The sequence below is a fragment of the Vanacampus margaritifer genome, chromosome 7, assembly GCF_051991255.1.
Source record: "Vanacampus margaritifer isolate UIUO_Vmar chromosome 7, RoL_Vmar_1.0, whole genome shotgun sequence".
NCBI classification, from domain to species: Eukaryota; Metazoa; Chordata; class Actinopteri; order Syngnathiformes; family Syngnathidae; genus Vanacampus; species Vanacampus margaritifer.
In genome coordinates this window covers 23,239,975-23,384,153 of record NC_135438.1, presented here as the reverse complement: position 1 = coordinate 23,384,153, position 144,179 = coordinate 23,239,975, and the positions used below count along the sequence as shown (strand labels likewise).

Sequence of the window (144,179 nt, the reverse complement as noted above, 5' to 3'; positions counted from 1 at the left end):
TTGTCATACATCGAGTTATGAACTGTGTGGTCCTATGTAGCTCCCAGTTGTAAGGATGAAAAATTGCATTGAAGTTGCCCATTCCTGACCTCGGTCATACAAAGAAATGTAACAATAGAACCTTGGAATGAGTGAACTGTTGCCTGTTGTCCTCAGATTGACATAAAATAAAATGCAAAATGTTCCATTTGCATTCATTTTAGATGTCATATACCTTGATTTAAAGTTTAGATTCAAAATTCAAAACATGATAATCAGTGTCATAACAATGGGAATAAAGACCACTGAGGAAAATGATTGACAAACTGCATATTCAAAAAATAAATATCCAAAAACTAGTTACATGATATGTTCATATTCATAATATCTAATCCCTGTAGTTTTTTTTTCATTATTATTGATTTTGTACTTAGGGATGTGTTGCCCTTCCCTCTCAAACTCCCAGAAGCCATTTCATCTGCCAAGACACAAAAAGATCTGGAAGAAGTGGCTCAACTTGGACAAGGTAGTCTAATCAATTGCTTCGTAAAGGTGGCAGTACTGAATTGAGTTAAAACATGTTCACAATATTTTGTATTCACTAAGAAGAGGATTGGTAGCCAGCCACTAGTGTGGCCCATAATAATATTTTTTTTTAAAGGACTGCAAATCACTGCCAGTGCACCCTAATGAAATTAAGTAGAGGGTTTGCAATTGATTAATCGCAATTAACCATATTTTAATTAAATATTATTGATACAACTATCAGTGTTTTAGAATTCAAATATATGATGGTCAACAAATAGAGAGATACACAGGAAATAAACTGAACAACACAATTCAGCGTACTACATAAGATTGCTGCTCTTTTTTCAAGTACTTTCAATGCTGTTATTGTACTTTGTGAACTTGCATTCCAGGAAATGGAGGTGGCTTGTTGCCTGATATCAATGCCTCCTCTATTGCTTAAAACTATGCCATATTTACATGCTTTTATTGTGTAAAGGCCTTTTTGATGTGAACTTGCACACCACTCATGTAATACATTAATGTGTTAAAACAAATGACCGAATCTTAGAGCCTTTGTTCAGTCTTCAAAACATCAACAGTGAGGTCATGTTGAAAGTACGGTGCATAACGTAAACAAAATGTGACAATTTTGGGATATAAATGTTATTTGTTTACTAGACAAATGACTATCCAATCCTACATAAAACCTGCAATACAAGTAGTTATAATTTTACTTGCTTGCATGAACCCATATGAATACCATAGGCCTCAATCTCAAGACACATTGAGGGACAGACATCTGACAGCAGCTGTCCAGTAATGTAACAGTTAACCTTTCCTTTTTTAGACTTGTGTTCGTGTCATCACAGGGGCTAATCTTATGATTGGCGCACGTGCACTATTGCTCGTCTTTTTCACCTTGTTCAAAGTGTTATTTTTCAAACATTGACCATAGAATCTCTCTCTTCAAAGAACAATAGAAGGAAGTTAGAATCAAACAATGTCATTACTATTCACATTGTAATAGAAAATGACAGTATTTTTGGACACGTTTTTGACTCGGTCATTTAGCAAAAGCGATCAATAATGCAGAAACGACACAAGTGGTGCTCTCGCTCAGTTTCAACATTTGAAAGAGTACAAAGCTGAAAGGGGGACAGAGGAAGTGGAAATGTGTCCACTACAGTATGTTGTTTGTTGAGTTGCCCGCCCACTCCCTGAATAACATTGGCGACTCCCTCTGTGTGGCTTTGTGACGCACCAGCTGGATCAGAGCAAAGAGACACACGAATCTGACTCACTGTGTCTCGGCCACCAGCAAGACGAACACACATTTGAACAGGGGCTAACTTCGAAAACTAGAAAGACAACCTTTGAACCGGTAGTGAGAAAGGCATGAGAATGAGCTTGTGTGCTAACATTCCTGCTGTGATGATGTGTGTGCAGTGTGTTTACTGAACGGTCAGTCAGGATTTAGCTGAGTTACTGTCTCTCTTGCAGGCTTTTGGGACTCTGCCCTGTGCAGCCAGCGTTCGACCTCCCTCCCTCCCTGTCGCCCTTCGAGCCGGACTCTCAGCCCCCAGCGGACGAGCAGGACCAAAGAGGACCAGGGGTCGCAGCAGAGTCATATTGGGCCCCAGTGTGACAGCGCACCACCAACTTTACGTCACCGGCCTCCTTCCTCTCGAAGTGACAGAAGGCATTCCAATGCTACTCTGTGCTTGGTCAACCCACTGTTTTTCCAGACTCGGCAGCACCACCACTGTGAGGAAGATCCATCTTCACGTGAGACTGCAAGCGTGTCTATGAAACCCACAAGTGGCGGCCAAAAGAAGGAGCGGCATCCAGACGAGGTTAAGGTAGTGATGGCAAAATCGAAAATGTGTTTTGGTACATAACGAAACCCAGGTGCAACTTGTTTTGAAACACGTTCCTAAATCTGTCTCAGAATCACAATGTCACGTGACTGTTGCTTTTTGCGTGTCATTATGCCTCTAAAAGTCACATTGTTTCAGTAAATGAACATGTTATCCCTTTTCTAAAATTAACTCATTTGCTCCCCAAAACGTATAAATACGTTTAAAAAAAATCATTAAAAAATTATGCTAGAGCATACATAAGGCTTTGATGCAGCCTGAACTGAAGAGAATGTTTGAAGCAATGGTAGTTATTACCAAAATGGGCAGCAGTATAAGTATAAGAGTATAAGAGACCAACCAGGGCCATGTTGCAAAAAGCTATTTTCTCCACTGTTTTAAACAAATTTGTGAATAATGAAACTTAGCTATATTCTTATGCTAATTGCTGCAAAACGGAAACAGATAGAAATATACTTTTTTTTCCTGATGAAAGAAGAGACTAATAATTATTTTGGTCATGTTTTTATAGCAAAAGAATACAATATTCTGTGGGCCTTGCAAAATCTGTCAAAATCCATCAAAACAGCCGGGAGCGAAGGGGGAAAATGGCTGGGAGTGAATGAGTTAAATAAAATCCACCATTGCACTATATGAAAATGTCTTGAATCTAAAATATATCCAACCTAAGTATACTAAAATTTGTCCTGGCTGCTGATTCATCACCCTACAAGATAAAATGTCAAAATGCAAATGAGTGCTATGGTTGTTTCAGTGGTAACGCACCCACACAACATACTGAAATTTGTCCATTACTTAGGGCAACCAGGTTTAATTCCTGGTCCAAGTAGCATATTTTTGCAGGCCATTGTTTTTCCTCTCTAATGCTTTCTGACAAAACTTAAGATACCTTGTTGCAAAAAAATAAAACAGCCTTTGATATGTATAAGTTTTTGATTCAATGGTATAGTAATGTGGGTCTCATCAAAGCATTTAAGTTAAGGTATGTTGAGAAATGATCTATTTCAAAGGCAAAATTAAAAGCAAGCCAAGAATCAGCAGCAAAAAGCTTATTTGTACTTTTGTACATATTTTGAGGGGGTGGGGGGGTTATTCGGTTATTATTATTATTTCTCTCTCTCTCATGGCGTCCATTACAATTACAGTATATGCCGATTGCCAGGTGTGTAAATTAGGTGATCACAGGCAGCCGAATAGCTACTTTCCTTACTGTGGAGTGGGCAACAATCTACTGTTTGAATGTGATATTTTACAATTGTCCATCAGATGTCGCTGTGGGGAGGTGTTTCGAACGTTCCAAAAGATCGATTATTGTTCTGAATCAATTGATCCAAATGATTCAATTGTCTCAATGTTCCATTTCTGCCATTCCTAGGTTAAGGTGAACCGCAAATCGAAACCCCCTCCTCGACCGCCCCCACCTCGCTTGATGTTGCGCAAGCGACCGGCCCCACCTCCACCTGGAGCCCCAGCACTTACCACCAGACCCAAAAGCATGCCAGTGGCTATTCCTGGGGCCACAAGGAAACAATCAGCCCCCATCAGGCGCCCGGCCCCGCCTCGACCAACAATGGGCACTAAACACAGCAGCCCACTCAAAAGTTCACCAATGCCCGTGCCTTCAAACCCACCACCTCCAAGACCCAGTAAGATGGTTGTGGCTCACCAGTGCCACATCGCCCTTGATGATGAGACCATTGCCAAAGCCTTGTCTCGAGTCAAGCTACCCCCTAACAATACGGATGATGTTCCGCTGCAGAAAAGCGCTGTGAGTCGGTCTACCCAAAACGAGACAGGACTTCAACGGCTCAGTGACATGAGCATGTCTACTTCTTCCTCTGATTCATTGGACTATTCACAGTCGCCTGGGTTCTCCCTGGGCCTCGACTCCAGCCAGTCATGCCATCTTAACCATCAAGACACTGTCATCGACACTAGTGAGGATGACGATGATGATGATGATGGCGAAGAGGAAGTGGAGGAGGACTATGGGGTGGGCCTTGAGGCCGACTTGGAAATGCGCCTCCGTCCGTCCTTCAAAGCGAGAAGGCGCAGGGTGGGTGTGAGTCTAAGCGGAGGATCGTTTATTCTTCCCCGCGCCTTGAAGGGACGCTTCCGCAAGGTCAGCGGTATGCTCACCTCCTTGATGACGCCAGAAAGACGGGCTGTGAAAAAGATAGCTGAGCTTTCCAGGGATAAAAGTTCATATTTTGGCTCACTGGTCCAGGACTATATAAGTTTTGTTCAGGAAAATCGTGGTTGCCACACATCAGGGGAGGATTTTCTGCAGACGCTCAGGCAGTTTATGACTCAGATGAAAGCTTACCTGTGCCAAAGCTCCGAACTGGACCCTCCAATAGAGTCGCTCATCCCTGAAGATGTGATTGGTAAGGCATTCATTTCATCTATTAGACATCTTTGAAAGCTTTGTAAGGTCAAAAGAATGATTTGTGGTTGTAACGTAGACGTGATTGTGCATCATGTTTTGTCGATGCAAGCGTGGGAGTGATGAGTCACTCAGTATCGGTTCTCTATGATGTGAGCTAATATCCTATAATTTAGGAAGTAAAAAGTAGTGGCAGCTCGTCAATAGTGGGCCAAAGTGCCTCCCACCAAGTTTAGTCACATATTGAAGACAAATATTGAATAATGAAAATGAAATATTCTATTAAATATAGGCTACTTACAAATATATGTTTAGATGAGCAGGATAAATAGTACATAGCTCTTGATGAGTAAAGCTGATTTGTTTATCTTAGTGTCTCTCGATGACATACTTCCAGGTTTGGGCACACAGAATATCGTTGATAGACTTGTTAAAAGCGTGACATGCGCAGTTGGTGCTTGTGCAATGCACACATATTGGGCTAAAAATTCCACCACCCACAGCCAAAACATTTAGAAAGAGGTACCATTATAGCAGACATAATTACCTATCCGGGAACGAGTGGCTGTTGGCTTGGATGGGAATTTGCCACAAGGACGTGGTGGCCATATTGGATGTGGCTTATACATTATAGGGAGCCCTCGAGTTACGTTGTACGCGACCTACGTCGTTTCGATTTTACGGCGCCTGTGTCTCATCCGTAGCACCTTCTTTTTTGTTAATTTCCTACAGTAATCAAGCCATTTTAAAGTTGTGTTGTTGTTTTACCCTTGACATTATTCGTTGATGAAAACGTGACTGTACTAGCCTGCCTTGGTCCTGGAAATCAAACTATTTGAAGTCTTTTAATGTGCTTCATTGCGAGTGTTAAGTTACTGTGAGGGCAGTGGGATGTGTCTAGTGACTTCTATTCTTAGCCTCCACATGTTGGTACAGTATATGCCCTCTGCCCATTGCTAACATCAGAGGGTCGCTTTAAATGCTGGCATTATTGGATTAAATCTACGTTCTTGGTGACATTTGTTGGGAAATGTGTTTTGAACATACTTGAGCACCAAGTGAGAGTATGTGAGTAAAGCATGATTATGTGAATGTCTTTTCACTCCACTTTTGTTCATTGTCAACAATAACAATAATCCATTCTGTTTTTGCAAACAGACAATCCATAAAGTGTCTGATGTCATAAAGCAACCCCACAGAATATGTGGAAAGAAAAGCAAAAGTGGAGCACATCTTATTAACATCATCCCACTCACAATACTGTAGTCACACAAAGACAGTCGTATCTTCTAGTAATAAGTAGGAGCCCTGCTTATGTCATCTTAAAGTAGCACTAAGGAACTTTTCAACCTTAATAAAATATGTCCATAATTCTTATGATGAAACATCAACTTAAAACTAGTTAAATGGTACCTTTGCCATGGCCTGAGGGGGTCTGTATCCTTTTTACTGGCACTAAGCAATTTTGAAGAGGATGGTAGGAACACTGCCACACAAAAAACTATAAATGTGCTGACTGCTTTATAGCATACGTCAAAAGCTACCCCGAATGAAAGGACAGTTAAGGATCAACATTGGCCCGGATTTCACTCGCTGGAGTGAGCTAAAAAACTACGCAATGCGCGTGTCACAATGGGAAATGTGATCGTCCTTCAGACATAACAATACCGCTTTTGTCCATATGGCTTCGCCATAATCAACGTAAACAGAAAGCTCCTTAGTGTTGCTTTAACATGAGATTTAAATTCACTTAAAATTTTGAAAACTGCACATTATTTGTCTGCACATTACAATTAAGTATGTTCTACTTTGTGTTGGCCCATCACGTACAATCTCAGCAAAGTAAATTCAAGTTTGTGATTATGATGTCACAAAATGTGGAAAAAGTTCACGGCATACAAATAGGCTTTCATGGACAACGTGGATTTTTTTGTTTTGTTACTAACAAGCCAGGTTTTGTACTAGCTTTTTGAACAAACATTGTTATTACAATTGCCTCAGCCACAATAAAATGTTGGTGTGGCCTAAACTATGGCTCCAGTTACATCAGACATTAATATTGGGCTCAATTTGCTGCTGATCAAATACTCAACACTACCTTGTCGTTTTATGCTCACACAGAGACAAACATTGGTATCTTAGTTCATACAGCACTGACAAACATCCTTCAGGCAACAATCGGACCACACCTACAAAAAGTACATAAAGAACATGCCCTTCCTCATAACATTGTTGTGGTAGCGTTTTAACGATATTATTGCTCTTTTTTTGTCAGAAAAGTACCAGAAAATGCTCTTTGTGGCGTTATATCTTGTCTTTTCAAACAATGAATATACTGATAAATTCATGTGCTTTTAAAAACTAAAACAGTGTTCACTGTGATACTTCGTATTCAACAGAACAGGTGCTGGAAAAAGCCATGCACAAGTGTGTACTGAAGCCTCTGAAGACTTTCATTGACGTGGCCCTACATGACTTCCAGGTGAGAGATCATCTTACGTTTACTCTCACAGAATGATGACAAGGACAAACGGGAACTGAACTGTAAGATAAGATGAGCTTTATTAGTCACTCAGTGGGGATATTTGCAGGTAATGTAAGTACAATAAAAAGGCTTACCTGTATTGTAAATTATTTGGGTGTCTTTTGATGTTCTTTTCATAAAAAGTAAACAAAACACACACATAGGACTCTATTTTTGTGACCAGCGCAAGTGCAGCATACCAAGCTGCGTAAATCTGCCCGGAAAAGGTTTAGAAATGTTGTTCGGAATATTGCAGAAGCGCAAGCAGGCGCTTTAAAAAAAAGAAAAGGAAAAAGTTTGGAGCGTTGTGGGCGTGAACACAGATGATTCTATTCGCTGCCAATCAATGCTGCTCCTCAGATACAGTTGCCTCTCTTTGCCTTTAAATGTGGTGTACTCACATCTCGCATGGAGACATCTGTGTGGAAAAGGAAGAATTGTCACTGCTCTTTGCCGGCGTGGCAACAGACAATATTGCCAACCTTGTGCCAAAGGTTATTCATGGTCTGAGGAGGCATCAGATTAGACTGACTTTCAGATGTGCCGGGCGCATGTCAAATTATTGTTATAATCAGAGCAGATAGTCACTCACTGAGTATTAATTGTAATGGTTCTTAATTGGGATGGGCGTGTGCCGATACCGGGCCTTGCGCCTGTCGGCCGCCCTCTTGTGGCCGTTTTACGACAGATGCCTAATAGGATGTAGAAGCACATATTTAGACACTTGATTATTAGTTTCATTTATTTATTAAAATTTATTTTATTGCGTGTTCTATAAAAATAAAAAATAAAGTATTTTATGAACAAATGGAAAAAATTAATTGCATTGAATTTTAAGAAAAAATGTTTTATTCTATTGGGAAATAGGTCTGTCTTTAAAATTATGTTTGTATGTCTTTTTTTAATTATATTTTATGAATGAAAAGTACTAGTGGCATCAGTAGGCTACTTGGTATTGGTGACTACTCAAAAGTTAAATACATAAAGTGGTATCGAACATCCCTAATTTTGAAGATACTCTGGAACAGGGTTATTAAAGCGTTGGAATTTTTCATTTTAGTTAGTTTTTATTTTTATTTAGTTAGTTTTAATTAGTTTTCAGGGCAGTTCCGTTTTATTAGTTTTAGTTATTTAAAAAAAATTTAGTTTTGGTTTAGTTTTAGTTAATTTCAATATTAGTTTTTGTTTTAAAAAAATGTGTATTACTTGTGTGCAATATTTAATAAACACCATGGTAAAATGAAAAAAGTAACACATTTTTTTCTGGCTAAGTTAAATGAAAAAGCAGGCGAGCCTAGGAGCAATATCATCTGAAGGTGCTTTTCTATTGGCTGCTGCTAGATGACGTCACTTGTGAGTGACACACTTTCAAACATCCTTATTCGAGTTAACATCAAAATGAATATACTTAAAAATCAACCCCAAAGGCTCATGTGTTAAATTAATTACCAAAGACTAAGGACATTTTCGCTATAATTACAGTTATGTAGTTTTAGTTAGTTTTGTAAATGTAAAATGTAGTTTCAGTTAGTTTTCGTTTTTTTAAAAAGCATTTTCGTGTTTATTTTATTTCGTTAACTAAAGTGTTTTTTGAATTTTTGTTTTGTTTTAGTTTTTTTTTGTTATTTTTCGTTAACTAAAATAAGCTTGCTCTGGAGTAAGAAAGAAACACAAACTTGTTTTGGTTCTTAATAGGTGAATAGTGGAGATTGGCAGCAGATGAAAGAGAATTTGGCCATGGCGAAGTCCAAGAGGCCTCAGGAGCTGGGAGTGGATGGTGCGGTACCACCTGACTCGGTGGCCATTGAGAAGATTCGACAGAAGTTCCTTAGCATGCGGAAGATGTACTCACCTGAAAAAAAGGTGTCACTCCTGTTACGTGTGTGCAAGCTCATCTACACCATCATGCAGGATAACTCAGGTATAGAGAAGCATTTTGATTTGAAAATGAATTTGAGACATCCATACTGTAACTCTTTGTATGACTTTTTGCAAGATTACGCACATTGTGGAAATTTGCTTTGCTCAGTTTCAGAGTAAATTCCCACCTCACATACCTACACGTGTGCTTCTTTCCAGGGAGGATGTACGGTGCTGATGACTTCCTGCCCATGTTGACGTATGTGGTGGCGCAGTGTGACATGCCTCAGCTGGACATGGACATCCAATACATGATGGAGCTGCTGGATCCATCTCTTCTTCAAGGAGAAGGTACTGCTTTATATTATTATAGCCTGGTGCTTTGAAGTTGTGTTTTAGGGATTGTCCCACTCTCAGGTTCTCCACCTTTGTCCTACTTTCCAAAAACATGCATGGTTGCTTAGTTGACGACTCTTAATAACTCAATTCTTGTTTTATCATGAACAACAAACACAACATTACATTATAATGTCCCTGTAATGGCTGCTGTGAAGGCAAGACTGGCGATTTTAAACTCCTGAAAACTATCTTAAGGTTGTCTAAATGTCTATAAAACCTGGTTTGCTTTATTAAGCAGCTGAACTTGAGAGCTCAGAAAGGAGGAAATTCCAATCTGTTGGCCTTGAATGGGCTGGAACAGGTTCAGAGGAAAAAGGTCTAACACTTCCAGAATGTCTGCCAACCTGTCTGCCTTTATTCAGTAAATTAGCTGGAAAATAGCTGTGGTATGAATACCCCTCGTTAACCACAGTGGATTGAGAGCATATTCCATCATTCAACCGAGATATGCTGTTTGGCTATAAATGCAACATTTTATTATAGTGTGGAACTGTGGAAACAATTTCAATTAATCATAGTGCTTTATAAAGAATTTAAACCACACCTTAATTGTGCCATTGTTCCCAATCTTTTATTCAATGTTCCTAATTTCTACCTCGTAGGAGGTTACTACCTGACAAGTGCCTATGGGGCTATGGCCCTCATCAAGAATTTTCAGGAGGAGCAGGCAGCAAGGGTGCTGAGCTCTGAGGCCAGAAACACTTTACATCAATGGCACCGCCGCCGCACTACTCAGCGTTCAGCACCTACTGTGGACGACTTTCAGGTATCACACCTGACCTGATCCCAGGCTGTGAGTTGTAGCTATTTCCAATGGATCCTAATTTATTCTGTCTTTGAATGATGTGATTGTTGATAAAAAAAAAAAAAGAAAGAAAAAGACAAGATGAATGAACAAAAGAATTGAAACATCTGCATGGTAAAAAAGAAAAGAAAAAAAGAAGCTTTATAGACAAAAGTATTTGAACACTTTCCCATTACATATGCAAGACTGGGAGTGGAAGTGACATAACTTAAATAGATTGCATTAATAATTTGTGTGCCTTCTCCGAACTGTTCCCAGATAGTTGAAAGCAAATTATTACCCAAATTTGAAAGTCGAGGGACTAAGTGTATCGCACAAATGCTTTATTAACTTATTCAAACCCCCAAAAAAGATATAAATACATTTTTTAATACATTGTTCTTCACTCCCAAAAACATGTTTCTACATTTTTTATTTTATGTTTTATGCTAGAGCATATAGAAGGCTTTGATGCAGCTTGACCTGAAGAGGTCGTTTAAAGCAATGGTAATTATTACAAAAACGGCTAGCAGGTAGCAGCAGAGTATAAGAGATCAGCCAGGGCCATGTTGCAACAAGCTCTTTTTGCCAGTGTTTTCAACAGATTTGTGAATAATGAGGAAACTTAGCAATATTCTAATGCTAATTGCTGCTGAACGGAAACAAATACAAATATACTTTTTGTCCTGATGAAAGAAGAGACTCTAATCTTTCTTTTGGTACGTTCCATGTTTTACAGGGATAGAACACAATATTTTGTGGACCTTCTAAAATCAGTTAAAATCCAGTAAACCGGCCGGGAGCGAAGGGGGTTGCTTCAGTGAAAACGGCTGGAAGTGAATTAGTTAATTGAGAGGTGTTACCCAAAACTAATGTCCATTTAATATATTTGTAATTCTCACTAATATGAGATTTCAGACCAGAATCGAATTTAATTTACCTTATATGTGAGTGATTAATATGTGAATGCCAGAATGTATGCTTTTCCACTTGCTTGTTTGAATTTCCTGTCACCCTCATAATACAAGATTTTTGTTCTCCTCCCTAAGAACTACCTACGTTTAGCCCTGCAAGACGTGGATACAGGCTGCACAGCTAAAACCTTACTCGTCCATTCATACACCACGACAGAAGAGGTCTGCTCACTTTGTGCTTATAAATTGAAGATTTCAGAGCCTGACAACTACGCGCTCTTTCTGGTCACCGAGGACACCTGTCAGCAACTGGCCCCTGACACGCACCCTCAACAAATCAAAGCTGAGCTTCACAGCCGACCCCGGGCAAAGACTTTCCATTTTGTCTACAAAAGGGTGCCTAATCTAAACCTTTGTATACCTACCTGCCCTGCATTATTGATGTCCAAAGTTGAACAATGAGGGAATATATCCCTGGCAGCACTTGAATTCAAACAGTGCTCTGGTGCTTTAACAAGTTTGACTGATATGATGTGATTTTGAGGAGCTGCCAAGTGGGATGTTGGGATATGGGAATGTGTTGAGAGTCATAGTGAGCCCTTAAAAATCTATTAAGACACTGTACGTTTAAAGTTAATGACTGACAGTTTTTGCAAAGTGTTGATTTGCAGAAAATTTGCAAGATTGAGATGCAGAAGAAAGTTGTTGGTTTTCGATTTTTGGATATGTATGCTGGCTGAAGAACAGCAGTGACCTATGGTATCACATTTTATGTAATTGACTTGTCCATTAACTGCTGTAATCTCTTTATGCCTTCAAAAGGAAATGTAAAATAGTGTATGCTACTGCAAGCATCCGGATCACCAAGTGATGAGCTTTCATGGACATGAACCACATAAAACAACACATAGAATGAACTATTGTAACTATTAATGTTTCACTCTTGTTACTTAGCAATTGCTGGTCAATTGTTACTTTTATTACTATGAATACATGTTTTATATTCAAATTATTCTTTTTATGTCTCAATATATCTAAGGTGGCAAAGATTTGTGTGTTTTCAATAGTTCTGCACTGGACTTGATGCAGCCCTCTCCTAGCATTAGTATAAAGTTCCACACAGAGGAACATGCCTACATACCGACTTTTCCGCCAGTTGGCACATAAAGCCTCCACTCTACACTTTGATGAGCCACGCTCCTATAGCCTCCATCCTGTATGTGCCCCTCTCATTCTCGACAGTCCTCCGCAGAGCTGGGCACTTCCGTTATCGTCAGTTCCCGTCTTTGACGACGCCCACCTTTTGGCGTGTGCTGCCGCATATTCGGTGAATGTTTTGTGAAGCGAAGGCTCGCAAGAATACTCGGAATGTGAGGGACCGTAAGTACTGACCGCAAACGGTGGACGCCAACGTGCTTCATTCGGTGCTCAGTACATGTATTTATTCAAGGCGTCATTGCCACAAGGTGGGCATCGTCAAAGACAGAATTGTTGATTAACGGAAGAGTCTTGCCAGGTCTCCTCCTTCCCTCAGGGGCCCAGGTCATTGTAATCACACAGTCGTTGATCTCCCGCCGCAAAAAGTGTCCAATGAACTTCCATCTCCTATCTAGACTAGCGCTTTATACAAAGTACAATCTTAGCAGGGTTGGGGGGGGGGGGGTTACTTTTAAAATGTAGGCCTAATCCGATAGTTACTAGTTATCTGTTAACAAAAAAATAGTCAAAAATATATGAATTAGTAGTAAATTAAGATTTGCTGGAATTTAGTCATCTAACATTCTTCAAATTCAAATAAAAGTTTTGTCTGACCGATTAACGTTACCTTATTAATTAAATATATTCTATTTGAGTGTGATGTGGCAGATGCATTAATAGCAAAAGAGCACTTGGAAAATAACTGTTGCAGTCTTATTGGGAGAAGGAGAGGGTAAAGGGAAAACATTAGGGGAGGTTGGACGTATGGACGTAAAGCTGGAGAAGGGGAAGGAAGGCAATATAATATTGAAAAATCAGTAACGTTGACAATGGAATGGAATAGAAGAGGAAGGGATTATGACTCAGGGTTGGTCATGTGCAACTGAATGATATGATGCATATACTTGGGAAAATTGATCTGATAAGCGTGAAAAATGTATTAAAGAAAATGAACAACATAATTATGCACTGTGAAAGGTTCACATTTGAGAGAGAGGGGCTGAAATGGAGTTGAGAGCAGTAAAACGTGAGTGGACAATTGGTGGTTTACTTAGATAGTAGGAGAAGGGGACAAGATCAGGGGCCTCAATGTAAAGCTTGCGTAAGATCAAAATGAGGCCAAAACTTTGCGTACGAACATTTCTGCGCCAAAGTTGGTATTTATAGAAAACAAACTGAATGTGAAACTTTACTCGCCGCCACGTCAAGCCTGGACCTACGCAATCCGCACATTCTGGAGACATGGTAATACAGTGACACAAACAGCTTTTTGGTGCATTTCGATTCCTCAAACGCCATGTATGCTGGATGTTGGGTCACATTAATATTTGTTTTGCTCCAGACTTGCTCCGATGACACAAGTACACCACGGAGCAAAAAGCACACGAATGAATTGAATTAAACATTTTAAACGCTCGTCTTCTCTCATTGATCACCTATCTTAAAACGCCTCATACAATCAAGCATATTAATGATAGCTAATGTAGACAAATACTGCATGCATTACATCATCGCGTCGCGCAACAATTTACGCGCCTACAGTAATTTCACCCGCCCGTCGCACAAATGTCATTGCAGTATAAAAGGCTACATAAAACTATTATATTGACACAAGACCATACGGATACATTTTTTTAGCTAGAATACAGTCGGACAGAGCTTGACGCTTTGTCCTGCAAATAAATAAATAAAGGATTGACACATTGGGAATAATAATAGATACGAAGAATAATAACAATAATGAGGCGGCCTATTGATCACCTAATTTTTGCCTCTGCAGTGACAACTCAATTTCCCTATAGTGCATTAAGTAAAAACAATAAGATTGGTGAAATTATTTCTTTATGCTCACCTTTGTATCATACCAAATTAATATTATTATTATTATTATTGTATTTTTCTTTTTTTCTCTTTTTTTGCCGCTGTGCGCCCTGCGGCCAATAATCACGGCCTTCAGTGACTGACCTCTGCATTGAGGGTTAAATAATGTACATCTTTGTATTTAATATATATATTTTTTTTATTATTATTCACACAAAAATCAAATGTAGCCTACATCATGGTGAAGTTAGCCTTCTTTCTCACCTTTCCCTGTCCGTCATCCATTGTTTTGATTTGATGATCTTCGTCAAGTGCTGCTTATAAATACGCAAATCCATTAATGAGCAGATTGGCATTTCCTAATATGGGGGGAAATAGGCAGACTTAGATTGGCATTTCCTAATATGGGGGGAAATAGGCAGACTTAGGGCGGGGAACAGCGTTGAATCAGTTGCTGACACCGGTTGGGACATTTACAAAGGGAAATTGCATGCACGTGTGTATTTTGTATGTGTGTCTATGCATGGTAATATAAATCTAAATTTTTTCTGCTTGCGTTAAGTTTGGGTTTCATTCGTAAGTACTTATGTATGTAGGAGCTCACGCACAGTTTTATAAATGAGGCCCCAGGTGTGTGAAGGAAACTGTTTTGAGGAAGAGACATGAGTACTACACACTCTTGTCCACTAGGTGGCGGTATGCACATGAACATCACTTAAAACCTGCCAATAATTGAAAGATGAAGAAAATAATGACCGCAGCTGTGGAGAAGGGTCTAGCTGCAGACCATGAGATTCACTACAATGGGGTAGATGCCTGGTGGTGAGGAAGACAAATACAGCAAATGCAGAAATGGTGGAAGCTGAAAAGGAAGAGTGTTGTATGACTTTCAGGAAGGAGTTGAGACGGGCTCTGGATGGTCAGGAGGTGCTTCCAGATGACTGGACATTTACAGCAAATGTGATCAGCGAGACAGGTAGGACAGTTGTCTATAGGAAAAGAGACAAGGAGACTTAGTGGTGGAATGAGGAGGTGCAGAAGTGGATCCAGAGAAAGAGGTTAGCTAAGAAGAAGTGGGACACTGAAAGGACTGAAGAAAGTTTACAGGAGTACAAGGAAATGCAGCGTAGGGTGAAAGTAGAAGTGGCAGAGACCAAACAAGGGGCTTACGATGACTTGTATGCTAGGTTGGATAGTAAGGAGGGAGAGACTGATCTATACAGGTTGGCAAGGCAAAGAGACAGAGATGGGAAGGATGTGGAACAGGTTAGGGTAATAAAGGATAGGGATGGAAGTGTGTTGACAGATGCCAGTAGTGTGATGGAAAGAGTACTTTGAAGAGTTGATGAATGAGGAAAATGAGAGAGAACAAAGAGTAGAAGAGGTGACTGTTGTGGACAAGGAAGTAGCAAAGATTAGTAAGGATGAAGTGAGAAGGGCATTAAAGAGGATGAAGTGTGGAAAGGCACTCGGTCCTGATGATATACCTGTGGAGGTATGGGAGTGTCTAGGAGAGGTAGCAGTAGAATTTCTGACTGGGTTGTTCAATAGCATCTTAGATATTGAGAAGATGCCTGAGGAATGGAGGAGAAGTGTGCTGGTGCCCGTTTTTAACTCTTTCACTGCCACTGACGTTTAAAGACGTCAAGTAAAAACCTACAGAGCACTGCCAATGACGTCAAAAGACGTCATCCAATTATTATTATTTTTCTTTGAAACGGGTGGGGGGAAGCCTTCCGCATCTCTGTTGAAAGTTTCAATTAGGTCTGTTGTGCCTAAGGACTATTTTTGGCCCCTAGAGGGCAGCGATGACTGTCTTTTGACAAGATCGGGTGGGCATCAGTAGAGGCGGAGCTAGAGCGTCGAGCAGGAGATCAGAATGGAAAACAAAGGAAAAATGGCGACCGTTTGCGAGGAGTTCACGCCCGAGCCGTTTTATTTCAAAGACAAAAGCATCGATCAAGCTAAAAGAGCACATTGATGACAACGATGATCATCATCGATGATGATGATGATGATGACTCGGCGGCTATGACGGCGTCATAAACGCGGAGCACAATCGAGCACACACAGGCGGACGTTCGATCGGACGACGAAGAGTGCCCCGAGTCCAATGCATATTCATCGGAGGAGTGTGTACAGTCTGCTACTTGCTATTTATTCCCCGGGAAAAAAGGAAAGTGTAACGTGTAACGTTTGCACGCGAAACGGACAAAGTGAAAGTAAACTTGTGCGAGTCCAGCGGCGTCTCCTTGCACGCAGGAGAGCGTTATAAAAAGAAAAACTGTATTTGAAACATCCACATAATTGTAAGTAGTACCACAGTTGCACACATTTGTAAATAGTTTGCGAAATTGTTTTGTCAAATTGTTACACTGTTGAACGGAAATAAACATATTTTGCAATCAACAAACACTTTTTCATTGTTGGTGAAAGCGTTTTACAGAAGTAAAGCACTATTTAGGTGTTTGTGGCATCATTCATGGACAAAAAGAAGTGTACAATTCACCGGAGTGCATGCAATAACATCGTTTCACAAAAAGCCCTTTTTCTCAGTTTTTTGTTTCAAAACAGAGAATTTCGGTGAAAGTAACCATTTTCTATTGTTGATTACTGAAAAACGGAATAAGGTAGAAACAAACAATTTTTTTCTGATGAAAGATGAGAGTCCAATCTTTCATTTGGTAGTATGTGTGTTTCCATAGTCCAAACACAACATTTTCTGTGGACCTTGAAAGATCAGTCAAAATGCTTAAATCGGCTGGCACTGGCGACAACCCATTTCTGAAAACGTCTGGCAGTGAAAGAGTTAAGAACAAGGGAGACGTGCAGAGTTGTGGCTACTACAGAGGAATAAAGCTAATGAGCCACACAATGAAGCTATGGGAAAGAGTAGTTGAAGCTAGACTGAGGGCAGAGGTGAACATTTGTGAGCAGCAGTATGGTTTCATGCCAAAAACGAGTACCACAGATGCGGTATTTGCTTTGAGGATGTTGATAGAGAAGTACAGAGAAGGTCAGAAGGAGCTGCATTAAGTCTTTGTAGATCTGGAGAAAACTTATGAGAGGGTGTCCAGAGAGGAACTGTGGTTTTGTATGAGAAAGTCTGGAGTGGCAGAGAAATATGTTCAAGTGGTGCAGGACATGTATGAGGACTGTAAGACAGTGGTGAGGTGTGCTGTAGGTGTGACGGAGGAGATGAAGATGCTGAGGTTCTCTTTGGGAGTGATCAGGATGGATAGAATCAGGAATGAGTACATCAGAGGGACAGCACATGTTAGAGGCTTTGGAGATAAAGTCAGAGAGGCCAGACTGAGATGGTTTGGACATGCCCAGAGGAGAGATAGTGAGTATATTGGCAGACGGATGCTGAGTTTCCAAATGCCAGGCAGAAGGTCTAGAAGAAGACCATAGAGGAGGTTTATGGCTGTAGTTAAAGAGGACATGAAGGTAGCTGGTGTGAGAGCACAGGATGCAGAGGACAGGGTTAGATGGAGGCAACTGATTCGCTGTGGTGACCCCTGAAGGGAAAAGAAGAAGGGGTGGATGCCATGGACTTTTGACTTCCGGGTTTTACACATCAGCGCCGTTTCCGGCCACTGTTTGCCACGTTCCAAAACTTGCACCCGCACCCCTGCGCCCCCCATCCGCGCGCTTCCGCGTAGCCGTTTTGCGCAGTCTCCTTAGCTTGCTTGTGCAGCAAGATATTTTGCTTCTTTATTACCCCGCTCAACAAGCGGTGTTGTACTTGAATCACCCGCCATTGTCACTTCTCCTTTGTTCATCTTTTTCTATGTTGTTTTGATACATGCAAAGCCATGTTTGTATTGTAGATTGCAATAAAGTTAGAAAAAAAGAGTGTTCGCTTCTTCGCTGATTCTTCTTCTACGCTTTCCGTTAACTCCGTGGCTGCGCTACAGCGCCACTTAAGACTTGGCATATACATTATAGCCGTTAAACGTCCTTAGCGTCTTTTGGACACACGCAAGTCTTGAAATGCGTAAATGTGTAATGAAATGTGTACAAGATTTGTTTGAGGAATGAAGCCGGCTTTGCTTCCGTCTGAGACGACTGTTGGCGCTTTCGTCACCACCAGAAGCACGTGACCCCCATTTGAACACCGAAGTTGTAGCGCAGCACCATCCAGCGGCAATTGTAGCGTAATTGCAATACATTGTGTCTTATACGCTTCATGTTGGTTTGTTTGAGACAAGGTGGGTGGAATCTGATTTATATCCATGATGGATATAAATTCACAAAACAGTTAGCCTCCGTGAATTTTGAAGTTAGAATATGCATAAATATTGCCGTGGTGCTGTACTAGACACGTCAGCAAATTAAGTGAACCTGTCTGTTTGTTCACTTAATTTGACAGTCATGTACATTGCTGTAAAATTATAACTGAACATTGAGTGATGAAGAAGAGAGGAACAATGTCAAATTTCCTTTTGTCAAGACGGGGAAGCTTGGGAACCCAAACGCGGGAAGACAAGGCGAGGAGGCAGAGGCCCAATCAAAAAAAGAATTTAATTTCTATGGAAAAAGGCGATCTTCCAAATTATAAGATAAAACAAAACATGAACCAAAACATGAGAGGGAACAACAAGGAAAAAACGAGCAGCATGACATGGGACAATGACAAGGAAAAACAATGAACCCACACAGACAGAGGGGAGACAGCAGACTAAATACACCAACACTAACGACACAACAAGACACACCTGGGCAAGACAAGTGGCTGAGGGCACTGATTGGATAACACGAGGAAGGGCAGGATCACACTTAACAAGACAAGGAAGACACACAAGGAAAACAGAAACTAAACATGACAGAACCCCTCCGTCGAGGGACGGCTTCCAGACGTCCCTATAATAAAAAGTTCCAAAACAGGGCGGGCGCACGATGGGGACCGGAGTGATGAACATGGCGGGGACCCAGGTGACGGGGGGTGACATGGCCCGGTGTTAAAATAATCCGCAAAAGAAAACCGTGACGAAAACATGTAAGGGTCTAAGCTGGTGAAAAAATCCAAATCAGTGTCAGAATCGGAACTGGAATCAGTAAGTGCATTAACCAAAAAGGAGCCTTCATCATCATCATCTGTGAAGTCCGTATCTATGAAACAATGGGGTGACAAAATGGTGTCATAGGGCAGGGACTTAAATGAACTAAGGAGATCGGGTGAATGGGGAACAGAGGACAAGGCGGAACCAGACCGAGAAAAATAATTTACATGGAGGGAATGGGATTGGGTGGCAGGCTGACGGTGCTTTCGGGAGCTTCCCGCTGGGTCCGATCCTGGTGGGTTCATTCTGTCAAGATGGGGAAGCTTGGGAACCCAAACGCGGGAAGACAAGGCGAGGAGGCAGAGGCCCAATCAAAAAAAGAATTTAATTTCTATGAAAAAAAGCGATCTTTTAAATTACAAGATAAAACAAATCATAAAACAAAACATGGGCGGGAACAACAAGGAAAAAACCGAGCAGCATGACATGGGCCAATGATAAGGAAAAACAATGAACCCACACAGACAAGGGGAGACAGTAGACTAAATACACCAACACTAACGACACAACAAGACACACCTGGGCAAGACACAAGTGGCTGAGGGCACTGATTGGATAACACGAGGAAGGGCAGGATCACGCTTAACAAGACAAGGAAGACACACAAGGAAAACAGAAACTAAACATGACACCTTTCAATTTAATTAAAGTTGGTTTACACATAATACATGTATGCTTCTAGAAAGCCTTCTCAATTGTGCAGACAAACAAACAGACAAACAAACAAAACTGTCTGTTTCCCTTCCCTTATATCCAGCCCAGTGTCTATAAATTTTACAGCACGCAGTTGAGGTGGGTGCTGAAAGTACTGTACATCATTTTGTACTCTGCAGGCAGCTCCAGTTCACAACACCTGTAATTTTTTATTGAACATCTTTGTAGATCGGTGCTATTAACAGGCACAGAACCTTCCATTTGAAATCCCGCTCTTGCAAATTCAAGCATTTTAAAACTTATGGCTCAAATGCAAGTACTTGAAAACTAAGGAATAACTCACAATTACGGACTCATAAGTTTTTATTTAGGTGTAAAAAAATAACGTGTCACATGCAATTGAAAACAAGTTTGAGGATAACACCCTGTGGCAATATAAACATTTTAGAGTAAATCAACCGACTCCAAATCTTTCTCCATAGAACATGAGAATTGCAAACTGAGCAAACAACATAACATAGAACAGTGCATTTGAACAAGACAAAAGGAAAAGAAAAGAAAACAAAAAACAGGGACAATAAATACTTCAAATTATCAAATGCCAACAAGGCTTGCTTTGTTTCAACCCTCCTAAATGTCCTTCCAAAACGTTCGATTTCCTTATTAAAAAAAAAGGCCGACATTTAAATCACGGTTGATTTGAGGACGTTACATGCACGGACTATGTTAAGTCCGTCTGTACGTCGGGCTTTGTTCAGTGGATGGAGTTGTGTTGTTGATGTTAATTAAATAGTTTATAAAGTTATTTATTTGTTTAAAAAAAATATTTGCTCAAAGAAGCGTTTTGTGCGTCGCTCAAACTCACGTGTTTCCGGTAGAGCTCCATTCGCCCAGCATCTGCAGCTACACCCTTATGCAGCTGTTTTTAAACTTCGTGGTTTCTTTTTCTTGGAAGCGAGTAGATGACGGGGCTGCACTACTAACTCAAGTACACGCTTTTTCTGTGTCATTCTACAAATTGAAGTAAACGTCCCTGTCATGAATCACAGTCTGTACAAATGCACGTGTGTTGTGGAGTAACTCGTGCAGACTTTTTTGTACTTGGTACATGTCAAAAGAAACATACTTACCGTTAGTGCAGTAATTCTCAATTAATTTCGGTTACGCCCCACCAATCCCAGGAAGAAGGAAACAGTCCCCATCCCCTATCTACTGTGACTACCGTATTAGATAGTTTGATTTTGTCTAAAAATATGTCAAAAGTACTTACCCTGTAAAAAATTATCCCCTGAGGCGGGATCTTCTCACTTTTACCACAGAAAAGTGGAGTGTTTCCTTTTCTTTTGCTTCTAAATATTTTTTTTTCTTGTTCCAAAACCTTGTTTTTCAAACTGAAAACCACATGTGGTTTCTTCATGGGTTACCTGAAAAACATGCGTTGTACTCGCGCCATGGGTAAGTACTTTGGCACAACACCGGCAACTCTCCTGTTAGGACTATTTTGCCGTGATCGGCTCTGATTGGTCAATCGCTGGTCGAGTCATGCACTGGGCGTGGATCCTGCCTCACTTCACCCTCCTCTGTGTCTTTTCACAAAGTTTTCATTTTGTTTTGCTAACGAATAGAGCCTGCTCTCAGTATTACCAGCCTAGTAACCCTAACAGTAAACCTCATATAGGCAGTTGTCAGGAAATTGAAGTAAAAGGGCACCATATGGTGTATACTCACTCAAGTAAAAGTAAAAAGCAGTCCATTTGCCATTAAAAATTATAAAATAAAATGTGTACAAAGTGGGATTCAAACCTGTGACCACGTACTTTTTGGGTGACCGCCTTAAACCATTATGCCAAGCGTTAGTGCACATTTACTGGCACAGAATTTGTACTTTTTTTTAGTTTTTGTGCAATTCATGGCAAAATAGTGCTTAGTGGCGAGTTGCCTGTCACAAAATTATCTCGTTCTAATTAACATTAAAAGGAACCCCGACTGTCATGACAAGTTTGCTCTATATTATTTATTTGGTTGTTACTAACAACTGTTACTAAACTTTATTTGGACATACGGCGCCCACCATTGTTATTTACGTCGCAACGCATTCAGTACGTAACGTAAACGTATTGCCGAGCAATGAGAAACGCCTACAAAGCAAGTTAAGCCTCGTAGCGTTCCTAAAGCCCCTCTCCCACTGAGTTGCGAGCGTTGCCGAAAGTTACGTTTTCGCCATAGTTCGACATGGTTTGGAATATGTCACACTTATGTTTGGAGTTATTAGTAGTTGTCGCCATTATTGTGAGGAAATTTGAACGTGCTAAAAATTTGAACGTGCTAAAAATTTCCTCACAAATCCATTGTTTCACCAACATGCGCATTTGCTCGGAATCCCGTCGTAATTCATCGTAATTTGTCATAAATGCAAAATTCTTTACGAGGTCCCATTCATAAATCCACTCTGACGCCCATATACTACGGTGAGAGAGCGTTTGTTTTCAGGCGGAGTGCGCTCTGCACACGTATTGAAATCATATTTCAGAAACAAAAAGCTAGTTTGGAGACATGTGCTGAACATATTTTCTAGTTTGTATTTCATGTTTTACAAGTGCTCAATGTGCCCCAGCCCACCGCGAGCAGCGCGGACAGTCAAGCAGGGTGATATTCCTCTAAAACGCATGCAGATGTTGGCGCACAGGCATAGCTATAGTCTCTATCAATGGCATCCGACTGCCTGTGGGAAAAAAAAAATGTTTAAGCCGATTAAGTGTCAAAATGATGACCATGCTGTCATATTGATTTTATTGTGCAGCGCGTCATTGCTAAAACGTGGTGCGCGCAACGGGACAAACGGCCCTGTTCATTTTGGATTTATTTCCTGCGCTATATTGTGCTATAAAAATGCTTATGGAGTCAAGTATTGACACAATTTAGATAGTCAGGGTTCCTTTTAAAGCATGCATGTTGCTATAGGCATGTCATAAATCTGTCTATGTATTGTAAATGTATTTATTTTTTAATTTAGAACATAAATATTTAAAAAGTTCACAAGTAGCCTTTCTGTTCCAATACAATGGCTGTTCCTGTGTTTGTGCTGCAGCACATAACCCGCGCCGCGTATGTTTGTGAGCGCAGGGAGGAGCGGAATAAAGCTTTCCGTTACTTGTGCGTTAGTTTCACTGATTTATGCTGCATTCGAGGAAAGTATGAAGTCGGAACACCAGGAAGTGTGCACAGGAACGTCCCTTTAAACTCACAGATCCGAGCTGCGAAGTCGAAAAAATAAAGGCCACCAGTTGGGCTGTACGATTATGGAAAAAAATATTATCACAATTATTTTGACTGAGATAGAAATCACGATTATTAAAACGATTATTCATTGATTTTAAAACTTAGTATTTTTCTTTTTCAACTACTAAAACTCAACTACTCATAACTATGATCATAGCCTTACTTCCATTCATCCTTTCACGTTGAACACACTATTCTTTTTGTCAAGTATAAAATGATCTTGTAAATATATGAAATTCAAGCTTCTTACATTTTAATTCTTCATTTTCAAATGTAATGGACCGCTTTCTATTACATTACCTTCTTTATTTATTTAATCTTATGTTATTTTCACAAGTCTGGCAGCTTAATGGGCTAACCTGGGACCTCAGGATTATATTTCATGCCATGCTATGTGGATATGTGTGTTGCACTGTTGGTATATTTGACTATTGGATAATATATGCAGCCGTGCTGTACATACTCATGTGTATATATATATATAGGAGTGTGTGTGTGTATATGGGTGTGTGCAGTCCTCATGTATTTACTTCTCTACACATGTATACTTCTGTGAAGACTTCTGGGAAGTCTTCTACTTATTGCTGCACTTCTTATTTAATTTTAATTTTTATCTCTTTCTATTCTGTTGTTTTCTCCTTACTGTAAACTGCAGCTGGACTGAGTCCAGGAAAAAGTTCCCCACGGGGAAAACAAAAGTACTGTATATCGTATCGTATCGTATTTGTATCCTTGATTTTTGAGGAAACAAAACATCATTGAATCCTTGAAAACTCAGCTTTCAATATTACTTAAAGGTCTCATATTATTCAACTTTTCAACATACTAAAATAGTTCTCAAATGTGTAAAAGACATGTCTGTGTCATGCATTCATCAAAATTGACTTTGGATCTAATATTTTTGCTATCCCTAAATCAGCCAAAAAACACTCTGTTCAAAACAGCCTGTTTTTGGGGTGAGTCACTTTTATGTAAATAGCTGCACCAGGCCACGCCTAGGCCATACCCTTCTCTCTCGAAGGGGCAGTGATTTCGGCCATGGTTGCCATGTGCTAATGTTGTGAATGGAAACGACTGGCAGAAGAAAAGAAAAATACAGACATGTCTTTTGCACATTTGAGAACAATTTTAATATGTGGAAAAGTGGCATAACGTTTTACCATAAGAAAAAGTAGCAGAACGTTACTACAGACACTATGTTGTTGCGTTAGTTTGTGATTGTTTAGGCAATGGTTATTTTGCTGCAACCGGCAAATCTCCCGCGAACGTTATTTTGCCGGTGAATGTCTCCGATTTGCCGTGAATGCTTGTAGACTTTTACAAGCGGTTATGAATAACACAAATGTGCACATTTAGGTCACTGCGCGGTCGCAACGTGCAAGCCGTCTCGTCGAGACCACATAGCGGCCAGTTAGCATCACAAAGTTATGTGAACTAGATGGAGAGTTGCCAGTCACGTCAAATTAACCCCTGCGGATTGTAGCTTGACAAAACAATATGCAATCGCTTCATATTAGCCAACCAAAAGTAAAGCTTTACCAAACAAGACATTGACGCTAATGCAATAACCTTGGTGGGCTTTTACTTTGAAGTCGGCCGGCGCGGCAAGTGACCGCTATCTTGACTTCCCTTTTTGACGTGTTGGCTTACATATCGAAGTTTTTATTTAAATTACATACTTTCTACCAACATTTTCACAATGCCATTTCAAAAGCTAATTTAGGACGCTAAGAAACTTCTTGTTAATTACGCCGTCATTGTATGATACGGTGCAAGTCTCCAACATTAGTGGCTAGCAGATAGTGTTAGCATTAGTGCTTATCATATCGAAATCATCTTTATTGTATCGAATTGTATCATCTCCCAAAAATTATATATCAGTTTATATCGTATTGTGAGGCCTTATATCGGTACTATTCGTATCGGCCAAAAAAGGTATTGTATTTATCTATTTAATATACATGTTTGGGAAGAAGAAAAAAAGGCCCATAACAACACGCTAAATCAGGGGTGGGAAAACTCGGTCCTCGAGGGCTGTCCTACAGGTTTTGGATGTTTCCCATCTCCAACACAGCTGATATATGATCACCTCATCAGCAAGCTCTGCATAAGCCTGATAACTATCCTGTTGATTGGAATCAGCTTGTGTTGGAAAAGGGAGACCTTCAAAACCTGCAGGACTCTGGCCCTCGATGACCGAGTTTGCCCTCCTCTGCTCTAAATGTACTGCAAAGATTAACAGCAGAGGTAGTGGAATCTGTCCATAGAACAACCATCAGCCGAGCACTGCACAAATCTGGCCTGTATGGAATGGTGGCAAGAAGAAAGACATTTCTAAAAGCGAGCCACAAGAAGTCACGTCTGCAGTTTGCCAGGAGCCATTTAGGAGACATCTTTGACAAGTGGAAGAAGGTGCTCTGGTCAGATGAGACCAAAATTGGAACTTTTTGGCAACATTTCAAACGCTATGTTTAGTGTAAGAACAACACTGCTCATCAGTCTCAATACACCATCCCCACTGTCAAACATGGTGGTGGGAGCATCATGCTCTGGGGGTGCTTCTCTTCTGCAGGGACAGGGAAGATGGTGAGAGTAGAAGAGAAGATGGTTGGTGCCAAATACAGGGCAATCTTGTAAGAGAACCTGTTAGGGTCTGCAATAGATTTGAGACGAAGGCTCACCTTGCAGCAAGACAATGACCCGAAGCATACAGCTAAAGCGACAATGAAATGGTAAAAAAAAAAAAAAAAAAAGCCATCAATGTGCTAGTGGCCCAGTCAAAGTCCTGATCTAAATCCAATAAAAAATCTGTGGACAGATCTCAAGATTGAGGTTCACAAACACTCTTCATCTAACCTAGCTGAGCTGGAGATGTTTTGCAAAGAGGAATGGGCAAATATTTCAGCCTCCTGATGTGCAAAACTGATAGAGACATACCCCAAAAGACTTGAAGCTATAATTGCAGCCAAAGGGGGTTCGACAAACTATGAATTTAGGGGGGACAAATACTTATGCACATCCTAGTTTTCAGTTTTTTGTTGTTGTAAAACAAGTTTGAAATAAGATATGCAGTTAGTTTTACTTTACGATTGTGTGCTGCTTTGTGTTTAACTTTCACAATAAATTCCAATTAAATATATTTGTTTGTGGTTGTATCGTGTCAAAATGTTGAAAAACTCAAGGAGTGTGAATACTTCTGCTCATGAGCACTACCCAGAGTTCCCATCTCTTCTTGACCATGGATATCACAGGAGACTGGCAAGTTAGAACCACTATGGTTTGAGGGTGACGTCATCCCCAAAACCCTCGTCGATGTCTTTGCAGAAGAGGAAACGGATGAGGATGACTTAGCAGCTGATGAAATCCATACAAATATGGATGATGATCAGGCAGAGGAAGAAGAGGATGATTAAAATGCAGTTATATTTTATCATAGTTCAATTTTATGGTTAAGCTGCACTTTACTATTTCTCCATTTGGCTGCACAGAATGCTAGACTATTGTTAAGAAATGTTCACAAGTAATTTTTATTTCTTTTAGGATCTTGTTCTTTTTTTTAAATCTCCTATTTGGTTCCCTGATTTTGTGTGATTATATTTAATATTGCGCCTTGATACCCTGGTCCACCTGGGGGCATAACATTATTCACTTTTTATGTAATTCACTTCAGATAGTAAAGTACTGCATAACCCACATTTCAAATATTGTTTACGATTTTATTTAGATGCAGAAAAATAGCTTAATCGCATTTGAAATGGTAATTCTATAATTTTCCGTTTTTTTCCAATTTAGGGTACAGTGGAGTATTTTGGTCATAGCTCCTCTAATACTTCAAATAGAAAGCTCATCTTAGACTTAAATTGAAGGTTATAAATGTGGGAAGTTCGTAATATACATTTGAGGCAGTGAGATGTACCTTAAAATGCTTGAAATGGATCACTTTTGATCGTAATTTGTCAGGCAGAGAGACATTTTTTGGTCTTTTAGGGTATGTTGAGGGTGATATTTGAGAATTGAAATACAGGAAGCCCATGGTTATTTCCCTGGTAGTTCCACAATATGTCAAGATACACCATGCAAAATTTTAGAGTTTTCTGACTATTTATGCAGTTGCTGAACTTTGAAATTTGCAATTACTGTACACAATTTTGCCAAAAGCCTATCCCAAAAAGGGTGATTTTTGGCCCCTGTGACCATGGTGGTCCCTATCAGCTTGTGATGGCACAAGGTATGCGATAACAGGAAATCATAGTAAAAAAATGGTCTAAGAAAACATCCAGAGGAGTGGACCAGGCTCCCGGCCTAACCCACATTATTTATATTTTGCAAACCTTAACATAATCGTGGCAGCTTCAATTGTGGAGAAAAGTGAAACAGTAGTGAATCTAAGGATGTTATAGAAATTCCAAATGTATTATGCTTATGTTACTACCTACACTTATTTTCAATAACGTATTTTCTTTCTTTTTTTGTGTAGATTTTTTCCCCTTTAAGTTCACAGACGAGCTGCCTTTCCCCCACTTGAGGCTGCAATGCGTAGCCGACTCTCGAGTTGAGTTGACAACTTTTTGCCTCCTGTTAGACGCCACTAGCTGCCAGCCACCAAGTCTCAAGTCCAGGTCAGTTTGTGCTAAGTGCACATGAGTTCCTACTGAGGGGTTGTGGCAAGCACGTCATGTGAGTGCTGTTGTTTCCAAGTTCTTGAGTGCATCATTCCGTTCGCGAATGTGGAAATGAGAGTGAGCGAGACAGGAGCGCGAGCTAGCTTAAAGTTTGTTTGGTTGCTCTTCCATTTTAACAATCGGCGTCTGGTGAGCATGCATTTTGAATATCTGACAGGTGTACTATTTTTGATTAGTCTTGTCTCATCAACGAATTCTTGCACTAGTCTCGTCATGATTTCCTCATTAATGAGCCATATTTAGTACGTCGCCATGTCATTGACGCCATGGGGAAAAAAACTGTCAATAAAATAATTTCGTCATCGTTGACTTGAACAACACTTACCACACACACAAATTTACAGAAAATTGAAACGTTGAGTGCCAATTCCCGACTTCCAGATACCGGGAATGGCTACTTGTACTGGTTAAAATGTGGTTTGTACCCATTCCTACACTAGAGATGTAAATATATCCAAACCTCTCTCTCTCTCTCTTTCTCTGTCTCTCTCTTTCTACACACACACACACACACACATATATATATATATATATATATATATATATATATATATATATATATATATATATATATATATATATATATTAGGGGTGTGAATTGCCTTGTACCTGGCGATTCGATTCGTATCACGATTCATAGGTCACGATTCAATTCGATACTCTAATTTATATTATTAACCTTACTTTCATGTTATAAGTTAAACATATGTTGTATAAATTTAGTCTGGTCATCATTTTGGAAATTGGAAATTTTTGTGTTCATTGACATATTGTTTAAAGTTTTATTTTTTGAAGGGGGTGTACTCATTTATGCTGAGCACTGTATATATATATATGTATATGTATATGTGTATAGATTATTTCCAGCATTCACTTACTCTGAAGAAAATGTGGGGGCATGTGTTAGCATACTTAGAGTCCAGCCAACGCCTTTTAGTTGCAGAGATTACAAATCTTTCTTTTTTTTTGACAAAAAGTAAATGATTATAAAATGACAAATACATGATACCCTTTGTGATTAATACAAGGTACACACCGGCATTTGGTTTCCCCATACCTATTTGAAGCATGATTAACAGTCATATAGTTATTTAGCAAAAGGGGTGTCACTCAGACATTTTGCAAAAAGTAAGTAAATAGTTTAATATTCTGCAGGGCACATATCATATCATATATAGACCTATTCCAAAAAACTGAATATCTTGGAGAAGTTGAATAATTTTCACAACTCCATTCAAAAAGTTAAACTTTCATCGATTATAGATTCAGGGCCTACAATTTAAAGTATTCATGTTTTTATTTTTACATCATTTGGGCTCCTAGCTTGTAAAACCCAGGGTATCAAAAAAATTGAATACTGTAAAGAAATCATCATGTATACTTCTCAGGGGCGTAAATCTATAATCAATGAAAGTTTAAGTGGGTTACCAGGTTTGTGCGAATGACATAAAAACTTGCCAAAGTCACTTAGCTTAAGTTGAGTTGTCTTTTGGATACAAAATCAAGTATTTTTTACATTTTAGCCAAGCGAGTCGTAAAATGGAGATTTGCGTCTGATTACAATGAGGTCATGTGACTTGAGCCCCGCACTTTTGTTGATAGATATGTTACCTGAGCTCGTTGTAATTTTATGTTTCCATGTCATTTTTTTCATTACAGAATAAGTCAGTGCAATTTTGGTTATAAAGGCTCTTATGCTTTGGCGATGGCTTTGCAGAAAAATCCCCACTATATGAAATGTTGAATCTCTCCATCAATGAAATTGGAGATAAAGGGGCCATTGAGATCTTCAACAGATATGATAATCGGTTGTTACAGTTAAACAAACTTGAGTGAGTCCTCTACTATTATTTTTATTATGTACATTACATTTACTGTTATAAGGAAAAATAAAGTCGGAGGAGATTCTGTATTGTTCTCTGTAGGATGAATCGCTGCAGAATCACCGTGTTGAGCTGTAAAAATATAGGAGAAGCTCTGAAGTCGGAAAGCAGCAACCTGGTGGAGCTCAATTTGAGTAACAACCGATTAACAGATGCTGGCTTTGGGCTCCTCTGCGCAGGCATGTATGACTGGTCTCACCTAGAAAAACTCAAGTAAGGATTTGTTGCTGTGTTTTTACAGCTTTGCACTTGCCTGAGATGTGTAAAAAAAATACAGTGAGTCTTATTTGTAAACTATAATCTTGAAAACGCTAAATTCTCTCCTCCTCAGTGTGTCAAGATGTGGAATTACAACTCTGAGCTGCTTTTATATTGCAAAAGTCTTAACTTGTGACTCCAGGATCTACCGGTACTCTGAAGGGGAAGAGCTGAGGGAGCTCAACCTCATCATGAACTGTCTTGAAGATGCTGGAATCAAACAATTGTCATCTGGACTGAAGAATCCTTACAGCCACAACACATCTCAGTGAAGTACTTATGAATCGGAATCATCCCCTATTCTCTGCAACATTAGCAGTACGTTCTGAAAGTTCCTCTCTCTCTCTTTCTCTTTCTCTCTCTCTCTCTCCCTCTCACTTTCTCTACCTCTACGTCTACGTTTCAGCCTGACCTGCGGCGATCTAACGGATGACTGTTGCACACAGCTTGCGCCTGTCCTTGCATCAGACAACAGCATGATCAGTAAGATGGATCTGTCTGACAATGACATCCAAGATAAGGGAATAAAGAAACTCTGTGTGGGACTGAGGAGTAATCGATGCAGACTTGAGCACTTGGCGTAAGTTGTTGTTTATTCCCTCAAGTAAAAAAATTTAATAAAATAGTAACAAGTGGTATGCAGATTTGTGACCCGGCATAGCAAAATGAGTCGCAGTAATCCGTATTTCAAAAATAAGACCTTGGCATCATCAAAAAGAGAATGATGTCAGCTATTCTCCTCATATTATTATTATTATTATTATTATTATTATTATTATTATTATTATTATTATTATTATTATTACATAATTCCTCCTTTGAGATGCGTGTTTACGGCAACACTAAGCTTGGAGGTTCAAAATCATCAGAAAATTCCATGTGAGTGGACAGTAAGAAAACCAAGAGACCAAGAATGCCAGCACATTATGCTGTAGATGATTGCATACAGCAACTTTGAGTAGGTAGAATTTTTTGGGCTTCTTTTTTTAAGTGGTTTATATTGATAGAACATGCGTTGTACTTTATACAAAAAATATAAACCTCTTGAAAATCGGTTGAGAAATGAGCAACTTACGACTTATTTTCATTAGCCATGCGTTGCCTTTAACTCATTCACTCCCAGCCATTTTCACAGAAGCAATCCCGTTCACTCCCGGCTGTTTTACTGGATTTTGGCTGATTTTGCAAGGCCCACAGAATTTTGTGTTCTTTTGCTATAAAAACATGGTACCTACCGAAAGAAAGATTAGAGTCTCTTATTTCATCAGGGGGGGATTATGTTTCTATCTGTTTCCGTTTTGCAGCAATTAGCATTAGAATATATCTAAATTTCATCATTATTTACAAATCTATTTAGAATTGTGAGTAATTTAGTTTTTTTTTAACATGGCCCTGGTTGATATATTTTGCTCTGCTGCCACCTGCTGGCCGCTTGTGGAATAACTACTATTTCTTCAACTGTTCTTTGCAGTTGAGAGGCTGCATCAAAGCCTTCTGTATCTTCTTTTTTTCCTTTTGGCTGCTCTAGCATAAAAAAAAAACATTTAAAAAACGCATGAATACGTCTTTGGGACACTTAAAACATTTAAAATAGAACATATTTATATGTTTTTGGAAGCAAATGAGTTAAATGCAAAGTTGTTTCTGCCAACATGACCGCCATGTAGCTATAGTGGGTAGCTGGGCTGCTACAGAGTGCTGACATATCCATGATCATTACGAAGGACGCTACTTGAATGAATGTCATTAGACAGATATTTTGGGTCATGAACTCGAGCATAGCAACTGCAATTTCATATTGAAAATCCTGCCAATTCAATTTTAGCTCCTATGACATACACAGATTCAGACAAGTGCGGGGCACATGGGTGGAAGTGCGAGTATTGGGACAGGGCCAAAGTGTGTTCGATTTTCAGAGTTCAAGGATGTCATGTCATCTGAAATAATTTTAAAATATATTTTCAAGAGGGGAAGAAAAAATAAATAACAATGCTGTTGCGCAAGCATGTACACCCATTTATATTGGGACGTGACTGATTTCAGAATCTACCACTCACATTCAAACACACTGCTGCCGCTGATTAACCCAATTAAAGTTCAGATGTACTTAGCAGCCTATTCATAAAGATTTATTTTCTGTCGGAAGCCTGAAAGTTTTGCGCTAACACTGATTGCTACTTGGAACTGTTCATAATTTCTTCTACCTTGACTTTAGCGTCTACACTTAATTTCTTCTCCTATTTATGATGAATTTAAGTCAGATAGCCATCCCCAGTTATGAGACGGTGCACACATTTGTGCAACCATCTTATTTGTTTATACAGGGTGGCACAAAAACACAAACAAACAAAAAAAACTCGAACTTTTTAACAATCTAATAAAGCCAAGAAAGAAGGGAGAAAAATATTTTATTCATAGTAATTGAAACCTTAAAACATGCCATTTAAAAAACATTGATGAAATCCCAGCTGGGATGAGGAATCTCAACAGATTTTAAGAATGCATTTGTACAGAAGGACGCCATGTACAGGACATCATTAAAAAAAAAAAATAAAAATCACATAATTGTTTTCAATTAAGTTGTTCAAAGTATGGGTGACATTAATGATGGAAAAGGTTTTGAAATAATTCATCTTGGTCTGATTTTTATATATCAAAAAAACAAACAAACTGGCATTTGAACAGGGGTGTGGAGACTTTTTATATCCACTCTTTTTTAGCGCATAACTTAAGTTGTGCCTTTTATAAGATGCAATTTATGACAATGATGTGATGTGAAATATTTCATGACACTTTTCTTTTTGACTAGACTAACAAATTGTGGCCTTGGCTCAAAAAGTGTTGCCCTGAAGTCAAACCCCAACTACCTTACTGAACTCCTTCTGATGGGAACAAGCTGACCAATTGGGACATCAGAGTACTCATTGAAATAACAAAGAAGAAGGAATATGCATTGAACACAATCGAGTAAGTGGTGTGAAATACCGATTTTAACAATTATTTTATAAATGGCTAATCAACAGATTGCTCTGTAATTGTGTGTTTTAAATGACTATATGCATCATTTCAGTGACTAATATTCTTTTAGCTAAATGGTTTCCCCATTTTCTTCTCTTTCAGTGTCTCCGAATATTTGTCACACCGCGGTGAGGTTGTCTTGTCATTTCCTGTTTTGATTGGAAAATTCTGCCTCCTTTCGTTTCAGGACACTTGTCCTTCCTTATGTGGTGTCAGTGTCAACCCTGACTCCTGATTGTGTCCACCTGTTTCCCATTACCCTCATGTGTTAAATGGCCTGCGTCTCCCCTGTCTTGTGCCAAAGTGTTTTCGTCAGAGCCACTCAAGCCAGTCACAGTCCTCAGCCTTGTTGTCCTGTCTCTTGTGTGAACTTTGGTTTGTAACTTTGTATAGCCACAGTATAGTTTTAGTTAAGGAGTGATATTGTTTTGTTTGTAGTTTAGACATCCTCCCTTTTGGAGCGCCTTTAGTTTAACATTTAATAGCCTTTATTTTTCCCTCTAAACGAGGAGTTTTTTTTTTTTTAAATAAATATCTGCCTTGGCCTCAAACCCCTATCTCTGCGTCTGAGTCCTAAATCTGCCACGTCGTGTCAGTACACTTTGGCCAGTATGGACCCAGCAGAGAGGGAGCAAATGGCCGCAGCGCTGCGAGCTCACGAAGTCCGTCTCTCCCAGCAAGAGGGATTTCAGACAGCCATGGCAGCGCAAATGGTCCAGCTCACAGCACAGGTACAGGACTTTCTGGGTCACCTGGGTCGCACCACTAGCCCTTCTGCCGTGCCAGAGACTCAAGCAGCCATGCCGATTCCGCCCGTGCCGTATGCCGGGTTGGGGATCAAGCTAGCCTCCCCATAGCGATTCTCTGGGGAGCTAGGACAATGCAAGGCATTTTTGATTGACTGTGACATTCATTTTTAGTACTCCCCGCAGGCCTTTCCCACAGATCGATCCCGGGTGGCTTTTCCCACCTGACTGGGAGAGCCAGAGCCTGGGCCACGGCAGAGTGGCTCCGTCACGGACTTCCCAGCCGCCCTTCAGAGGGTCTTTGATCCAGCCTTTTCAGACCGGGAAAAGGCCCGGCAGCTAAGCAGCCTGAAACAAGGAAAAGACTCCGTGAGCGACTACGCCATCCGCTTCCGCACTCTCGTGGCAGAGAGTGGCTGGAACTCCACGGCGCTCTCTGACGTCTTCCTCAAGGGCCTGGCGAAGTCCATCTAAGAGCTGCTCATCTCAGTTGATCTGCCACCGGACTTGGACTCCCTCATCGCCCTTGCCATCCGGACGGATCATCGGCTGCAGGAGGTTACGCAGAGCTACGGTCACAGGGCAAGGACGACGGAGGGATCCCTGCTCTCCCAAGCATCAGGTGTGTCAGCTCCTCTCGGTTCCTCGTCAGTTCAGTGCCAACACGTTCCCTTGGGACCAGAGGAGGAGCCCATGCAACTGGGCAGAGCGCGGCTTTCGCAGGAGGAGAGACGGCGCAGACAGCTGGAAGGTCGGTGCTTTTACTGCGGGAACCAAGATCACCTCGTGGCCGCCTGTCCAGCCAAAAGGACCAAAGCGGTGAGTTAAGTTACGACTCCAGTGTCGGCCCCACGAAAACTCACACCAGTAAAAATCATTCATCACACCACTTCCACAGACCTCCATGCCCTGATAGACTCTGGGGCAGATGAGAGCCTAATAGACTGGGGGCTTGTGAGACATTTTAGTGCCAAGACTGAGCCGCTAATTAAGCCCATTAAAGCTAGGGCTCTAAATGGTAGTGAGTTATTCACCATTACATACATCACAGAACCCATCCAGCTCCAAGTTGGCAAACATAAGGAGCACCTAGTTTTTCATGTGTTTCAGTCTCCTTCAGACTCTAGTCCTGGGACACCCATGGTTGTGTGAACACAACGCTCTTGTAAACTGGTTGACTGGTGAAGTTCTGGGATGGGGAAAGAATTCACCAATTCAGGAAGCGGACATTACGACTGTTAATCATATTTCTGTTAATTCCCTCACAGACTCTGAATACCCAAATCTGAGCATCGTGCCTCCTTGCTACCATCACCTCCAGGACGTATTCAACAAGACCAAAGCCATGTCGCTCCGAACGCATCATACCTATGACTGTGCCATAGAGCTGATTCCAGGTTCCACCATTCCCAAGGGACGCCTATATTCTGTTTCAGGACCAGAGAAGGCAGCCCTGAAGGAATACATCGAAACTTCCCTGAAGGCTGGACTGATTCGTCCTTTGGCATCACCAGCGGGAGCGGGTTTCTTTTTTTGTGGGGAAAAAGGATGGTTCCTTACGGCCTTGTATAGACTATAGCCTCCTTAATGACATTGCGATCAAAAACCGTTACCCCCTCCCTCTCATGTCATCCGTGTTTGAAAATCTTCAACAAGCTAAGATCTTTACCAAATTGGACTTGCGCAATGGATACCATCTCATTAGGATCCGCGAGGGGGATGAATGGAAAACAGGGTTTAATACACTTAGTGGCCATTACGAGTACCTAGTCATGCACTTCGGTCTCACTAATGCTCCTGCTGTTTTTCAGGCCATGATTAATGACGTTTTGAAAGACTTTCTGGACCATTTTTGTGTATGTTTATTTAGACGACATACTTGTATACTCGTCAGATCTAGCAACGCATCAAATCCATGTTTCCAAGGTTCTTCAAAGACTGCTTGAGAACAAACTTTGTCAAGGCAGAGAAAAGTGTTTTTCATACCAAAACCATCTCCTTTCTGGGCTTTGTCATAGCCCCTGGGAAGGTACAGATGGATCAGGCTAAAAGTAGCGCCGTGAGGGATTGGCCCACACCTGTTAGCCGCAAGAAGGTTCAGCATTTCCTTGGGTTTGCTAACTTTTACAGACGCTTCATCAGAGGGTTCAGCGCAATAGCTGCCCCTCTGCATGACCTCACCTCTCCTCTGGTAAGGTTCAGCTGGTCCCTGGAGGCGGAAGCCGAAATTTCAAGCACTCAAACAACGCTTTGTCACAGCACCAATCCTCACAATGCCAGATCCACAGCGGCAATTTGTTGTGGAAGTGGACGCGTTCAATGAGGGGATCAGAGTTGTCCTGTCTCAGCGTGCAGAGAAGGATGGAAAGATGCATCCCTGCGCCTTCTGGTTACGACGACTATCCAAGGCAGAGCGTAACTATGCTGCTGGGTACAGAGAGCTTCTGGCTGTCAAAATTGCTTTGGAAGAATGGAGGCACTGGCTTGAGGGGGCGACTAATCCGTTTGTGGTCTGGACCGATCACAAGAACCTGAAATACATACGCAAAGCCAAGAGACTTAACCCTCGCCAGGCCAGGTGTTTTTCCTTCTCTCACTTACAGGCCGGGGTCTCGTAACGTCAAGCCCGACGCCCTGTCTCGTCTCTATGACCCCGAGCCTGTAGCTAAGGAACCAGAGACCATCCTTTCGCCGAACTGTGTGGTTGGAGCCGTGACGTGGCAAATCAAGAAGGACGTTAAACAAGCCAACGTGAGGCAACTCCACCAAATGGATGCCCGCTTAATAAAGTATTTGTCCCAGTGCAGCTGCCACCACAGGTGATCCATTGGGCTCACACCTCACTTCTTTCCTGTCATCCGGGAGTCCGATGGACAATGTACGCCATCTCCCGGCGATTCTGGTGGCCTTCCATGGAGCCGAAGGTCCGAGAGTACATCGAGGCCTGCTCGGTATGTGCCCGAAATAAGTCATCCACCAGATCACACATGGGCCTGCTGCAGCCCCTTCCCATTCCTTCCAGAACATGGGCAGAAATATCCCTGGACTTTGTCACAGGACTCCCCATCTCCCGAGGTAAAACCACAGATCTCACTGTAGTCGACAGATTTTCTAAAAAGGTCAGATTCATAGCCTTACCTAAGCTCCCCTCAGCCAAGGAAACGGCTGAGGTCATGATTAACCACGTCTTTCGAGTTCATGGGTTCCCTAGAGACATTGTCGGACCGGGGACCCCAGTTTGTGTCTCGCTTCTGGAGGGAGTTTTGCCGCTTAATCTGAGCCAAAGCCAGCCTAACCTCAGGTTACCACCCTGAGGCTAACAGCCAGTCAGAGCGCCTCAACCAACAGTTAGAAACCGGTCTCCGGTGCCTAGTCTCCCATCCTGCAACGTGGAGCAAACACCTGGTCTGGGTTGAGCTTGCCCATAACTCACTGCCTACTTCTGCCACAGGACTCACCCCATTCAAATGTGTTTTTGGCTATGATCCCCCCCTTCTTTGCTAACCTGGAGTCTGAGGCCTCTGTTCCTTCTGCCCTGCCGCTCGGCAGGTACTGGAGCGCCAGAGGGACAGAGTCAAGCGAGCAGCTGATCAAAAGAGGAGACCTGCGCCAGCATACCAGCCGGGGCTGTCCTCCAAGAACCTTCACTTGAAGGTGCCATGCCAAAAGTTGGCACCACGGTTTGTTGGCCCGTACTCCATCTCCAAGGTGATCAACCCGGCCGCTGTCCGTCTTCGCCTGCCTCGGTCCCTTCGTGTTCATCCAACGTTCCACGTTAGCAAAGTCAAGCCAGTCAGGGAGAGTCCCCTGGTTCCAGCTCCCTCGCCCCCGCCGCCTCCTGTGATTGTGGATGGGGGCCACTAATTAACACTGATATTAAAATTATCACTAAGGCTTTCACATCTAGACTAGAAACAGTAATCTCGACAATTATTCATAGCGACCAAACAGGCTTTATTAAAGATCGGCACTCTACTAATAATATTAGGAGACTCTTTAACCTTATTAGCATGTCACAGCGGCATGATAAAAAGGCAGTTATTATATCATTGGATGCAGAAAAAGCTTTCGACAAAGTTAACTGGTCCTTCCTCTTTGCTGTTTTAAATAAATTTGGCTTTGGGAAATCATTTATCCACTGGGTATCAGTATTATATGATTCTCCAAAAGCTACAGTTACTACTAATGGGATTATATCTCAGAGCTTTACTTTACAGAGAGGCACAAGACAGGGATGCCCACTATCCCCTTTATTATTTGCAATATTTATTGAGCCACTTGCATTAGCCATACGCCAGGAAAGAAGGATTCAAGGAATTCACTATGGGGTAACAGAACATAAAATTAATCTATATGCCGATGACATCTTACTTTATTTAGAAAAGCCGGCTACTTCGCTAGGGGAAGTATTTAATTTAATAACAAAATTCTCACAGTTATCAGATTATTCTATTAACTGGACAAAATCAACACTTCTACCTATTACAGAAAATTCATGGAACCCTGCAAGCCAGGACCCACACTACTCATTTCCTATAGGTAATTTAAAATACTTAGGCATAAAAATCTCACCTAAATTAACTGATTTAATTCATTTAAACTTTTCTCCACTTCTGGATAACATTTATAGTGACTTGGAGCGCTGGAATAATCTTCCTATTTCTCTAATAGGACGAATAGCCACCATTAAAATGAAAGTTTTACCCAAAATAAACTATTTTTTCTCAATGAAAAACCTACGGCTAAATGGTTCCAGTTGTTGGACTCAGCCGTAACAAAATTTTACTGGAATAAAAAAAAAGCAAAGATTAGTCTATCTACTCTTCAGAAAAGTAAATCCAAAGGTGGTCTAGAGGCACCAAATTTTATGTACTACTATATAGCTAACCAACTACAATATATCGTTCTATGGGCACAACCCAACAGAGACACTAACTGTTGGTTGGAACTAGAACAGAAGGATTGCAATAACCTCAGACTTCGAGATTTACTCTTTATTACAACATCGATTAAGCGTCATAATTGTTTTAAAAACCCAATGATTTCCGCCACCGTGACTGCCTGGTGGAAGGCACTAGAATTGACAAAAGCCCAAGTGGAGCCCTGTGGACTCTCTCCCCTATGGCATAACCCCGACTTTCAACTTAACAACCAACCGTTTAATTTAGCTGTGTGGGAGCAGAAAGGAATTACACATCTCCACCATCTCTTCTCAGATAATATGTTTATATCATATACATCCTTGCTCCAAAAATACAATATAAAAAACGGAATTTTTTTACATTATCTACAAGTTAAAAATATGATAAAGAAAAAAATTCCAACACTTCGGGGTATGCTCCAACCGCCTGTTTTAGCTAAAGATATTAACAACCTTTCTCCGACAACAACAAAAAACTTTCAAAAATATATAAGTTACTTTCATATACTGATAAAATGTCTTTACCCATCTCGAAATGGGAGACAGACTTGTCTATAGCACCGGAACCTGACTTTTGGATTCAAGTTTGTGAAAACGCATTTAAAATGACAAAACACACAAATTTACAACTTATCCAATATAATTATTGTACTATAATTATTCACAGAACATCCATCCATCCATCCATTTTCTTGGCCGCTTTTCCTCACTAGGGTCGCGGGGGTGCTGGAGCCTATCCCAGCTGGCTTCGGGCAGTAGGCGGGGTACACCCTGAACTGGTTGCCAGCCAATCGCAGGGCACACAGAGACGAACAACCACACTCACATTCACACCTAGGGACAATTTGGAGTGTTCAATTAACCTGCCATGCATGTTTTTGGAATGTGGGAGGAAACCGGAGTACCCGGTGAAAACCCACGCAAGCACGGGGAGAACATGCAAACTCCACCCAGGAAGGCCGAAGCCCGGACTCGATCTCACGTCCTCTGCACTGGGAGGCGGACGTGCTAACCAGTCAGCCACCGTGCTGCCTTCACAGAACATACATTACTCAATATATGATGAAGAAAATGGGACTCTCAGACTCCGACATTTGTCTCCAATGCTTACAAAACACTACAGACACTTATGTTCATGCTTTATGGTTATGTACTCCGGTTATGTATTTCTGGACTAAAGTCTTAGAAAAACTTTTCGCTATTTTGGACTGTAGGATACCTTTATCTCCAAACTTGTGTTTGCTAGGTGACCTAACAACAACTGACTTACCACATAAACAATTTCAATCTACACTTGTAGCCCTTACTATCGCTAAAAAAACAATTCTTGTTAACTGGAAAAATAAACAAACTCTGAATATCGACCAATGGTCTAACCTCATCATAAATCACATTTTAATGGAAAAAATATCTGCCTCAAATAAAAACCAAATATCAAAATTTATAGAAACATGGTCTACGTATATAGAATTTTTTAACCTAATTCTGGTTACTTAATTCTGTCTGTTAGCGAGAGCCACTACATCGTGATAACTTACATTGATGTTTCTGCATTTGGCAATTTATTATTATATTATATTATTAGTATGGGATTTTTTTTAATGGGCTTTAGGTGAACTGATGAATACACACACACTCGCACGCATGCACGCACACACACGCACATACACATACAAAAAAATATATATATATATATATATATATATATATATGTGTGTATATGTATATATATGTATATATATTTAAAAAAAATAATAATAATAAAAAAAAACATTTATTAATTTTTTTAAATTTATTTGTTTTTTTAAAAAAAGGTGAGCAATGATGATGTCAAATCGAATGAACAATACTGAGCTCTCCTAGAGAAAAAAAAAAAAGCAAAGTCAAGCCAGTCAGGGAGAGTCCCCTGGTTCCAGCTCCCTCACCCCTGCCGCCTCCTGTGATTGTGGATGGGGGCCCCGCCTACAAAGTGAAGCGACTGCTGGCCGTCTGCAATCGGGGCCGGGGCAGGCAGTTCTTGATGGACTGGGAGGGGTATGGATGACTCTCTAATTGAGGACTTCTATAGGGATCATCCTGACCAGCCTGGGCCGTCGGGAGTCGGCCCTAGAGGGAGGGGTACTGTCACACCGCGGTGAGGTTGTCTTGTCATTTCCTGTTTTTATTTTGAATATTCTGACTCCTTTCGTTTCAGGTCATTTGCCGTTCCTCATGTGGTGTCAGTGTCAACCCTGATTGTGTCCACCTGTTTCCCATTACCCTCATGTGTTAAATGGTCTGCGTCTCCCCTGTCTTGTGCCAAAGTGTTTTCGTCAGAGCCAGTCACAGTCCTCAGCCTTGTTGTCCTGTCTCTTGTGTGAACTTTGGTTTGTAACTTTGTATAGCCACAGTATAGTTTTAGTTAAGGAGTGATATTGTTTTGTTTGTAGTTTAGACATCCTCCCTTTTGGAGCGCCTTTAGTTTAACATTTAATAGCCTTTATTTTTCCCTCTAAACGAGGATTTTGTTTGTTTGTTTAATTAATATCTGCCTTGGCCTCAAACCCCTATCTGCGCCTGAGTCCTAAATCTGCCACGTCGTGTCAATACTGAGGCGTCAAAGGTGGATTATGACAGGAATGTATTTCCTCACTCATTTAATCATACACCTTATTGACATTATTGGAAAAGGCATTTGGTTGCTCCTGGAATAAATATGTAAAAAAAAAAAAACACGAACGTATCCACATTTATACATTTGCCTTGAGTATGGTTCCATATTTCAGTAGTCTATTCAATTTTATCAAATTTGTTTTAGAAATATTAGTATTTGATACAGAAATAAATGTGCATATAATTAAACACACACAAAGCCATTGATTCTCTCATGATGTATTCATGTTGGTATGTTCGTTCCAGAACATGCTCAGTGAGGCAGTTTTGTGATGAGGCTGTGGGGAAATAGGAAAGGATATGTGCGTGTGTGTTTTCTTTGTAGATCATGTCCTGTAATTCATTGAGAAAATCATCTTATCAGTGCCTTGGCACCATCTTGTGGTATCTAGTAGGCATTAAAAGTAACTAAGCTCTAATCTTTGCAAATAGCCTTTTTCCCCAAATTTTTTTTGGGTGTGCACACCCTCTTTTATCTGGCTGTGTTCAGAACCATTCACATTCCACACACCCGCCACCATTTATTGTGCCTATGATTAATGCCAAATAAAGTTCAGATGTTGTTCTAAAGTCTGCTCTTGACTTTTCTTGTTGTTCACATCTTAAACCCCTGGGCGTTATTTTATTTTGAAATGGCTTGGTCAGAACCAACAAAAAGCCAAAAAATGGTCAAATAACGCCCAGGGGTTAAAAGTACAAGGTAAGCTATGGCCTGCAAAGAGCTTCCATGGGATCAGAGGGATCTCGTTGCTCAAAGGTATCAGGAAAAGGTTGCACTACAGATGTGGGAAATGTGTTATGTTCTAATGAAACTAAATCTTTTGGCCATAATTCCAAAACTTATGTTTTATGCAAAAATGACACTGCTTATCATCAAATACCTACCATACCATACCTACATTGAAGCATGGTTGTGGCATTATTATGAACAAGGACTCTTTTTCTTCAGCTGGAACTTGGGGCCTTAGTGAAGATGGAGGGAATTATGAACAGTTCTACATACCAGACAATAAATTAATGGGTTGAAGGCTTCAATTTCCAAACTACGGCATAGGGGCCATTTGCGGCCTCTGCATATACTTTAAGAACAACATTTGACATTGCTGGGGCGGCTCTATTCTGGTAGAAACAAGGCAACTCTCCTCCACCCCAAATGGCTGAAAAAAATCATAAACTCTTAACAGAAAAAGAAAGTAACAGTAGCTATAGTAGCCTATATAATTGCTTGATGGACTTAAAAAATATATTTATAGTCGAAGAGTGAAAGTGTCCCTTGTATTTCAGCTTAAATTTGTCTGTTTGTGACCTTTAGGAATGTTTGGACACTTGCGTTGTAAGTAAATCATACTAAAAAGTGATTCACTGTCGTTAAAACGGATTACAAGTTCTTTAGAGGAACAATTCCCAATGTACTGTATTCATGGTTAAAAGGATAACAATATTATTTAAAATATGATTCCAGTTTCTGACGCTATACTTCTGGCAGCAGCAATGCACTTCCGTCCGGTGTTTTTTTTAATTTATTTTTTGCTCGCAACAAATAACATGGAAACGTATTCAAACGTCATCCATACTGATTTATACAGAAATGCCTTGTCACTTGTGATGGCCAATTTGATGCTTTCTGAAGACTTCTTTCTATGCTGTAGGTTCTCAACAAAGATTTACGTGTTTCCATTGTGCACACAAATCCTCCTGCTGGCCAAAACTTTGGTTGGCAGTCGAACTACAGTCTGTGTGTTTGAGTGTATTTTCGTGACATTGCAGTCTGTATGAAATGAACATTATTTCTTGTGAGAATAAGAACACATAATTTAAATACATTAAGAGGAGACAACATGATTAAGGCCCATGGGACTGTTTTATATGCAGTAACAAAATCATCAATGGATGGAGAAAAAAACCCCGTTAACATTCTACAGTAGGAACTTTTTTGTTTTGGGGTGAAAATTTCCAAATTTTGAGATGATGTTCCACAAAAGCAAGGCACCTGTATATGTACAGCGTATTTTGTCTTCAGCGCAACAAATGGGATATGGCAGCCAAGGCCAAAGTTTAAAATTGCAGGCAAAAATCAACATAAACACACACGTATTCTGGTCTTCGATATGGGTCTTCAGTAAGGTAGCATTTAATGTAACAATCTCCTACATTTTGGAGAAAATAATCTGGCGTTCACAAAAGCACCTGGTTCCGTACCATGCAACAAAAAGAGGAGCTTTACATCCTCGCAATGTAGTTGTGAGGCAGCAACTTGCATTTTTAATGACATGAGCATTACAGCATCAATTGTACATTCCACAATGATGTCATTTCAAATAACCATAAACAAGCCTACATTAACTTAGCAAGCAAACACAGTTTATGTTCTAAACCAGGAAACTTTGATTGTAAACTTGTTGCAGTCCAAAATCCAATACTGTACAACAGAATATTCGATTTAGACTCCATTGTACACATTATGAGAACACCGATGTTGACAGTTGGTTGTCAAAACATAAACAACTAAAAGGCCGGTTTCATTTGCAAAATTGCGAATGGTAATTTAGTATTAAACATGTGTATAGCATACATTACCGCTGGATGTGGTGTCTTGAAAATACAGTTAAACAATAGCACAATGCAGGCGTTCTTGTTGTGACATCTAAATTGCACAATTACACTTACTGTAGTACAATGGGGGATATGAGAATCAAACTATATATATATTTTTTAATGATAGGATAGAAATGAAATAAAGAGAATTATTATCTTAAAATAATTTGCCCTTGGTCAGTGTCCAGACTTTTATTTTTGGAATGTACTGTAAAACTGTCTAGCTGATTAATCTCTCTGACATTCAATGGATATTTCACATATAAACCAAATGTCTTCCAAGTTTAGAGTAACTGGTTACTACATGCAATGATACAGTAAAATATCATCTGTCAGCATGATGACCGGTATGAAAATACTGTGATTGTTATCAACTCAGATCAGCAAAGTAAAAAAACAACAACATTTTATCCCACCTTCATACTCTCTTTCAAAAATGATGAAAAGCTGTGAGGTGAGATTTTCATGCCCTCCAATCTATTTTAATCGTACACGCTGCATTTTCAGTAACTCAGTGCTGCCCCCAGAGGGTAACGATGAATGACCAGCGGCCAGGCTAAGGTTGGACCCCTGTGACGCCCCTCTTGCCATAGCGTCTGTTCTCAAGAGTTCTGAGGAGTATGAGGGAGCCTCAACAGACCCATGCGTCAGGAAATCAAATCCCTGCATCTCCACTTCCTTGTCATTGATAAAAAGGTCTTCTTTCCCCCAACCACCTTTGTCAGTTGCCCCTCCGCCTACGTCTTGACAACTTTTCTGGAAACCAGTGCAAGCGTTTCTATTGCATCTTGGGGATGAAATGTTGCAGTGGCCACCTTGCATTTTGCCTTGGGCTGTCTGCATCAAGTCCTGCACTGACATCGACTTTCCCAGACTGTGAGTGACCTGACCTGGTCCTGAGCAGCAGCTTTGGGTTGCTGGCACCAGGGGTTCCAGCTCAAGACTCATATGCCTCCTCCAGGAGCCCTCCTCCTTGGCGTCGAGTCTGCCCTTGTTGTTGGCGCTACCCCGTTGGTGTTTTCCCAGTGTGCCGAGCCCCAAATCTAGAATGACTTCTTCCCCTAGACCACAGAAGTCTTCAATTTCAGGAGAATTTTCCTTGGAGGATGGACGCGTCAAGTTGTTAAGACCTACATTTCTGTTTGGAGGAGGTGGCGGCGGTAGTCTTGCCAGAAGACAAAACTCCCCATCTGCTGCTCCTCCTCCCACACCACTGCAGATACTGTTTGGGGTGAGGATTGGAGGAGAGCTCCCCACTGTTTCATCATTGCCACTTTCAGGTGTAGTGGACTGATCCTGGGTCTGATGTTGGGGATGAGGATGGCGATGAGGATGGTGATGATGTGGCAATGGGGATGGACTGAAAGATGAGGAAGCAGGGCCAGAAGGAGGCGTAGTGCTGGAGGTATTGAGGTCGAGATCGCTCGGGGTCGCCAGGATGAGATGGAGTCCTCCCTGGGACAGGTGCGAATTGGTGGAGGAGCGTGTGACGCAGCCGCCAGGGTGAGGCCCTGCGCTGCCGCTGACCTGGCTGGGGAAGGACAGATCCTTGCTGAAGACAGAGGACTGGTAGTCCGAAGTCTGTTCCAGCTCAAACAGCGGCAAAGATGAAAGCGTGAGAGCTGTGGAGGAGCCCTTCCGCAGAACCTGCCGATAGATGTCGAGCAATGAGTCGAGCTTTGACTCGATTGACTGGACCTATGATGTGAGAAAATAGTCAATAAAACAACAAGCATTTGAAATCCTCTAAGGTTTTTATGTGATTATATACAGTTTGAGTACCTCGCTTGCTCTCAAAAACGTATAAAAACTTTCTATTTTAAATATATACAGTATATAGTCCCAAAAGCGTATGTATACGTTTTTTCAAAAGTTTTTTTTTTAATGCTAGAGCATACAGAAAGCTTTGCTACAGCTTCTGATCTGAAGAGGTCGCTTAAAGCAATGGTAGTTATTACAAAAGTCGGCCAGCAGGTGGCAGCAGAGTATAAGAGATCAGCCATGGCCATGTTGCAACAAGCTCTTTTCCCCAGTGTTTTCAACAGGTATGTGAATAATGATGATTCTAATGCTAATTACTCAAAACGGAAACAGATATAAATTTACTATAATATATACTCTTGCTTTGAATTCTGAATGTAGAGATCCGCTCAGGGCAGGGGCTGTGGGCATAAAAATCCCTAATTGTTTGCGGTGTGTTAAAAAATAAGGTGTTAAAAATAAGGTTAAAATAGCTAAAATAACTATAATACATAATTGCTTGATTGATTTAATAAAGTTGGACAATGCCAAAATAGATTTTTCAGTTTGTGGCCCTCGATAGAAAAAGTTTGGACACCCCTGCGATGACTGTACGAAATTACTGAACCAAAGTTTCCAGCCAATTGGTTTGTACCTGGTTCAAAGCTTCATGTGCTTCATTTGCTCTTTGGCACCATCGAGTGGTCAAGAAGACCAAGCAGTAAAATATACAGGATAAAACAAAAATGTAGGCTAAAACAGTGACATGATGGCCATCTCGTAAGTATCAATATTGAAATTTTAGTAGTAGGTGTGTAGTGCAAATATGACGTAAGTAAGTAAGTAAGAAATGTAACATTGCAATGTTAATGACAATAAATATGAATTCAATATTGTCTATTGTGGGGATCGAACCCATGACAAGGTGATTGAAAGAGCAACACTCTAGAAGAGTGCCAGCCAAAATATATGTATGTTGACTTATAACAAGCAAATGCAAATATGATACAATGACTACACTGGCTGAAGAAAATAAGTAAGGTAAAAGGTAAATTCCAAGTGTTATCCTCCATGCGTACTTGTACATAAGTATTCTTTTCTCTTGCACAGCGTAACCTCTCTATCTTGCCAAATAACTTCAAGTTCACACCAAACTAGGGGTGTGCTCAAAATAATGATACATAGATAGGTACCGATATTAATAAAAACAATACTGTTTCAATATTCTCATTCTGATTAGCGATACTCTTCCCTGACACCAGGGGGCTACTGATCTTTTGTCAACAATGGTCAGTTAGACTGCACAATTTATTTATTGTTCAAATGATGCTTCAATCCCTAAGTCTTCAACATAAACTAAGGAGCAGTAAGGCCATACTGTATATTATTGTACTGTATATCGCATTGTGTCAAATTGTATCGGCACATTTCATAACATCACTACTAAAATGCCTCTGACTTGCACTTATTTATCATTATGATCTTAAATCTCAATAAAAAAAAGTCATACAAAGAGAAAAGACAAGTACCTGGCGCTCTACTTTACAAACACGGCCCAACATGCTCATGTCCTCCAGCAGATCTCCATCAGACAACAACTTGTCACGAATCTTCTTGTCCAGCGGGATTTGTCCTTTCCCCAGGATTTGGTCCACCCTAAATATCACAAAGACACACCACAACAGTAACACATGATTTGCTTGAGTCAGTGTGAAATCTCTAGTTGAACACAAAGCAATTATTCTGCTGACTTTACAGTGTAACTTTTATTCCCGAGATGTATGGACATTTCTGACAATTGATGTTTCAGCTTGGCACTGTGATAGCCTTTCTTGTGGTTTGGCCTCGTAAGCATGTGAAGACATTTAGCTGAATTCAAGTTAGTGAAAGTTGTAAAGAATTCAATGCAATTTTACCTCATTTTGGAGACAAAAAAGATCAGTTTTTTTCTTTTTGGAAAAGCACCTTCCCTCGTTGTATTACTTAAAAATAGGGGTGTCAAAAGCAATGCGTTAATTTTGCGTTCATTTGAAGTTCCTTTAATGCCACTATTTTTTTTAATGTACGATTAATGACCGCCCCTTAATTGGAAAAACCCGTACTGGGGGAATTCCAGTTGCAACGCAGCAGACATGTCCACATAAAAATGTAGCAATAATAAATTTAATAAGAATACATATATTTGTAGATACTGGGGTCAAGTTGTATTTTACAATTTTAAAAATGTGCAGAATTTCACAAATTGCTTCATGTTAAAGATTAGAAAGCTCTTAATATGAAAAGAAAAATGCACTGAGCTGTCACCAACGTCTTACAAATGCAATTATGCCATCTATGGCAGAAAAAAACACAAATCAATATCACACTCGTTTTTTACAGTACTGTATATCTTTCTAATTTTAACTCAATTTTATTAATTATTATGCAATTACTGTATCAATGACTAAAAGATGCAGCCACATTTCTATTAGTTTAACATTTTTTCCACTTTTATGTTAACAAGAGAATGAAAACTTTTTTGAAAACTTGAAATTTTTTTCTAATGTACATGTTATTGTTCATTTAAAAGAGATTTACAATTTGTGATTAATCGTGAGTTAACTATTGAAGTAATGCGATTAATTACGATTTAAAATTTGAATCACCTGACGCCTCTACTTAAAAATCAAAATAGTTTTTTGTTAGCTTTTTTTCAGAATTTGTTGAATTAAGTTTAACTTGCTCAATTCAAATCACTGGAAAATCGGTAATTTTTTTTATGTCACAGGTTGTTCAATTGTACAAGTATGGTAGATTAGATAGCAAGTGACAAATCTGTCTTTATTTGACGTACACACTCATTTGCGTAATTGTGTGACTGTTAAAAAAGGTAAGTACTAAAGAAAAACAACTTTAAAAAAAATTATGAAGCAATTACAGTAATTGTCATGTATTCCAATAGACATTAGCAAAAGTATAATTAATTTAATCTATGATTAGGATACTCTCATTTTGTTTGAAATCTGCAAGCCTATTTGTACAAATTTGGGGTATCTGACAATTTGAACAGTTGGCGGTATATTTATTTTTATGTACAAATAACAAAATATACAAAAAGGAAACATACAAAACAAAAGCGTATGACTTTCTTCAGCTGAAGCACAAAAAGCAAAGTGCATAGAGATGGTGTAGCATTACAAAATGTGAATTCCATCCTCTAAACAGTAGATGGTAGCAGAGCACAATGCGATACAGGATGTGAGTTTCAAGGCTGGGTTCAAATCACTTTCACCTTAACCAATTCAGTGACTTCAGATTATGTAGTCAATGATTATTGTGTGTCAAAATGTGTGAGCATGCGCTGTATTGTGAATGAAGAGAATGAAAATGAAGTGAAGCCATTTGATGTGTATGGGCACTCTGACCCTTGGGTGGAGTTCTTTCTGCCCTGGCTGTAATAGAGAGGCAGGGAGGGGGAGGAAAATGTCTTGACACGGCTGCTCAGGGGCTGTGGGCCTACAATCATGTCCAGCCTGTGAGGAAGCAAAGTGAACACACATACACAAACACACGTGCATGAAGTATGGATGCAGATGCAAGCATGCACACACACACCCGCACCCGCACTCGCACACACACACACACACACACACACACACGCACACACACGCACACACACACACACACGCACGCACGCACGCACGCACGCACGCACGCACACACGCACACACACACACACACACACACGCACGCACGCACGCACGCACACACACACACACACACAACATGTGGACGACATGTATTTGCAGAATGTATGCAAGAATGTATGCAATGCTGAGAAAATGATACTCATGACTGAACGGGGACCATCTCATTATTTTCTTTATGGCTGTTTTACTTGATCACTTGCGTGTGTGTGAGTGTGCGTGTGTTTTTAATGTTACACACACAAAAAAAAGCTGATTCTGCTAGGGTATGTAAACTAATTAGCACAACTGCCATCTTTGACCTGTTGCACAAATAATCATATCCAATACAGTAGCTCAAATATTTTTTACCACTATAACAATGTAAAAAAAAAGTAGGTAGCGATGTATTCATTTAACAATATTGCATGCTTGTTATTACTATCAATGTATGTAATTTGCAGTGGTGTATAACTGCTCTGCTGCATATTGTGTTCTCCACACAGCAAGTGTTAGATTGACACTGACAGTGTTAATTAAGTCTAACACTAGACTGTGTCATATGTGTCTACATCAATGAGTGCAAATGTTACACTTTCCAAAGTGTTACTTTTTTCCACACTTAACTATTGTTACTCCAACACGGTATTATGTTAAAAATCTACACTGGTAAACACTGAGCAGGGTTGAACTTACTCTACACTAGTGTCAGTGTTAAACATATAACTCTGCCAAACTACACTAAACTATGTTGTTTAAACACTTATGAGTGTATTGCACTAGTGTCAGTGTTAAAAACTTAACTCAAACTACACTTTATTCTGGTAAATGGTACTTCATTTATATTGCGTTTGCCCTGCTTACATTTTGACTACACAGTATGTTCTGTAGAGTAAATTTGACTCTATTTAGAGTGGGCCCAAATAGACTCTGTTTTGGGGTAATATTTACACTAAAGATAAAAAGTCACTCAAGGGTTGTGGAACGAACTCACGACTTTCATCTTGGGAGACAGCCGATCGACTCTCTGAGCCACGCAGCTCCTGCTGCGTGTTTGTATATCTCTCGTATCAGTGAGAATTTACGCTTATGTAACTAAATTAGGCAACCAAACCATCAGGAGCAGCTCTCATGATACACACACAATCTACACCACTGCAAACTTGAACTTGAATAATGAACATTTTAAATGACTCCCTCGGACAGTTTCAATTAAAACATTAATAGTTTTATTCTAAGCATAGCCACAAATTCAGTTTATGCATTGGATATTTTTATATCATGCAAGTTATCATAATGCCGTGGCTGGTAAGTGTATAACATATATTTATAAATGGAATAGAGCAAAACATTTGGCCAATCATGCAGAAAGTATTGAACATGGAATGTATTGAGCGTCCTACCTGGTTTGAAGGCTTTTAATGCGACACAACATGTCCAAATGACCTGCAGAGTACTGCTCAATCACATCCTTCACATCATAAGGACGCAGAGTCTCCTTGAACTTCTTCTTTGCCACATGGAACTTCATTATTCTGTGGAAAGAGCGGGTGTTTCACTGTCAGCCACAAGGGACGCTCTGATTTTGCCAAAATAAAGGTGGCTCTGCACCCTCAGCTTGTGACCGTAGGTTAGGGTAGCACTAATAACGTAGATTGACCGGTAAATATAGAGCTTCGTTTTGTCGGCTCAGCTCATTGTTCACCACGGCAGACCAATAGAGTCTGCATCACTGAAGCTGCACCTGCCCTTCTCCCGCTCCATCCCGCCCTCATTCTTGAACAAGACCCTTGAGCCCAAGCTAGAGGCGAGCCCGACTGTGTCTAGTCAGAACTTCTCAATCTCAAACACCGTCACATTGCACCTGACCCTAATGGCCCCCCTCACAGGTGGGGAGCCCATGGGAAGGGGGACCCATGTTACCCTTTCGAGCTGTTTCTGGCCAGGCCCACATAAATTTTTTTTTTAAAAAAAATCAGTATTTTTGCACCTGCAAAGCCTCAAGGCCAAATTTACTGGTATTTGGCAAAAGGCAAGCCTCTGAGTCCCTGAGTGGGGGAAAAAAAGAACGTATTTGGCAAGAACAGACCACAGTAAAACTTAAACGATTACAATGAAACCAGTGTAGAATAGTAATGTGTGAAGCAACAGCAGATGTTTCAATGCATGATCAAGCTGTGGAATTTTTTTTAACACTTAAGGACAAAATTAGCCTCTGGCTTGAAATGCAATAAACTGCACCCAAACACATTTAGTACCTTTCTAAATTCTTTAAGAACACATTAATTGTTTATTTATTTCAAAAGACAACTGGAGCCTCTGCTTCTTAGCAATTGTAACTGTTAGCAAGACTGGTTGTTTGTCCCTACTTTAAACAAAGGACACAAGAGCTGTATAAAGAAAGCAATTAACACCATCAGATTTATTATCAGTAACAATTGCTTTTGTAATATTGAAATTCAGGTGGTGGAGAGTGTAATTTAATTTATTATTTTGAATAACCACTTGAATTGTTTGAATTAGGTTGACACAAAGATTTGATTGCAAGCAGAGAACTAGAAAGAAACTTGGATCAATTAATTAAAAAAAATAAAAGAAGAAATCACTAGTTTCTCTGTAACTTTTGCTCACCTAATTGCTCTAATAGCAGACTTGACAGAAGGCAGCAAGTCGTCCACTGAGATCTCACAGTGACAACCCTTCTCATCAAAACCATCCTCTCCTGCCATGTTAGAGTCTGCTGTTTAGGAAAGGGGGCAACAACAACAAAAAGACCAACATTTACATGTTAATTTGATTCATCGACACAATATACAAATAAAAAACTACTATTTGGGATTTAATTTCAAAGCAATGCTTCTCATATGACAACCTTATAGCTACAAAAGAGGACTAGGGCCAGTGAAGAGAAAAAAAGGGTTGGCATGATTTTCACTTTATTCTCAGAATTCTGACTTTAATCTCAGAATTCTTACTTTAAAGTGAGAATTCTGACTTTGTGACGTTGAGCTATGACTTGTGGGGGGAAGTCAAAAAGTCAGAATTCTCAATTTAAAGTCAGAATTCTGTGGTCAAAGTCAGAATTCTCACTTTAATGTCAGAATTCTGAGAATAAAGTGCGGATTTTCAATTTAAAGTCAAAATGCTGTTATCAAAGTCAGAATTCTCACTTTAAAGTCAGAATTCTGAGAATAAAGTGCAAATTTTCAATTTAAAGTCCAAATTCCGACTTTAAAGTAAGAATGCTGAGAATAAAGTCAGAATCCTGCCAACCTTTTTTCTTCTTCTCTTCACTGGCCCTAATCCTCTTCCGTATGGATCTGCCTGAAAATATGTCAAGAATGTGATTTGCAGTGAGTGATCATAACTTAATAGCATGCACTCACCATCAGTGGTGGATCGCGACTGACTTTTAAGGCGCAGTGAAGGTCTGAAACGTGTGCGGTCATTGAAACTCCAGCTCTTCTGCACCTTGGCAGGGCTGGTGCCCTCCGTACCCGCCTCCACCACTGGAGAACGCCGGTCATTCACTGAGGATGTCTGCCTGTTCTTGATGCTCTGACCCCTCGGGCTAGCCATCCTCACCCGCTCCTTAAAGCTGAGTTTCTGGCTGTGAATGAAAAGACAATGAATGGTGAAACAAGAGAGTAAGTGTGAGAAGAAGAATACCAACACTGTTATTAAGTTATAATCACATTTTTACCATGTTCAAAAATTCTCTGCATCATGAAAAACACTTTAAGAGGGTTTGAGAGTCTGTGGTGAGGTTCTTTGCAACGTTTTGCAACATTGAACAAAGCCTGTCGAAAAAGCAACACTTGCTACGTGTGTGCACCCTCGCAAGCCTCAGCCGCTCAGTGAGATATGGGCTTTATAATAATTTTTAATATCTTAAAATATTTACTACATTTTCCGACTATAAATTGCTTCGGAGTAAAAATCACACTTAGCCAAAAATGCATAATTAGGTAGAAAAAAACAGACATAAGTCGCACTGGAGTATAAGTAGTTTATTTTACAAACTACTTGACCAAAAACAGACTTTACGTTGTTCTTGGAAGGCAAGTTATAACGTTAATTTAAAAAAAAGAAATCGAGAACAAGCTGAATAGGTGTAAGATATGCTAACAATGAAAGTTCACAACTTGCAGCTTGTAGTCTGTAGAATATGATTTTCTTTTGGGGGGCATTTGTGTTCAGTCGTTCTCAGTTGTCCTTTTAAGCATGTACATGTACTGTTTAAATATTTAATTGTTAAGGAGTCGGAGATATTGGTGCTTAAGTCTTGATTTTCCTTTAAAACTATTCAAATTGTATTTTAGGTTGGTTTGAGCCAGATTTTGTGAGGTGTTGTGGGGGCAGATTATTCATCTCCCATTTGCTTTGATTTTTCACAACGTTCCTTCCCTTGTTGAAGTTTGCATGTTTCAGCTGGTAGCGTCTCTTGATGTTGAATTGCTTAGAAACAGCCACAATTGTTTCGTATTTCAGTGAAAAAAATGTGACAATTGCCACTTGTCCTGAAAGCGTCAGCCCTCTGGGTCAATTTTCCTTTTCTTTGCTACAGTCTCCATGTTTGAAAAGGGCTGGAAAGAGGTATGCAGTGAGGGGTGCATTTGGATATTCACTCTAAGCTCTGGTTGAGGTGCCTTCAGCGTTGGAAATTTGAACATGGGCCACAATTGGACCCCAGGCTGGACTTTGGTCTAAGGTCTGATCTACTATGTGTCACCAAATTGTCAGTGCACTGGTGGCATGTAATAGAAAACATACTTGGAATACCCAACATAGTGTAGTGCAGTCTGCTAAATTATTAAACACAGTAAACTAGACTTGTCCCAGTATGACAATCAACATTTGGCCATTTTTACACCGAGCAGACGTGCGCCTGTCTACAAATATAGGGGCCCTAGTGTGACTTAACCGAGGATGGATGAGGATGACGATTCGTACATTCCTTTTTTAATATCTCTTGAGATGTGTAAGTCACATGTGCGGCTTCCTAAGTTAACAAGTGCATGCAACACAAGTTCACAAGCAACAAGGCATGGCTCATTCTGGTAAACAACAAAAGGGTGTTTTTGTAATGTCCTTAAGTAAGGCTTGAAATTGTATTTTTTTTCATGTTCCATATTTACAGTAGGCCTATAAACTAATTCAGTATGTCAGTGATGAACTGTTTTATTACTTTCAACCTGTTCAAGCTCTCCTTCAAAAACAATTACCTTTAAAATACAGCACACATTTCAATAAATGACATCTGGCCCCTGTGATTCTCAGCAAACAGAACTTGAGCTAGTCTTATGTAAGACAGTACAGGACGCTACAATAGCTGACTGAAGAAACAATGAACTGGATTATGATCAGAAAGAATGATTGTTGTTAAATTCATGATATGGGAAGTAGACTCTCCCATGTGAGGCATTAATTTGGAGGGGAAAACATAATTATTATTTTCTTCTATATAAAACACTATTCCATTGTTCAATATATTTTTTGGGTTTGCTTTTAAGAATTAAATCAGGCAAATATAAACATACAAAGTAGACAAAGTCAAGCAAAATGAGCACATTTCTCAAGCAATCAGATCAGACAAGGTGCATATTAGTGTCTAAACTAAAGACATGATAATGCCCAGGGGATGACACTGCAGGCCCCTACATATAAACCCATGCACCAATGTTTACACTGTGTTCCAAATTATGTACAGTATGTAGGATTTAAGTTAAACATTTGAGTTTTGGGTTTAACTTCCAAAGTTTAATGCACGTTTCTCCTTGCTATTCAGATCACATATCAACAATAAAAATGAGTTTCCCAGATGAGCCTAATTGAAAGAAAATTATTTAAAGACATTATTACACATGATCTTTATTATTATTATTATTTATTTTTATTGTAATTTTTTTTTCAGTTTTTATCAGACAGCTACCTCGAGAATGACCACCATCAATGAGCAAACAGCAGTTATTTGAAGCCCGTGGCTCTTTTATTGTTTATTTAATTGATTGAATGCTGTGATACTAAGAATGTATGAGGATCTGAATGACTTGTGGGCAGCCACCGTGTCCCAAAAAGTCTTCAGTGTCAGCAAGGCGAAACATTAGTCTCATGTATCAAAATGACTTCTGCAGCGTAACTAGAGTTTCAATGGACTATTTCCTGCCATAGAACAAAAGCAAAAGTGTTCCTTTCACATAAAAATATTTCTTATGCAATTCTCATCCAACACTTTATAGAAACTATTGAATAATACTCTGGTATGGCTATGAAGAAAGTGATGTGAATCTTGTGGCTGTTAACCATCATTCCCAGACCTCAACTCTATTAAAAACCTGTGGCGCAAAGAAGACCTTTGAGGGTATTTTGCATCCACAAACGAGATAAAAGCACACAATATCCCTGGAATTATAATTTTAACAGAAGAAAAAATTAATGTTAATATTTGAAAGCTGTAGATAAAAAACTTAAAAAACTCACATTGCTCGAATTAGCATTTGTTTAGGTTATATGAGCTCTACGTAATAACAGTTTTTTTCTTCTACCTATGTTTTTCAACTATTAAGTACAACATAATGACAATAATAATAGAATTATGATTATTATTATTATTATTACTACTACGTGTATATAGAGAATGGATGGACGGATAATTGAAGACTCTAAATTGTTGCTCTAGATTACGATACCGTTTTTTGGCCCCCGATACCGATTCCGATATCCAACTTTGCAGTATTGGCCGATGCCGATACCATACCGATACCTACGTTTTTTTTCCCTCAACATGAAAAAATTGTCCTGTCATTGGTTCAAAGCATTCAAGGGCCGATAGGATATCTTAGCTCGGCATGCAATGAACATGTCACACATCAGTGAATGTCGTGCATGAGCAAGACACAGGATGCTGGATCCAAAGTCCTATATTAGCGTCAAAATTAGGTTATCGACATGTTACTAGTTAGTACTCACCGATACCACTGTTTTAATGCAGTATCGGGGGCCTCTGCCGATACCAGTATCGGTATTGGAACAACACTAATATATATATATATATATATATATATATATATATATATATATATATATATATAGTAAATTGCCATGACTACTTCGGAAAAAGTCACAAAAACAGCAAATGTTTACTTATTTGGAACACAGTGTAGTCAGCATTCCGATAACGATGTCATGGACAGAGCAGCGGTATACCTATGTTTCCAAGTGGTACACCTCCTCAGAATCTTCTGTTTATTACTATGCATTTAAGAGTAGGGGGAGGGGGGGAATCAAGGGTAGACAGACATACAGTAAGTGTGTGTTATTTGATGCACAGAGAGAGAAGTGTGAAGTTGCTTTAAGACGTTTTAACTGTCAAAGCTCAAGTACTTCTTTTAAGGATGTTATGACAAGCGTTGATGAAGTTTAAAGCAACACAGTTGGTGGACATCTGACATTTTGAAGTAGCAAAAAAAAAAAAAAAAGAGGCAATTGATCTTAGACGAGGTAAAAAGACAGCCACATTTGGAAAATGCTACAGTTTGGTGACTCACACACTTCATGATGATGCCCCTCATTCGGAATGGAACATAGCAACAAGTGATTGACTCATCAATTTGCATCCAGCAAATATAAGAGTCGCTTATGGACAGTACTCAGCGATGGCACCATATGCACGCTGACATCTTAACTTTGGGCTACCATCTCGTCACTGATCTACAGCAGCTCAAAAAAGAAACATTTGTTGCACCATAAAAGCTCAATAAAACACAAGTGGAGGCGCAATTTATCTTTTAGTCTGACTTTATTTGCTTTATCGGAGAATGAGTATGTAATCTGCATCAAACGAAAATGTAAATGTTTTTGATTCAGCCATTTTATTGCCATTTGAAATGTTTTGACTTATTTGCTGTGACCATTTGCTGAGAGTAATAATGTGTGATTTTTCAGGTTGAAGTAGCTGGTAAGAGAAAAAAACTACTACTGCAAATAACTACAAATACAGTAGAGCACACAGAATTACTTTACATAGGTCTCACTACTTCAGCATCAAATTTTATTTCTTTGTTTATCTAACCTTTATTTATCCAGGTAAGTCACTGGAGAACAGATTCTTATTTGTAATGCCGAGCTGGCTGAAGTCAGCTCATAAAAACAAATGCTTGATCGTTTTAATGATTTATTTTTGAATTTGTGTCATTGATGTATGTTTAAAAAAAAAATACATTTCTTTATTTATTACAGTGGAATGTGATGGACAAAACAGTAACTCTCAAAAAGCACAACAGCACTGCAGTGAGTTTTACAAGTTATGCGGTTTTAGTTTTACTGATGCAGTTTTATGATTTTGTTTCAAAGGTATCGACACAACCCACTACATTATTAAAATCTGATGCTTAATATCTGAGAGCATAAGCACATACGGCTTTGGTCAAAATATTACACAGTGATACTTGCACAGGATAGATAAAAGTAGTGTTTCTGTTACACTGACAACAGAAATATTATTGTGATGATGATCACAATTATCAGTTTTTTGTAATGATTTGCTTTTCGTAGGTTAGTTACAGTTGACCACAACTGTACAGACAAAACATGCAGAGCAAATAATCCGTTGTTGCCCTTTCTACCAAAATGAGAATAGAAATAAAAATAAATTACTCTCAAGTTCAAAACAATACAAACGTAGCGGTACATAAGTTTCATGGAAACACCAGATTAAGAAAAGAACGGACCCAAATGAATATAGAATTATAGAATATTATATTATAGAATATCTAGAATTTGACAAATGGAGTACAATGACCCAATTCTTAGTGTGTATAACTGGCATTGTTTTCAAATAGCAGCTCAATTTTATAAAATGTCTACTGCCTTGAGTTTTAGGTTCATCTCAGTCAAAGATACACAATCAAAGTAGACATGATTGGGAGGCTTTCCAAAATGGCTAATCAGGAAAAAGATTTGTAGGCTTTTGGCTTGCCAATGTAACATTTATAGATACAGTAACACATTTCTGCCATGACAAAAATGATGACTTTGCATCTTGAATCACAGTTCATTTGAAAGGCATTTATTTGGCTTAGAACCAGAAGGCTACAGTAATAGGTACATTTAAGTATGTTTTCTTTTTTCTGCCAGATGCTATTTCTTCCCTGTAAGATGGCAAAATAATGATGGTTTTCATCACAAACCTTGTAGTTGGTTCTCCTTGTTCTTTTCTAGAGTTGACAGTTGAGAAAAAGACAGAAATTGTATTAGATATAATTGTGAGCATTGTGATGAATATTAATAATGAGTTCAAAAGTTATTTGTTCACATCAATTTCATCAGTTGCACTCACATGACGGAATATTGCAATTCATGCATTTCGTGTTTGATCCTATTTAGTGGCAAATCTGTTGTATTCATCATTTATTTGTAATTACTTGAACATCATTAAAACATTATAAATCGAGGTTTGTACAGTTTGCAATGCATCATACATAGATAACTTAAAAAGCTACGGATATTTGACTTTTGGAAATTGCAGGATTAACCTAAAATGCCTGTTCATCTTTACAGGTGACCTTCTCTAAACTTTTTTAAGCATGTCCAACTGTGTAGTATTTCAGTTTGTGGTGGGAAAACAAAGCTTCACTTGTTTTTTTTGTTTGTTTTTTTACTCTCTTAGATGGTGCACTTGGTTTAAAGATCAAGGCTAGTGTCATGGACATTGATAAATACATGCCTGGACTCGACTCGATAGTTATACTGTTAAATCAACCATTACAGAAACAGAAACTTAATGGTTGGTTGTTTATTAAACTTGTTAAGCACTGTACATACAGTACATACACTATAACCGTGTGAACCTTTGAAACCTAATCACCCCTCCTTGAACTTACAGACTTAATTATAATCTAAATGAATACAAAAATCAAATGTCAAGCATGCTACAAGTCATTCTTGCAAAAAAGAGAGCTAGCGTCACTGGGTAACAAAACCATTCATCGAATCACTTGTGTTTATTTCAAATGCTTATATAGTAAATCGTACTATTTGCAAGTGTCTTGGAGGTGGCTTCTTGCAATCAGGCTGCATCATTATGGCATTGTTGTACCGTAATGGAAATCAGATGAATATCTGCATAAATTACTACTTCAACAATAGCAAATTGAAAAATTATGTATGGTATAAAGTATGTTTTAAGTCAGTGCATAATGTATAATGTAAGACGCATGGTGAGAGCTATAAATCTAGATACTATATATAGATACACAAGATAAGATAAGTTGTGAAGTAAAATAGCGGACTGCACTAAATTTAGTACACGCATGCAGGTCCAGCCAATATAGCGATTGATCTCTGCATCCCTCACAGCTCATGGCCACCCATTAAAGGTCAGAAATTTGGATTGGCTTCATAATTGCATACACTGTGGAGGCTAAAATTGCTTTATTGATTCCATAAACTGATGGCCGCTATTGATCTCTCAAGTCACTAGGTTTAAATGGAAGCTGTAAATTATGCAGAATGAACAGGTCAACTTTAAGGGCATTCTTTTTTCTTTTTTTTAAACATGTACAGAAAAAGACAATTGACCAAATAGAGGCAGCAGTTGCCATAGTTGTACCTACTTTGTAGGGCTGCAGGTATGCAACGCCTTCAAGTGAGGCTTCCAGGTAGCAATGGAAACCGAGTGTTCGTCAGCTGCATAACTACGCCAAACACACTGCATGCAGAATACACAAAACCAAGAAGAAGAAGAGAAAAGTACAGAGAGAAAACCCATAAATACAAAGAGAAGAAATTTAAAAACAAGGAGTGAGAGACAAAGAAGAGGAAGGAAATGAGGGAGATGGAAAAGATAAAAAAAAAAAGAATAGAAAGTTGATTAGTGAAAACACTAACACAGGGGTGTCACACGTCTTGGCTTGGAGCGGAGTTCAGGCATGAATACATGCCTGAGGGAGGGCAGGAGGCTCTCATAGTGCCGCCATGTGGCATCCAGGTATGGCCTGGTGCTGTCTGTGGAGTAATAACGCCACGCAGCCTGGTACAACATGTGAATGGACAGGATGACACAATGACGCTAGGAAAAGGAGGAGTATAACATGGCAGGAGTACGGAATGAGAGAAAAGCTACAGCGGAAGAAGATGAAGAAGAAGTAGATGCGAAAAGTCTGTCATGTGTCAGATGAGAATGAGGGGGGAAATACTACTACACCGTAAATGCAGAAGACAATGTCAAACAATACGGGAATGAAAATTGGGGAGGCTAGAAAAGGAGGACATATGTGAGGCAGACAAGACAACAATATTTTCCCAGATGCGAACAATGCAGAAAAAAATACAACAAGCTCCTGGATTAAAAGAGGGTGAAATGACATGCTAGGAGATTTCTATCAAATTAGTCCACAGAAGTTAGTGAGGATGGAAAATGGTAATATTGTTTGGAATAATATCAACATTCATGTTGGCCACATAGAGATGTGATTTATGCATATTGAATTTACCTGGATGAGGTAGGCCGCAGGGTTTCTCCTCTTTTCAAAGTGCTTCTGTCTGTGCTGCTCTTGGACCTTCAGAGCAAAACCTGAGCCCAGAATACCCTAACGTGAAAGGAAGGCATTTTGTGAGCCGGTGCTTTCATTTCAGGATCACTATCATTTTTCACGACTTCATCTAAACATAGACTATGTTAAAGGTGCCCTGTCGAGTTTTTACAATCTGTTTAAGTGAGTTTGTCTCTTTTGTCCTGAACCCATTCAGTCACCTTGCAGGTGATACATAACAAGACTAACAAGATCACTTCAAAGCCTGAACCATGAAATATATTGGAGAAAATTAAGATTGTTTGTAAATAGAGTATTTACTTGTCCTTTTGAATGAACATATTATAATTATTATTTTTTAAAGCAACTTCCACATATGACTTTTGATATGTGTAATACTTGATAGATCCGGTTACAATGCTTTAAATGCATACATTTATAACTGTCAAAAATATAATAATAAACAGACATATCAAACACATTAGTATTTCCAAAAAGCAGAAAGAACATTTCCCACTATTAATAAGTATGAGTGTCTCCCCTTTCTCAATTGAGGCGATCTTGCAAGGTCGCTGGAAAAGCCATCAGTTGGGTGATACTGCCCTCTACTGGATTATCCATTCAATGCAGGTGTCAGATCATATACGTCAAGGTTTTAATGGGGAAAAAAATGCATGAAATAGAAGGCTCAAAATGTATTGAATGTCTTGTATTTAATGTGATACGTTTGGCGTTAGGGCGGCATGGTGGCTGACTGGTTAGCACGTCCGCCTCCCAGTGCACAGGACGCGAGATCGAGTCCGGGCTTCGGCCTTCCTGGGTGGAGTTTGCATCGTCTCCCCGTGCTTGTGTGGGTTTTCTCCGGGTGCTCCGGTTTCCTCCCACATTCCAAAGACATGCATGGCAGGTTAATTGAGCACTCCAAATTCTCCATAGATGTGATTGTGAGTGAATGGTTGTATGTCTCTGTGTTCCCTGCGATTGGCTGGCAACCAGTTCAGGGTGTAACCCGCCTACTGCCCGAAGCCAGCTGGGATAGGCTCCAGCAACCCCCGCGACCCTTGTGAGGACAAGCGGTTGAGAAGAAGGATGGATGGATGGGTGGACGTTTGGCATTATAGGGTTAAAAGGTGACATTCATCTGCGGTGTATGGATACTTCTCCTGAATAGTTTTGGGCCTCATCAGCTTGTTACAATTAAATCAATGTCATGCCTGCACCCTGCTATGTGCCCAACTAGCCTGCACTGTAAATCTTGACTTATCTATCAAGGGATGTCCACATTGTAGCACGCCATCTAAGGTGTCTATTTTTCCCATCAGGTCAATTAATTGGCTGTAGTGGCATCCGGTCAAGACCCCGTAAGGCGGATAACAAGTGGTTTATCACCGTAAATATGCATCCATACAAACCAAACTGCTCATCAAATGCCATTGTACCTTTCATCAGTGCAATAAAAGTTAGAGCCAAATAAATAGGATATCTAAGAGCAGTCATTAAAAAAAACGTCGAGAAAAGTCTGCACTTACTGCAGGTAAGGCAAAGAAAGAGATCCCCAACAGTGCGAATCCTGCAGACAACATCCTTCCTGTCCATGTCTTTGGTGTCTTGTCCCCATAGCCAATGGTCGTCAGAGTGATCTGTGAAAATATGTTCCCAATTTATAACAGAAATACATACCAACCTGAAATTTGGTTGTTACGTCATATAGTCCTTTTTCCAATTGAATTAGCAAAATGAGAGCCATTAATATATATAAAATATCGAGTAGGATAAAAAGCAAAGGCAAATACTATTTACAGTATGAAACCATTCATAGCCTGTTAGGAGTAAAAACAAACAAAAAACTATTAATAATTCAATTAGATTCTTATACAACTCTGGTAATTGATACGCAAACTCACCGTGCCCCACCACAGGGCATCAGCATAAGTGGCAAAATCCTTGTTGAACTTATTCTCCACAAGGTAGACAAGGAATGAAGAGAAGATGAGAACCAAGAAACCAATGTACCAAGCAGTAACCAGTTCCTATGGGAAAAGATCAGCAGGCATTTAGAGCACAATGTTACAATTGAAAAGTTGAAGCATTTCAGAAGTTGCTGCTCCTCTTCATAGTGGTCAAAGAACAAAACAACCAAACTCTTGTTGGTGTAGAAACACAATGATAGTAAAGCACAATAGTCAGATAAAATACATGTCCAATGGTGACACGTGTTAAAAATGATTTTTTAATCGTTTCAATGGCTGTAAAAGTCTGGGGGAACAAAGGGAAGGTGGAGGGGTCCGCCTAAACTACGCCACAGTTAACACCATTAATATGATCCAGGCTGCATCTTTTCATATATTTCGTATTTTGTTTTTGCAAGCGTAACACCCCTCAAAGGGTTATTGCTGGCCATTTAAATTGTTTAACTTAGCATTAATTCGTCTGTATTCATGGTACTTCTGAGGACTTTGTTCAATGTCCTGTTTTACCAGTATTACAGTGCCTTGAAAAAAGGGTTCGGACAACTTCATCGTTTTCATATTTTGTGACCTTACATGCACATATACTGTAGTTTTTGTAACCGTAGATGCTATTATTCATCCTACCATAGTAAAGTTCAAATCAATCATTGCAAGTCCAATATTGCCTTGACAGCTGACTGTGGTGAGTGCATATAATTTACTGACCACATCTATCATATTCAATTATTTAAAAGATGATTCGCCTGGGCACTACAGTTTGATACCAGTGAATAAATATTCCATATTTAAGAAGCTGTGGCCAGCATTGGCTTCTGCATGAGGAATGCAACGGGACGTGTATTCGCATTCCCATGTGCACTCGCATGTGCATTCGCATGTGCGAATCTGATCTGTATATACTACAGAATAGCCGATAGCCCAAGGCTACAAGCCGTTGAAGCCACTGGGCGGCTATTTTGCGCCTCCCATCTCGCAAGCACATACAGATTAGGCATACACAGCTCGTAGGCTCGTAGTATGTGCTACTTTGAAGACACCCTTTTTCTTTTTATTGCTCAGTTCCTTAAACCCCAATATTAGATTTGGCAGAGGCGTCTTGAATGTTGAATTAAACTTATAATTCTTTCATAAAAAATTTCCTCCTGTAAACATCATTAAGCATGTAATTTATAGTTACATGTATTTAAGGCAAGTTGTAATATGTGTGAAGTACTTCAAAACATCATAAATCATGCTGTTTCTACTAAGTACAGTCTCAAATGTTCTTCAATTTCGATACTGTAAATGTATAGGATCGTATGCCGAGAAAAGTTTCTTGGGAGGAGTAATATGGCGGCCTCGCGTCTTCAAAAGTCTTGGCCTATCAGCTATCCAGTAATATATTCAGATCAGTGGTGTGAACCCATGTGTGTGTTTTTCAGAGTGGAGTGCAGGGACTCAGAAGAATTGGAAAGAAATGCAACACAAACACAAGAAACACAAACAGTAAAATTATAACAGCTTTGACGGACATTGCAAGCTACATTCAAATGTACATTTTTCATCCCACAGTTGTGTGTGAATGTGTTTTGTGGCATTTAGTGGAAAGCTGTCATAATTATAATAAAACCAACAAAAATGCATTTATCATGTTCAATATTATGTCATGCACTTAAATATCAAAATTATTATTCGTATTCATGCCATGTACAATGCGTATGGCATTGCGTACAAGATATACTTTAGCTACTGCACTGCAGTAGAACTGTGACGTGATCAGGCTTGAATACCCCTCTGTTGATCTTGCATTTTAGAGTAGAGAAAAAATGTGTGGATGTGCCATAATTTGCGCTTGTCTTGCTGCCTACCTTGCTGTGTGCGTAGACCACAGAACCTAGCAGCTTCCATGTACCCCCTCTGCGGTCCATCCGCACCATGCGGAGGATTTGTAGGAAGCGAAGGCTCCGCAGGACTGAAGTTGCAAAGATGTTGCCCTGGCTACCTGCCGACACTACAGCAACTGATGCAATCAGCACTATGATATCTGTAAAGTGCACAAAAAGGACATGTTCTTATGAAACAATCATGCAATGTGTAGTGTGAAAAAAAATATGCAAGAGAAGAGAAAGCAGCTGTGATTATTGTTCAAGTTGCAGTCGTTAGTGTAATTAGGTAGCATACATTTTGCCATGCTCTACTTCTACCTTAGCCAACAATTTAACAGAAATAAAACCACACTAAGAAGTGTTTCTAATATGTAGTCCACATAAAAAAAATGAATTGTCAAATGATAGAGTACAAATGTATTATTATCTTCATTTTGATTTGTCTAAGCTGTGAAATTATTAGTTGCGGGCAACAGCAGCATATGTCATCAAGAATTTTACTAGCCGAAAGATTTTGTCAAACTCCTTCGAAGCCCAGACTTACATTTTAGGCTTCCAGAAAGTACTCACAGTACGTCACTTTTTCCACATCTTTGTTACAGCCTCATTCCAAAATGACAAAATGACTTTTACCATTGTGCAGTGCAGTATTTACAGCACCATCTGGCCGAATTCAAAATTTATTAAATTTTGTGTACCTTGAAATTCATATACATACCTTGTTTTTAGAGTTTTACTGAAAGTAAAGTTTTGAGTATTCTTATTTTTGACTACTAACTAACTTTGTTAGACACGTCAGAAATAAAGAAACGGTAATCAATCAATGTAGCAGTAAAAGAAAGCAGACCTGTTAAGTACAAGACCACCAAAAATGTGGGAAAGAACTGTGAATCTTTGCAAAAACTGAAGTAAAACGTTTCTGGCCCAGGTGTATGTAAACTTTTGACCACTGAAGGATTCTTATACCACAAGAGACAAAATGACCTGGCCTACTTAACTTTGGCATCAATGCCAATCGCATACAGCCAGAATATCAGTGGATCAGCCACAGGTGAGTCTTAAATCCCACTGAAAGTCTCTGGAGAGATCTGAAAATGGCTGTGTACATCCAACGCACCTCTTCTAACCTGGTGGTGCTTGAGAGGTGCTGTAAAGAGGAATGGGCCCGAAAATAGGTGTGCCAACTTTGTATTTAAGGTGCATTAACACAGTATTGAACAAAAGATGTGATGTCTGTCTGTCTGTCTCTTTCTCTTTCTTTCTCTTTCTCCTTATCTCTCTCTCGCTCTCTATTTCTCTCCTTCTCATCATTTAACAAAAAAAAAAAAGTATGTTGTTACAATGGGGTGTTATGTTAAGAAATTTGAGGAACGCATTATTCCATTTTGGATTGAGGTTTTAACATAATTATGTGGAAAACATGAAGCACTATTATATTTTTATATTGGTGAGTGCCATTTTGTTTTGGAAAGTTACACTTGGGAATCTTTTTTTTTTTTTTTTACCATGATTTATAAATAAGACCCACAGTTTCTTTCAGGACTCTAACGGCTGCAAATTTTAACGATTTATCCTTCCATGAACTTGAGAAGAAGCAAATACAAAGTTAATATTGAGTTGGGTGTTTTATTTGTTTTTCGGTGTTACCAAGCAAAATGTTCCATTATGCTGCTTTATGCTATAATCATTGTTTTGTTGCCATTACAAATTTGATCATAATTATATAGTATATACTTTTAGGTCAGTCTGAAGTCAGCCGGACTAATCTCCAACACATCCGCCAGCCTCGTGAGGATTAGCGTTACAGACGAAGTAGAGTTAAAAGTAAGGAAGTCCAAACAGAGAGGATTTGTTTTTTTTCTCTTTTTTTTTTCTGGAGAGATGATTTGTTTTTAACAGCAGTGAAGTTAAAACTTGACCACTGTGTCTTGTATTGTTGCACAGTGAAAATTGCGGCTTGTCCGTTTCCACAATCCTCCTGAGATCAGCAACATCATAAACAAGCACATTGATGTTCACGTGAACAAAGTGGGGTCATATGTGACCCATGAGCCTTATTCCCCTTCCATCAGTCTTTCCAACTGTGCTTTCCAAGAAGCAGCAGAGGGATTCGTGTCTAAATATTGGAAAAATAAAAGGCCATTGATGCAAACTCATTACGTAAATGCATTCTTCTCTTATGAGCTTTGACCACAGCTCTCAATGACACGCGCAAACACTGGTCAGTCGCATGCAATGGAATATTGCCTATGACCTAACATTATATTGTGAGCGTGCACCAGAGCTCGAGAATAAGGCGACTGAACGATGCAACAGGCATTGAAAAAAGGGAGAGGAAATAGTAAGACTGACTGAGAAATGACTTGTACATTATGGGGTGCTGTGATAACTCACCAATGACGCAGAAAGGCTTTCTGGCAAAGCGGAGTCGTCCCTGCCATCCTCTATAACGACAGCAGCATCCTGCTGACCAGATGCGGATGATGTACTCCAACCCAAACACCACAATCATGACAAACTCCTACAGGATGTTCAACAAATGATATAGAAATAAGTTTAGCAGAAGGCACTGATGTGGTTTTCATATATTCAGAACGAGTCATAGCCTGAATGACAACTAAGACTTTAGATTGGACAGTTTAGTATCAAAATAAATGATGAGCATCTCTCACATTAAAGGCCTTGCTAGACTGAAAACTTTTGCAGTGTTTTAATAGTAAATACTATACGAGTCAAGGATTTTAAACACAAACTATTATCTGTGCAGGAGATTGGCACGTGCAAAGCATGTTGATAAGGAACTGCAGACAAATCTTCACGTAATAATTCCAAGATTTTACTCAAGTAAATAGTATTAAAAAAACATGATGAATCACGATTAATTGCAGAATTATTATGTGATTAATTTGTTAAAATATTGTAATTGTTTGACAGCACTAGCAAGAATACATTCAATTAGTTGTTACCTACAATGTTTCAGGCGGTTCAATGCATGCCCGTGCCATAATTATCAATGAAATATGATGACATCCACCACACATATCAGTCCAAAATTTGTCTGCGTGTACTGGATAAAATCCACCAAAATTGCGTTATTGCACCTGCGCCACAACTTAGTTTCACCTGGTCTAAAGTCTAGCCTACTTCCTGTTACCCGATTATCAGGTGTGGTAGGGGCATGTAATAGACGATGCCCACTCGGCCGAAACGCTGAGTGAGGCGTAGCGCCAAACAGAAACTAGACTTGCCCTGGCATGAAAATGAAGATGTGCCAGTTTTTACACAGAGCGTATGTGCGCCTGGCTACGAAAATACAGTTGGGCCCAAAGGCATCAGTTTTTGGGTTCAAATTGTATAACAATAATAATTTAAAACAAAAAAACGTTTAACTGAGAACTCCATGCCACCATGAATAAACAATTTCAACATTTTCAGAGTGAGAGAGAAACATGGAGAAAAGTGTATCAAAATTTGCAAACGCTCATTTCGGTCACCTACCAAAATAAGCAGACAGTAAGAGGAGAAGTCCTGATGAGCTGGAATGGTAGAGAACACTGAGAGAACCAGGCAGCTGAAGACCAAGATGAACCTGTACAGAAAGAACAGAAAACGGTGATCATAAATACAGTACTGTAAACAACCAACATTCAAAACAATTTGAAATAGTGACGTTAAGTCAACTGGATCTATGCCATTTATTTTATGTTTTAAAAACAACCGCATCATCGTTTTTGTGCCAGGGCAAATCTAGTTTACCATATTTGGGACCTTGTTGCATCGCACCACTGGCACACCTGACAATTAGCATCTTCATTCTTGTGCTGGGACAAGTTGAGTTTTGCATTTTTGTGGATTTGGTAGACAGCGCTTCTGGCAAATGTGGTGACAAAAATGAGACTAGATCTTAGAAAAGCAGGTCCAAATTTACACTTTGTTCCATGAGACAATGTGAGGGGGATGGGATTGGCAAACATGACGGGCTGCGACTGTCATGCCAGACGAAACTAATTTTAAAGTGTCAAAACATTTGCCACTGGTGTCATCATGCAAAAGTGAAAACTAACCTAAATTAAAACTGGTGCACGCAACAAAATCTGATATCTTATCAAAACTTGGGAGTTGGTCCAAAAGCATAATTCTTGGTATATTGTATGTGCGCCTATACCTGACATGGCTTAACTGTCAGGCTTTATCATGCTTTAATTGTCATTTTTAGGATTACTGTACTATATTATGAATGCAAGCACAAGGGTACTCAATTGAAAATGACATATCAGTAGAGTAGGAATGCTCGATTATGGAAAAAATAATAATCATGATTATTTTGTCAATAATTGAAATCACGATTATTCAAAGGATTATTTATTTTTGGGGTACAGAATAAGAAAATGTTTAAGCATTCCAAAATATTAACATCAATTAAAAAAAATAATAGAAACACTATAATTAGTTCCTTTTGGACCAAGCAGAATTTACAATCATATTTATTTATTTGTGTGTTTATGTTGGCAAAAATTTGATGTGGAGTGCAGCTGTGCAGTAGGACGATCATTTATTTTTTGGTACAAAACAAGAACATCTTTACACATTTAAAAATATTAAGACCAATAAAATATATATATAAAAAAACGTGTAATTGAATTTCGATTAATTGCAAAGTGTTGTTGTTTTGTTGCTTGTTATTTTCACATCATTGAGCTGTCCTCTGCTAAGCAGTGATCACTTTTTGGGCCAACACACTGTTGTCTTGCAATAGTTTTGTGCTGAAAAAAGTCAGGAAGATTGTATATACCAGTAGCGTGTCATTTAAGTTGCTGTGTGTTTTGTCCAAAGGGATGTCATACAGTATACAGTAGTGCTAAAATATTTTCAGTTTTGCAGCCAAGCAATTACTTCCTGCAGTCAAGTCATTACTGGTTATGTAATTTGTCTCCAAGTCTCCACAGATGTTTTGAAGTAGTGTCTGGGGACACATTACTGTCAGCCCCTCAGTGCAAAACATGTTATCACAGAGTTGAGAGGAAGTCTTTCAATCTTGAAAATCAGGATTATATAGAGCCACAGAGTTGGAGCTGTGTGAAAATGGTGGGCGTACAGAGTGGGTCACACTGTCCCCTAGCCTACCACATGGATACAGAACAGGACAGTGCTGTTCTGACCCCAATCAGACCTTGGCCGTCATCCAGAAAAAGGTCACTGTTTTTCCACAGCCATTTCTAACCCATGTGTTATCCCTTGTCACTGTAACGTGGCTAGAGAAGCCACTGGTGGTTCCAAGTGAATTCCAAGTCAAAATGAAGTATCAAAAGTTTTAGGGTATCTCTGCTGACATTTTCAGACATTTGAATAATGCGAATTTGACTGGAGGACATTATTTAGTGACAAGCATTGTGGAGCTGTCAGCTGAACAGCAAGCTCCTTGTCACGAGCACACCTACGCCTCTTGCACTTGCACAAGGTTGTCAGCGCGAAAAATAATAGTGACAATCAACTCCCTTCAACCATAACCTCACTCATGTTTTCATGCAGAATATATTTACTTTCAAAGAGGGGTGCTGAAAAACACAGTGACAGGGTCATTAAGCACTCAATGAAGTTCATTAATTAGTCCCATAAAGTAGTGCTCGCAGTCATCCTTGGTCCCCGCGTGTTGTGTTGAAGCCTCACTCACTACTGATTGATCTCAACTTTCAAATGAGCAATTTTAACTTACAGGCAACAATATGCAGACACACACAAGAAATACACAATCACCACACAATGTCCTTACACCTATCGGTACATACAAAGACCTTTTTTCTCTCCGCAAATCACACAAGAAATACACAATCACCACACAGTGTCCTTACACCTAACGGTACATACAAAGACCTTTTTTCTCTCCGCAAATGCAACTCCTCCACACATGCATCACATCAAATGTCATCTCAAATGTGGCATGAAAGCATAATAAAAACTACCCTTGTGTGATCCACTTTGAGGTCAGAGTAATGTATGACCTACAGAGTCTGGGTTCAGTACAGCTCAAGAAGTTGGAAGTCAGCGTATTCTAGAGTGTAAAATTGAGGGTAACGAAGAAGGTAAGGAAAGAACTTTGATGCCTCGGAGCTCACTGACATACTGCGGCGGCAACGTGATAACAACATATCACTTTGTTCCTGCTGTTTAAGCTAAATGGGGGAATGAGAGATGCTGTCCATGGTGCTGAATTAAATCTGCTCCATTCTGGATTTTAGTTCCAATGTAAAACGAGCATTGATTGAAACTACACATATTGACCTCAGTCAAGTGTGAATTCACCATGACGAGAAGTACTGTTCTGATCACTACTTTTCTCTTGAGCCACAATGGACCCACGTTGCTTCTCCCGGGGTGAAAAAGGGTGCCTTCTATCTAATTTTACATCACTCTCCTGAAAACATAAAAAAGAAAGAAAATATATACTCTGGAATTTAAAAAATTGTATTATCTCCAAATCATTCCTCAACCTCTTGTAAAGCTTTTTGTTCATGTATTGTATGTAGTGTTTTATGTGTTTCACATTGCAAAATAATTACTGTCAGGACACAGATCTCCGTCTTTTATGTTTAATCATTTATTCACAATGACCATTAAATTCCTCTAGTGGCTCATTCTTGTCAGGGCACACAAATCTGATGATTACATAAACCGCAGCTCACTTGTGTTGGCTGAAGTTTGCTTTGTAGTACAATCCCAAGTTGTTGGTGTGTTGTAAAGGCATGCTAGTACATTTGTCAACTTTTATATTTCTACAATTTGGGTTATTTCAATGTTTTTCCATTTTGTAGATATAATTAGGTATTGTGTTAAATCTGTTATATGAGTTTTTACTGCATTGATCAATAAATTGCTTTTTCAATATTGTTAAAAATATCACAAGCAGCTCGAAACCGCATAAGAAGATTGAATTATTTTCTATCCAGTTTCTCTGTTGATCACTTTAGAAGTTTACATCTTTGATGATATGGATCTTTGACAGTTTCTCCATGGAATGCTGTAGTTTATGTCATGTTTTGGTTTTCAGCTCTTTCTGTTTTCCCTTGCAGTTGCTGGGGAAACAGCTGGAGGGCGGATCCTGCCAACACACCTGCTGCCCATTAGGTCTTCAGGCCAATATAAAAGCCTGGCAGCAACAGAGAGGAGTGTCGGATTATTGGTCCGTGACGCTACTCACCATACCTGACGTTCTGATACTGCTACCTTTCTAGCGACAATCTTTCCTGGTGTTGTGGACACCACTAGTAATTTGGCTAGTAGGGGTTTTCGTTGATCTACTGTATCCCACACTCCTCTCTGTTTTATTCGCCCTCCGGCGTGATCTTGTGCTTTCTTGTTTTTGCCCACGACGTACACCGTTTTTGTAGTCATCGCCTTTTGTTGAGTAAGCTTTTTTTCCACGTGCTGTACGCTTTTTGTTGGTTGATTAAAATTGAGTTACTTTCTCCCTGGCTGGGTCTGCTCTTTCCTTTTGGGGTCCAACAAACACTACCCAGTTCGTGACAGTTTGAAAGAAGTTCTCATAACGCCGCCATTTTCAAATCTACAAAGGGATTGTGCGAGGGACCCACGAGAAACCGAAATAAATAAATAAATGTAAAGGATCGATAGTAGTGCTTTGGTATCGATACAATACCAATACTCACTTTAGTAGGGATTCTATCGATACTTGGATCGACCTGCACAGCCCTAACGGAAGGGAAACATATTTCAAATCCAAACTATTTTTTTTGTTTTGTTTTGCGCTTCGAGGTAATGCCCCTGGAATCTATTGCACTTTTCCGGCCTTCTCTGGCATGCCCTCAACAGCTCCTGGAAGGAGTATGGAGGTTGCTCTAGCACGGTGAGGTTTTTCTCAGCCAGGAACGGTCAGATGGTCAAAGCTTTGAGAGAAGGCAAGCCCACAATCCTAGTGAGAATTAGCATTACGAAAAATGGAGGGCTAGGTGGACATGTTTATTACAGATGAAATCATTTAGAACATTGTAATGTAGAATATTAGATCTACACAAAATTCTGTGCAACATACTGATGCTTTCAAAAGAGAGATTTACATTGCTAGTGCTAAAAACATGGATCACTGCTATGTTTTTGCTGCAATTTCCACTGAATGATTATACTTATACATAAAGCTTCAACTAGGATGTACTACTTGTATTACTTTGTCCTACTTCACCTCTGTTAAAGAGAAAGTCAACAACCCCAATTTTTTGGGGACAATAACATATTCTATGCAGCCCCACTAGTCTAAATATGGTACAGTATTCTAGTTGATATTGGGTTAGTGGAATATGAGTTAAGCAGCAAAATTTAGCCGTTATCATCCATCTCAGGGGGCGTCATGATGACATAACAGTTGCTCAGTTCTCAGGTAACAACCAATGACAGCGCAACTTCAGAAAAAAGGTGAGCTCCGATTGGTTGTGTCCTGAACCCTGAGCAGCATTGATGTCATCTTCTTCATTTTCAAAAAATAAGATGGATAAAAACGGCTGGATTTTGCTTCAAAACTCATATGCCACAAATGTAATATTAACTAATTTGCTCCCCAAAACGTATACATATGTTTTATTTTAAATGTTTTAAGTGTCCCAAAGACGAATGTATACGTTTTTTTAAATGTTTTTTTTTTATTCTTTACACTAGAGCATACAGAAGGCTTTGCTGCAGCCTCTCAACTGCCCAAAACGATTGAAGCAATGGTAGTTATTACAAAAACGGCCAGCTGGTGGCAGCAGAGTTAAAGGGCCATGTTGAAAACAAGCTGATTTACCCACAATTTAAAGCAGATTTGTGAATAATGATGAAATTTAGCTATATTTTAATGCTAATTGCTGCAAAACAGAAACAGATAGAAATGTATTTTTTTCCTGATGAAAGAAGAGACTCTAATCTTTCTTTTGGTAGGTTCCATGTTTTCATAGCAATAGAACACAATATTCTGCGGGCCTTGCAAAATCAGTCAAAATCCAGTAAAGCAGCCTGGAGCAAAGGGGATTGCTTCAATGAAAATGGTTGGGAGTGAATGAGTTAATCAGAATGCCATGTTTAAACTAGTGAGGTCACATATAACACATTATTGTCAAGAAATGTTTAAGCCGACTTCCACTTTAAATAATTTATTTTGTACTTCAGGTGTTGCATTTCACTGGCATCTCTGCAAAGACAAAAGAGATTAATGTAGCCTAATGTATCAATTTTACTTATATCATTCTGTGATGTTCACAAAGAGCTCGACCAAGTCAATTTGCCACATCAGGCCTATAAATAAAATAATCTGTAGATGATCATCAGGAAGACACTGGGAGTACAGTGTTTGTGACAATCCCCACAGATGAACTGTTGTTCAGCCAAGAAAGTTTATTTTATGCCCTGCTCATGTTAACAAGCATTTCTTGCTTTATCCCTATTCAGAGGCAGGTTCTTAGCTCTGTATTTGTCCATTAATCTTCATGTAGCAGATTCATGGTCCCTGCTGACAACAACATGACTCAGATGGTCATGTCAACAGAAAACGTGGTGATGCAAATTGAGCTGAATTGCTGCATAGTTAGGGATCAGCAGAATGAACCGTGGATGACTTGGCAAATTGCTATGTGGGTTCTCAGTGTGGTGGCATTTGAGGCACAGACTTATTTTTCATGTTATCCCAAGATTCTCATCAGCTTTCCTTATGTAGGCCCTGATAGTCATTATGATGTTAGATAAACATCTCCAAAAATGTTGCATAGACAGCTATTGTATGTCAGATAATATGGTACCTCATGTTTCAAAACTGGGAATTAAATAGGTCTTCCAAAACCTAGTTTCAGAGTAATGTGATATTGCAAACTCCTTCCTTCCTTTCTTCCGTCCAGCAGTATGTTCTACGTGGGCCCACGAATCAAAACATGATATTCAGATTAATATTCAGTTTGTGGAATAGGAAATAAGCAACACAATTATCCAGTTTTTTTGCCACTTGTTGTCGACTGAAAATTACATCACAGTTGCTCAGGACCAATCACAGCTCAGCGTGCAAATGTCACATGATCAAACCCAGAAATAGGTGATTGATTGTTAACTGAATCCTTAGGCATTGTGATGCCATTTTTAGGCTGTGTCCAAATGTCCACCATTAAGCCCCAACCCTTCATTCACTATATAGTCCCACACTATATAGTGGCCTAATATGTGGTGCCATCATTCTGTTTGCCAATTCGGACAGACAGCTCACGACATGCTCCTCATCGCATATCATGTGACCACCATACATGTCATGATGCACCGGCGCATCAATCTCTGACTATTTATTGTGAGTGAAAACGTTTTAAAACTGTATTTTATTTCCTTTGTTGTACATATTTTCAACTAAAACTAATTATTTCCTTAGTACCGGTATACACTATAGTTAATGTAGCACTTTGAAAATGTTTCAGTTGCCTATGCTAATTAGTTGAACCCTGGTTTACTTTGTCATGTACAGGAGGAAAACAGATGGAACCTGTGCAAGGGTGTTATTGGTATAGAGTGTTTCCAATAAAACGCTATATTTGTTGAGGGATGAACCGGTGAGGACTCTTCAGATGCGTGTCGTTGCACCAAAAAACAAAAGTCCAAAAATGTTCGGTCGTGTGGGCAAAAAATATTTAATTTCCTTAAAGTCCAATCCTTTTCCATTGATGTCAAAAGCACAACACAATCCTTTCCTTATACAAAAACAACCACGACAATGATCACAGTTTGCCTCCAAGGTTCACACACACCTGACCCTCATTACTTTGGGCTTGATTGAATTATTTCCTGGGGGCCCATATGCCACCATGCAGTCAAACCCAGGAGTCACACGCAGAAAAGGAAAAACAAAGAACACTGTAATATGGCTCCAACAACAGGTATGAGTATGCTTCCTGGATTTGCTAACCGTCTACTGTACTGTGCTGTAAAATCAATAATAGAGTAAAATTTCATGTGCTTGGAGTAGCATTACAAAGAAAAAATAAATACTCATGTATAATATCTTCCATCCATCCATTATCTACCGCTTATCCGGGGTTAGGTCGTGGGGGTAGCAGCTTTAGCAGGGAAGCCCAGACTTCCCTCACCCCAGCCACTTCAACCAGCTCTTCCGGAGTTTCAATTGAATCCCAATCAAGAGCCGTTACTGCCAATATAGACAGATGTGGTATTTTTTTTAAAGGCCCTCAGATGACACAGGCCATTCATTCTCACTTCTTCAGTTTGAGTGCTCCTCACGCACAATTCCCATTATCCGCGTTATGGGAGTGGATCGTGTCCACAGCAGTCACTGTTGGGATTGATCTGTGTCATTTGTTAGCCTATTGATCCTTTACCCCATTTGAAAACGCCCACGTGACTTTCTCGTTCAGTATCATTTACTTGGCCATGATGTGCTCAGTTTAGCGGCGAACCACTTTTCAGAGAGTCTTTTTATTGATTCACCCCATTTGTTTCCTATATATGGTTAGTTGTGGCTCATTTTTGGGCCTCTAGATACCTCTAATATACCCCTAAGCAAACACATATTAATGGTACCAGGTGAAGAAATAATCAAGCACCAAACAGTGGCACAACCACAGCCGTCACTGTTGGACAGAAAAGATGGACATGGAGGGGAGTCAACATTTATCAAGATGTTAAGAAATGCTTCATTTGTCCAGAATTGACCCAATGAGATTATGTGCTGGTTAAAGGAGCCACCTCACCCACAACAGCACTTTATACTTGGTGGATGAATCATCATGTGGTCAAAGGAACAAACACTACCCCCCCCCCCCACACCCCAAAAAAAAACAAGGACTTCAGTTCTTTGAGCACAAAAAAAACATCAAAATGGCACCTCATAATGCTTAGATGTAAAAACAGAATGACCTTCAAATACACACTTACCCTGCATACTTCCACTGAAGAGACTTGTGCTAAATCAAAAACCACTTAGCAACCTAGGGGGCCAAAGCAATAGGCAAATGGAAGTGAAAAAGAGCAGTGGAACCAAGTGATTGACTTGCTCAGGCAAACCCCGATGACCTTAGAACAGGGATGACCACTTTCCAGAGAGATAGTGGTGGTGTAAAATTTTGTGATCCGACTTGTAATGTAAAAATCTTCAAATGTTACCTGGAATTTATACAAACATATCGTCACCCTCTTAAAATAAATGCCGAAGGCGGAAACATAAGAATAGGAATTTTGGAGAGAAAAAAACCTCAAATATCGTAAAAAGGTTTTTACGCTCTCATGAGATGGTTTTTGAGAAGTGTCGAAATAGAAGTATCTCGCAAAAGTTTAATGGAAACGCTTTTTTCGCATTTCCAGTAGTCATGTGAGGCCGTCCGGTCACACATAGTGAAGGATGTAGTAAGTACAGGCCGAGCCACTCAAAGGGATAACAAGTGTTCACACAAAGCAATTTAGTAATAGAGTCAAATCCGCTGCTCCATACACGCAATTTATTATCGTTGCATGAGAAATGGCCGTTCGCCCCAGGCAACGAGCGATTGAGCGACATATGGCGCACGTCGTCATTGAAATCCGTTGAAAAACGTTCGCACCATGCATGAGTTGTAAGTGCAGACACACACAGCAAGACTAAATGCCCGATCCTGCCAGATGAAGGGAGAGAGATGTTTTTAAGTAAACCTAACAACTCTGGGTGTCCATCTTCCGTAAACAAATCTCGTTCAACTTTACATAAGCACCTCCTACAAGAATTATGAGACCTCGCGAGACGGGACATTACGAGAATTACGCCTTAGAAGCGAAACACTCTTAAATGGAAACACCTACGAGTCGAAATCGTACTTTATCTAAATTGTAGAAATATTGATTTTATTTTGTTTTTATTTTACAAAAACATTCTTTTAGGGTAAATTTAAGATTCAAATTTTCTTTAGGTGAGTGTTTGTCTACATGTTCCCTGCAATGGGCTGACAACAAGTCCGGGGTGTATCCTGCCTCCTTCCCTAAGTCACCTGCCACCCTAGTGTGGATTATCACCATTTTCAAAAACTTTTTGTTACAACATTGAGCTACTGAGGTTGTGTGTATGTGCGTATGTATGCTAACATGATGATATAGGATTGGTGGGAGTCTAATTCCTCCCTTCAAAGAACATACAGTATTGGTGCCAAGGATCCTTTGTACCTGATGGCATGTCATCAGTCTTGGGGAAAGTTGTGTGAAAAAACCCACTGTACTTTCAGTTTCTTCACCAAGCGGTAAACAGTAAATTCTTTGGCATGCCCTCAGAGCCTCCGTTAAACGGATTTGCTATGTTGTTTATACAGAGTAGGTGCACAAACATGTGACTATTTGTTTTGTGGATTCAAGGACAAAGGTGCCAAATAATCATGCATTGTTTGATACAATATTGTTTTATAATCATGCATTGCTTGGTACAATGGTTGGCTTGTTTTGTTCAGCATTATTCCAGAAGATGTGATGTAACATTCATATCAAAGAAAGAAAAAAAACTTGGACTGAAAGAATAACTTCAATAAAAATTTAATAGTACTTAAGATAGTCTAGTAAGTTATCTAACCTTTTAATGGGGCCTATTTTAAAGAAGGTCATTGGAGGTATTGTGTATTGGGGATGTTGCGTTTGGATACTGGACAGTCTGAGACAGCCAGACTGAAAATGTTTTCTAAAGTGTTTCCTAAATGTGGTGGGATGATGGACTTCCTCCATCCATTAGGAATGGAACATATGATGCTTTAATTGACATTGCTAACCTTGAACAAATTAACCAGACTGTGCTTTGCGTTTGCGCAAAGCTAATAGGACAAAGCTAATATGATGAATTTAAAATGCCAAATACAATCTCATTCTCATTCATATATATACAGTATGTATATATATATATATATATATATATATATATATATATATATATATATATATATATATTAGGGGTGTGAATTTGTATCACGATTCATAAGTCACGATTCAATTCGATACAGATTAATCCCGATACAAATCTATACATTGATTATTGCGATTTTTTTTCAAATTTAGAAAATACAAATCAGTAAAGGTGTACATGTAAGCTGTAAGATTTGTATGAAAATGTATTTATTTATCTGTAAATGTATTTACCACTGCATTTAACAAACAGGTTGCAGTCTGTTTCATGTTTGAACAGCACCGAAATAAAATATTAAGGCTTAATGTTCCATTAATATAGCATTCTTCCATGCTTGTGCATGTGTGAACCCTAACCCTAAGTAAGACATTTTGTTGAATATTTCCATAAAAAATGGATGTTTAAAAATCGATTCGGCCGCATATTAAATCAATTCGAGAATTGCGTGCTGTAATATTGCAATATATTGCAGAATCTATTTTTTCTCACACCCCTAATTTATATATATATATAATGATTATGATAAGGTATTTTAGCACAGGTATTAAGGTAAACATTATTATGTGAACTGTTAATGAATGGTACCAGATATTTTTGAAAAATATAAAGGTAAAGGGTATGCCCGATTTAAAAATCAAAAACAACTACCGGTAATTAATGAACCCTAAAATAACACTTTTTTAGGATTTTGTCTTAAATTCACCACCAAACGGGCAATAATGAATAGATGAAAGTGCTTTGAATTCACAAAACTGTGACATTTACCATCTGGGAAATAGATACAAGTGCCACAATTGTTATTATAACCATCTTTTATTGACAGAATGTGAGGCGTATCGGGCTCTGCTCTCGATCATGTTCACCCAAATGCGAAGCAACATCTTTCATCTTTTCCTTGTTTCACTGACTCACTTTTTTTTTTTAAATGTATTTGATCCTCTCAGTGCATATCCTGTGTTATTAATGCCCAAAATCATGCCCACCTAAGTAAAGCCAAAGGTCTATATTTCAATCAGATCTTAAATATTTGATTACCAATCCATAAAGGGGTATACAGTATGTATGATGAGTTGTCCAATTACTTCTGAACCTGACATGTTTGATCATTCACAACATCGTGTATAAATAACCTCTTTTTATACAGGAGATGATGAAATCCTTTTTTCTTATCTTCTGTACGCTGGTTTTGAGAGTCAAGCCTCCAGCCTGTCTGACCACTTTCTGGTTCTTTGGTGTCACGTTTGAAAGCAGTTAAGAAACAATGTTCCATAACAGACATATTTGACAAGAACAATATGAACAATCAGTCTTTTTTCCCACTTGAAGTCTGGATTGCCAACTATGCGTGCAGCCACCACAAAAGCTGTCTAAAAGCTGTTCCATGCTTGTGGTATCATTCATGGAATAGAAAAACTCATTATACACTTGATAAAATAATCAAAAACAATTGTCTGCGGCAGACACTATCACAATAACGTCATGCAATCACGTAAAACCTTCCATATGTTTGATGCATTGGCCAGAAAGATATCGTCAAAGTCTGTCTTTCGATTTCTCTGTATATTTGAGGTAAAAATAAAAAAAAATATATATTTTTACAACTTTACAAATTCCAATTTCCATCTTCTCCCAAAGGGAAGATGAACATGTTGCTGTTGACCAATGAGAGAAGAGCGCAGAAGTCCGTCTTTTGTGTTGGTAATTTATCAGCGTAATACAAGTTCAGTTGGCACTACAGTATTTGCCCACATTTCCTTGTAAAAGTGCTTGAAGTCTACCTTTTCAGACCAACTCACAGTTTTCACCCACAATTTTATAGCAAAACTCTGAAGCTTTGCATTCGCTTTTACACTGACACACAGGTGGCGTGAATTGTAACTGGCTTTAAGACTAAAGTCTCAGTGCCGAATCCACAAAGAACGAACTTCATTCGCTGATAGCGCCATTAATTGCCCTTCATTCGCACACACATTGTGCTCTATCTTAACGTCTTATTCACAAAGGATATTAATATTGGGGTCTCTAGTTCACCACTCGTGTTCAGCTGTATTTTCAGTGCACTGTTTACCTTTTTCAGTGTCACTATGTTCCATTTTTTTTTGATTTTGGCCTTCACTATCTCAAATCCTTTTGTCTGCAGATCTACAGAACTAGCAGAGGCTAACAAGGAAAGCAGGCAGTGCTATCTAGGACTTTCTCCCAGAAAAGGATGCTAAAAGATAATGACCATCTCTTTGCTGCAGTTTATTTACAGCCCCACAGGCAGAGTCCTTTGGCACTGGGGGTTTGAATAAAACATAAATGTATATTTGCAAATAGTGTTTTGTAAATGTATTGCAAATAGTGTTTAAACCTTGCTCTATTACTATTATTGTTGACTGCAAATAATTGTCATAATATACCAATAATTATCAAAGAACAATTAAGGTTATATTTACGATTATGATACATCTCAAAACACTGTTGAAACCAGTTAATTGTGAATTTTCCCTAGTCATTAATCAAGACTTATTTATATTCTCACACTGGCACAACCACACACACACACGCACGCACGCACGCACGCACACACACACGTGCGGTTGTGTAACAGTACATAACTATTGAATAATAAATGAACTTCTAAAATGCTTGCACACAGTGAAAGGCTACTTTTTCCGAGTTTTTTTTATTTATTTTTTTAATCGCGTTGACAGCCAAGCGAGCAATTCCTAAAATACGACAGGGGGCATTAAATATTTAAAGAACATCTGATTTTAAGTTTGAAAGAGACATGGGCAAGCTGTTTACAGACAGCTTGCTAGTGTATAAAATAAATACCACCATTCTTGTTTTGCTGCAGTTGTTGCCATGACATCTAAAGAGGTAAAGTATTTTTTTTTAAGGCAAACAAAAATGCCACCTTGCGACTCTGTTGTTGCTGAAACCAGCAAAAGTAAAACCTTTTCTACGGGGACTGGAGATGTGAATGTGAATGCGGAGGTCTCCTGGGTGATCCAGACTGTATGAATTAAGCACAAGACTGCGGTATACTATGAAATATGAAATTCAGGTCACAGCATTGGAAAAAACTATCCGCTTACATATTCCATTCATAAAATTTCTCAAATTGATATGGAAGAGAATAAATCAGGCAATCCTTTTTTGTTAGCGGGATTGGGGTTTAACCATATGTTACTGCTTTTATATTTCAAAAGACAAGAAGTGACTAATGACAAACTTGGTACTGAGTGTGGCCTTTAAGTAAAAACAAGAAGCTCTAACAATATGGAAAAGATTAATTTCTCAGTATTCAACCAAGGGAAAATTCCATGGCCTTCAGTTTAATAAAAATAAATATTAATAAAAATAATAATTAATAAATTCAGCATTTAACCAAAGTAAGATTCCATCTCTTTCAGTTATAACAAATAATACAAATGAAACTGGTACTACTACTACTACTAAAATTAATAATAATAATAATGGACTTGAGAAAATGGCTCCAACACTATAATAAACTGCAGCAAGCAAATCACATTGTGGCTGAGTTGATTTCCAAATTGAATTCATGAATTTCAAAATGTGAGCTGGAATAAATTGCAGCAATGAGGTGGTTTAAAATGTACTCTAAATAGTCACACATCATCATCCTAGTTCCTTATCAACATACTCCAAGATTTTGTTCTCAGAGCACCAAGCCACTTGTATGTGTGTGTTTCGTCGGATCATGCCATGCACAGTGATCGCCCATTTGTTATCCACACCCACCTGTGACTGGTGAAAAAATACACTGTAAATTTTTTTTTGTACTTTTTATATATACAATTTTTTCTGTATTTTAAAAATATCATTTAATTTACAAAAATAAACTCAGATTTTACATGTCAAATGTAAAAAAACATGAAATCACTGTAACTGTAAAAACACAAAATATTTCTGTTTTTTAATAAAAAAAACTCAACAACAACAAAGATTGTTAAAATACGTTCTCAAATGTATCGTACTTTCACAAATGTTTGTCTGTTATTTAATGGAATAAAATGGAAAATTAAACTTTAAAACCCTAATATATATATATATATATATATATATATATATATACTGAGAAATTAACAGTAAAAAATATATAATTTTACCATAATTTCTTTGTGAATAGACAATTTTTTAAAAGTGAGAATAACTACAATTTATGTAATGTCCTATAGATGGTAGCATTCATTGTACAGATGCTCCCCACCTTAGGAACGAGTTAGGTTCCGGACGATCGTTCGTAAGGTGAATTTGTTCGTAAGTTGCTTCAGTGCTATATTTTGTATTATAATTTATGTTTAAAGCCTATATAAGTATATTGAAGGTTTATATAAGTATGTTTAAGGCTTGTACAAGTAACCTGCATTGGTTTGTACTGAAAAAAACTTAATAAAATGGAGAGAATACGTACAGTACTGTATTGTACTACGTATGTTGGAGAGAGAGCGCGAGAGACACACACACAGTATGTACATGTACGTAATAAGATAAATAAAATAAAGTTTAACTTACTTTTGGAAGATGTACTCGATGCTTAAGGAGATGATGGAGGAGGAGGAAGAGGAGGATTTTATATCATGAGAGATTCTTCGTCGTCGCTGGAATCGGCTTCAAAAGTTATTTCCTGCTTCATGGGGACCGGCGTTTTCTTCCTCCTCCTCCTCGCCACGTTGCTCAGCCTCCAATGAGCTCTCACAGCGCCAATCGTCGGTATTAGCGGCGGAAAGAAGCACTACGCGCAATACAAAATCTAACTTACAGCATTTCTTTCCAAACATTTTTCGACATACTGTACGCGCAGAAATGTTCGTATGTACCGTTGTTCGCAACTCGAATGTTCGTAAGTAGGGGAGCGTCTGTATTAACATTTATTTTGAAAGGACATCTAATGAGATATACACTGTAAAAAATAAAAATCAAATAAAAAATCATTAAAAAAACGGTAATTTTCCGACACCGTTTTTTATTTATTTCTATTTTTCAGATTTTCAGTTATTTCACAGTATTTTTCGAGTGCCGCAGCAGCCAGAAAATGACAGTTTTTTTTTTAAACAATTTTCTTTTATTACAGTGTATGATATAGTGAGGCCATTTAAAAAAAAAATCACACCACATTGCATAGTTTTACTCCTCTCGCATGCATTTGAAGTCATTAAGCACACTTCACTCATTAAAAGACAGTAAAATATTCCGTAGTGCCTGTTCTCACTCTCTTGCTAGAGAGGGGAAGTAAAACTAAAGAGCTGAAAAACTGTGGTTACACAAATGTACACACCCTCTTCTAAGGCCTGGTGCACACATAAAGATAAATGAGCTATTTTTGTCACTGTAACTTCTTTAATTAATTCCAAAAAGATTTTTGTTTCGTCGTCTCCCAAACATACCTTATTTTATCGGCCGCCATTACTTTGTGACTACAAATGTACGTGTGACATGTGTATCCGGTTTCCATAGCCAAAATTAGCATTTTCCTTTTTTCGATACACTTCAAAATCCACCCCCTCCATGCGTAAAAACTTTTTGGGAGAATTTTGGGCCCTTTGTCAAATTTCTAGCGTTTCCATTTAGTTTTGTTTTCACATTTCTTGAAAATTTTAATACAAATGAGTGGACGGAAACCCCACTACTTTCAACAAGGTTGTATGTAGTGTGTTCATTTAAATACAGGTTTTAAAAGGATTTGCAACTTAATTGGAATTGAAGTTTGTACTATCTATCCTAACTACTATACTGTAAAGTAGTCTGTCATAATGAATGCTATGAAAAAAAGGCCAAGAAAGCAAGTGGTGTCTAAAGGCTTTTACACAGTACTGTACATAATGAGTGTGATTTAATAGTATTTGTGATTCAGTTTTAAAAATTACTCTGTCCCAACGGAGGTGTTTGCAGTGTTTTGTTAATTTCACAGTGTAAGATTGAGGGAGCCACTGTCTTTCAAACACATTCTCTGGCGTCTGTGACTCATGTGGACTTGTGGTATGTGACATTCCCCGCTGCACACCGCTGCTAATTGGGATTAGCATATTGCACACCAAAACAATACTGTGGTGTTAAGAGTCCGCCAGGTCCGCTGGCCTTTATTCACCAAAGGCCCAGTAATCCCTCTGTCTCTGAGAGCAAAGCTGATTAAATCTGACAGAATGGAGCCCATTATGACCATCCACAAACTCTGGCGCTTACTGCAAATCCGACCAGGGTACAGATACTGAAGCTGAGCATCTGAGCTTGGGAGGGCGGCTTGTTTGGGCTGGTCGATTAACACTACTTGCTGATTCTTTACCCACTGAGTTAAAGCTAGAGAACGTTAGAGCCCGACTGCAGAGCAGCATTGTAGAAACACACACGTCCACACTTTAAATCACAGATAAACACAGATTTAAAAAAACAACAACAAACAAACATGTTTTTTCCATGCTTGCTTCCGTATCAGTCAGTGACACAAAACTAAACAGGGCCGTCAAACATCAATTCCACCACAAAGTACCAACAATCTTATGCTACAAAACAGTTTTACGACACCATCCTCCAGCTCGGTTTACTGTTTGCTGTATAAGTTGTTCTATGTAAAATTTGTTTATTATGATTTAGTGTCTGTTTATTGCACGCTCTGAGTGTCTACAATCCAAAGTTGTAAAATGTAAATTACAGTTGGAAAATGTGATCTAAAGACAATCTTTTTTAAAAGGCATGGATGAGAAACATAAATAGATTCATTTAATTATTTTTACTACACACTGTGACTTGAAAGTGTAGTTACTTATATATTTGCATGTGTGAATACTGATTAGTGCTGCCACTATCGAATATTTTTAGAATCAATTAATCTATCGATTATTCAATCGATTAATCGACTAATCATATTCAATTTAATTTTGCATTACAGTGTATTTCAAGAGTATTTTTTCCTTGATTACTGTTTATTAACCAGTGATTGGTGGTTATTTTGCATTTCGTATTTGTATAGGATTAAAAAAAAAGAACGGGATTGATGTTGTACTGTTACTGGTTTGGTCAATGTTTTTCAAAGTAACAACAGATATTTGTAAATGTCTTTTGAATTTTGATTAAACACAGAAGATAATCAGTCTTCTTTCATGAAAGACTACAGAATTCAGTCAACAATTACTGCTAATATGCTGAAATCACAGGATTTGGACAATTTTAAATAAAAAATGGCTTAGTAGTTGTAGATTCATTTGACAATCAATTACTTTTTGATTAATTGATTAATTTTGACAGCTCTTCATGCAACTATATTAAGCATCACAATCACACGACCGATTCGAGAGCAATCCAAGTATCAAAACATCAATGCTGCTGAAAGAGTTTATGCAGCTCTAGCCCACTATGGGCTTTTGTCGTCTGTTTTTGCCTTGTTTGTTTGTATTTCTGAACCTTGGTGTATTTCTTCTGGTGCCCGGGCATAGGCATGAATGCACAGTTTGTACTGGCTCGGAGCCACGACTCCTGTGTGCAGTGTAGTCAGATCAGCTGTTAGCGCTCAGTGCTAACACTACGACGACTGCCGGAGCGTGGCCCGACATTAACCCGTGGACTGAGGAGGAAGAGACGAGAATGACGTGCTGGGAAAGAACATCGCGCAGGGAGGCCGGCCAGTCCTCTTGTCTGTTGTCATGGGGAGCGTTGGATCTGTCCCTAGTAGTAGACTGAACGGACTATGCTATTCCCAGATTACTTGGGCTAAACTAGATTCCTAATTACATCACACCCTGGAGTCTGAATTGAAGAGGAAGTAGCCAAGGAAATGAGGCCAATTTCCCTGCAGGGCCTCAGCAACCAGGAGAGTCTAAACAAGTTCTACACAGAGGAGATATCAAACTGCTGCCTAATAGCTTTGACCCTCCTACATCCTGCTAGGTGTCCCCCTGGGTGTGCTACTAGACCCCTGATTTCCTGTTTTAGGTGTCCTCCTCTCACTTAGCCTTGCAATCTGCATTTTTAGTCAGTCTGTATCTCAATCCTGCCCTTATTTTTAGGCAAAAGCTACGAAAACTATTTGCTCATCATGGTCATAAGTTTAGCTTAATTAAAAGCAAAATATTGGCTTTAGGAAAAGGGAATTGCTACAAAACAGCAGCAAGAAGAGTTGATGCTTTGGCCAGACGACTGGGGCCCCTAAGGGAAGCGTCCAGTGGCAGTAAAAAACTGAAACAGGCATCAGTTGCATGCACACAGTGTGTAGTACAGACTAGAAGTTCAAGAGTTTCCATCAAAACACGATCGAAGGAGTAGGCTGGTGTCTGCCAGCAAGAGCAGCACACTCTTTTTCCACAAGGGATAAGTTATGGAGTGATTTGCATGTCATCCAAAACCAACTCCATTCGGCAGGAAATGAGTGTGTATGGCTGTGTGTGAGACTGTCGACTTAGTCGGGTCTACTTCGCTTGCAGATCACACGCACAGCACTCATTCATTTACGTCAACAAGTGTGCTGTGATAGCGGAGGAGTGAAGGCCGGTTGAAGCGTGGCAGTTCACAAAGCAGCACTTGACACATCCAGCTGCTACAGAGGTTAGACACAGCATACCATTGTCAGCTCAACTCCCATGATTGTGCCTCAATAAATTCAAAACGGATTCTTCATTGAGTCAGCTCCAAAGTCTTATTTCATATCTTCACAGCTGTGGCCACTGTGAATAATTTGATTCAGCAATAAAATTTTCCATTCATGCCTCACTTGTTCCTGGCGTGCAGGCAGGGATTCTGGAGCACAGTGACATATGCAGTAAATGTTGAGCAGCAAACAGCAAAAGGAAATAACATATACACAAGATAGCAGGTTGTGGCGCATCATCCAAGTCAAGTCGTAGAAACTTTTGGCTGGAAGAAATTATGGACCAGAGCCAGTTGACTGCTCTCTTTCTGGTTCTAATAATCACTCAATCACAACGGACTCACTCTAAAAGTGTCTTTCTATGCGTGCAGACAGGTGGGAGGTGAAATAAAAGAGGTAGTGCAAAGGAGGGATGGGTAAAAAAAATGAAAACAATAAAAACAAATTATATATATATATATATATATATATAAGTTGAGAGAGGGCAACGTTGACAGAGGCCAAGAGTGAATTAAAAGGTGCAAGAGTTTGTGCACGACCGTAACAATGTTTCTCTTTTACCTCCCCCTCCTTATTTTCCGTCTGAGTAACACGGTCCTCTGGCGGTAAGCCTGAGACCACCAACGTGTTTCCATTTGGCTGTCTGGTTGTCTGCCATGCTGTTTATCAGTCTGTCTGCCTGACTACGGATTCACACTATCTTCCATTCAAGCTTTCCATCAAGTCTCATCTAGCCATACTATTTGGCTGGCTGACAGCACCTCAATGTAATCCAAGTAAGGAGAGACGGCACCCTCACAACATAGGGCAGGGTCAGAAAAGGAACTAGACCAGGCATAACTGTTACCATATACATATACATACTCACACATGTGGGGAAACGTAGTTCTTCATTCAGTTGTCGTACTTTTGAATGAAAACCTTTAATTGAATCATAATTATGTTGCGCTTGTAACCAAAAGTATAATTGAGATTACAGAGATTATGTTTAGTATAGGGGAGAAACACAACCACATTAAGATCTGCTTATTATTCACATTCATGAAACAAGTAAATAAATCTTAAGTGAGTTTTACAATGCATTTTAACATCACCAGATGAAAAACCAAAGATGAAATCAGTTAAATGAATCAAGTCCGAGTTCTGGCTAAAAAGGCTGTACCATATTTTTCAGGTACAATGTGTTCGGTACAGTTATTGAAAATGATTAATCCCTTGAAACCAGCCGCATGCAGCAGGCACACACGTCTGACTTAGTGGAAAAAGTAAGGAATAGGAAATGTTGCCATCCGTCTGAAGTCAGCTATGCAGCCTCCATTATGCTTTGGTTGATGGGTGAAAGGGCAACTTGAAAAGCAACTCAAGTGGAAACACTTTTTACATTCCATATTTAACTCATTATTAAACTTGAAGGAGGGATAATTCACATTTGGAAACCAAGACCGAACAATATGGGACAACATGTAAATTGAGAAAAAAATAATGTCATAAACAGTCTGAAGGATGATTAAACCAGAAACAAACTTCACTTTTACGGTGAACATAAGTCATCCACAGAGTGCAAATATTTCTGTGAGCATGTAAGACACTGTTTGTTTTTGTTTTTAATGAAAAATGTAATTATATACAGTATACTATATGTAAGGAATTGTCCATCCAATAATTTTCTATACGGCTCGTTCTCGATAGAGTTACCTGGAGCCCAGATGATTTAGGGAGATATGAGACAATTTAATAATGTCTGTTCCAATAACTTTGCTCCGTTGCTTTGTCCTGAGTTGTTTAACACATCGATATGTGAATACCATGAGATAGAAGCTGTAATTATGAACTTTTGTCTCATTATCTTAATCTTTTGTCTTCAGTATACAAAAACAAAATAATTGACCTTGCTGTTCCAATACATTTGGAGGGGACTGTAGCAACTATAATAATATTAACTAATTGAAACCCAAAAACGTGTATATACGTGTTTTTTTTTTTATGCTAGAGCATACAAAATACTTTGATACAGCTTCAGACTCGGAAGAGGTTGCTTAAAGCAATGGTAGTTACTACAAAAAACGGCCAGCAGGTGGCAGAAGAGTATAAGAGATCAACCAGGGCCAGTTTGTAACTTGCAACAAGGTCGTTCTGCCAGTGTTTTCATCAGGTTTGTGAATCATGATGACACTTAGCTATATTCTATGTTCTATTGCTGCAAAATAAATAAATAAATAGATTAACTAATTAATTAATTAATACAAGTTATTTTAACAGATCTGTGTCTCAATTGAATGGTACAATCATTTTGGGGGGTTGGCATGGCCCCTTATGGCCCACCCATGGAGATGAGTCTGCATATTAAACGCAACACCCGTCTGCACCTATTTGTTACATCTCTGTATAGTTTTGGGGTACTTATTGGTAATTCATAACAAATAGTAAAACAACAACAGCAGTAGCAGAGAACAGCTTGTTATAATTGTCTCTGAGAGGGAACAGCTGGCTGCTCTTACTTGGCTTCGGAGCATGCATAATAGAGACGAGAAGAGGCCGAACGAGAGACAAAAACACAGTAAAAAGGTCTCCGTAGTCAGGGGTTAAGACTTTGGCACAAACATGACAAAGGCCTACTTGCCAAACTCACAGGCCTGCCACCATCAAAATGAAAACTAGAGCTGAAAGCTCATCTTAGTCACATATATTTACTGTCAAATAATAACAGCGATGCAATTGAAAGTGTTACTGACCAATGTTCAGTGCCTGAATAAATATGCAGCGTCAAAATGAGAGCTTTCTTGAATATTCCAATTCCCTTAATCAGTTACATGAGAGAGTAACACCATTAGGAACAGCTCACAGGTGATGTACTTCCTGTGGCTGCTATGGAAGCACGGCCTGCCACAGGAGCTGCTTAGACAGTTATATAAAACAGTCCCGTGTTCCTCCATCACCTTCCGGTTTGGTGCCGCCACAAAAAAGGACAAAATTTAACTGCAACGACAGTTAGGACTGCTGAAAAAATCATTGGTAGACCCCTACCTACTTTTGGGGACTTGCAAGTACCAAAGCAAAGGCAGGCAAAATTCTCTCCAACCCTCCACATCCTGGTCACCACCTCTTTCGGCTTCTCCTGAGGAAGCCACTACCGAACCGTGCAAATAGCCTCTTTCCTTTTGCCAACAATTTCCAATACAGTTGACTCAAAATTCCAAATGTTTGCCAATTTTGCACATCCCTGGGTAACAGTATTACTATTCTGATAACCCTGACCCATATATATATATATATATATATATATATATATATATATATATATATATATGGGTTTGTATGTACGAGCAAGATAACAAAAGACCATTGCATGTAGAGATATCGTTCCGGGTTAGCAACTACCAATTGACTATAAATTTGTGTCCCCTTCAGGTTTACTACAGTGGTTATACCTTGGACTCAATCAGGGGCAACTAAAAGCCGGATTTTATGTCATCAGTCCGGGATACGGCATATTTGTTCGGTCTTGGAGGGGGGTAATCTGGGTGACATTTGACAGCCTGCCTTGTTTCTCAGATGGGGATGAAGACCATGATCAATTGACATTCTTTGATTTGAAAGTGACAGGGATCATACCATGGTCATCATTTTCATAACTGGATTCCTCCTCATCAGTTATTGCTTGGTGTGGATTGTATTCCGTGTTATCATGAATTTTCCACTCATCTTCTCCAAATTTATCCTCACTGTCATACTCCTGGCCTCACACCCCAACAGTGCATTAACCATCAAATATGTATCAAGAACAGAACTTCATTTATGGTATTGATCTGGCATGGTACTACCACACAATGAACTGTGCACAAAGCCTTAAAAAAGTAAAAACAAAAACAAACAAACAAAAAAACTGCTAAGAGCTGCTAAGTTATAAATAATTAGAAATCGCCCTCACTCCAATTCATGGCTTGGTACTTCCAATAAAAGTGTACATATTTATTTCATTTGCAGCCTGCAAAATCTGAAATTCACCCTTGTGTTTATGATGGCCTTGAACCAAAGCAATAAAAACATTTTAAATATTAACAGGAAAACAAATTACGTCTGTTCAATGAGGCACTTCTACTGAGTATTTAACCTGATATTGTGCACAGATGTTGCTGAAACCAAATTGCTTACTATTACCCAACCATGAATATTCAGATTAGATGTTGGATTTGTGTGGAGAGATTGCTGAAAAAATGTCAGGAGTATGAGGGTTCCTCCCTAAAACCATGTTATGCGCGTACACACGCACGCACACACAAATGACTAACTGATATATTACATGTGAAATTCAAGCATGATATCAATGGTCATGCTTAGAGATGTGTTGTTGGCATGGCAACCACGGGTGGTGAGGAGTTGGGTCAGGTGTGTGTGGCATGTCCGGCAGGCCCAAGTCAAAATGTCAGGGCTGATTTTTTTGTGCCAGTCCAGCCCTCACTATGTTAAATTTAAAATAAAATGTAAAATAAAGTAAAACCCCTTAAATAAACTCTATTACACACTAGCCTAACTTTATGCTAATTGAAGTGTATTGTTAAATTATGTAGTTTGACAAGCGTACACAACCTTCCCGGACATACAGTATAATCACCAATCCATGAGCTGTAGCTACAGAAAGCTGTGAAACAGCACACATGTAACCATTAATAGCACTGCATTGCAGATGATCACACTCATTGGACAGCACAACAGTGATGGCATGCTGACCAATTCTTTTAAACTCTTACGTAATAAATCTGTTATTATTTTAAGTAAAACTGAATTACGATCTAGACTTTACACCGATCTGATTGGCTGGATCGGGATCAGACGATATTTTGCATTTTATGCAAAATCGGTGATCGGTTGTAATCAAGTCAAGTCAAATGTATTTGTATCGCACCGTATCATACGAGAGCAAGTCAAATTGCTTTACAAGAAAATTAAGACAATATTGAAATTTAAAATCAACCGATAAAACCTGACAACAAAGAAAGCCATCCCCACCGCCACATACATACCAACAACCTAACCTCAATAGCCCCACACCCCCAAATAAGTCTCATTAAACCATAAAAACATGTCTAAAAACAGGACTGAGCTGTATTGCTGACAGAGGAGTCACACATCTGCCGAATGAAGTGCTCTTCATCTTGGCAACATTCCCATTTCCTGCACAGTGCAGGTAAACGGGGAATTAACCCAGGTGACAACTTGTGAGTCCCAGCTAATAGCGGCTAATATGAGTTTGCGGTTTGTGCTTATTGTGTCAGCATAAATGATGCACGTTCTAGTGGCTACCTTCTATGTTTATGTGTCACTGCTTTAATTTTGTTAAATATTTAAGGCACAGTGTGTAATAAGTGACCACGAGATGTCGATATAGCATAGAATGCAGTCAAAATTGTATGAATTTAGAAGCACGCACACTACTGTGGATCAGAAAGACCAGACTTTGTGAGCCTACCACCTCGGTAAGGGATGGCGACTTGGTAGCCCGTGTGAAGCCCAGCGAGCGACGCGAAAGACCGAGCGAGCCGGGGCAGCTAACAAGAGCGGCTAGCGGGAGTAAAAAAAAAAAAAGAGCTAGTAAAAGCTTGTGAGAGCAAAGCAGAAGGTGACAAGCAACGCAAGCCCGAATCACGGGAATCAACGACGAGCACCTCCAGGCCCCAGCTGTGGAAGGTAAGCGGCGGTCGACCCATTGGGTCCGACACTCGATGCAAGCACCATCAGGGATAACTACGTTAGTTAATTTCTCCTTTGGGCATGGCAACCTAGTAGTCACGGTAGTTACAACGGCGCGATAATCTCCTTCCCAATTCCACTGTGGTTCGTAGCACTGTATGTTTTTCTTTGCTGCCACTGGCACTGTTGTCTTTCTTTGGGCCTATGGCGTAGAAAAATGCACTTCTGGAGGCATTCACAATCTGACTGGAAATGAGCTGTGTATCATCTCAACTACCACAACGTGAGCATTCGGCATTGCTCGGCTTCGCTCGGCTTCACTCGGCTACCTGTTTTCAAAGTACGTTCGGCTTAGCTTGCTTTGCTTGGGTGTTCGAACTCAGAAAATGAGTTCAAACTCCGAGGCATTTTTTACTCAGACTTTTGGGATGAAGTCCGATTTGTACGAGTTCCGAGACGTTCTAACTCCGAGGTTCTACTGTATTGTTGTTAAAAATGAATTAATTATTAGATTACCACTAGATGGCGCTATAGATCACTGACTATACCTTTAAATTTTGTAGTTATAACAACACACTGTATACTACTTTACGAAAGTAGTATCTTATTAAAACAGTGCAATTTAATTATTTGTATAAATACATTAAATTTATATGGAACACAACTGATTAGCTTGTTGGAGTGGTCCTCATCAAATTTTTCCCAGTTTCTTCCTTGGCCTATTGGAAATTGAATTACCCGAGCCTTGTGTACAATGTAGGGGACCAATAATGCTGTGATGTGAAAAACCGACATACAGAAAATTGTGGCATTTACACAAGACAGCAACAATAAATTCCCTGAGTTGATCTATAAGTCACCACCACAGAGAAATGCTTGATCTCCACACAGTGTAAGTGTTCATTAAAATGGAAACACCCACCCACTGAGATGTAACCGTTGAAGTGGTCTCTTTATACTGTATGCATTTGTGTTGTGTGCAGTATATGCATGTCTAACAAGTTGAGTGTGCATTTGCATTACAGCCACATATACACATACTGTAGGTATCGCTACTTCACACTGAGCACTGCTAAAGGGCAAAGCATACAGTATGTCTGTCTTGATGTGCTTTGGTGACTCACTTCACTCCATCCAACGGAAATGGTCCTCCTCTTTTATGACCAGTTGTACGCTACACCTACACACTTGACTGAGCAGCCGCAGGGAGAACAAACAAAAAACGAACAAATACATTCACATCTGGAGAAAGCTACCCAAAGAGTAGCATTAAGGTTGACTTTTCTACAGTCAATGATGAAGCGGTGTTATCAGTGTAACAGTTTATAATACAATCCCCTTCAGCTGCACGCACAGCAAGGCAAGCCCAACATTTGTGAGCAATAAATAAACAGCTCGTGAAGAAGATAAGTGCACAGGCTGTAGTGCTTGCTGAAAAATGAACTCTTTCAAATGAAGTGGCCCCTCGGGAGACAACAGTTCACTGAATAATGTCAGAGTGTGTCCAGCAATGGGGAATGGCATCGTGCTGTATCAAGGTGACTGACTATTCAGTACACGATACAGAAGACACATAAACATGCCGGCTAATGGAAGTGATAAATAGAAGATTTGTGAGAGAGGCGCAGGATGTAGCAATTTAGCAATAAGGCTTGGTGGGATGACTTATTTTTTTATTATTTTTGCTTTGTGTGTGAGCCAAAATCTTGCTTACAAGCAAGTCTCAGATATGTTGCTGCTTGAGTGATGAAAAAAACAATGACAGTAAGGACACAGTTTCTGTCATTTATTGGATAAGTCAAAAACACAAATACAAAGGTAGTGGTAGGGGTGGGGGTGGATAGGGCATTTGTTCTTCGGAGGTTCCCACCCCTAACTTCAAATTGAGCTGAAATTTTCAAACTGACTGGCACTTTATTGTGTGCAAATGGGTGTATAAATGTGTGGTCCCCTTCAATTGCTCCAGGGATCATCCTACTCAGACAATTACATCACCACCTCAAGGACCCTTTGGCGTCAGTGCTCTTTTCTGTTTCTTAAATCAATTTTTAATCCTCACAATGCAAGCCAGATATTTTTCTGCAGTTTTCTTTTTAATATTGAATAAATTATTCTCAATCACTAAAATATGTGTTAATTTAAAACAACAAATATGATCAAGTAAACAAAAGAAATTCTGAAATGTGAGGCGAGGGGAAAAAGATGTGACTGCGTATATTAATTTAAACTTGAAATAATAGCTTCCAGTTCATTCTCATGGTACATTTGCTTGTGTTATTAAGAAGAGCAGCTCGGTCATTGCTATGGAGACCCTACATTGCCAACATGAATGAAACACTAAAATGTAGTTTAAAGAGTTACTACAAGTTTGTGTGTAACCACTATTTTACTGACTTTCCATTATGTTGCACTAAAACCGTATTTACTGTACCGTATTTCTGCTTTGCATTCTAACTACAAAGACTACAGTCAATCACATTTGCTCTTAATTGTCAACAAAATGTGCTTACGTCACTGACCTTCCGTCAATATTGACGGAATGCCCACCTCCGCTTCTTTACATGAAAAGAAAAGCACATTTTGTTTCAAAAACATAAGTCCTGTTTTAGCTTCAGCTTCTTCATAAAATTTTCTATAAGTGACTTGTAACTGAGTGAGTTATCAATTAACACACCTTAGTATTTAATTCAGACCATCACTATGTCACTGCCCCTAGAGCGGAGACTGTGGTAATCATTTGAGGCAACTTTTTACATTTAGAAAACAACATGAGCTTTGTTTTATCAGCATTGAGCACAAGTTCCAAGTGAAATAATGAGTGCTGGACAGCTACAAAAAGCTTTCTGCAGAGATTCAGCAGCCCGAAAAAGTGTTGATCCATAGCCGTAAATGTATTATCAGCATAGAACTGCAAATTTGTATTGAAAACATTTAGACCTAAGTCACTGATATAAATGACAAATAAGAGAGGGCTCAATACAGAACACTTTTACGGACAGTAATAAATTCAGAGCACATACCATCATATTTAATGCATTGGAACCTACTGCTGAGGTAATTTGAAAAGCAGGCAACTGTGTGCTCTGAAAATCCTGATTCATGTAATCAAATTTTTAAAATACTTTGGTCAACAGTGGCCATGATATTCAGTATCATTCAGTATATAGTATTTGTCAAACTCTTTTTACGAGTTAATAAAAATAAATGCACAGTGTTGTTTTCTGTTAAGTACGACAGTAATGTCATTTATCACTTTCATTAGTGTTGCCATGGGGACAATTTTTTTTTAAAAAAACTTTAATTTGTTCCCCGAACAAGAGTTGCAAGAGTGTTGGCCTTGGATATTGTAATAGTCGTAGGACAAAGGCTGATTTCCACACAGCCAGGTAGATCATTTTTCTTGTACTGTGAGATTAAAAAGGATTGTCAGATGCTCTGCCACAATGTCCACTGCCTATTTAAAAAAAGTATGGATCTATCATATCGGTTTTCTATGATCTAATGATTTAAGGGCTTTATAAACTTGCTGCACAGATAAACGTACAAGATTAAATGAGTCTGCTGTGTAAATTGGAATAATAGTGCAGTTTGAAAAAACAAAACAACTTTAATTCTGCTCACGTGGAAAACAGACAGACAGAAAGAACATATGCAAACATTTCCCCAGAAAACTTAAAACGCAAATATACATGAAACTTAAATCCAATATAATTTGGACCACAACCTTCTTTAATATCTCAACAGTAGACACATGAGTGTGGTGAAAGCAGGTGACCTAGTGTGGTAATAAATATTGATTGTTCAGAGCAGAGGCTGACATCACAGTTGTTGCCCTCCAAGAGAGACACACAAAGCCGCATGCATATAAAAAGATATGTCAGGCTTTTGAAGCTCGTGACCAAAGGATTCCATGAACACCCCTGTTAATAATTAAGAGATGTTTAAGGAAAATACCGGTAGCCTTGCTGTGACTGAAGCAGAGGCTGCAACTTGCAACATGTTTGAAGATATTTGTGTCAGCAAAATAAGGCAAATGCAAAACGTGATGAGGAATGATGAACATGATATATTCCGTAAATACTGGCACGAGGACCCTCCTTAGCTGTTCAACAACGTGCCTGACGTTAAACAACGCACCCAAAGACCGCTTAAGTAGTCTAACAATATGCCCAATGTAAATTACACAAACTCAGCACTGAATTAAAGCAAGCATTAACATAGCATTTATCATCCACTGATGCCATCACACCACAACAAAAAAGGTAAGGTATTTTTACTGTTTAACAACTGTACAGGGTGTAAATGTAAAAAAACATAAATAGAAATTAAAATCGGAAATTTCAGTTTTTTTTTTTGTGTTCAACAACGTGCCTGACGTTAAACAACGCACCCAAAGACCGCTTAAGTAGTCTAACAATATGCCCAATGTAAATTACACAAACTCAGCACTGAATTAAAGCAAGCATTAACATAGCATTTATCATCCACTGATGCCATCACACCACAACAAAAAAGGTAAGGTATTTTTACTGTTTAACAACTGTACAGGGTGTAAATGTAAAAAAACATAAATAGAAATTAAAATCGGAAATTTCTGTTTTTTTTTTTGTGTTCAACAACGTGCCTGACGTTAAACAACGCACCCAAAGACCGCTTAAGTAGTCTAACAATATGCCCAATGTAAATTACACAAACTCAGCACTGAATTAAAGCAAGCATTAACATAGCATTTATCATCCACTGATGCCATCACACCACAACAAAAAAGGTAAGGTATTTTTACTGTTTAACAACTGTACAGGGTGTAAATGTAAAAAAACATAAATAGAAATTAAAATTGGAAATTTCTGTTTTTGGAGCTTGGGAACGGATTAATTGCATTTACATTATTTCCTATGGGAATTTTTTTTTCAGAGGTTGAACAATTCGGACTTTGAACACTTCGCAGGAACGAATTATGTTTAAACTCTGAGGTACCACTGTAGTCAACTTCCTCCTATTTGCAGTTGGTTGCTATTTGTAAATTTACCAATTTGTGGTTTTCTGCAGCATTGCAAAAATAGTCAGAACATTATTTTGTTTAATTTTCATGGCATATAGGAGATTTATTTTTAGTTACTGTGCTCTTTTAGAACATGACGTTTTCCGAAGATGAAATTTACATACAATGTGAGTGCTTTGTTGCATGCAGTCTACTACTATAATCACACCTATTATTGTGCTCTTTTGTATTTTGTTTAACGGCTGAAAATTCCAACCCAAGCGTTGTGCTTCTGGCATAGCACCAAAAGAACGTAATGACGCTCCAGCAGATGGGAAACCTCCTGGATATGCTCAAAGAAAAATGAATGAGAGACAGTACATAAGGAAGAACAAACCAGCAATAAGGACAGACAGTAGAAGGAAACATTTTAGCTAGTGATCATTGACAGCATCTGCATCAACATATTCCTCAACATATTCCTCACGCTTATTGAGAAAGTCGCAGCAAAATAAACATCTCCTCTGGACGCGCCTGTGGAAGAACTGATCAAACTCTTCTGCTTTGTGTTGCTGTTACAACTTCATTATCATTCATCAAACTGTTTCGCTACTTTATTTGTACTCAACAAAAAATATAAACGCAACACTTTTGTTTTTGCTCCCGTTTTTTTATGAGATGAACTTAAAGATCTAAAACTTTTTTCCTTATACACAATATCGCCATCTCTCTCAAATATTGTTTAGACACCATGATTAGTGCACGTGTGCCTTAGACTGCCCACAATAAAAGGCCACTCTGAAAGGTGCCGTTTTGAGTTCAGTCACCCCTCAATAAAACAAAACTGCACCTTTCAGAGTGGCTTTTTATTGTGTTTATTGTGGAGCAGTCTAAGGCACACCTGTGCACTGATCATGGTGTCTAATCAGCATCTTGATATGGCACACCTGTGAGGTGGGATGGATTATATCGGCAAAGGAGAAGTGCTCACTATCACAGATTTAGACTGGTTTGTGAACAATATTTGAGAGAAATGGTGACATTGTATATGTGGAAGAAGTTTTAGTTCATCTCATAAAAATTGGGAGCAAAAACAGAAGTGTTGTGTTTATATTTTTGTTGAGTACATATTACTCTACTTTGTTATTAATATTATATTAATAAAAATATTTACAATATTAATATTATATTAACAACAATATACTGTCATGGTCTGTGTTTTGGTTTCGTTTACTAGTCATGTTCTCCTTGTGTGTCTCCCTTTGTCAGTGTCTCGTCAAATTTTATCATGTCCTCCTGTGCTTGTTATCCCGGTCCCTGGTGTTACACAATCGGCTCCCCAAGCCACGTATGTCTTGTCCAGGTGTCTCTCGTTGTCTCGTTATTATGTGTATTTAGTTCTCTGCTTTCTTTCAGTCATTGTCGCTGTCACACTTATGTCCTGTCATCATTTCCTTCCTGTTTGGTTTGTTGCTTTGACTTGTGTATTTTGGATATTGTTGATTTTGTTATTTTCACCGAGTACCTTGTTTGCCTTTTTCTTAATTAAATCCCCTTTTTAACTGCATCCTTGCCTGGCTGCTTTTGCTCCCTGCATTTGGGTCCGCCACCCTCCTGACACATACTATTATTATTAATATATTTATCAGTCTTATGAGCCTGGTCTTAATTATTTTTTTAATATCTCCCAGTTCTGTAATAAATTAAACAGAGTTGGCATGTACTGTAATCTGTTTATTTCTATGGATAAGCATTGTTGCAAGATGTAAAAATGAGCTGGAATGAAAGTGAAGGTTGACTCTACTACGGTTTAGCTCCTTTTTTTTCTTTTTTTTTCCCCCCTACAGCTGCTGTTTTGCTTTTCTGTTGGGTCATGGTGTACGTTAAGAGACGTTGGTGTGTCTATTTTGAGAATTTCCATTCTGAAGCATGACGCGCCATGTCTTAATTTCTCCTTCTCCCCCTCTACATCAAATTACACTGTTACACAGTGTAATTGTGCTAGTAATTAAGGCTTTGAATGTTGAGAATATACAAGCTTATCCTGCCTCAATCGCTCAAATTCTAACCCTCTGTGTTTGAGACAGTTAGTTTGCAATTAAAAGACCTAGAACTATGAAAAACATATGCCTACAGTACAGTGTTAAGTTGCGATATTGTGTAATATTACTATGCAACACCATACTAAATATTTCCCTATCATCAAAGGACTACACTCATGAGGCAAAATTAGAAATATTAAAACCATGCAATGAAAATATGTACTGTATGTCAAGGTGGTTCTGTTGAATACCCCAAATACATCATTAGTAATAAGCAAGGCAATTTTATTACATACACAAGGCAACTCAAGGTGCTTTACTCAAGCAAAGACACAAAACTTACAAGCATCAACAAATGCAACAGTTAATGCCATTCAGTAGCAAAGCAGCAAAAACAAAAGTATCTTACAAGAATTATTAAAAGAACATACATGAACATTGTGGGCAGCACGGTGGTTGACTGGTTAGCACGTCCGCCTCCCAGTGCAGAGGACGTGAGATCAAGTCCGGGCTTCGGCCTACCTGGGTGGAGTTTGCATGTTCTCCCCGTGCTTGCGTGGGTTTTCACCAGGTACTCTGGTTTCCTCCCACATTTCAAAGACATGCATGGCAGGTTAATTGAACACTCCAAATTGTCCCTAGGTGTGATTGTGAGTGTGGTTGTTTGTCTGTGTGTGCCCTGCGATTGGCTGGCAACCAGTTCAGGGTGTACCCCACCTACTGCCCGAAGCCAGCTGGGATAGGCTCCAGCACCCCCGCGACCCTTGTGAGGAAAAGCGGCCAAGAAAATGGATGGATGGATGGGACATGAACATCGTTAAAACACATTAACAGAAACATTTAAGAGTAAATAAGTAAGAGTAGTTTTTGAAAATGAACACAATTTAAACATGTTTAGAATACTCTATCAAGGGTACAGGAAAAAAGCAAAGCATTTACACTCAATTCTGTTAGCAGCTTATTCCATTTTAGTGGAGCATAACAGTAAAACGCAGCTTCACCATGTTTATTTTGAACTCTGGGTTCCACTAATTGACCCAAGTCTGCAGATCTCACAGCCCTACTAGGTTTATATTCGATCAGCATTTCTTTAATGCATTCAGGACCCAAACCATTCAGTGATTCATAGACCAGTAGCAACATTTTGAAATCGATTCCACAGCTGACTGGGAGCCAGTGTAAAGCCTTAAGGACTGGAGTGATATGTTCTGATCTCTTTGTTTTGGTCATAACCCAAGCTGCAGCATTCCGAATGAGCTGCAACTGTCTGATGTTCTTTTGAGAGCGTCCAGTCAGAAGACCGTTACAATAACCGAGTCTGCTGGAGATAAAAGCATGGATAAGATTCTCTTGGTCTGCTTGGAACGTGCAGTCCTTCAGTCTGGAGATGTTTTTCAGCTGGTAAAAGGCTGTTTTAAGGATTGGTTTGATATGATTGCTGAGAGTCAAACCTGAGTCTATTAGCACCCCAATATTTCTGCTCAACTGCTCCTCATTTCAGCCAGGCGAGCTCCCTAAATCCCTGACAATAGCCGCTTTTAAAAAAGAGAACACCGGATGTCTCCTGGTTAACAAATTATAGACCCGTCTCAAACCTTCCATTCTAAACAAAGATTGTTGAATTTTTTTTTTAATCAACTCAGTAAATTATTGAAGTGAAATAGACTTTTTGATAAATTCCAGTCAGGTTTCTGACCTTGTCATAGCACAGAAATAGCTCTTATTAAAGTACTTAACGATATAAGATTGAACAGTGGTCAGTGCAGCATTTGATACGATTTGATGCATTTCTCGTAGGCATTCGAGATGAAATGCCTTACTCTTATAGACATTTTAGAAGCTGCTCATAGGTTCTGATTTTAGAAGTGTTAGTTTGAAATTCCAAATGATTTGGCTGCAAGAGAAAGTCCAAGCTAACATTGAAATTCTCGCATGAGACTGAGGGCTCTACTTTTGTGACCAGTGCAAGTCTGGTGCGAGGTGCATTCCAAATCTACGCCAAGGTGGGCTTGGCTGGCTTTTAGTATTCTTGCAGAAGCAAACAGGTTGGCACCGTTAAAATGTCCGTTTTGTGCCGTTGTGGGCATGAACAAAGTCGACTTTATTTCGCTGCCAATCAAAACGGCCAATCTCATTCCCTTTAAAATCACGAGAGGTGGAGTCCTTGACATAGCGGAAGCAGAAACTGATTTTCTGGGATTCATGCAGGAAGTGCATTACACTTGACTACACTTTAACAAGAGTATCCTACCATCGAGGAGTAAAAAAATATTACAAGTGTTTCATGGAGCTTCATTTTCCTACCTCTACCGCGCAGCCACCGGACCAAAGCAGTAATCAATCGTGTCATATTTTGATCATGCACATTTCCACGTAGCAATGATGTTGTCAACATCATTTAGGATCATGATTTAAAAATTGTAGCAGTTACATTCTAAGGCAGCCGAATTACTCCTTAAGGGTCAATTTTGAGTAGTGCACTGTGTTATTTTATATTGTTACACATTTGTTGTACTGTTGTAGTAAACATTTCATTTGGTTTTAAAACATTACTTCGTATGTTGAGACACTGTTGAAGTACTCTATACTTTTCAGTACAGATGCTTTAATACTGACAATTTAAAAACAACAAAAGTCATAAAAATAATAACATAATAAATATTTTTACATATTGTTACAATGTTTTATTGTCATTTTTCTATGGGGCGCACCACCAAAAAAATCAGCTCTTCTAATCTAAAGCATTCTAGTTCCATTTATAAGTCTGAACCCCTCTATTTCACTGATATATATATATATACTGTATGTATATGTATGGCCTGGGAACGCCTTGGGATCCCGTCGGAGGAGCTGGCTGAAGTGGCTGGGGAGAGGGAAGTCTGGGCTTCCCTGCTAAAGCTGCTGCCCCCGCGACCCGACCCCGGATAAGCGGTAGAAGATGGATGGATAGTCAAATCGAATGAACAATACTGAGCTCTCCTGAAAAAAAAAAAAGATGGATGGATATATATACAGTATATATATATATATTAGGGGTGGAAATCTTTGAATGTATTACGATTCGATTCAGATTGTTGGGTGCACGATTCGATCAGAATCGATTTTCGATTAAGAACGATTTTTGATTCAAAATGATTTGATTGATGATGATTTTTGCTTCAATTTATAGATGTTTTAGGAATCGTAATGATCTACTCCAGTCTGACTCGCTAATGCTAATTAGTGCTCTACTCGCAGCACTTTTAACACTCAAATGAACGGCTCTACGCTGCAAAAAAACCCAACTTTTATTGGAATAACATGATCGTGACTTTTTCCTTCTACTCTCTAATGTGCCTACAACTTAACAGTGTATCAGACTGTGTGGAACCACAATGCCCCTAAGAGGCCAAATTGGGTATAACATGAACAGCGCTCCCAATAAGGGCACACACAAACAAAGGGAAGACAGTATAAAATAATTTAAATAAAATCGATTTTAGGACATTTAAAATCGATTCTGAATTGTACTAAATGAGAATCGATTTTTGGGCACACCCCTAATATATATATACATATTTGTTTTTTTTAATGAGTAAACTCAACTTCAGCTGCTTGAATTGATTCTGCCATCCGACCCAAGTTTGTCATCAAGTTTAATGGAGGGTGAGGATGATGGCACGCTGAGGGTTGACCATCTAGCATCTGTATTTTTCTCCTCCCAGTCCTTGTTACATTTGTCATTTGGTTACATTTGTCATTTGGTGACAAGACACACAAGGAATGTAATGTGCATGCAAAGGGGACGGCTGGATGACTACTGGTGGACGAATGTGGATGGATAGATGCATCTGAATATGAGTTGGCTGTTGAGTGGGCTTTAAGTATGTCCATGAGTGTTTATGCATGTACCTGTGCCCGAGGGGAGCGTGGGCAATGTGCGTTGCCAAGAGTGTGACAGTGTATGAGTGGAGAAACGATCAAGGTTGCGCAGCCTTCCAGCCCAAGTACTTTCCATTCACTTTAAAAGCTTACATACTTTACAATTAGCAGCCCAACAAATGATCCCTCTCCTGTTTGACTTAAAACAGTTTTCAAAAACGGATCAAAAACAATTATGTCTTCTGATGGACAGGCTAAGTGACAGGTTCACATTCAACCATTCAGAAATCCAGGCCAAAAATGCCCTGTCTCAGTCTTGTTCTCCTGTTTTGTTTTGTTTTCTATTCGAATAAATAATCATGGAAAGAATGATTTTGAAATTCTAACATCTATCCACCTGTCCATTTGTCATACTGGTGACAGATATTTCAAAGTCTTTGATATAATCCAGGTGGGATACACATTTTGTTTTTGTTTTTTTACAGAAGGCTCAAAGGCAACCACAGCATGTTCATTTGTCTCTCCTATAATGACAACCATTTAGCACAATTACCTAAGTACTGTGCTTTGGGACATGGACACACAACCATTTACACACAAAAGATACAGCTGCACCTATAATTCATATACTCCTGCATTTATTGCTGATGTATTTTCAAGGAAAAGTAAGATTTAAAATTCTCCCTGTTGGATAGACTATTGGATTTTATGTTGCAATGACTTATGTGGATACTGCAATATTCACAAGTGACAGTATTAAGTTCAAGCGTGTACGCTTTAAAAGCCTACAGGCTTAATTCAATCCAATATATTGACAAATGCTAAATGGTTCATTACACTTTCCAAGGAAAATGATAGCAAGTTTGAGCTTGTCTCATTAGGACGCCAAACACAATAAAGTGTTAATTACCAGAAAGCCATGGCGTGATTCTGCAAATCGAAAACAGTAACGATGACCCAATGACAGTGAATCAGTTGATGGATGTAGGTTAGGCAAACTTTTGCCTTTTTCCTCAAATGCATCAAGCCCAATAAGTGTCTAACCATGTACAGTATAAAGACAATATTTTAAGCAAGGAATATAAAAGTCTCTTGTTGCCAAAGGGATTGATTACAAGTTGTATAGCTGCTGCCCCTCTCAGTGATTTACAGAGGACATAATGACGTGGAGCAGATGTGGGCTGCAGCTGAGCCTTAGAATGTGAGCTATATTAAATAACACCAATATAAACCTGATTGTCATCACTGAACAAAATCACTAGAGAAAGACCAATATGTTTTTTTCAGGGCCAATATGATATTGATTATTAGTAGTAAAGGAGGCAGATAAATGATGTTTGGAGCCGATATTCATTTTCACTAAAAGAGAAAATATTGGCGTCAACATTTAAACATTTTATAAAATAAAATAAATACAAAGGTTTGCAAAATATTAGCATTTTTTTATTTTTTTTTTTTTTTAATCTTATTCCATAGACATCTTTGTTTTAAAATTCTAACAAAATGTTCAGGGACCTGCCAGGGTCTTAAAAAGTTACAAAAAATCTTAAGTGAATGGCCCAATATTAATTCTACAGTAAATCAAGTTTTCCAAAATTTCAAAATATCTGAAATTTATATTTTGTACTTATTTTATTTTTAATTTCATCCACCAAAAAATTAATTAAAACTGAAGGTGCAGACTGCAAAGCATTCGCAGGGTCAGAGCAGCATCTCTTATAAAGTTACATGAAAATTTAAATGATTCCCTGAAGTTAACACAATTTTACATTATCAGCCTAATGATTCTTCAAAAAGGGTCGATGCCGATATTTGTCAAATTGCTGAATATTGGTGCCAATAATTGGTCTATCCCTAAAAACACATATCCATACTAAATCTCAGTTTATTCTCGTGATTGGTTATTTGTCTGCTGTATGTATGTTTCATTAATGGCGAGCGACCACTCCATTCTCACCCCACCCCTGATCCAAATGAGGATAATTAATTCATGGATGGATGGATGGGTTGATTATTAAATAAGAGAATAATATGCAGTATGCCATTGAAGGTTACATCCCCAATACTAAGGTCGCAAAAGATAACACTGTAATGCCAAACAAATGAAGATAGAAGCTATAGCTAATAGATCACTAAGTAAACCACTGCCTGATGATAGCGCTACTGATATTAACAAGCAACACTGTTCCTGTAAAGCTAGGTAGGTATGCACTGTACTATTATAATGAAATTAAAAGCAGTACACATATTCAAAGCTAACCAATATGTAACTAGCCTTGCTATCTTAGCAGGCTAAGCTTGCTAGCACCACAGAAAGCAGGCAATCCAGACTTCTCGTTTGTAGTATAATGTTATCAACTTGGTTAATGAGCCAATCATTATACCATTATTTTGCCTGTAATTACTTATCTTAAAGCAGGTGTGTCTGTTTTTGATAGATTGGACTATGACTACCCTTGAGGCAAGTTGCCATACTTCTTTGGTCAAACAGCCATTAGTAAACTGGTATCACTTGGGTCGATTATTATCCTATTATTTTTAGTGGTCGCAAGGTGCAAGGCAGAGAGAGCTTGCTGCTACAGAACCCAAGTTGATCATCTCTAACCCGAAGGCTCAACACATTTTTCCACATGAAGGTGCCGAATACAAAAGCAAAAGTTAAGAGCTATTGCCAAACTAACTGTGCTTCAATCATTCAGACACAGTGTGCTCCCTCACTTAACAAAGGCCAGAATGACAAAAACAGTTAAAATAATCCAAAACAACGAAAAATTAATAGTTTTGGAAATAAATGAAACAAATGAATTCACATAAAAAAGGAACAGGAGGAAGAAAAAGCTGCAAGCTTGCGTTTGTTTTATTGCACAAATGAAAAAATTGAAAACAAAGAACATTCCTGCTTTGTTGAATAGTTTACAACAGCTTGTGTGGCTTTTGCGAGATCACACGCTTAACTAGTCTTCTGTTTCCTAGTAATATTGGAGAAGCCAGTGAGCTCACAACTTCACACTCTTCCATTCATTAATAGCTAATTAATGTTCAGCTGGTTGCGATTAGGAGGAGTAAACAGCAATTGGAGTGAAAGTTGTGCCGCCATGGAAGGTCATAACTCTGTCGACACAAGGTCAAATAGAGACTGCAGCTCAGGACCGGATGCAGAGAGAGAAACAGGATTCCCTGACCTGAATAGATTAATTAGTCGTGTCTTTACACAAATGATTCTATTTTTGTGCACAGTATAAGTGTGGTGCGAGGCGCCGGCTAAATTTGTGTAGGTGCAGACCCATGCAAGCGGGCAAAGCGCGGCACATTCCACTTCATTCGCCGGCAATTAAAACGGCTTCATTCATTCCCTGGGCAACACAACACCAAATCAACTTTTTTTTTTTGCTGATAAACTGTATAAACGTTGTGTACTAATTGCTGTTGACATTTCCTAGTCATTATTATGACATTTTAGTGCATTTTTGTTGAAAGCTTTAATTTTGGTGGGGGAAAAAATCCCTGTGGCGTCATCTTCAGGTTAAACACTGGGATAAACAATTTTTGCTCTCATTGAACGAGTACAGACTACCGACATCCCTTCCGTGAAACTGACTTAGTTGCTCTGTCACCCACCGGCTCAATCCTGTACACAGCTCCTTAGTTAGAGTTGGAATAGCAACATTTGCGAACATCTTAATATCGATTTTCAGGTTAGTGATTTATTAGCATAGCATGTGGTTAGTTCATTTAGCATAGCTTGTTGTAGTAAAGAAATTATTTTGATTGTCACTGCTGCTCTCAATTACAGCCAGGCCCCGCCCATTCTCTCCCCTCTCGCAAGCCCAATGGTCCTCTAGGCAATGCCTCCTTTGAGCGCTGTTTTCAAATATTACTGAGGGGTGGAGCAAGAGCCTGATTGGGGTGTGAGTTGTATTTTAAATGCCGTGTGCGATAGACACGCTGATAGTCCTTGAGATGGCAGAAGAAATTGATTTGCTACTGTTCTGGAGCAGTTCGAGGTAGGCAAAATACATTTAAAAGAGATCCGTACGTTGATGTCACACATCCCACAATGCACGTTAGCGCCAACGTTCTGGGAGGATACAAAACGTGTCCACTACTTTGAGTAAATGGCACACACCAAACTAGTTGAATGGTACCTTTGCCATGTCTGTACCATTTTTACTGGCAGAAAGCAACTTTGAGGAGGATGGTAAGAACACTGCCACACAAAAAAACTACAAATGTGCTGACATTCATTACAAAGACGGAAGTCAAATTGAATGTCGATGCACGATTACTACTTTCCTGGCAGAAGCTGCAAAACAACTGAAAAGTCTTGTCTGATGAGACAAAAAAGAAAATGCTAAGTTACCCGGATAAAAGAACAGTCAAGTATCAACATTGGCCCGGATTTCACTCGCTGGCGTGAGCTCAAAAACGAAGCAATGCGCTTTTCCTCATGGGAAATGTGATCTTCTTCAGGCATAACAATACTGCTTTTGTCCATATCGCGCTGCCATAATCAATGCAAACTGAAAGTTCCTTAGTGTTGCTTTAACGATGCGTTGCTTGTTCAGGGTTGTGTAAACAGCAGCCTCTTTGAAGTTTTTTTTCTTCCCATCCACACACACCCACACACAAACAAACGCGGTCTCTGGGTGCAAGCGAACCTGCGCTGGGTGCACCGAGGCCAAGCGACAGCACCACCTCAGAGTACAGCCTCTTTGAAGTTAATTGCCTCAATTAACTGCACGTACAACAGGAGGAGGAGGGACTGGGGAGAGGAAAAGGACAGGTGCCTTCAGTTAACTTAATAAAAAAAAAGAAAAAGTGTATGTGAATGTGTAAGTACCAGTCTGTCCCACAATTTGTTCAAATTTTTTTTATTGCTGTGTATTGCTATGAAAAATGAGGGTGAATACCAACATTTACTTATTTAAACTTAATGTGCCAATTTTCCTATGTTTTGTTTAAAAACGAAATTAAATGTTAAATGAAAATTATTATTTTTTTTATTTCAATTAAGCACATTTTTGAGCTGTTATTTTACTCATATCGGCTTATGCCTATTTGTAAACTTTCCCAGTGTGCCTGTGAAAGCGCTTCCTTGCTCTGCAGTGAGCGCACATTTAGACCAGGCATGCTGCTTGGTGGTAAACCAGAAGAGCTGCTAACAAAACATTTTTGCCATCCAGCATAACAAACATATCATTTAGGTATACATATGACTGTTACAATAAAAATGCATGTAAAGTAATGTAAAATATCGGGATACGTATCGCCTTGAAGACCATGTATTGGGATACATATGTATCACGATGTGTATCGTATCGTGACCCCTGTATCGTGATACACATTGTATCGTGAGGTTGTTGGCAATGGTGTGTATGCCACGGAGGAGGCGGGACTTTCGACTTTCGTGTGTCACACACTTGCGCTGTTTCCGGTTGCTGTTTGTGACGTGTGGAATGCGTCCCGGGGCTTGCACTTCCGCCCTTGTGCCCTTAGGTTGCGCGTTCCTGACGATGGCTGCGAGTGTGTAGTGTGTCTGTCTCAGTTCTTTGAAGCATTTCAGAGAGCTGAGACGCCATGTGCACTCGTGCCCATCGGTGGGAGCGCGCGGTTCGGGGGCGCAAGTGTGGGTGCGCGAGTGTTAGAACGCGGCCTGTGTTTCGCAGCAGTGGCCGGAAACGGTGCTGGTGTGTGATTGACGGAAGTCCGTGGCATCTACCCCATACCAAGCCCTAGAGTAAACACCTTTGACTGGGCTATGTCGTTTGAACGTATAATAACATGTTATAATTGATATTGAGGCACTTACTAATGCATGCACACATTATGATTCAAGTCAATTTGTGGGGGAATTCAAAGATGTTACGTTCCCCTTCATTTGACCATTAGTGTATTTCTACATAAGTGTCTCGAACATGCATAGTTAAAATTAAACTGCACTAATAAACTAACCATCAGATGGTGCTGGAACTGCACAACCTTTCCTTTTTAACAGATGTGCTACTTTTAATGTCATGAATGATGATGGTGACATTGTGGTAATTTTAATATCACAATATTGCCGTTATCGTTACAACCCAATTCAAACGTATGGATAAAGTCGTTTGAACAAAATACAAATTTGTTCAAATGAATTGATTAAGTCATTCAAATGTATTGGCAAAATGTAGGCCAAATGATTAAAACACAGCATTTTTCCCATTATGACACTGGGTAATGCCACAGTTGCACCTGCGCAAGTCAATACACTGTGACATTATGAGATTTTTTTTAAAATGTTTTTAGCATTTGGCCCATATTTTACCACTAAATTCCAACAATTTTTACAAGACGTTTGATCAACTTTATCAAGACGTTCGATCGACTTTCCAAATAAGTTCGGACAATATTACCAACAAGTTCAAATGACTTTATCAAGACGTTCAAACGACTTTCCCAATACTGGCAAATTTTGACAACTTGACCAGTAAGTTCAAATGACTTCATCAAGATGTTCGAACGACTCTATCAATATGTTCAAACAACGTTCAAACAACTTATGTAAACAATAATAATAATAATGATGTTAATATTAATAGTAATATTAATAATAATAATGATGATGATGTGATCAGTGAATTGATTTCTGCAATGATTTGGATGGTTCGATGCACACTGTTGTCATATTTATGAATGAAATACAATAATAACCACCACACATATTTGCAGAGCTCAGAATATGCCTGCCTGTTCCTAGTCTAATTCACTCACAAAAACTTCGACATGGTTCCAGCAGGTATAAGGTTTAGTCTATTTTCAGCCAACAAATTGTCAAGTGTGCCAGGCGCATGTCAAAGGGAAAGACCCTCAGTACGCTGGAACACCCAGCATGGTGTAGAGAGATGAACCAAACTCCCAATCAAGCACATCGAGGCTTGCGTATAATATATAAGATAGAGCCGAAAGTGTTGCTCTAATCACCTCCAGACTTTTTCTCATATCTGTAAGAATTTGTGCGATCTCATGTGAAATTAAACTGTGTAACGAGGAAACATACTGTCTTTGCCTGGTGTTCACGAGATGAGTCAAACAGGTTGGGGGGTCAAACAAGTGAAGCAAGAACTGAGAACCCTTTCAGGGTGTAGCAGAAGCAGATGGTTGGTGGGTAATCTGCTTCGTATGCATTAATGTTTGTCCAGGTGCAAAGAGAGAGGAGAGGCAGGACTACTACTGGGGTGCTTAATGCATGCATAGCCAGTGCAGCCTTTTCAAAAAGTCATTATATAGTCCTATTCATGAGTAGGAAGACAGACGCCAAGGCTGAGGCTGACAGGCTCAAAGAAAGATTAAATGTGACTAAGATGCAATGTTTTTTATATATATAGATCCATCCATCCATTTTCTTAACCGCTTGTTAAGGGTTGCGGGGGGCGCTGGAGCCTATCCCACCTGGCTTCGGGCAGTAGGCGGGGTACACTCTGAAGTGGTTGCCAGCCAATCGCAGGGCACACAGAGACGAACAACCATCCACACTCACAATCACACCTATGGACAATATGGAGTGTTCAATTAACCTGCCATGCATGTCTTTGGAATGTGTGAGGCATGCAAAGTCCACCCAGGAAGGTCGAACCCCGGACTCGATCTCACGTCCTATGCACTGGGTGGCGGACGTGCTAACCAGTCAGCTACCGTGCCTCTCTCTCTCTCTCTCTCTCTCTCTCTCTCTCTCTCTCTTTCTCTTTCTCTCTCTCTTTATATATATATATATATATATATATATATATATATATATATTTATTTGTGTGTGTGTAATGAAATGATTACGTTCACTACATTTTAAAAACTACATTTTTCTTTTTCTTTTTTAAAGTTGGGTCAAGTAGAAACAAGAGAAAAAATACAAAAGCTTCACAAAAAAATAATTTTACCCAGATAGAGGCCTTTATTATTAAATCTGACTGCATTTTTTTTTCAGGAGTCTAAAAATAAATGATGAAATAATCTTTAAAGCTGCATTAAGGAAGTTTAAATGTTAAAATTACCAATTTTTACACATGTATATGCAGAAGCACTGCGTGCCCAGGTAGACCCCTAGTGGTGCTGACAACCTTGCCCCTCCGCACTCTCTCAAAAAAAAGTGCCCTTTGGAAATTTATTTTTGTCTTTTTTTCTTTAAATAAACAGTTTACTGATACAGGTCAATGTTGACACAGTCTTTTAGAAAAGCTGCATGATTAAACGCGTGGTTGAAAAAAAAAGCCCCGATATGCGCCCCGTGCATGCACACACCCGACCTAGATGCATACTGCTGCTCCACCCCAGCCACGTAACTGTCCAGTGAAATTGTATTGTTTGTTTGCCCTCTATTCCCTACCTACACTCATTTTGTTATGAAGTAGCACAAACAGCTGAGCATATATGGCCACCTAATTAGCTAGTTTAACGCTATACGCTAATCAATAATAGATAACGCGATGACCACAACAGGGTACAACTATACGATGGTGAAAAGGAAACTCTCTGGTCCATACTTTCAAAAGCTTTGAATTTTGGATCAGTCTAATTTGATTTGTGGGGATTATTTTGACTTCAAAATGTGATGTACTGTCGTTTGTGTCTGGTTTGTATTATACTAGTAGTCACAGGCAAAATCAATCTAATACGTTGTTGGTGGTTGAAGCATTTGCATTGAGTTGCATTGTGGAAATATCAGAAATGTCAGGATGTTTGGAATTGTTAATTGCCTGTGAAAAATACCCTTTTGCCTTCTGGTTAGGACAACAGTCAGTCTTATTCATTCTCATGCCCTTTGTCTGTTTGGTTACAATTGGTCTATTTATTTACTAATTGTAGCATAATGCCAAGAAAGGAGAAGCTGAAAGGGGAAAAAGAAATGGATCTATACAGCAAGCAGCCAAGGGAAGCATCTCTCTGCTCTCTTGAATGAAATCAAAGACACATGAAGATGAAAGGTCAGAGTCAAGGCCAGAGAGAATCATGTTAACAAGTAGCACCTTTTAAAGCTCCCATTTTAAATTTGATTTGCTCCTTAAGGTTAATTTTATTGAACAATCTTAAAAAGCTTTTTACATTTTATCCTTAAGTGGTTTGTCCTAAATCAGCAGGCAACTATTATTAGCTAAATTATTAGCTATTGTTTTGTACAAACCATAACTGTAAGTTATTTCTATGCTACAAGCCTAGCAGTCATGTTGCCCCAATAGGCTGTTATTAAAACTAGCTGTGGGGAATTATTATTATTATTATTATTATTATTATTATTATTATTATTATTATTATTTGTGTGTGTAATGTGTTTTTGTTTTGTTTTTACTTGTATTGACAATTCCGTACATCTGGGCATTTCTGACACTTCCCCAATGCAACGCAATGCAAATGCTTCCTTTATACGGTGACAGCAAACGGGGGATTGTAATGCTTTTGCCTGTGACTATCATACAAGCCACACCGATTGTTATAGTAGTCAAACGTCTCATCACATTTTGAAATGAAAATAATCTTCACAAATCAAATTACAACGATCCAAAGTCCAATGCTTTTCAATGAGCGAATAGATTTCATTCACCAAAATACCAAATTGACCGCCATCTTGACTCATGACGTCATCTCGGAATTGTCAATAAGGTATTCCGTATGCGCCTTTTTTCCCTGGAGCACTTGCCCCCCAAAATGTCTGTGCACGCCACTGTTCAGAAGCAATGCCCTGATGTGTAGAGCAAGCCCAAACGCCCAATTCACACTGACTGCGGAACGGCCACGGTGCGTTTTCTGTACGGCCGCCGCACGGACTGCAATTCACACCGCGTGCATTGCGTGAGCTGTTCGTGTCCGGAAATCTGCACCCGCAAGACCACAAGATCACGGGGGTTCACGTAATAACAACCGCATATATAGAGTCACTTGCCTGTTGTCACATCGATATGCTTTTGGACATTATTTCTGTGACTTCTACTATGGCTCTTCTACCATGGGTAAGTATGTTTTGTGTTTAAATAGTGTTATTTTGTCATGTTTAATGTAATCTGAGCTTGTTATTTTTGTATTGAATGTCTAACTCATGTGATTCTATGTAGTTAGCTAGCTTCCCTCCCCCCCGAAATAAGTTTGCGGTTTTATTTTGAAATATACCGGATGTACCTTGATGGCGACGCTTGACTTCCTGTTCGGCTCGTGTAATTTCTTCAGTTCCATGAAAATCCGCAAGTGTTCCGCATGCGGCGTCAGGAAAGAATAGAACACTTGCGGAAACCTTCCGCAGCGCCGCATCCCTTCTGCATCGCATACAAACCGCACTGCAGCTGGTGTGAATTGACACGCAGATTCGAATGCTTTCTATTCCTTGCGGCGGCCGTACGGAACATGCACCACGTCCGTTCCGAAGTGAATTGGGCATAACGTGTTTACAACAACTGCGTCGATAAGCCTATAAAGCTCTTCTAAATAGAAGCATTCGGGGCAAATGCGCTAAGAATGTGATGTTATGCAAGCTCCCGTCTCCGGGTAGTTTCCAATTATTTAATTTTTTTCACTTCTGCGTTTTTGTTTTAATTTATTTTTTTAATGTATTGCTGGAATGCTCAAAAAATAAAAAATAAATAAAAATAAAAGTTTCCACTTCTGCACCATAATGTGTAGAAGAAGTGCTCACCCTGAGACACTTGGGATGAACAACACGAGTGCAAGCATTTACATTGATGAGTATGGAATCTGCCGGGAGTAAAGGAAAGGACGAGTTCGAGCACAGCTGGAACTCCGCAAAAAAGAAGAAACAACAAGTTTTATCCAGCGCGATAAAATTAGATAAAATATAGTCTGATAGGCGCAGACAGAGGACTCGTTCGTGTAAACATTGGAGCACTAACAGTGACAGTTGGCTTCCTTTCTACTGAGAACCTTCTCAGAGAAGATATGATAACAACTATACGACAAAGTAAGATGTAAGCAATTAGATGACAAATGAAGGTGGAAATCAAAGGCTAATATTGCTTATGAGCATTGTAAATGTGATCTAGAGGACATGATCTGTGTATGGCTGATACATAAGTGTTCCTGTGTTAAACAATCTGTTGTCTGCATCCTGGTGTCCAAGTGTTCAGTGTATGTCTCGCGGGGGAGAAAGGACTCGTTGCTCCGTGTTGTTGTTAGCTCGTGTGCTAATTTGGCTTGCGGTTTAGTTTCTTGTGTCCGGCGACGGCCGCAGCCAACAAGCTACTACTAGCCGGTTGTGCGAAGACAAATAAAAAGGGGAGATCACCAACCACGTTTGCTGGCAGCATTCTTGTGCGACGTCACAGTATTGTTCGCAAATTCAGCGTCTTTCCGGTCAACTGTTTACATAAACAGAACAGACACACGTTTCCAATGCGTTCAAAAATATGTTTTGAAAGAAAGACTTCATTTTTAGTTGCTTGATTTGAAGTATTATGAGGAACAAATTGATTCGAACTTTATTAAGTATTTGAACTACAGTATCATGGCCTAAAATATTACTAGATAATAAATTCCTTGCAAGCAACTGCACTTTATCACGGTATAAAATTAGTTTATCGGTGCAAGCAATTTATTCAGAATTGCTCTAACATTGTCTTATCTTTATCTTTCTATAATTCTATCAGTTGAAGTCATCTTTGCTAGTCTGTAAATAGTGGCCTTTTGCCGGAGGAGTTTCTGTTCGCTCATGCTCTTACAGGCCTGCGCGACTCATGCACGAGCATCATGGAGGCTGCATTGACACTTTAGTCCAGAGGTAGCAGTCGTGTGTAAAAAGTTTCAAACTTGATTAATGCAGCTTTAACAATGTGATTTTTAATTTTTATTTTTTTAAGGCCCTCAATATGAGTCGAACCTTAGGTAGCTTGTATGCAATGAGCCAAACAAAGAAACTCTCATCATGTCAAGAAAGTAAAAAAAAAAAAGGAAAGTGTAAAATATTGAAGATTAGATGAAAATATAAACATCGTCTCGAATCTCATGTTTGGAATGGAATTCTTCTTCATCATCCTCACATCCATAACCTCACAAAAATATAAATCAGTCAGACAAATATTGTTTCCAAAATTCCTACCAGTCACATGTGGAATTGAACTCATTTGCGTAATTGATTGAGATTTTTCCACTGGAAACTGATTTATCAAATAACAGTCACAAGTGTTAAAATAGTACAGAGAAATCGACTGACCCTTGAAGAAGGTTTTACTGAAAGTTTAATTGGATGCAGTGTTAAAATATCTGACAATACTTTTCTTTCTGGCCTTTTGCAAAACATGCAAGACGATATATTATTTCATCAACATGTCTTTTTAAACACTTTCATCTGTGATATCTGATCAGGCTCCTACTGTTCCCCAAAACTAATCTTTTCTCACTGCAGTCAAACTAGCCCATTAAAAGCCCAAGTGGGTAATATGAGCCATGTGGTGCTGTCATTTCACTCTCTGTTATTTCAACAAGCAGCTGTTGAGTGTTCCTTCTCAACTTGAGTTCCAAAATCAAGAGTCCCTTCCTGCTTCAGCTGACACATACAACATTACATGTTCTCAGGTCAAGTTTATCTTGTCACGCTACAAATCAATAAGTTGATTTGCCAACAGACACGACACGACACAGACGATAGATGTGCTGTGTAGCAAGATGGACTTTATTTCAGTGACTTACTATAAGTCTTCACGCCAATCTGATCAACTGGTTTGTGATCGAACGATATTTGGCATTTTATATATATATATTTTGTCATAATTTGCGCAAACAATCAATCACGTCATTGTTCTGCGAAATAAGTAATTACAGCAAAAACAACCTCGTTCCTCGTTCACTCTGGAGTTGTTCTGTGCTGCCACGGTGTATACGTGAGCTCAAGAGCTAATCTATTTTTAGCCTTGTTGCGTTTTGCTGGGAGGTGGAAGTTCTGCCTCCGCGTCCTTGAACATCCAATCACAAAGTTATATCGTTTTCTGTATTTATTTATTTTTTACTGGTACAAAGTTTGAAAACCATTTTATTTACGTCAAATAAAAGAACTAACTACAGTATGTGTGTTATTTATTTAATTTTAACATCTCTTTGATTTAAAATAGCTCATAATTTATTTTGTATCCTCGTTTAGCAAACTAAACGAGGATACAAAATAAATTATGACAAACTCAGTGGTTTTTATTTTTTTAATATAGTTTTGAGTTTGTTTGTTTTTCCCCCAATGTATTTCAATGGCTGTCAATTAAATGTGGATTTGTGCTAGGGCAGGGGTTAGACCAGACATGGGCAAACCCCGGCCCGCGGGCCAAATACGGCCCGTTATGCGTTTCAATCCGGCCCGCCGAACTTATCCAATAAGGCTAGAAAAAAATTCAATATATATATATATATATATATTATCCCCCATGGAGATGGAAAAGTGGTCAGAGACGGATTGGATGTACGCGCTTTGTCCTCAGCGCGTGACAGGCAGCAGCGGCTATCATGCAGCCGCATGTGTCACATGTACTGTGGGCCCGTGTTAAAAATGGGTGGGCCAATGGAAAAAAAATCTTTAACTTTACGCCTTGAATTGAAATCTATTAATAATAGATGCAGTCACCAGGTTTGACAGATCACAGTGTATGTGCTATTATAATCTATTTACATTTCTCCTCCCACTTTGCCAAATAGTGTGTAAATGCCGCATCTTGCATATTCATTGAGGCAAACGTACTACCTGGATTAGGGCTATTTTATAATAATCATAATAATAATAATAATACATTTCATTTAAAAACAGCACCTCTTTCAGAACACCCAAGGTCACTTTACAAAGCATAAAAAGACAGCAAAAGTTAAGCTAAAACAATAAAAATGAAGCTATTGGAAAAGCTTTTTTAAATATGTGGATTTTGCACATTTGAAAAACGCAGTCCTTAGTGCACACTATAAGTAAATCGGGTTGTACATTTATCTGTGTGTTTTTACTGTGCTATGAGGTCCAAATGCTCCTGGTCCGGCCCATCTGTCAAAATTTCAAACCCATTGTGGCCCGCAAGTCAAAAAGTTTGCCCACAAACATCCAAGTTGTTTAACTAAACATGTTTTTGTTTTCTTTCAAACTTGCTGACTGATCTCCAAAATCCTGACAGTGTGAAGCCTTTTTTGTATAAACAGTAAACAAAAACAATGTATTTAAATGGAAATATTGCTCCATATTGTGATTGGATTGGTGAGCGTTTTTTCTTTTAACTCGCTAATCTTGTGATTTGCCCCAAAAATCCTGATTGTGTTAAGCCTATTTGCATCAAATCTGCTTTCAACCCTGTTGATTTATTGGGAATCAAAGTTTAACAACAAATAAAAACATTTTCTAACAAATTCAACCTTTTTCATAGTACAGCATTTTACACAGTTGAGTGGTTTTAAGGCAATGTTGTGGGGAAAATTATTGTTATTAGAATATAGTATATCATTATCACTCATGTACAGCACTGGGAAAGAGCAACAATGGGTATTGATAATGTATGAAATGTATATGTGCAGTCTGATCACTTAACGATGTTTTCACTTGAATATATGATGTTTGAATCTCAGTATTCTACTCCAAAATTTCAGACCTAGGGCTGCAGTGGGGACTTAAGTGAGCTCCCTAATCCACCTCCTTTATACCACAACTATCACATCACAATTTCTACAATAATAACAATAACAATCCTTGTGGTCTCATCCTCTGTTGCAGTCCTTGACATGCTGATTGAAAATGACAGACCAGCTGGTCAGAAACACACAAGAACTGGAACATCCTTTCTCTAAATTTGACACACATCCTTTCTCTAAATTTGACACACACACGCACCAACGCACGCACGCACGCACGCACGCACACACACACACACACACACACACGTTTCAGTGACTTTCCTTGATTCTTATAAAAATCAGTGCATATGCATTTCTGTTAGCCACTGATGGGAACATATCTCATTCGTTGCAGTTTCTTGTCAGCACTTGGGGAGAAAGAACAAATCAAGCTAACTAAACTTCCGTCAGTTGAACACAGAGGCCACCTTGCTGCATTGAGAAAAAAAACACCACAAAGACCACCTTATTCTACTACCAAAAAAAACAACAAAAAACATTAGTACAATAGAGATCATCATTGAACAGATGACTATGGGCATTATTCTCATGATCGGCATAAATCTGGCATGATGCACTGCTTATATCTGCGCAGAGGCGTGTTAGACCAGGTGTTTGTAATTTCACAGACACACACAAGCCAACATATTTAAGAAAAGGCTGTTTGTGTTGTAGGTGTGAATACAGCTGACTACATTTGCCGGCAATCAAAGAGTCGCATACAGCAATCCGTGCATGACTGGATCATTAGGTGGGTTTCCATCCACCTATTTTTTATTCGAATTTTCAAGAATTGCAAAAAAGAAACTGAATGGAAACAGCAGAAATTCAAAAAAAGGATTTTATGCTTTGAAAGGGTGTTTTTTTAAGCATATCAAAAAAAAAGGAAAATGCGCATTTTGGCGATGGAAACAGGTTTTGTAAATAAGCGACTACAAGACCGAATATACGTCGCACGTTTTAACTGATACTACGTCTCACACACACTATTGTAGTCACAATAAATGGCGGATGATAAAGTAAGATATGTTTGGGGAGACGAAGAAACACGAATCTTTTTCAAATTAATTAAAGAAAAAAATATTAATGCAATTTTAGATGGCTTTATTAACATCAGCTCTCAATGTAACGACACACTTCACTTACATGTAGGAGGGAAGCCAACAAGACAAACTACTTCCGTTCAGACCCTCAAAACCAACATTCCCACCTGGAACTCCCCCTTGTCCCAAAGTTCCGTCACTACAACATCATCTCGGGGCGCATATTTGCAAAAGGAAACGGGCATAAGTCGCATGTCCGTTTTTGTAATTAAAAAGTATTTTGTAAAAATCCGCATATAAATTTCAACACATTTGGATGGAAACCTGACTATTGTCCCAGTGTGTCAGTGTGCCAACAGCTACCCTCATTGAATGAGCTTGTGATAACTTGTGATGACTCAAATATCCACGTGGACCTCATGTATCTATGGCTACATTCACACTGCAGGGCATGATGCCCAATTCAGATTTTTTGTTAAACCCGATCTTTTTATGTACTGTTCACATTACAAAAACAAATTCGACATCTAATGTGAACGCAATGCGCCCGTGACGTGACTCGCATGCGCAAAGAGCACACGTTGAGTGACGTACACCCAAAACAACGTCACATTGCAGTGTTCACGGAAATAACCCGACTTGCAAGATTTCACCGCCAGCCAACTGCCAAGCCGCAGTGCCATATGCAAATTTAGCTGTGTCAACGCACACTCCAGATTGGTGGACTGGTGGACTCGTTTTGCGGACGTGTTAGGAGTTTGATACATGTGTCTTGTGTGCATACATTATGCAATTTCAGCTGCGCGAACACCCACGCTCTTGGTTGGTGGACTGTTTTCACGCTCGCTCATGTGTGGTTGCTGTCCTCGGCTTCTTTGTGCATCAGTTTTGAACGGGCTGTTTACAAACAGCAACAGAAAATAAAATAAAAAAACAATACAAAACATAAAAAAACTAATAAAAATGTAACACTATTACTCAAAACAGCTTTCTATATTGTATATATTCACAGACGTGTCAGTGAATCAAAGAGTCTCCCGCCTGCGTAGAGCGCATATCAGGCTTTTGAATCAGACGTACGGATGAGCGTTCACAGTGCAGACGCATCGCATCCATATCTGATTTAGATCCACTCGGAATTGTACCGTTCACACTGCATGAAAAAATCAGATACTTGTGAAAAAATCGGAATTGAGCTCCAGTGTGAACACAGCCTATATGCACCCACCCTGCGATCCTTGCACCTGCATCTAGTTGTAGTTTAGCGATGCCAATGAAGCCACTACAACTGATTTAGCAAGGACAAGAATCCAAAATAAAAAACTTTACTGAAGAAATTAGCATTGACTGGATTTGCCGTAGGAGTGTCGCCATTGAAAATGTATACCTATCCTTGTGCTGTTCGGCTGACTTTTGTTAAAAGACTTACTACACCTTGGACTGGTCACCAGTTAATCGCAGACAAACTTTGCCATTCACATTCAAACTTTTGCTGAGTGGGAACTGAACAAGGCAGGCGAGTAAAAGCAAAAAGAATAATGATAAATTCTGCGCAAGTGCTGGGTATGTTAAAAAAAAAGAAGAATAATGATAAAACAAAACACATGTTAAGTAATTTCTTTGGTTTTGTCTGTTGTAGTAAGTTGCTGACTTTAAAGTGTTCTGTTAATGATGTGAGTCGCGACCGAGTCGGTTCTTAAAGACCGTTCTTTGAAGAGAGATCCTGATTGGGAACCAATTTGTTGTTTTTTTCTCTTCTTTTTTTCCGATAGCAACATGTGATTGGACAAGACGTGTGGCAGTGTCTGTGTGTCCACCCTAAGTAGAAGGGGGAAGGGGGGGCTTTAAGAGACGCGGCACAGTGAGCTGATAAACTGGAGCGAGGCAGATATACTGTAAGAGATCTCGAGTCAGCATTGCTATATAGTGAGAGACAACACACAGCTCAGGTAAAATAAATAAGCATAAAAAAACAAAGTAGACTTTACTCACATATTTAAGTAAATAGTTTGAGTGCAAACTTTTCAAAATTAAAATTCTATATCAGGCAGGCTCGACATACAATCTGCATTAAGCATATGCATACTACTCATTACATTGGTAAGAGGAGAAAAGACAAGCAAGGGAAACTACTGTTTATGAAGAACAGAGCAGAGCGACAATACAAAAATAAAAAATATTACACCTTTTTGAGAATCCTTTATTTGTATTAGTTTATTTTAGGAAAATAGAGTAGCCTATGTTAATTGATAAAAAATTAAAATAATGCATTTTCTTTATAATGCATTATTTAATTTGGTATTTCACTATACACATAATTTGATAATACATTAATTTCAGCAACCAAAAATTGACCCGGGAGCCGAAACTTTTTAGGGAGCCCATCTTAAAGAATCACTATTCTGTGTTGTGGTCTATATACGTAATTCCTTTTGAAAGACACTGGTATAGTTTTGCTGCTCATATGAACAAGAACCTCAAAAGTTGAATGCCCTAAAAGTAATTGAATTTCAAATTCAAACAGTCTTAGGTATTAAATTTATACCTGTACAGAAAAACTTCCAGGTGAGACATTTTGCATTAGCAAATCTTGTAACACTTGAACTTAAGCTTGGTGAGCAGCATAATATTGACAATCTACAAGTATATTTTGTTTAATGTCTAAGCAGTTTGTGTTCATGAAGGCAGCAACATCAGCACACTGCTAAGCACGAAAACCTGCCTTTTGTACAATGATAAGATCCAATGGGCTCTTCGCTTCGAGGAAATTCTGGTCCACCATCTGGCGTCTTATTTTTTTCATTTATTATTTTTTTTTATTGAAAGAGAGCTCAGTACTGTTCGTTCGGTAACCTTACCGATTTGACATGTCATTATCATTGCTCTCCCTCTTTTTTTCAGGAGAGGAAAGCAGTGTACTATATTGGAGGATACCCTACACTGTGTATAGTAGCGATGGGGTGCTGCTGACCTCAACTCGAGACGTTGTGAATCGGTGGGGACAATACTTCGAAGACTTCCTCAATTCCACCGACACGCCTTTTTTTGAGGAAGCAGAGTCTAGAGACTCTGAGGTGGGCTCTCCTATCTCTGGGGTCGAAGTCACTGAGGTAGTTGGAAAGCTCCTCGGTGGCAGGGCCCCGGGGGTGGATGAGATCCGCCAGGAGTTCTTAAAGGCTCTGGATGTTGTGGGGCTGTCGTGGTTGACAAGTCTCCACAACATCGCATGGACATCGGGGACAGTACCCCTGGATTGGCAGACCAGGGTGTTGATCCCCCTTTTTAAGAAGGGGGACCGGAGGGTGTGTTCTAACTATAGAGGGATCACACTCCGCAGCTTCCCTGGTAAAGTCTATTCAGGGGTGCTGGAGAAGAGGGTCTGCTGGGAAATCGAATCTCGGATTCAGGAGGAGCAGTGTGGTTTTCTTCCCGGCCGTGAAACAGTGGACCAGCTCTTCACCCTCTGCAAGATCCTTGAGGGCGAATGGGAGTTTGCCCAACCAGTCTACATGTGTTTTGTGGATTTGGAGAAGGCGTTCGACCGTGTCCCTCGGAGAGTCTTGTGGGGGGGGTGCTTCGGGAGTACGGGGTACCGACCCCCCTGATATGGGCTGTTCAGTCCCTTTACAACCGTTGTCAGAGTTTGGTCCGCAGTAAGTCAGATTCGTTCCCAGGAAGTGCCCTTTGTCACCGATTCTGTTCATAACTTTTATGGACAGAATTTCTAGGCAGCCTTGAGGGGGTCCGGTTTGGTGGCCTCAACATTGCATCTCTGCTTTTTGCAGATGATGTGGTGCTGTTGCTGTTCATCAAGCCGCAATCTCCAACTCTCACTGGAGTGGTTCGCAGCCGAGTGTGAAGCGGTTGGGATGAGGATCAGCACCTCCAAATCCTAGAACATGGTCCTCAGTCGGAAAAGGGTGGCATGCTCTCTCTGGGTTGGGGATGAGGTCCTGCCCCAAATGGAGGAGTTCAAGTATCTTGTGGTCTTGTTCACGAGTGAGGGCAGGAATGGAGCGGAGATCGACAGGCGGTTCGGTGCAGTGTCTGCAGTGATGTTACCAGTCAATCTAAGTTACACCCTCACCGATGGTCACGAGCTGTGGGTCGTGACTGAAAGAATAAGATCCCGGTTACAAGCGGCCGGAATGAGTTTCCTACGCAGGGTGTCCGGGCGCCCCCTTAGAGATAGGGTGAGAAGCTCGGTTATCCGGGAGGGACTGAGGGTCGAGCCGCTACGCCGCGTTGAGAGGAGCCAGTTGATGTGGCTTGGGCATCTGTTTCGGATGCCTCCTGGACGCCTCCCTGGAGAGGTGTTCCGGGCAAGTCCCACTGGCGGGAGGCCCCGGGGACAACCCAGGACATGCTGGAGAGACTATGTATCCCAGCTGGCCTGGGAACGCCTTGGGATCTTGTCGGAAGAGCTGGTCGAAGTGGCTAGGGAGACGGAAGTCTGGGCTTCCCTCCGAAAGCTGCTGCCCCCGCAACCTGACCCCGGATAAGCTGTAGTAAATGGATGGATGGATGGATGGAAAATCCCTTGATTTTTTTTCCTGTCTCATTATTTTATCGAATTTTAATATCGTTAACATGAATATGAGGATCTATTTTCTTATGCAAATATTTTTTTTCATTTTTGAAAAAATATTGAATTCAACTCACACAAAGTCACACAAATAGCCCCTCAACAGCCCATTCTAAGGGATAAAAATTGGGGCAACGTAAACACACACATGGACGCACAAAATAATACCATATATTTATTAAGCAAACTTATGCAGGGTCTACACAATAAATTAGGCCCACCTGCAGTGCTCCAACACAGCCTCGAGCCTCTTGAGTTTCTCTAGCTCAGCAGCTGTTGGCATGGCGACAATGGGTGTGCGCAGGGCCAGCGTAGCTCTCAGGGGATCAGCATTCCGCAGTACGCGCTTGACCATTTCCAGAGTACTATTCCATCTGGTTGGCACTTCTTGGGCAAGTGACTCCTTCTTCTTGTTGTGGGCGACTTGTTGCTCGAGCTTCACTTGGTTTGCTGGACTGTGCTTAAAGTGTCCCACAAATTTTCTGCACTTTGCCAGCATGCAGTCAAATGGGCTATTGTGAAGTGAAATGGTGACAGCTCGGTGCACGGCATGTGTTCGAAGGGGAGCTGCCTGGCTCCTGCGATCATTCATGCGCAATCTGAGACAACTTTGATTCGATGTCCCACATATTAGTTACCTGCCTGAAGCACGAAGCACCCAGTCAGAGTCATAGTAATGACAGTTGTTGTTACCGAGGGACGTCCAGTAATCACCGATGAACGTGACTGCTTTCGTTTTCTCCTAAGACTCTATTCTTTGTTGATTCATCCATCGGTTTCTGTCGGAAATTATCTATGGACGCCTGGGTTTGACGAGGGGCCGGAGAATTGGCATCAACGGTGTGCTTGGCCATCAAAAGGTATTTTAAGCTGGACGTGCTGCGATGGTAGTTCAGTTCACGATGGCAATACATACAAATGACTTTGCTATTGCCAATGGCACCATTAGGTCGATTTTAATTAATTTAATTTAATTAATTAAAAGTAAACTTGCCGTTCAAAATTGAATTCACGACTCGTCCTTTTTACGACTACGGCCATGATGCTTCTCTTTCCGTTTTTTTTTCTTTTCAAACAAGTGACGACAACGCAGACGACCTTTTCATCCATTGCCGTGATTGGTCAAAACAAAAGTGTGGTAGACCACGCACAGGTTGCCATTGCCCAATCAGCTAAAAGTATTGTACCGACTACATTTCCCGCTGATCTGTATACACAGTGGAAAATTCCCATGAGTGAATCACAATCATAAATTTAGTTGCCAGGTTAAAGTTCCAAATGTACAACGGCGTATTAGGGCCACATATATATATATATATATATATATATATATATATATATATATATATATATATATATATTTATATATATATATATATATTAGAGGGCGGGGGCAATATTCCAAGAAAAAAAACTTAACTCTTTTACTGCCAAAAACATTAAATGACGTTTAGTAAAAACCTACGGAGGGCCGCCAAGGACGTTAAAAGACGTTCACCAATTATTTCTTTTTTTGGGGGGGAAATGGGTGGAGGAAAGTCTTGGCCAGCTGTGCTGAAAGTATCAAGCAGATCTAGTTAGTCTAATGCCTATTTTTGGCCCCTAGATGGCAGCGATGACTCTCTTTGATTGGGTAGGCGTCAGTAGAAGACGTGAGGCGGAGCTAGAGGGTTGAGGGGACAATGGCTGAGGAAGCCATAATGGCGACCGGTTGCAAGCAGCTCACGCTTGAGCATTTTTTTCAAAGACGAAAAGTGTCGACCATTGCTAAAGAGCACATTGATGACGACGATGATGATGATGGTGACTCCGAAGTTGACGCCGAAGTTGGAAGCGTTGACGCGGCGGCTATGATCACGTCATAAAGCCTCACCGGCTAGCGATGCTAACGCCGGAAAACGCGGAGCACAACCGAGCACGCTCAGGCGGACGTTCAATCGGACGACGAAGAGTGCCCCGAGTCCAATGCATATTCATCGGAGGAGTGGGTACAGTCTGATCACGGAGAAGACACTGGTTATGGACTACGATGCCACCATGAATGGAGCGGATAAGGTGGATCAACCACCCGGTATAGGAACTGAAGGACATGAGGAAGCCAGACGTAACACCACCGTAACGTCACCGTATCATGATCTGAGAATAGACTTGATGGCAACATGGCCAAACACACACTGCACTGTATATACTTGCTATTCCCCGGAAAAAAAAGTCAGCAAGAAAGTGTAGCGTCTGCACGCTAAGGGGCCATCGCAGTAAAACTAATCTGTTGTGCAAATCCTGCTGTGTTCACTTGCACGCAGGGGAGTGTTACAAAAAGAAAAACTGTATTTGAAACATCCACACAATTGTAAATAGTACCACGGTTGCACACATTTGTAAATAGTTTGCCAAATTGTTTTGTCAAATTGTTACACTGTTGAATGTAAATAAACGTATTTTGCTATCAAAAAACACTTTTTCATTGTTGGCGGTAGTGTTTTACAGAAGTAAAGCACTGTTTTGGTGTTTGTGGCATCATTCATGGGAAAAAAAGGGTCTCAAATTCACTAGAGTGCATGAAATAATATCGTTTCACAAAAAGCTTGATTTCTCAGTTTTTTGTTTCAAAACAGAGCATTTGGGTGAAACTAACCATTTTCTATTGTTGATTACTGAAAAACGGAATAAGGTAGAAACAAACTTTTTTTTCTGATGAAAGATGAGAGTTCAATCTTTCATTTGGTAGTATGTGTGTTTCCATAGACCAAACACCAAATTATCTGTGGACCTTGAAAGATCAGTCAAAATGCTTAAATCGGCTGGCACTGACGGCATCCCTTTTCTGAAAATGTCTGGCAGTCAAAGAGTTAATAAACTCGCAACTTTACGAGTTTTTTCTCACAAATTTATGACTTAATGAAGTGTCAAATTTGCGACTTTATAAAGTGGCAGATTTGCGAGAAAAAAAACTTACGAGAAATACACCTAGTGTAATACTCGACTGTTTGTGCCAATACTTTTTGGTCAGGTTTCCAAATAAGGAGATAGTAATTGCTTTAGCATAGATTAACCATATAAATGTTAAGCATTCGCTCTTTAGTACCATTGTGTACGGCCACTGGCCAGTGACAAAGACGCCTCGCTTTGCGAAGGTCCACACCCGGACGATCAAGCATTTAAGTTAATTTGTTAAAATGTAAACTTACTTGTACATTTATGTTTCCAGAATCATTATTTACACATTCATACATTTTGGTATTTTTTTGTAAAAGTATCTAAGTTGATGTGTTGAATCTGCTGCTCTTCGTAAACTTACTTGTACATTTATGTTTCCAGAATTATTATTTACACATTCATACATTTTGGTATTTTTTTGTAAAAGTATCTAAGTTGATGTGTTGAATCTGCTGCTCTTCGTCATTCACTTGCATTTACCTATGGTATGCTAACATCTGATTGGATAGTCTTAGTCAGCTAATAGGGGATCAGGAAGTGTTGTCGCTGTAGCTGCGGTGAATGACGAGTAATGTTTAAATTTAAGAATGAATCCTTCTCCATACTGCCTTTTGATTTTATAAACAGTGTCCCATTAACCACCAACGAATCCTGACATGATTAGACTTTAGCTACGCTACGTGTATTTCTCGTAAGTTTCTGAGTTTTTTTCTCGCAAATCTGTCACTTTATAAAGTCGCAAATTTGCCACTTTATAAAGTTTATAAATTTGTGAGTTTTTTTCTAGGAATATTGCCCCCACCCTATAAAAAAATTATATTTAAAAGTGGCCCTAATACGCCGCCGTACAAATGAGCTTTCATTGTGCGATAAAAAATAAATGACGGCAATAAAAGGGCGTTGCAGTAACACCGTTAATAACGCGTTTAACTGACACCATTAACATATATATATATATATATATATATATATATATATATATATATATATATATATATATATATATATATATATATATATATATATATATATGTGTGTTTGTCTGTGTGTGTGTGCGTGTTGAAAAAGGCACCGCCCACTTGCAGGCGAGGTACCACGGCACTTTTTGGTATTATGCAACACTAATGGATGGTTTTGCATAATCTCATTTTATCATTCATAGCTATTTCTATATGATATCATTACACGTTGTTAACAAATTGCTTCAAAAATCTGACAACACACTCAAAGTAAAATAGCCTTGAAAATAGTAGAGTCATCCCAAAAACCCTTTATGTCAGCATTGTGATCGAGCTATTCTTTTTTTTTTTTTCATCTCATGATGACCCCCAACTCTTTGGTAAGTCTCTATTTGGATGACAAGGGATTTTGCCTGCGGTGACCTCCAGCTTTGCCACTAATATGTTCTGACAAGTCAGCTATGTCAAAGTGCTAACAAAGTGGAACACTAGTTAAAGCCATTCATATCTCAGCAATTCAGCATTAGCACTTGATGTTATTCCATTTGCATATTATACAGTGGCCTCTTGCATTTTACCAAGCAAACCTTGCATTAGGTAATTATGACAGCAATTAAAATGTATGAGATTAATTCAGACCATTTAACCGCAGCAAAGCTTCTTATTTATTAAACAACCATATGTGGGTATTACCACAAGAATTGTAGGAAGAAGAAAAAATCATTGATCCTTAAAGCATCACAAAACCTCCAAAAGGATTGACTTCACAAGTTATGTTTTGCTTTTTTCAAGGTGAAAATAAGCCAATGTGAGACTGTAACAACTAATTTCCCACACAAAATCATTGATCATTGATAGTGACAGTTCACTTATTATTTTTTTATTACTTTTTTTATAACTTTTTTCAGAGCAGTTGTCTACTTTATTTGTTATTAAAAATATGAGAAACGGTTCGCTTTTCGCCGCCTCGCTGTTTCGCAGATTTTTTGGGGTGCAATTTTGCATTATTATTATTTTTTTTTAAAGTAATGTACCTATTTTATCAAATTCATGAAGGTTTGAACATCGAGAATGTTTAAACAAGAGAGAAATGTGAGAAAAGGTAAATGCCTCAATGAGAAAAGTGTATAAACTGTATGTTGTGAGGGGTTTTAGAGTCTTAAAACATTTATAATAAATGTAAAACCTAAAGCTAACTACTTCATTATTCATCATCATTCATATTTCATTTATTGCGGAAAACGAGGGAACACTGTACAGCACTTTGGTGTCAACATCTGTTGTCTTGCGTGCTTTATACAGCAAATAAAGTGGTATGGTATGGTATGATAATAGGTTGGATTGTTGTGTCATTAACCTGATAACCATTACAAATGGAAGAAATCAAAACATGTTGGTGCTGATCCAAGACTTTTTAAATTTACCAACATAGCATTGATGTACCAGTATATGTCATCAAACCTGCGGTATTATTGAAATCTGTAAGAAGATGCATCGTTAAACCATAGCAGAAAAAGGCTCTGCTTATAATCAACTTCAAATTATACTATATATGGGGGACCACAAAATCAAACACCCATACATAGAATTCACCCTCACAAATTAGATGACCAGTTGACATCATATAAAATGGAAGGCAATGTACAATGTCAAAAACTAAATATCGCCATTCTGATCAGTTTTTATTCAAATACATAGATTTTCTTTGTTATAGTTAAACTTGTGATCATCTAATACTTTAAATAATGTTACTGTATGTTGTGCATAACCCGATCGGTCAAGGCTTGGTGCAGACAAAACATATACTGTATTCCATTTGAGTTGCCCTCTGGCCACCTATTTTCATCATTTCGAGAAAGACATTAAAAACAAGCTAACTGTGTTAGTCATGACTTATGGCTTAATGAGTAAGTGTTCATTTTTGCGTTTCATGCTTTGTAATGTTTTTGGTTAAATTCAGTTTTACTTGGCTCCTTACATCTTTACAGGGAGTCTTAAATGTGTGACCAGGAGCAACGTGTGAAGCACGGTGTGTCGACCTCTGTAAATACACATCTGAGGCTAAAGCTGGTCTGTGCGCTCGAAACGTTTGGCATCTCTTGTACTGAAGGACTGGATTGGAAAAATATCAACCCACCAGTCATCATCTTTTTAATTAACCTGTCAAACAAATGTGTTTAGGATTGTTTGACATTGCTGAAGATCCAAGCACTACTGAGTGCCATTACTGGGGTCAAACATCAAGAACATGAGTTATTTCATCCATCCATCCATTTTCTCAACCGCTTGTCCTCACAAGGGTCGCGGGGGGCGCTGGAGCCTATCCCAGCTGGCTTCGGGCAGTAAGCAGGGTACACCCTGAACTGGTTGCCAGCATGAGTTATTTATTTCAAAAAAATAAAATTTTATATATATATGACTAGGGCTGTGCACAAATTGGTGGTGACTCAAATTAAGTTGCAAATTGGCCATTAAAAACGAATGTCAAATCAGAATTCTCAGATTCCAGTCAGAACGGGCATAGCGTCATCAGAGAGGACTGCACAGATTGGTTTTACGTCTCTGTAGGTGTGGGGGGTGCTCATGCGTGAAAGCTGCATGCTCGTACAAGACAATGGGGATGGATTCAAAATGGGACCAAAAAGAAAAAAAACATCCTGAGTTCTGCCATTGCCAGGGTACGACACAGGATATTTTTCGGTTAAAGTGAATTATTTCAAAGTAAAAAGGAAATCATTTTCCGCTGCGTTTGAATGAGATGAACGAATATGGCTTTGTAAACGTATGATGAAGATAAATCTTAGAAGTGCACTCAATTTACCAGTTAACATTTGTCTAAACTTGACTTTCCGTTTGTTGGACTATAATGTGTTTTTGGGCAAAAGCATAATGAGTACCCATTCGTGTTGATTCAAAACACATTTGCTAGAACCAGGGAAATCAAACTCGGTCCTTGAGGGCCGTAGTCCTGCAGGTTTTTGGATGTTTCCCTTCTCCAGCACAGCTGATACATGATCAGCTCACCAGTAAATCGGCATACCTTGTTAACGATCCTGTTGATTGGAATCAGCTTGTGTTGGAAGAGGGAAACCTCCAAAACCTGAAGGACGCCTTCAGGGGAGTTTGCCCACCCCTGCGCTAGACGCTAAATAAGGTTGCAAAATGACATGCCTTGTCGCTTATGTCCCTCTATGTACACAGATTCTCCTAAACTATCACGTCAAACTTACAGTTTTCTATTCTGTCTGTCTCTCTTATCAGGGTGGAGGAGGATTCAACACATAAGGATACCAGGGACATTCTGAATATCCAGCTGCAGCCCTGACCCTGCGGGTAAGACAGGGAGGTCAGAGAGCCTCTAGCCTTCCGCCAACCACACAGCAGGATGAACAGGCTTGTACCAAAGACATGGACGAGTGGCATGGCCTTGTGCAGTCTCCCCGATGCACAGCCAGCCAACCCCATCCCTCCAGGACCAATCTCCAGGAAGTTTGCTTGACTTGGCTGTGCATGTGGATGGTGCATGTCCTTGTAAAGAGTGCCAGCCACTCACGTGACAACTGTGTGTAGCCTACGTCACACTACAATGAGGGACAGTGAAGCTATTTCTGAACCTGGATTGTCTGTCCTGGGGTAATACTACACTGTGGATGTTTTGACTGCACCCTATTAGAAGCCCTTTGAAGATACGCACACTGACTTTAGCAACATTCTGTCAGTGTCTTTCTTCCATTTTTTACCAGCTACCATGTCGCGACATCCATGTTAATACAGTTTGAGTCCCCTGTGCAAGTTCACTTGTGATTTAAAGATTCATGAAATATTGTAGTAATAACAACAGGTGGAAGATGTATTATGCCAAATTTAAGGAACAAAACGTTCCTTGCTCCTGGTGAGAAAGTCAAAATCCAGACACAAGACCTACTGTACCTTTGACATCAAATGGGAGCAATGATGGCAGGGTGTTCTGCCTTAAATGTGTTATTCCCTCAGGGTCTCATAGGCAACAAAGCTGCATCCTGCGTGCCTAAATATAGCATGCATGTTGTGGTCCAGCATGGCATTGATGCCTCCTGACTAACTTCTGGCCACGGTGGCACACCAGTAAGGTAAAAGGTAAGTTCCACTGATTGTCACTTTATCATTGTCAGGGCTCCCGCTTCCTCCCCATGAGCTCTGCCCATTTGTTCCCTGTTTGTGTGTATGTGTGCGTGAGAGAATCACACTGCTGGCGAGGTGGAGGAGAGCTGGAGCAGGAGCCAGGTGCACGTAATTGGACTTCACTTCAGTGCCAGATCAACTCTAACTGTCAAACAGTCAGTTGCATCCAGCTTATCGCCTGCCTTTGAGTGGAACCTTATTCTAATCAGCACTCTTTGCCTAGATTTCCTGCACCTGCCGAAGCCGTACCTCTGCCAGCCTGCCGAAGCTACCTCGCCTGTGCATCGCCTGCTCCCTACTCGGACTCGACCCCCCTTGGCTCTCCTGCTCACATCAGTCCACTAATTAAAAGACTCGCAAGTGACTCTGTTTGCCTTCCGTGTCTGCACTCGGGTTCTCATCCCACGCCTTCGAACCCTAACAATCATTGGCATAATAATGTGCAGGGGTGTTCCATATCATACCTTCTATGATATTACCAGTGTATTTTTTGGGGTGATAAAAATTTGAAATATTGCGAAATTGACGTGATGACGTAATGCATAACATTACACGTCTTTGTATCTATTTAGACGTACATGTGTCGCCTCACTGCTGCATAAAAACAATGTCAGAACGTGTGAGCCAGTTCTGTCGCATCTTCGGCAAAGTAGGAGTGAGCTACCTTCGTCGTGTGGAGGCTGTTTGGTAACAAGAGGTCAGAGATGATGCAAAAAAATACAATCATTTGCAAATTTTGCAGGACAACTGTTGTTAAAGTTAACAGGACGGGCAGGCTAAAGACACGTGAGGAGAACATGGAAAAAGCTCATGTTGTTTGCCGTGAACAAAAGTTCATTACTGGAGCACTCTTGATTAGACACACTCCTTATGAAAAAAAAAACAGACGGTGGTTGGATAATACTGAAGCGGTCGCGTATTGCTTGGCCAAAATAAAAAATCTACGGTGGTTGTTTTCCCGTGACCCGTAACTCTCTTCATAGTTGACGTGACTTTGTTATGCTAACCGGCCGCTAAGCTAACGTGCTCTCGACGAGACGGCGTGCTGTTGCGCGGCGTAAAAATGCCCATTTGCGTTATTCATACCAGCTAGTAATGTCTACAATCAATCACGGCATTTTCTCGCTCCTCTTATTGACCAATCATAAACATTCACGGCCAAATTACGCTCACAGGAGGGTTGCCGGTTACGGCAAAGGTTATGGCAAAATAACCACTGCCTAAACAATCGCATAGGAAAACATTTTTCAACAATACACTTGCCTGCGATGTACAGAGCATGACGCCACAGACTGGCTGCTACCGTATCTCTTTTTTTTTTCTCTCAACAACACGAGGATCAACCACACAGGAGAAATACATGGACTTTCTTGACTCATGCAATTTGCCACTGACTTCTGAAGGTTTGTGTTTTCTTTGTATTTGCTAAGTAAATGAGCTTTATGTGCTTTAAGCAGTTATGTTACAATTAGACCTTGCAGGGTAAATACTACTTGGCCTGTTTTTATTTCCATTTCATTCCATTATGATTGCTATATTTGCACTTTGTTTACATTTTAATTGTGGTAAAAAAGGTGGCTTAAATAATGTGCTGCAATAAAAATTATCTTATTGCAAAGCACCAATCAGAAATTTTTTGTCCAGTAATTATTACCAATATTGTCAAAAATATTGTCAAATTTCTTTAAAATATTGTGATACAATTTTTAAGCCATATCAACCCCCCCCCCCCCCCCCCTAATAAGGTGTAGACATTTGTTTTTTGTTTCATAACAAAAACAATAAAGACACAGTCTCCTGTGTTGAGTAAGTTAAGAAAGGCAGCATCAGTTGCCATGGTAACTCTGCACCCTCATTTTGTGTTGCAGGAGACTCACCTGCACAGCAAATGAGTATGCCTTAAATAATAATAATAATTATTATTATTATTATAATTATAATAATAATAATAATTATTATTGTTTAGTTACTTTTAAAATCAATATTCCATAAAGTAACTAAGTTACTTGTTCAAGGTAACTGTGGCAACTCTGGCTTTGATGTCATCTCAAGTCCACTAGTATATTCTATATATATAAATATATATTCTCCCGTTCGCGATTAAATATTTTTTTTACGTGCCTGGCTTGCCCACTTTCAAGGTACGGTGATTCTCACATTCAGTTCTGACACACCCACCATGCGTAACCTGGTGTTTCTAATTTCCAAAGAGTGGAGTTTTCATGAGAAGTGAATTTATTAGCAAGCATTTTGGAAATTACGTAATTAGTATGTCACACTTTGAATGTGATTTTAAAAGTGAATCTGGAAGTTATATTAATTGCCATCATATGTTTTTTTTCATTCTGTATTTGATTAATCCATTACAAGTAATTGAATCAGAATAATCTACTCTGAATGCATTTTAGGAGCTGCTGCAACTGTGCCTCAACACAAAGCGAATGAGTGTTGAACAGCTTGCCTAGCAACCATGCTTTTGCGCATCGCCGCACACACTGGTGAGTCCCTTAGTGGATTTCACGACCCCGTAGGTCAAATAAAAACAGATGATTTAAAATGCAAAACACATCACCATTACGATAAGTGTTTGTGCATGCAGAAATGTTCCTCACAGGTGTGGAAAACGTTCCATGGTGCTGAAATTTTTCTTCTCCAATTTGCAATATTATCAGATTTTCACAATCCCGGGACCTATTAAATTCTCTTCTAATTAATAGCTTCTCTTTACCTCACCAAATTGCTTCTGTTCATTATTTTTTGAGGGACGAGCTCCATGTTATCTTTTCATGTTATCAAATAAAGTCTGCACACATGGACAAAATCAAATCAAATCTGCTCGACCTGCTTGAGTGTATGGGGCTGGCAACCAATGCTACCTGCAGTCTTCAAATTTGAATCCATTTGTGGCGGATCATTTGCATTTCATTTTTGTTAACATCAGGCTTGTATTGCTTTTGAGCAGAACACCAGATTTTTCAGGGTCTGGAAAGATTGAAGACTCAAATGCAGTGAAACAGGGAGAAAAGGCAGGATGTACTCAAAAACAGAAGCAAAACAAGAAAAGGCCTAACAAGTTACATGGAATCAGAAATACTAAATTAAGTCCAAAAAGCCAGATACAAAGTAAACAAAAAAAAAAAAACTTTCAACGCACTCACTAAAACATGCAACGTAAGACGACAAGGAGAAAAAATGGACTGGTCGTTCAGGAAACTCCTAAAATTACCAGGGACCAGTCTGCTGCTGGTTCACGTTCTGTGCCATTTTCAGTGTTCATCCTTGCGACCATCAGTACAGTTCAAATCGGAAAGGCTGAAAAATGCCTTATTTTATCGCAGTCCATTGGGAGGGAGCAGCACAACCATGCACAAATGCACCTAACTCATTTTTTTAAAAACATTCTTACTTATCACACAAATGTAAAAAAACAGTGTTAAATGAGAAAACGGCAACAAAAACGGGTAAAAGATAGAGTCACACTACTTTGAAGTCTGCTGAATTTGGTTTCACTCTCATCACTGCTGAAGACTTCCTACCAAAATTTCAATCAGGTTATTGATCAAACAGAGCTCAATTTACGCTGCATAGGGCTTTTTTTAATACCTAAAAGTAAAAACAGCTAAATAAACACGCATTGAATTTCCATTTGGGGGATTAAAAGTATAATAAATGAGATGAAATTCAAATTGGATAGCAGCAAGTTCACAGTAACCCACCCTGCACCCCGATTGTTCAGCCTGTCAATCCTGTAAGGTGAAGGAACACATTATTTGTTTTTCCCCTCACAATTTTCCGCCCCTGAACATACTTGTAAGGATAAGAGTTTGTTAATCCAGAGGTGTGATGAATGGCACTACTGTGCGTGTGTAAAAGTGTGACTGTATGAGCGGGATTGCGGGCAGGCTGGGTCCCAAGTCACAACTCAGCTCTGCACAAAGAGAGGCTCAGTTCTGCTGCTGTAACACATAAGGAATTCATATATTCATTTCGGAGGTAAATACCAGTGCAGGAAAATGGAACAGCAAATAAATCAGGATGCTCTTTAGAAGTTTCCGATAAAGCTAAATGTGCGCATGGACTCACACTGAATAGAAATTTTAACCTTCGCACAGTTTGTGTGTGTGCGTGCGTGCGTGCGTGTGTGCGTGTGTATGTGGTCTTGTTTTTGTTACAGAATGGGGCCAACATTCTGGGATTTCGCAGAGTTGTGGGGGCCACCCATCCGTCCATGTGGAGCCATTTTGCTGGGCCCCACAAGTTTAGACCTCTTTTTGATGGTCAAGACTTAGTTTTAGAGTTTAGATCTGAATTGGGTTATGGTTGAGGTTAGGGCATAGGTGTCAAACTCCGGTCCTGGAGGGCCGCAGTCCTGCAGGTTTTGGATGTTTCCATTCTCCAACACAGCTGATATATGATCAGCTCATCAGCAAGCTCTGAATAAGCCTGATAAAGATCCTGCTGATTGGAATCAGCTTGTGTTGGAAGAGGGAAACCTCCAAAACCTGCAGGACTGCGGCCCTCGAAGACCGGAGTTTGACACCTATGGGTTAGGGTAAGGAATAGGGGTAGGCAATCATTTTTGATGAATGGGGTTAGGGGAAGGGGCTAGGAAATGCATTGCCAATGAGATGGACCCACAAAGATAGTAAAACAAACTTGTGTGGGTGCGTGCGTGCGTGTATGTATGTGTGTGAGTGCGTAATCGTTCAGATTACATTACATTACATTGCCAGGCGTAATAAATGAACCATCTGCGTAGCTGTATAAGTATGACCACAAATGTCCACCTTATGCTGCATGTTTCAAGTGGGATTCAATTCAAGTCAAATATGAAGTCAACTAAAAAATGTTGGAGTTTTTACAGACAATTGTCAGTAGTGTCTTGATTACTCTTCGTCGCACACGCCGTGCGCAGAATGGGCTTTTAATGCCGTATAGGTCAGATACATGCAACCTGCCCGTTCAGACTGATGTTGCATTGGAAAAATTCGGTTAAGTGTCTGATCTAGGACCACATATGAAAGTGACCCAGGTCAGATTAAAAAAAATCTAAATTGATCCATACAGACTGTCGTAAAAAAAAAAGAAAATCAGGTACAGGTCCAATTTGGGCAAAAAAATCTGATTTGGGTCTATTTGTCTGCAATGTGAACCTAGCTAAAATGTCCACTTTTCCGCTTGTAATTCTGGTATAATTCAAACAATGCCTGGGTCGGTCGGTTTTTGCTTCCTGATTTATTTTCTATCAAACATTTTATCAAATGCATTCCGAATTGATATTGATCACAAGTCTATGACGATGCACACTGATGTATGGACGACGGTGGCAAAAGGAGTCTGCTGTGTTCATGCCCACAACGGTGAAAAACATCCTTTTTTTTAAAATACGCCAGCTTTGGTGCATTTGCGAAAGTACCAACACCGTGTTTAAAGCAACACTAAGGAACTTTCAGTTCACATTGATTATAGCGGTGCCATATGGGCAAAAGCGGTAATGTTATACCTGAAGGAAAACCAAATTTCCCATGAGGACAAGCTCATTGCATCGTTTTTTAGCTCATGCCAGTGAGTGAAAGTCGGGCCAATGTTGATTCTTGACTGTCCTTATCTTACCTTTTTCTTTTTTCTTTTTTGTCTCCTCAGACAAAACTTTTCAGTTGTTTTGCAGCTTCTGCCAGGAAAGCAGTAATTGTGCGTTGACGTTCAAATTGACTTCCGTCTTTGTAACGAATGGGGAAAGGGGGAAGTGACGTATGCCATAAAGCAGTCAGCACATTTGTAGTTTTTTGTGTGACAGTATTCCTACCTATGGAGGACCAAAACTGCCAACATTCAAAATAAATAAATGACTAAATAAATGACTAACTAAATGAAGTGAAAATAAAAAACGATATTAAAAAAAATATCATTCGAAAATTTAATTTAAAAAATGAATATAAATAAATGGAAATAAAAATTTAATAATATTTATATAAATATTATATATATATAAATACATTTGTATCAAATTTTTGAATTGTATTTTTTTTTTCACTTTTAGTCATTAATTTATTTATTTAGTCATTAATGTATTTATTTATTCTTTTTGTCTTTTTTTTTTGTCATTTATTATTTTTTTTATTTGGGCAGTTTTGATTGAAATTTTCAAATGAGGGGGCGGTCCTAAGCATGTCTTGGGTTGGACTCCGTCTGCCATTGCAAACTACCTTTCATTGGTCGAGTGAACGGCTCAGCTAACAAGGAAGTCTCGCCGGCTTGCATTGGAGATTTCTGGTCAACTGTCACCTCCATTTGTTGTTGAGCAACTCAAGTCGCAATTTGTGGTGATAGTGGACAAGATATTCGTCCATTGCTGGAGCTCTCCGGCAAGACTTTCTTCTTTGCCGACGCTCACTCGACCTATGAAAGGCAGTTTGCAACAGCGGAGTCCAACCCAAGACACACTTAGGACCGCCCCCTCGTTTGAATAACATTTTGTTCTGGCAGTATGGACCAAAACTGCCAAAATTAAAAATAAATAAATTACTAAAATTGAAAATAAATAAATGAGAAAAATTTAAAATTTAAACGGATATAAAAAAAATTGTTAAAAATTTTAATACAAATGTATATATATATATACTGTATATATATATATATATATATATATAGAGAGAGAGAGAGAGAGAGAGCTGTTTTTATTTCCATTTATATATATTTTGGGGATTAATTTTCACTTTTATTCATTTATTTATTTATTTAGTCATTTATTTATTTTTAATTTTGGCAGTTTTGGTCCTCCATACCTACCATCCTCCTCAAAGTTTTTTTGTGCCAGTAAAAATGATACAGACCTCAGGTCATGGCAAAGGTACCATTCAATAGTTTTAAGTCTATGTTTCATCAGAAGAGATATGAAAATATTTTATTAAGGTTGAAAAGTTCATTAGTCCAGGTCTTCATGCATATGCGCCACAGCACAGCCAAACACTACGTGAACCGGAGCCCAGGTTTTTGTGTGTGAATTAAAGATAACATTCATTTTGATTGACTGTTGTAAGCCCCACGACATCCAAATGTGACAACTTCCAGCAACCAGAGGGTTTAAAAGGATACATTTCACTACATGTAGGGATGTGCATGCATACGAAAAATGTGTGAGATTTGATTGACATCGGTTTCAGTGCACTCAATGGACACACATAGCAAGAAGAAATGCTTCATAATTTTGAAGCCTCAGTGTGTATATTTAGCGGGGTTTTTCTCAATCATTTATATTTCAATCATTTATATTTTGCTATTCTCTGTGGTGTGTCAAATTTACAAGATTTATTAATTATTTACAGGGACTTTAAGTAGAAATACAGATAATTGTGCAACAACAAAAAAACGATTGGTAAAAGTATAACTACTGATTAAACTCCTGTGCTTCAAAGCGCAGACTGATAGTTATGGTATAATAACATTTTCATTGTTAATATATGTATAATTATATTTATGACTGTTACAACAACAAAACTGCCCACAAAATAGTTTCCCTATAGACGTTTTTGAGAACTACCTAGTGCTGGCTCAACTTTCATGCTATCAAAACCTTCCCTCATAGCTTTGCAAAATTTGCCATGATAACAATTACAAAACAAAACCAAAAACACCACCTTAATTTATGAATGTGTTTCAACAGCCAGATATTTTTTTGTACTTAGAAGCTGGTGATGGGCTGACATAAGACGCAAAGCATTCAACACAAATCATTCTTGGAGCAAACATGATCAAAAAAATTATTTTAAGTCTCGATGGGGAATATCTTGCTTCTCCAAATCTGTTGCAGTTGCATCATTGCCATTAATTGTTTTCCCCCTCCTTTTAAGACCCAAGCTCTCAATCAATCAATCACTCAATCAAGATCTCAACCACAGATGATTTTACTGCTCTCTATTTACACCTTTTTACATTGCGTCATCATCTGTTTAGAAAAAGTAACAAGCTTATTTTTACAAAGTTGTGAAAGTATAGATTTTTTTTTTTACAAATGTTGGAAGTAAAAGCAAAAAGTGGTCACAAAATAAGTAGGGTATTTGAAGAATCAGTAAAGCATACAGTACAAGTAGCCTGCAGGTTGTTATTTCTCACCATTGCACCTCCATAGTGTCTTAAACACCCTAGCCATTTCCATAAAGTTGGACGTTGAAAACTTGCTTGTGAGCATTTTGAATTCAAACAATAACAGGCAACGATACAAAAAAATAATGAGCAAAGACTGTGTATGCACGTAATCAAGCACCCTTGCACCCAGTCTTTTCCGCCGGGCACGTTTTTTGCATAGACCCAGAACTCAATCTCCCCGCACGCGCGCGCGCGCGCGCGCAATGCTGTCTCAGCCGCCGCACATGTGTCAACTTCCTTCCTCTTAAACAGTCACGTTGCTTCTATACCATCAGTTTCGTTCATTCAGATCAAATGATAAGCCAACAATTAAGGCACTCGAACAGTGGCGCTTTTTTTTTATAGGCCTACTTCATGCATGACAACACTTCACCACTTCGCTTAAAAACGTTTGCCATTTTTTTAAAGGATGTATTAGCGGATAGCTCCTGCAACGAACGCAGGGTGAGAATTTAGTTGCAGTCGTTCTGCATTGGAGAGCGCGTTGGTGCCCAATGCCCATATGCAGTAGCCATAGCAGCAGCATCAACAGGTGCGCACAAAAGAAGAGAAACTTACACAAAGGCATGGTAGATGAAGGCCCAGGCTCTCGGTCTTTCCAGCACATTGTACAGGTAGTTTTGGAGCCGCCGGTAGCGCACATTCCTTCGGCCGCTTTGCGCGCTGTATATGAGCGGTTTGCCAAGCAAGCTGAGCCGGGCTCCTTGCTTCCCCCGCAGGCTGTCAGAACCGGCGGCGCCGACTGCATTGGAGGGCGACAACAAGCCGTCTCCCGCGCTGTTCATCATCTTCCGTCCGGATTCGACATCTTTCATGCCGTAGCCTTCAGCGCGGTGGTGGCCTGGCGAAGTCCTCATCCAGAGCCCGGTGGCGCCTTCATCCCCGCTGTGTTTCCGTGGCATGGCATCACCGAAGCCGACTTGAAAATGCGCGAAGGTGTCGTGGGCTCAATCGAGACTGCGCGTCCGACGCACAGCTGGGAGGGAGTGCAACAGTCGACTGCATGGGCGCGAAGCCCGCGTTTGCCGTCACGCTTTGATCAACCCACTCTACTCTCTTTCCTCCATCTAGTCGAGCTCCAACCTCATCGCAGCAGCGTGCGCTGACACTGACGCGCAACTGTCGAGCCTGACCCAAGTGATAAAAAAGCAACTCACACACTCACAGTGCGTATGCATTAACTCTAAACAATGGACTTCTGCTCCCGTTGACTGGAAGCTGCGCTCCCATACCAGAATGAACGCGCAGCACGTTATTATATCAGCCAAAAAAAGGTTTACGTTTAAATGCGTGTATGAGCCACTGCGTGCTTCCTGACGGGGGTGGAGGGGGTCAAACGTGCTTCTCGTGTAATTTTCCCTTCAAAAGCTCCAGATTATACCACGTTTTTCTTTTTTTCCATACAAAGCCTATCAGGTATCAGAGGTCTTGATGAATTTTCCACTTGCTTGCCTGGAAAAGTAACCGCCGAGGAAGACTCAACATCTGCAGAAACCATCATGGATAATGGAACGGATTTAAGTTGAATTTGCGTTCAAATTGCTTTTCAGTCAAAATGTCTCATAATCTACTTACTTCTTTCATTCCAGATATTGTTTATTAAATGCATTTTTTTTGTTAACCCTTCTGTTACCATATGTTTCCAAACCCAACATTATTTATCCATAAAGATGAACGTTTCTTTACTATAGGCCTACTTTTGGCCAATCAGAACTGGAAAAACTAAAATGGCATTTACAATGTAATATAGCTTCAGTGCCCTGTGCCCGTTGTGTTTACCTAGCATAAGTGCATCTTCTTTTTGTGTGTAGGCCATATTGTTTTTACCCACGTAGCCTACGTTCATGTGTCACTTCTCTCTTCTGTATTATGCAACTAAAGCATCATAAAGCTTTATAAGGCAGGAGTGATTAATTTCGTGTGCCATTTACTTAAATGTTTGCGTCTTTGCAGCACTATTCTGTGTATTATAATCTAAAAGCCTGGGGTTGAATTGTTTTAAAAATAACAAATGCACACTAAAACAGTGTGTCTGTAGGGCAGACTGAAAAACAAGAAAATGTACGCTTATTGCCCTCATTAAATTAGGCAACCATTGATCATAAACAGACAATTAAGAGACGAAAAACATCGAATCGAATGAGCAGTTTCTATGAAATGGGTTCATCGTTTTAGCCGTTAGTGAAAGTTACTTCCTTTTGGCCTGACTCATGAGACGTTTCCACCACCCGCAACTCTATAGCTGCACTTCCCTTCTCAGGGGCGCACACTCGTTTTACTATAATAGTTCAACCATCTCAGTAGTCAGTGATAGGAAATTACGTGTGGGAACATCTATGTGAACGATATGTGTCATTAAAGAGCCTTATGGCCTTACTTACATTTGACAGTTTTTTTTGTTTTACCCTCATTTTAAGTTATGCACTGTGCAGGTTTGAGAGCATGTTCTGTACAGTAAAAACAACCACGTGTGAGTCCTACATATAACAAAACTGCGCCATCTCTTGGTGGCCGCATCACGCAACACTCAAAAGGATCATACAGTAACTGTACTGCAATTGTTACAGGGACACTTAATTACTGTAGTGTCAAATTGAAAACTCACTTCATTTCAGTGCCATTTTTTTTCTAGATAATAACAATGCCAAGGCCTTTTTTTTATTCTATAAAAAAAAACCTCTAATCAATTACATATTGCATTTAGTTAGTGCCTTCCACATAGGCATCCTTAAGTTTATGCAAGATAGACTTTTGAAACTTTGTCCACAACGGTGCAGTATACAGAGTAAAATATGTTTTGAAAAACTTTATTTTATATGAATAAATATGTGACATTTGGTCAATTCTGTTGATTTTGCTGAAAGTACCTTATTGTCTTCCAAAATATGCTGCCAATAGTTGAAAGTATATATCTTAAATATATATATATTATAAATACACACACATATATATCTGTTGCAGACTCTGTAATAATAATAATAATAATAATAATAATAATAATAATAATAATAAATGTTATAGGCTCCAGCGCCCCCCCGCGATTCTTGTGAGGACAAGCGGTTAAGAAAATGGATGGATAATAAATTTTGCTAACTAGTCAACTGCATTCCAACCTAAAATTTAACTGAGTTAAATCATTAAGAAGCTTTCAAGCTTTAACTTTGACCACACTAGAATGAACAGTTGTTTTTCTTTTTTCATATAATCAACATTTATTTCATAAATTCACATTAACCATAGGATACAAAACATGAATCTTCCAAGAATTTTGCTACACTGGTATAATGTGATGTCACAGGAGGTCATGTAAGTTCAACTTCCTCTTTACTAAGACGAAGTGCTGCAGCAATTGAGGCATGAAAAGAATGGTATCTCAGTTTTGCAGTAGATAGCTGTCAAGATTTTATCAACAAATTCTACACTACTATATGAATAAATCTAGATAATAAATTATAATGCAAACACCGTAAATTACAGTACGAATACCTTCAATCAAAGTAAAAGGGACATAAATGAACGGAAAAACATTTTCATCAGTCAAAAAAAAATGCCATTATGTGTCTGCTATGTAAATTGAGACAAACTGACGAGAAGAAATAAATAGAGGTGTGAAGTTAAATAAAGTTTTTCAACAATCTCTGACATTCTTCCAAATACACAAAGGATAAAAAATGAATACATGTTTAGCACACATGAGCTCAAATCATTCCATTTTGGGGAGATAGTTCTGTCTCTTGCAAATGCTGGGTCTGGATTTTGTTACCATGACGACCAGGGCCAGAGCTCGGTCATGCAGCAAAGTGAGAAGTTATTTACTCAGTGATGACAATTTAGATGCTACAGGTATGTCACATATTTTCCTTTATTTAAACCAGGTAAGAAACTCGTTGAGAGTAATGATCTTTTTTCCAAGATTGACCTTTCTAGTCTAGTG

The 144,179-nt window shown here is 39.3% G+C and overlaps 2 protein-coding genes across 10 annotated transcripts in view; one reads left to right on the top strand and one right to left on the bottom strand.

Annotated features, from left to right (window-relative positions):
* Positions 1–12,245, top strand: part of LOC144055652 (ras and Rab interactor 2-like) — a 25,651-nt gene extending 13,406 nt beyond the window's left edge. For 2 of the 3 annotated variants that reach the window (XM_077571823.1, XM_077571824.1), the window contains 8 exons: positions 414–505; positions 1,990–2,348; positions 3,742–4,753; positions 7,152–7,234; positions 8,972–9,197; positions 9,356–9,487; positions 10,138–10,301; positions 11,369–12,245. In XM_077571823.1, the coding sequence (XP_077427949.1) occupies positions 414–505; positions 1,990–2,348; positions 3,742–4,753; positions 7,152–7,234; positions 8,972–9,197; positions 9,356–9,487; positions 10,138–10,301; positions 11,369–11,695 (2,395 nt within the window). In that variant the 3' untranslated portion in view covers positions 11,696–12,245. Of the gene's footprint in view, positions 1–413; positions 506–1,989; positions 2,349–3,741; positions 4,754–7,151; positions 7,235–8,971; positions 9,198–9,355; positions 9,488–10,137; positions 10,329–11,368 lie in introns of all 3 variants that reach the window. The other variant, XM_077571825.1, reaches the window with a different exon arrangement.
* Positions 12,246–43,646: 31,401 nt separating this feature from the next.
* Positions 43,647–141,374, bottom strand: LOC144055609 (potassium voltage-gated channel subfamily KQT member 5-like). Of its 7 annotated transcripts, none has more exons than XM_077571734.1 (15): positions 140,804–141,374; positions 68,275–68,365; positions 67,171–67,297; positions 64,759–64,934; positions 62,846–62,971; positions 62,471–62,581; positions 60,903–60,998; positions 60,024–60,118; positions 58,599–58,625; positions 52,797–53,020; positions 52,042–52,150; positions 50,814–50,945; positions 49,150–49,257; positions 47,275–47,401; positions 43,647–45,703 (listed from the first exon to the last, which is right to left on the bottom strand). In XM_077571734.1, exons 1-15 carry the CDS (start codon positions 141,145–141,147, stop codon positions 44,483–44,485), a joined length of 3,114 nt encoding a protein of 1,037 aa, XP_077427860.1. In that variant the 5' UTR covers positions 141,148–141,374; the 3' UTR covers positions 43,647–44,482. The 7 variants fall into 7 exon arrangements, with proteins under 7 accessions (XP_077427860.1, XP_077427862.1, XP_077427861.1 ...); XM_077571736.1 differs by having other exon boundaries at positions 43,647–45,652; XM_077571735.1 differs by having other exon boundaries at positions 52,042–52,147.
* Between the last annotated feature and the right edge of the window lie 2,805 nt (positions 141,375–144,179).

Coding starts and splice junctions, on each gene's coding strand:
- LOC144055609 (XM_077571734.1), bottom strand. CDS start 141,147: ATGCCACGGAAACACAGCGGGGATGAAGGCGCCACCGGGCTCTGGATG. Junction 68,366..140,803: donor TTCATCTACCATGCCTTTGT/GTAAGTTTCTCT, acceptor CTTTCTGTACAG/GTTCATCTTGGTCTTCAGCT. Junction 58,626..60,023: donor CATACCTGCAGCCCTACAAA/GTAGGTACAACT, acceptor TGTCAACTCTAG/AAAAGAACAAGGAGAACCAA.